General features: G+C 50.4%; 7 protein-coding genes, 1 long non-coding RNA gene and 2 pseudogenes across 18 annotated transcripts; 4 read left to right on the top strand and 6 right to left on the bottom strand.

Annotated features, from left to right (window-relative positions):
• Nucleotides 1–407: 407 nt before the first annotated feature.
• Nucleotides 408–7,083, bottom strand: LOC114113833 (uncharacterized; annotated as a pseudogene).
• A 260-nt stretch (nucleotides 7,084–7,343) lies between these two features.
• On the top strand, nucleotides 7,344–11,680 carry LOC114114084 (cytochrome P450 2D14-like). Of its 2 annotated transcripts, XM_027968169.2 has the most exons (9): nucleotides 7,344–7,611; nucleotides 8,345–8,516; nucleotides 9,058–9,210; nucleotides 9,311–9,471; nucleotides 9,872–10,048; nucleotides 10,207–10,348; nucleotides 10,566–10,753; nucleotides 11,189–11,330; nucleotides 11,428–11,680. In XM_027968169.2, the coding sequence occupies exons 1-9, from the start codon at nucleotides 7,423–7,425 to the stop codon at nucleotides 11,604–11,606; spliced, it is 1,503 nt and encodes a 500-aa protein (XP_027823970.1). In that variant the 5' UTR covers nucleotides 7,344–7,422; the 3' UTR covers nucleotides 11,607–11,680. The 2 variants fall into 2 exon arrangements, with proteins under 2 accessions (XP_027823970.1, XP_027823969.1); XM_027968168.3 differs by having other exon boundaries at nucleotides 7,520–8,516.
• A 6,528-nt stretch (nucleotides 11,681–18,208) lies between these two features.
• LOC114113832 (uncharacterized) lies at nucleotides 18,209–25,076 on the bottom strand (annotated as a pseudogene).
• CYP2D6 (cytochrome P450 2D6) lies at nucleotides 24,997–51,820 on the top strand. Its single transcript, NM_001245974.2, is given in 9 exon segments — nucleotides 24,997–25,263; nucleotides 25,989–26,160; nucleotides 26,705–26,857; nucleotides 26,958–27,118; nucleotides 27,519–27,695; nucleotides 27,854–27,995; nucleotides 28,213–28,400; nucleotides 28,823–28,964; nucleotides 51,567–51,820. Coding segments are annotated over 9 exon segments (1,503 nt in total). The 5' UTR covers nucleotides 24,997–25,074; the 3' UTR covers nucleotides 51,746–51,820.
• A 1,396-nt stretch (nucleotides 51,821–53,216) lies between these two features.
• Nucleotides 53,217–60,768, bottom strand: LOC105605792 (uncharacterized). The gene is given in 8 exon segments (XM_060413681.1): nucleotides 53,217–53,371; nucleotides 53,717–53,759; nucleotides 54,092–54,270; nucleotides 54,658–54,700; nucleotides 54,850–54,915; nucleotides 59,035–59,111; nucleotides 59,875–59,918; nucleotides 60,737–60,768. Coding segments are annotated over 8 exon segments (606 nt in total). The 3' UTR covers nucleotides 53,217–53,249.
• An 11,691-nt stretch (nucleotides 60,769–72,459) lies between these two features.
• LOC132659504 (uncharacterized) lies at nucleotides 72,460–79,542 on the bottom strand. Its single transcript, XR_009600042.1, has 2 exons — nucleotides 79,316–79,542; nucleotides 72,460–77,667 (listed from the first exon to the last, which is right to left on the bottom strand). It is a non-coding gene; the product is annotated as an uncharacterized LOC132659504 (long non-coding RNA).
• Nucleotides 79,543–79,732: 190 nt separating this feature from the next.
• Nucleotides 79,733–89,558, top strand: NDUFA6 (NADH:ubiquinone oxidoreductase subunit A6). The gene is made up of 3 exons (XM_027968166.2): nucleotides 79,733–79,886; nucleotides 88,536–88,651; nucleotides 89,353–89,558. The coding sequence occupies exons 1-3, from the start codon at nucleotides 79,748–79,750 to the stop codon at nucleotides 89,482–89,484; spliced, it is 387 nt and encodes a 128-aa protein (XP_027823967.1). The 5' UTR covers nucleotides 79,733–79,747; the 3' UTR covers nucleotides 89,485–89,558.
• A 1,042-nt stretch (nucleotides 89,559–90,600) lies between these two features.
• SMDT1 (single-pass membrane protein with aspartate rich tail 1) lies at nucleotides 90,601–93,992 on the bottom strand. The gene is made up of 3 exons (XM_027968167.2): nucleotides 93,767–93,992; nucleotides 92,153–92,293; nucleotides 90,601–90,847 (listed from the first exon to the last, which is right to left on the bottom strand). The coding sequence occupies exons 1-2, from the start codon at nucleotides 93,950–93,952 to the stop codon at nucleotides 92,156–92,158; spliced, it is 324 nt and encodes a 107-aa protein (XP_027823968.1). The 5' UTR covers nucleotides 93,953–93,992; the 3' UTR covers nucleotides 90,601–90,847; nucleotides 92,153–92,155.
• A 372-nt stretch (nucleotides 93,993–94,364) lies between these two features.
• PHETA2 (PH domain containing endocytic trafficking adaptor 2) lies at nucleotides 94,365–99,449 on the bottom strand. Of its 6 annotated transcripts, none has more exons than XM_027968164.3 (3): nucleotides 99,264–99,449; nucleotides 97,734–97,817; nucleotides 94,365–96,707 (listed from the first exon to the last, which is right to left on the bottom strand). In XM_027968164.3, exon 3 carries the CDS (start codon nucleotides 96,700–96,702, stop codon nucleotides 95,914–95,916), a length of 789 nt encoding a protein of 262 aa, XP_027823965.1. In that variant the 5' UTR covers nucleotides 96,703–96,707; nucleotides 97,734–97,817; nucleotides 99,264–99,449; the 3' UTR covers nucleotides 94,365–95,913. The 6 variants fall into 6 exon arrangements, with proteins under 6 accessions (XP_027823965.1, XP_027823962.1, XP_042103751.1 ...); XM_027968161.3 differs by lacking the exon at nucleotides 99,264–99,449 and adding an exon at nucleotides 99,093–99,217; XM_042247817.2 differs by lacking the exon at nucleotides 99,264–99,449 and adding an exon at nucleotides 98,680–99,053.
• A 5,602-nt stretch (nucleotides 99,450–105,051) lies between these two features.
• NAGA (alpha-N-acetylgalactosaminidase) lies at nucleotides 105,052–113,309 on the top strand. Of its 5 annotated transcripts, none has more exons than XM_042245139.2 (10): nucleotides 105,052–105,121; nucleotides 105,575–105,668; nucleotides 106,451–106,586; nucleotides 107,095–107,266; nucleotides 107,748–107,925; nucleotides 108,236–108,330; nucleotides 109,069–109,230; nucleotides 110,723–110,920; nucleotides 112,069–112,212; nucleotides 112,633–113,309. In XM_042245139.2, exons 2-10 carry the CDS (start codon nucleotides 105,653–105,655, stop codon nucleotides 112,765–112,767), a joined length of 1,236 nt encoding a protein of 411 aa, XP_042101073.1. In that variant the 5' UTR covers nucleotides 105,052–105,121; nucleotides 105,575–105,652; the 3' UTR covers nucleotides 112,768–113,309.
• Nucleotides 113,310–121,896: the final 8,587 nt, after the last annotated feature.

The following is a 121,896-nucleotide window of genomic DNA, read 5'->3' as shown; positions in this document are numbered from 1 at the left end:
ATAAGACTGTGGTCATATCCCGATAAACAGAATGGAATTTATGACTTTGTTCTGTTACAGAGATAATTAGCATATTCTTTTAGGCAACGGAGAGTCCAAGTACAAGTCCTGGGGCTCTTTTATCCCAGGGGTCTGGTTTTCCAATGGTATGCCATTACCATAGACCAGGGTACAAAGTTCAGAGTCCATTGGGAGGGGAGCCATGCTTGTAGCCTAATGTTTGCAGCCTGGCTTAAGATGGAGTCCAGCTCTGTCTGTTTCCTCCTTCAGCAGGACGTGGTGTTCCTGCAGCTCGTTGGGACAGGGGCCGGGGACGAAGCCACACTGAGTTTGCAGAAACTTGAGGGCCCTGAAAGGAGGAAACCGGGCCTGCAGAAGCAACAACTGTGGATTTATTGGACGTGGGGTCACTCGTGGCTCCGAGTCTTGGGGATGTCAGAGGCGGGGAACCATCCCAGCCAGAGCTTCCTCAAGAGCTGGGGGACCAAGCCCCCGGGCCTTTCCTCCACGATGTCCTCCTCGGAAGCTTCTAAAAAGCACAATCAGACACGCCCTGTGGGTGCTGTGCTGGAAGGAACCTTGCCCAGGGCTAGGGTACCCTCTTTTGCCAGAACAGGTCAACATTGCTAAAAGGGCAGAAACCTTCCAGCAGCCCAAGGGGAGTGGCCTCAAGTCCTTTCAACCCAAGAAGGAAGAAGGACGCAGGGGGCTCATTTGGGAAAGACTGGGCCTCAGACTACCTGGGCTTCATCCCTGCCCCCTCCCTGGGCCAGGAAGGTCAGGTATCTGTGCCCTCTGCAGGGTCCCTGTGATGAGGGAGCAGGGCAGTCTTGCTGCACAGGGTGGGGTCTGCTGTCTGACCTGAAACGTACATGGCCGTCTCCTTTCGGGCCTTCTTAGTCTCCTAGGAAGGGAGAAGGGGCACGGGGTGGGATGAGGCTGGTTCTACGTTGTGCAGCTGGGGAAACGGGCCTCACTTCACAAGAAGTCAGGGGAGGCCAGGTTTCAGATCCACTCGCCACTCAGACCGTGTCAGACCTCTCAGCTCCACACAGAGCTGTTGCTCCACTGGGATGGCAGTTTGACTCAGTGGTCTTGGGGTGCCTCAGCCTCCCCCAACCGTGGCCACGGTGGTATGAGCCTGGCCTCACCACTCCGTCCTGCAGAGCCCAGGGGCTTCCCAGGAGGACACGCACCGGGACGGTGTTCCAGTTGAGCACCAGGCTTCTTTACCTGCCATCCTGGGGTCCCTGCCACCTCTTCCTTTTCAGTCACCCCCTTCGCTCCAGGAATGAGGCTGACTGGTTCCTCCCCCGGGTCCCCCACCTGCCGCTCCTCCATAGACAAGACAGCAGTTTCTGCCTTGGGGGCCGTGTCGTTTGGTCCTCCCATTGCCTTGGGGCTCATGGCCTGCCTGCAAGGAGGGGCAAGAGGGCGCTATATGGGCAAAAAAGCCCTCTGATGCCCTATGCCTCCCCTCCTGCTGTGCACACTTGGAGTGTGTATCCCCTCCTGCTGAGCACACTTGGAGTACGCATCCCCAGCTTCTGTGCACACTTGGAGTGTGCATCTCCTGCTTCTGTGCACACTTGAAGTGTGCATCCCCTGCTTCTTTACACACTTGGAGTGTGTATCCCTTGCTTCTGTGCACGCTTGGAGTGTGTACCCCTGATTCTGAGTGCATTGGAGTATGCATCCTCTCCTGCTGTGCACACTAGGAGGATGTATCCCCTCCTACTGTGCACACTTGGCGTGTGCATCCCCTCCTGCTGTGCACACTTGGCGTGTGCATCCCCTGCTTCTGTGCACACTTGGAGTGTGTAGCTCTTTGTTTTTCCAGGGAAACCCCTCCCTTAGCTCGAGGTGTGGTCGGGTTGTTAGTGTCCTAAAGGAGACCCTTACCATCCCTGGGGCCCTGACCACGCGCTGGACGAGTTCCTGTCTCAGGGAGCACTGACAGGTGACAGCCCCCAGCCCCCGGTCCTTCCTGGCCAGGCCTCACAAACCTCAGAGTCATGCTTCTTCCCACTCCTGACTCCGCGTCTCTACAGAGGGAAACGGGCCATCACATACAGCTGAGAGTGCCCAGGGTCCTTCCCTGCCTGCCCATCCTCTGTGTGTGTGCCCACCAAGGAGGCCCAGGACAGCCATTCCACTCCAGGGGAGGAGGAGTCCCCAACCCTGACCCCCCTGAGTGGTCACGGGGTAGCACTTATCCATCGGCCCCCACACTGGCCTTAAGGTCTCCCCGATGGGCTGTATGACAAGGAGAAAGAGAGGAGGCTGAGGTGACGTGTCAAGGGCTCAGTCACGCATTGGTCCACGTCAGTGCATGCTGCAGACACCGAAGACTGCGAGGGGTTTCAGGAAGCTTCACACTAACAAATGATTGGTGTCTTTAGACATAAAATGCTGCATTCACAAAACAAGGACTGGCGCTAAAATAACAACGTCCAACAATAACGTCCAATAATAAGAGAAGACTCTTGAGAGTCCCTTGGACTGCAAGGAGATCCAACCAGTCCATTCTGAAGGAGATCAGCCCTGGGATTTCTTTGGAAGGAATGACGCTAAAGCTGAAACGCCAGTACTTTGGCCACCTCATGCGAAGAGTTGTCTCATTGGAAAAAACTCTGATGCTGGGAAGGATTGGAGGCGGGAGGAGAAGAGGACGACCGAGGATGAGATGGCTGGATGGCATCACTGACTCGATGGACGTGAGTCTGAGTGAACTCCGGGAGATGGTGATGGACAAGGAGGCCTGGCGTGCTGCGATTCATGGGGTCGCAGAGAGTCAGACACGACTGAGCGACTGAACTGAACTGAACTGAACCCCTCAGCACAACCAAAAATAAAAGATAACATGGGCTCACATGTGAACGAAGTGACGTACTCACCAGAATGACGGTGAAGGGAGGTCCCAGGACAGCTGAGCCTCCGACCTCAAGGACGTCTGTCCAGGAGGGAAAAGGGTGGAGGGCTCCATGAAATATGTCCCCAGCGAAATGATCATATTGATAAACCACCTAACTTGTCTTAAGTGTATAGCAAGGAGATTAATTGTTTTTAAGAGACAGTTTAGATGTATTAATTATAGGTTCTGCTGCTGCTACTGTTGCTAAGTTGTTTCAGTCATGTCCAGCTCTGTGCGACCCCATAGACGGCAGCCCACCAAGCTCCCCCGTCCTTGGAAAACTAAAGTTTAAAAAAGAGGAGAAAAGCAAAATTATACAGAAAGACTGATGATACTATACTACATGACTCAGAAATACTGTTTCCATAGTTTTAACATGGAAACCCTCAGTATTGAGCTAAACAAAATGACGCCCACTAGAATGATTACTAGAATGACTAGAAAGCCTACTCGAATGACTTTCAAAAGGAAAATCCTGGAAATGATATGGATCAAACAGATCCTCTCGTTCTTTGCTGGAGAGAATGCAAATGGATACCAGCACTTTGGAAAGTTTCACAGTTTGCTAGGAAACTAAGTACACATTAGCACAGGATCCCAGCACCCCCTGCGCGGTGCTTACCTGCATGAAAGGAAAACCTATGTTCGCACAAAACTTGTACGTGAACATTACAGTGGTTTTATCTGAAACTGCCCCAAACTGGAAACAAGCCAAATGCTTCTCGTCCAGTTGGCGGCCACGCCGCGGGGCATGCATACTCGGGACAGCTCCTGGGCAATGAGAAGGAACAAACTACCGCGGACCACGCGCAGGCGTCCTGTGCTCAGTGAGAGGCTCAGAGCCACACCCGGGGGCGGCCCTGTGGCCCAGCGGCTAGGACTCCGTGCCTGCACTGCAGGGGCCTGCGTTTCATCCCTGGGCTGGGAACCGAGATCCCCAGGCCTGCTGCGTGGCCAGATAAATAAGACTAGGTACTGGGATGTTTCCATTGACATGACCCTCTTCCAAAGACAAAACTATGGGGCCAGAAAACCGTTCACTGGGTGCCAGGGGCTGGGAGAGAGGGAAGGGTATTAGTGAGTATGGGGGAATTAGTATTAGTGAGTATGGGGGATGTCTCTGAACTGATTGGAGCTGTTCTGGATCTTGGCTGTTGTGGCAATTTCACAGTTGTATACATCTGTCAAAACTCACAGACCGGTACACTAAAAAGCATGGCTGTCACTCTATTTAAATAGTTCCTAAATTTAAAAAAAATGAATTAAAAAGAGCCCACTTTGTGGGAGAGGAATTTAAAAGTCAAAATGTTATAAAAGTCAGCAAAAAAAGCAAAAATGATTCTTAACTTTTAACAACTAAAGATGTCTTTACTCAAAACATTTAGAATGCCAAAACCTAGGATATAATCATGATGAAGACTAGAGAGAGGTGAGACGCCTGTTGGAGGTGGCAGTAACTGTTCAGTTGTTATGAGAGTTAAATCCTCACCTTTTGTTGTAATAATTCACTAGATAATGTTTAGATCTGAACAATCAAGACAAAGCAAGATAAGCTTTTTATTTAGAACAGTGGAGGCAAAATCAAGGGCTTCAGCTAGACAGTTGGAAGCTAGAAAGATTTCTACCCTGGGCTGCAGGAATTGTGGGTGAAGAGGATTGGGACAAACAGCAGACTTTTTCCAGGTCTTAAACCTTTGACTCATCAAATTATGTATACACATTTCTTTGACGACAATAAAGTTTTTTAAATGAAAGTTCGGTTAATTAAAAAGAAAAAAAACACTAAGGAAGCAACGTAGGACTCTGTCTCCAAAAGTGAAATTTGCTCAGTTGTGTCCAACTCTTTGCAAACCTATACAGTCCATGGAATTTTCCAGGCCAGAATACTGGAGTGGGTAGCCTCTCTTCCTGGAGAAGTCCCTTCTCAGGGGATCTTCCCAACCCAGAGATCCAACAGAGTCTCCCGCAGTGCAGGTGGATTATTTACCAGCTGAGCCACAAGGGAAGCCCAAGAATCCTGGAGTGGGTAGCCTATCCATTCTCCAGTGGATCTTCCTGACCCAGGAATCGAACCAGGGTCTTCTGCACTGCAGGTGAATTCTCTACCCACTGAGCTATTAGGGGAGCCCTAAGGCACCTGCCCACCTGGGCCTTCTTAGGGGCTCTCCAACCTCTGACAGTCACTCCCTAACTATGTAGCCCACACGTCTCTGTGCTGCTGGGTCACAGAGACGCTTGGCCCCGTGAAACTCCTCTCTTCCCAGTAGCGCCAGAGGGAGAGCAGGGGGCCTCCAGAGACCAGGCATGTGACTCTAACGTGTCACCTTGGGCAGCCTGGGTCCAGTCACTGTCCCTCTGGGAGCCTAAGTTTCCTCCTCTACAAAGTGGGAGCTGCTGGTGGAGGCGGGGAGAATGGATACACGTGCATGTATGGCTGAGTCCCTTCACTGGCCACCTGAAACTCTCACAACGTGGTAATTGGCTATACCCCAGGACAAAGTAGAGTTTCCCTTCACCGTTCACCTGAAACGGTCACATGTTTCCTGGCTATACTCCAACACACACACACAAATGCTGCTGGGGGCTGCGAGGTTTCACCAGATTGTCAACCCCTAATCTGGCTAGTGGCCCTCAGTGGACATCCAGTTTCCATGGGTGTTTTCCTGACTGAGGGCTGGGAGTGGGGGCTTCAGTCACAGGTCCCTGGACCTGCAGTGTCCAAGAGGATATGTGACCCCAGGCAGGTGTCCTGCTCACCACCACCCCTTTCACAGACAAATGTGGAACCATATTCCAAGGCTACTCACACAGTAGGGGTCATCTGTTCCTGTCGGTTGGTCTAGGTTCCTGCCACGGACCCTGAGATGAGCTTACGGCCACTGATCCCTGAGGTGACCGTACAGCCAGCCCGAGGGGGGCGCGGGAATGGGGGTGGTAGAGCGGGGCTTTGTTTGACACTTTCCTGAGAACACAGGGGATTTCTCCAGAGTCCTCACACACAGACACAGTTGGTCAATCATTACCAATCAAGCCGCATGACCGCTCTTGTGCTACGTGAGACAGTCCCCGTAGCCCCTGAAAGAGGTCCCCACCTGTGATGACTCCACAGCAATCTCTTGGGCAGGGGCTGTTTCCACAAAGACCCCTGAAAAGAGTAGTACACCACGCCAGCAGGTAGATGAAGAAAGACTAGTTAAAACATTTAAAAGAGTAACACAATTATATCTAAATATCAGTGTTTACAATATGGCAGAAACGGTAGATTTTTAAATTATTTTGATGTGTGATGAAAGACATTAGACATTAACTTACAAATGTGTGAGGGGACAGCTATTCAAAAGTTATAAGTAAATATTTGAAGATCACTTTTGTAGGATATGACTTGGTTATATGTGTTTTGAGGGGGGAGTTCGGGAGTTTTTTCAGAGGATGCCTTGATTTTAGTGGCTCAGACAGTAAAGTGTCTGCTTACAATGCGGGAGACCTGGGTTCTATCCTGGGTCAGGAAGATCTTCGGGAGAAGTAAATGGCAACCCACTCCAGTACTCTTCCCTGGAATCCCATGGAAGGAGAAGCCTGGCAGGCTACAGACCATGGTGTTGCAAGAGGCGGACATGACCGAGCGAGTTCACTTTCACTAATGGATTTTGGAAAACAACCCTGCTGCCTCCCTACCCCCAGACTCAACTTCCCTCAGCCACAACAGGTGGAAACTGAGGCAGCATCCAGCCAGGTGAAGGCGCCGGCACCCCCGAGAGCAGCCTCCAGGTGCAGGGAGGTCGGCTGAGTCCAGGCAGCCGCTGAGAACTAGAGCCCTTGCTGCTGGGTCTCTGTGAGTGGAAGGTGGTAACACAGGCACTCGTGGATGTGGTCGTGTGGGTGTGTAGATATGCATGTGAGCATGGGCTAGTCAGGATGTGAATGTGTGTAAATGTGGTTCATAAGTGTATGATTCTGTGTGTGTGTTGCGTGTACCAGTGGGAAGTGAGGGGACACCAAGAACTTTATCGGTGGTCCCTCCGGTCATCAGGTCCCCCTGCCAGCACGGGGCAACGACCAGAACATACTTGGGGGGCGAAGGCCACTAGGAGGAGGACAGGGACACGTTCTGGGAATGGGGCTGTGGCCGCATTCGAGGCTGACAGGCGGCAGGTGGTGGCAAGACCCATTCCCAACACCCTGGATTCTTCCTCGACTCTGCCGAGCTGGGGAGTCAGGCCGGGGGCGGGGACTTCTTGTGCTCTCCAGCCACCTCCGGTGGCACGTGGAGAGCACGCATGAGGGACAGTGGGCGCCCGTGCGCCTGACTCTCCTTGACCCCTCTCCTACCCTCTGGCAGCACAATCTCCCCTACAGCACACCTCAGGGCAGAGGGCAAAGGCCGGTCCTCCGCTCCCTTTTTAAGGAGGCCCTGGACTGGTGGAGCCCCGGAGGCGGAGTGAGAGTGCCGCGCTGGGCTGGTCCTGGGTGCCGGTGTGGTGAGGAACGCAGCGCCCACAGAGGCAGCCATGGGGCTGCTGTCTGGGGACACGCTGGGGCCCCTGGCCGTGGCCGTGCTCATCTTCTTGCTCTTGCTGGACCTGATGCACCGGCGCTCCCGCTGGGCCCCACGCTACCCACCAGGCCCCACGCCGCTGCCGGTGCTGGGCAACCTGCTGCAGGTGGACTTTGACGACCCGTGTCCCAGCTTCAACCAGGTGAGGACGGATGGGTGGGGAGTGCACAGCGGCGGTCCTAGGCCCCCACCTAGCAGCGGACAGTGGGCGCTGGGTGAAGCCACAGGCCGGAAGAGGACTGGGCCAAGAAGAAGAGGCGGATTTGAGAGGCCTCCTGAGGGAGGGCATTTGTTCAGGGCCCGAGAACAGTTCGGATTTTCCAAACAGAGGTCAGAGAGGACAAACGCCAGCAGGTGGGGGGTTTACAAGATGGCGAAGGCTGGGGATTCAGCCAGCCAGCTCTTCAATTATGTGAGCCTGAGTCCCTGAGGGTCACGTTGGGAGGAAAGGTCTTGAGAATGGGGGAGATGTCTGGTCATGAGCTCTATTTAAATCAGGCGAGTTAAGGTTGAGAGAGGCACAGTGATCCGGTTCAAATCTTTTGCATCCATGAGACCTTGGGCCTCCCTGCTCCCCTCTGTGAACCTGGGTTTCTTCACCTGTAAAATAGGATGCTAACTTGGCCTGCTGGCCATTTTGTGACGCTTGCACAGTCCTAGCTGGGTCTGTGAGTAGGATGGTCTCATCCAGCTTGAGAGCCTCAAAACTAGTGGATGTAACCCCCCCCTCCCGACTCACAAGACTAGATAAAGTCCTTGCAGTTGCTCGCTGCTGGAGGGGGGCCCAGAGGTGTCCAGAGGCTAAGGCCAGGAGGCTGGGCCCACAGCCAGGCGGGGCCCGGGCTTGCCAAACACCCTCGACCTTTGGCCTGCAGCTGCGGCGCCGCTTCGGGAACGTGTTCAGCCTGCAGCAGGGCTGGACACCGGTAGTCGTGCTCAACGGGCTGGCCGCTGTGCGCGAAGCGCTGGTACACCGCAACCAGGAGACTTCCGACCGTCCACCTCCGGCTGTCTACGAGCACGTGGGTTACGGGCCGCGCGCCGAAGGCAAGTGGAGAGGGCAGGCCGCGTCCCTGCACGTGGAGGCAGAGTCGCGGAAATTCGGTGCAGGAAAGAGCCAACCAATTTGAGGGGGCGGCAGCTTGAGAACGGAGACTGTGCCAAGCGTTGGGGAAGGAGAAATTGGATGAGGCTGAGGGCGGGGGCTTTCTAAGAGAGGGCGGCCCAGGGTCACTGCTAACGCGAAGGAGACGTCGGTGTGGGCAGGAAAGAGGACAATGTCGGGTAGGTAGTGCAGGAGCAGGCCAGGACCTTCCCCAGGTGGAACCAGGTCGCCGTGAGCAAAATAAAAAGTGGAGCCAAGACGGGCGCCAAGCAGGGGTGACTCGGGGAGCAATGCTGCCAACAGAGAATGGGACCTGTTCCCGATGGAAAGGGGTGTCAGAGTGGGCGGGATTTAGAAGGGGAGGGCCAGGCCAGTGTGGGCTGGCAACCCCGAGAACTTCCCCCACGGGGGCGGGGTTGTGAGCAGTTCCCGGGAGGGGCGGGGCCAGGCCGAGCCACGCCCACGTGCCCGCCCCGCCCCCAGGAGTGATCCTGGCGCGATATGGGAAGGCCTGGCGAGAGCAGCGGCGTTTCTCCCTGTCCACCCTGCGCAACTTCGGCCTGGGGAAGAAGTCACTGGAGCAGTGGGTGACTGAGGAGGCCTCGTGCCTCTGTGCCGCCTTCGCAGACCAGGCCGGTGAGTGCTGGGGCTGAGGGACACGGAGGTCTGGGAGGTTTGGAGAGGTCTGGGAAAGAAGAGATGGAGGCTTGCCCTACCTTGCACTGTTCCCTTCCAGGACGCCCCTTTAGCCCCAAGGACCTCCTGAATAAAGCAGTGAGCAACGTGATCGCCTCCCTGACCTTCGGGTTCCGCTTCGAGTACAACGATCCTCGCATCATCAAGTTGTTGGACCTGATGGATGACATGTTGAAAGAGGAGTCTGGCTTAGTGCGCCAGGTGCGGGAAAGGAGCTCTGTAGAGGCGGCCTCGGTCCTCCAGCAAGTCCCTCCCCCGGAGGAGGACTTGTGTAGAGGGCCAGTGCAAGAAAGGGTTTTCCGGGCTAGGCACCTGCAAGGAAAAGGTCTGGAAGTGGGAGATGGCAGACAGCCCAGGTGGGAGAGGCCTGGCGGGGTCAGCGCGCTTAGGGGTGGCAGTACGCTTTCACTGGAAGGGACCGCTACCCACGATATGTACATTTTAGGTTTATCTTTTGGGCTCAGGGCCAGGAGAGAGGGGCAGGGTCTGAACTTAGGGAGGAACAAGGTCGATGGTGGAGACACTGGAGGAAGCTAGGACTTGACTGGTGAGTGCCTGAGCACCAGGAGGTCCCAGGGCCCCATGGCTGTGACCCGCACAGGTGGTGGAAGCTGTGCCCATGCTCCTGCGCATCCCAGGACTGGCCGCCAAGGTCTTCCCGGGGCTGAAGGCCTTCATGGCCCTGATTGATGAGTTGATCACCGAGCAGAAGATGACCCGGGACCCGACCCAGCCACCCCGACACCTGACCGACGCCTTCCTGGATGAGATGAAGGAGGTAAGGTGATCAGAAGACAGATGTGTGTTGAGGGCCAGGAGGCAAACTCGGGGCTCTGTATCACCCAGGGATCAGACACCTGGGCTGACCGGAGCAGGGTGGGAGGCCACGTGGGGATTCACCTCTGTCCCTGAGCTTACCTTCCCGGTGTGACCCAGGCCAAGGGGAACGCCGAGAGCAGCTTCAATGATGAGAACCTGCGCCTGGTGGTGACCGACCTGTTCTCCGCTGGGATGGTCACCACCTCGACCACACTGGCCTGGGCCCTCCTCCTCATGATCCTGCACCCAGACGTGCAGCGTGAGTCCAGCCTGGGGTGGGTGCTGGGAGGACGAGGACAGGACGAGGCCTCTGAGCTCAGTTGGTTAGGCCACCAGCACCAGCTCTGTGCAGGGCCTGAGCCCCAGCTCCGATGTCACAGCGCCTCCTCCGAGTGGACGCAGTGCTACCCGGGCATCAGGAGGAGGCGGGAGCCCAGCCTTTGGGTCTGACCACCACAAGGACACTTGTTTTCCAGGACGGGTCCAGCAGGAAATCGATGAGGTGATAGGGAAGGTGAGGCGACCAGAGATGGGGGATCAGGCCTTCATGCCCTTCACCGTGGCCGTGGTCCATGAGGTGCAACGCTTTTCGGACATCATCCCCCTGGGATTGCCCCACATGACAACCCGTGACATCGAGGTGCAGGGCTTCTACGTGCCAAAGGTAGGCCTGCGGCTCTCCCAACCCCGCCTCCCCACCACCTGCCACCTGGTAGCTGCAGTGAGTGTTGCCAGGTCGGCCAGGACTGGAATCCAAGCCACCCCATCCTCATGGCCAAGGTACTTAATGTCCCAGCCTGGGTGGGCGTGGACAGGAGAGCAGAGCAGGGCTGGCTCTGTCCACCCAGAGCCCCCGGTCGGGAGGCAAGACAAACTAGAACGTGTCTCAGCGCTGGAGCCCGGGCTCTGAGGGGAGGTAAGGGCACCCTGCCACGGGCAGAGGGACGGTGCTGAGAGGAGTCTTGGGCTGAGGGTTACTTGAAGCGTCCGGGTGTGTGCCAGGCAGTGTGTGTGCCATGTGTGTTTGGTGGCAGGGCTCTGGACACCCCTCCCCCTGCCACCAATCAAAACCTCACTCATGCCAGACATTTGCCACCAGGGGACGACACTCATCACCAACCTGTCGTCAGTGCTGAAGGATGAGACCGTCTGGGAGAAGCCCTTCCGCTTCCACCCGGAGCACTTCCTGGATGCCCAGGGCCGCTTCGTCAAGCAGGAGGCCTTCATACCCTTCTCCGCAGGTATCTTGGGCTGGTAGGGTGCCCGGTTTGCTTCCCCATTCTGAGGGGTCTTGGAGGGGGAGACCCAGGCTCACAGAGCCCCCGTGCCCACCCACAGGCCGCCGCGCATGCCTCGGGGAGCCCCTGGCCCGCATGGAGCTCTTCCTCTTCTTCACCAGCCTCCTGCAGCACTTCAGCTTCTCGGTGCCTGCCGGGCAGCCCCGCCCCAGCGACCACGGTGTCTTTGCCTTCCTGGTGACCCCAGCCCCCTACCAGCTCTGTGCGGTGCCCCGCTAGAGGCAGGCACCCTGCCCCAACCCGCTCCTCAGCCATAGCCCTGATGCTCAATAAACCGGTGTCTGGTGTCTCCATCCTGACTTGAGTCCCCCCTGGTCCCCTGACCAGCCCCTGGCAGTCATGTGGCCTCAGCAGTCTCCCCAAAACCAGCCCCACCTCCCAGCCTGATTCATCCTTCCCTGGCATTTGACACCGTTTAACAGATGGGTGTATTGAGGCTCAGAGTGTACTGGGGCCCACTGTGAGATGGGTGTACTGAGGCTTATTCCTAGTCACCCTGGAGAGCTAAAATTGGTTACCGGGCATAGTGACAAAGCTTATATAAATAGGTCCTGGCTTCTGCTGGGAGGAGCTCACATAGGCTGGGGAGAGATTTCAGGCCCCCATGGGATAAGGCGGCCCATCAGCTCAGACACCCACATTTCAGGCCCAGCCAAACTCACCTTGCTCCACAGGCTGCAGCCAGCACCTCAAGTCTTCGGCCCCAGAAGGTGGGGAGGGGACACTGGGAAGTGATATGCCGGGTGAGCCCCCAAAGGTCAGTGCTCTTCGGGCAGGAATTCTTCCCAGGAGGGAGCCACCTCCCTGGGCCTCTTTGTAGGATGGGCCCCCTTTTCCATGCCCCTTAAGGACACTCATCCCCCAGCCCCTGCCCAGTAGGAGTTGCCACTCACGGCCGCGCTAGAGCTCGGCTCCAACCCGGGGCTCCATCCTCTGAGGGGCCAGGTGAGGCCGGGCTCTCAGGAGCCTAGGCAAGGGCCGGAAATGAGCCCGTGTGGACCGCGGCCGTGCCCTGGGGCAGGGTCAACCTGGAATCCTGGGACAGTGGGATGGCAGAGCAGAAGAAAGCCCTCAGAGCTCAGAGGAGGACACCCTGGCTCTCCTTGCTGTGCTACGACACCATGTGACCTTGGGCTTCTGTTTCCCCTTCAGCCAGTAGGAGGTTTGCCTCTGATGGCTGCCGGGTCCTGTGTTCCTGCACCGACTCTGAGGCTGTGACCTTCTCAGCCTGGAGCCCTGGCCAAGGGCAGGGACCCCCATTCTCCAGGTCCTGCCCCCAGTCTGGTCTGGACTGAGCTCACACACACACCAGCCAAGGGCTCTAATGACTGTCTGCTCACCAGAGTCTTGGGCAGACTCCTTGGCACATTGAGGTTAAGAGCTGGGAGACACCAGTCAGGCAGGCCAGAAGCACCAGCCCCTGATCACGCCAGCTGTGCCTTCATGACAGTCAGCTTTTGACCTTCAGGGAAACTTGTCTGTCCCTTGGCACTGACTCAGAACACCAGCCAGGGCCTCCTTGAGTCTCCAGAATACCCACTGTCATGGGCTTAGTGGCAGTGTTGTAGCCATGGGTTCCGGGAAACAAACTCACTCAGAAGGACAGTGCAGATAGCGGAGTGCAGTTTATTACACCTGCGGGCCAAGGCAGAGTCCCCTCTTAGCCGAGGACTCGACCAGTTTTTGTGAAAACCTTATATACCCTAAGTGTACTCGCTCAAACCCACCTCCCCAAATTCCTTGAAACTAGTCTGGACAAGGTAAAAGAGAGATATGATCAAAGTTAGCCCATGATTCATGTGTCACAAGACTAGATAAACAGTGGATATTTATCAATAGGACTGTGGTAATAATCCGATAAACATAATGGAATTTATGACTTTGTTCTATTACAGAGATAATTAGCATATTCTTTTAGGCAATGGAGAGTTAAGTACAAGTCCTGAGGCTCTTTTATCCAGGGCGATCTGGCTTCCCATTTGTATGCCATTTCTATAGTCCTGGCACACAGTTCAGAGTCCTATGGTGGAGGGGAACCATGCGTGTAGCCTAATGTTCGCAGCCTGGCCTGAGGCAGAGTCCAGCTCTGTCTGTTTCCTCCTTCATTCCCCCCTCTTGATGCTCTTAACTCATATTATGAGCATCATTCATAGGAATATATTGCACCCTGGCTCTCCGACCGCCAATTTGGGAGAATGAAATCAACCTTTGGGTTACAAAGTTCATAATACATTGTAAAATTCAGGGTCCACAAAGCAGAACTATCAAGGCAACTATAACAGTGGCTAATATAGTTTTCCACCAATCGCCCTTCACCCAAGATAGGACTGAAGTCCAGAAAGGAAGGTTTTCATTTGACATTGCTTGTACCTGGTTTTTCATGTCATCTAAAGCAGGCGAAAATTGCCAGATAAGTCAGGACTGTATACACAACATTCAACCTTAATTATGGCACAGGTCCCTCCTTGAGCAGCTGTGAGTATGTCCAAAGCCATTCCATTATGAATTACCGCTTTTCTCATTTTGGATTTGCTTTCATTTAAGGCTTGGATGGCTATTGTTCTATCTAGGAGGGCCTGTTTTGTAAAATTAGTCAAGGCCTCTACTTTAATCATAATATCTGTTGTCCCGATAGAGGGTACGAATAAGGGACCATTGAAACACAGATCTTGTCCACCTAGCATGTAAATCAGGTAGATTTACTGGGGCTTGTTGTAGGTTAGTCTTTTGTTACACTGGCATTTGTGTCAAATGTAACCCCATGACCCGAGTCTATTGACTGACTGTAGGTCTTACACCAAGAGAGCAAGGAGAGGTTATGATTGACAAGAGAGAGGAAAGTCTCTTTTTGTCATCCCAGAAAAGAGCAGAGTGGTTTAAAATCTCCTTGGCAGAGTGGTGACACCCACCAAGGAAGACCCTCCATCACTGTCAGAGGCATAGCCCCACATACCAGCAGCTGGAAGTGTTGCGGAAGTCTGCGTAGGAATGTGCCCATGAGATGAAAACTTTGTCCTGAGTTGAAAGGGAAGTTAAAATCAAAATCACGTTGATGAGGCCAAGCAGCAGGAGCTGATTGTGCGGCTTCATCCTGAAGGGGCTCGTCCAGGGTCTTCTTTCCCTTCTTCTTAAGGATGGTCTTAGTCTCTCGAGGGTCAGCGGGGTCCCTTTGTGCAGTCCACTCAGCGTTTTTTGGGTCTGCGTGGTATGTTCTCCTCACCCTCGTATGATGGATCCAAGGGGCAAAACCTGCAACTTTAACTGCAGTAGGGGTAGTTAGAATAACATGAGGGCCCTTTCACCAAGGGGCTAGCAGATCATGTTTCCAATATTTGACCCGTACTTGGTCACCAAGCGTAAACTCATGAATCTGTTCCCCAAGGGGAACAGCACCCTTCTTGTACAAACTTAGTTACCCGATTTATTACCTTACCCAGTTCCATCTGCTGTGAAATCCTATCCCCCCTTACCTGAGGCAAATTTGTTGACACCTGTATTATTATGGGAGGGAGCCTCCCATACACAATTTCGTATGGAGAATAGCCTTGGGACTGTGGGGTCATCCTGAGTCTGAGCAGAGCCGTCGGAAGCCAGTCCACCCAGGAGCAGTCAGTCTCTATGATCCACTTGGAGAGTCTCTCTAATGTCCGGTTGGTTCATTCCACCGTCTCTGGGCCTATATTCAGTGTGCGGTTTCCATTTGATGTGTAAAGTTTTGTTTACTTGTTGTACTAAATCAGCTACTTTAAGCCGGACCATTGTCTGAACCAATGCTGGTAGGAAGTCCAAATCTGGGAACTATTTCCCTAAGCAGGCAGTGGGCTACTTCTGATGCTCCTTCAGTCCAGGTAGGAAAAGCTTCTACGCATCCTGAGAACGTACACACCTTGACCAGCAGGTAACAGTAGTGTCGGTGAGGTTTCATTTCAGTGAAGTCCACTCCCAGGTGTTCAAAGGGCAGCGTGCCTTTCAGCTGAATGCCCGGAGGTTTTTGTCTGAATAGCCGAGAGGCAGCGTTAACCTGTGAGCAGGCAGCCTGGCCTAGGCGGGTCGCTTGGTGTGTTTGGCTACCAGAGTGTGTGCCAGCTCCTTTGGTACCAATAATTTGCCACTTGGCAATTCCCACACCCCTTTTCAGTCTTGACGGCCCCTTCTGCTTTGGCTAACCTGACAGCTGTTGTCCTTGTTGTATCAGGCTGGTGCCATCAGTGTATAGGACCCAACTAGGGTCTGGACCCTTGTGTCCTTCCTTAAAACAAACCCCAGCGACCTTACCTCCTCCCTGCGGATCTGTGCCTCCTTCTTCAACACCCCGGATCCTGCTTCCATCAGCAGCTGGAGCAGTGCTTTTGTCCCTTCCCAGCACTTTTCCTTGGTCTCAGCGGCCAGCAGCAGGCCATCCCCATATTGTAGGAGCCAACATCCATACTCTTCCGGATGGAATGAGTCCAGGCCAGAAGCCAAGGCTTCCCTGAAGATGGCTGGGGAGTTCTTAAACCCCTGTGGGGGAGTCCAGGTGAGCTGTTGTTTGGTGCCCCCAACTGGATCTTCCCATTCAAAGGCAAAGATGGGCTGTGACGCTGGGGCGAGGCATACGCAGAAGAAGCCATCCTTGAGATCCAGGCGGGTATAAACTTGAGTCCTCGGTGGGAGGAGGCTCAGTAAGGTACAGGGGTTTGGAACAGTGGGGTGTAAAGTCACAGTAGCCTGGTTGAGTAGCCTGAGATCCTGTACAGGCCTATAGCCCTGTCCTCCTTCCTGGCTCCCGGCAGGACTTCACCTGGCCCTGGTTTGGGCATTAAGGCAGCCTCCGGTCCTGGTGGAGCACTGGGAGGCAGGCGCGTCATTATCCAGCATGTGGGAAGGGTCAGTTCGTCCCCGTCCACATCCTCTAGACTTTCCTTTTCTATCATCAGTCAATCTTTGTGCCATTGATATTTTTCCCTTTCCCTCCTGGATACAGAACCTTGTCCAAGTAGGAGGGTCTTGAGCTAAACCCAGCCATGAGTCCCTATATGGATATTGATCTGGGTGTCCTGGCTCTCCTGTGACTGCTGTATAGACTGCTTCCTCTATTTTTAAGTTCATGGTGTCCTCTGGTGGCCGTCCTACTCCCATAGGGGGCCATTCCACCTCACAGAGTATGTGAAGGCGGTTAGGCGTCATCTTCACCCCATAGTCTCCTCCAAATCCCTTCTCTAAATTTTTAATCCTGCGCTCCAGTACAGTTGCCTTAGATTCACTTCCCCCCATCTTGCTTATCTTCTGGGGCTTCTTCTACTTTTCCTTTTCGTTCTGTCTACGAAGTTCTCAGTACCATATGTACTTCTGGTATTTCCACTCAATGACACTTAAATTGCCATTCTGCCTCCTTCCTAACTGGGGTGAGAAGAGCCTCACCTGCCAGGTCCCAGAGGGAGAAGGGGATTGGTGTGTCTTCACCTGCTGGTCAGTATAGATGAACCAGAACACCACGTGGTCCAAGATTGTTTGTCCCTTAAAGTTCATTCTACCTTGGTGGGCTTGATCAGGTGCAGATGAAAACACAGATGGGTTAAATATCCCATGTCCCAGGCCATCTCCGGAAAAGCCAATTCATACTCACTTATGTATACCCCTATCTAGCCTAACAATTCCGAGGGGGTCAAGAATTTCACAGCAGATGGGACACCTCCTGGGGAAGGGAGGAATACAGGCATACAAGGACCAGTTTCCTATTCTAAAAATCTCCTGGCGATTGCTGGTAATAATTTTCCCTAAGTCGGCGTGGACACACCTCCTAAATGACCTTTACAAATTCACTTCCTAAGCCATAGCAGACTCATCGACCTGTGTACCAAGCAATCGCCGCCTGCCTATTCCAGTCTCCTGTGGGTCCGTGCCCCTTCTAGTCCCTCCCAGGGGGATGCTCAGGTCCCCTCTTCCACCCTGCCGGGTGGGTTCCTCCTCACCTGAGTGTTCAGTTCCCCTGCTGCTGTCCACTACCTGCTAACATGATAGGTCCGGGCGTTGAGAAGCAGAATCCTTCCAGAAGGGTGAGGCACCTTCCCCCTTCTAGAAGAATCGAGCTGCAAGGCCTCGGAGTAGTCCCAAATGGGACTTGTCTCCTCAAAGTGAGGAGATTCCTGGCCCATGTACCAAACATTGTAGCCACGTGTTCCGGGAAACAAACTCACTCAGAAGGACAATGCAGATAGCGGAGTGCACTTTATTACACTGGCGGGCCAAGGCAGTCTCCTCTTAGCCGAGGACTCGACCAGTTTTTGTGAAAACCTTATATACCCTAAGTGTACTTGCTCAAACCCACCTCCCCAAATTCCTTGAAACTAGTCTGGACAAGGTAAAAGAGACATATGATCAAAGTTAGCCCATGATTCATGTGCCACAAGACTAGATAAACAGTGGACATTAATCAATAAGACTGTGGTCATATCCCGATAAACATAATGGAATTTGTGACTTTGTTCTGTTACAGAGATAATTAGCATATTCTTTTAGGCAACGGAGAGTCCAAGTACAAGTCCTGAGGCTCTTTTATCCCAGGGGTCTGGTTTTCCATTGGTATGCCATTACCTAGACCAGGGTACAAAGTTCAGAGTCCATTGGGACGGGAACCATGCTTGTAGCCTAATGTTTGCAGCCTGGCCTAAGATGGAGTCCAGCTCTGTCTGTTTCCTCCTTCAGCAGGACGTGGTGTTCCTGCAGCTTGTTGGGACAGGGGCCGTGGACGAAGCCACACTGAGTTTGCAGAAACTTGAGGGCCCTGAAAGGAGGAAACCAGGCCTGCAGAAGCAACAACTGTGGATTTATTGGACGTGGGGTCACTCGTGGCTCCGAGTCTTGGGGATGTCAGAGGCTGGGAACCATCCCAGCCAGAGCTTCCTCAAGAGCTGGGGACCCAGCCCCCGGGCCTTTCCTCCACGATGTCCTCCTCGGAAGCTTCTAAAAAGCACAATCAGACACGCCCTGTGGGTGCTGTGCTGGAAGGAACCTTGCCCAGGGCTAGGGTATCCTCTTTTGCCAGAAGAACAGGTCAACATTGCTAAAAGGGCAGAAACCTTCCAGCAGCCCAAGGGGAGTGGCCTCAAGTCCTTTCAACGCAAGAAGGAAGAAGGACGCAGGGGGCTCAGTCAGGAAAGACTGGGCATCAGACTACCTGGGCTTCATCCCTGCCCCCTCCCTGGGCCAGGAAGGTCAGGTATCTGTGCCTTCTGCAGGGTCCCTGTGATGAGGGAGCAGGGCAGTCTTGCTGCACAGGGTGGGGTCTGCTGTCTTACCTGAAACGTACACGGCCGTCTCCTTTCGGGCCTTCTTAGTCTCCTAGGAAGGGAGAAGGGGCATGGGTCGGGATGAGGCTGGTTCTACGTTGTGCAGCTGGGGAAACGGGCCTCACTTCACAAGAAGTCAGGGGAGGCCAGGTTTCAGATCCACTAGCCACTCAGACCGTGTCACACCTCTCAGCTCCACACAGAGCTGTTGCTTCACTGGGATGGCAGTTTGACTCAGTGATCTTGGGGTGCCTCATCCTCCCCCAACAGTTGCCACGGTGGTATGAGCCTGGCCTCTCCACTCCACCCTGCAGAGCCCAGGGGCTTCCCAGGAGGACACGCACAGGGACGGTGTTCCAGTTGAGCACCAGGCTTCTTTACCTGCCATCCGGCATTCCCTGCCACTCTTCCTTCTCAGTCACCCACTTCGCACCAGGAATGAGGCTGACTGGTTCCTCCCCCAGGTCCCCCACCTGCTGCTCCTCCATAGACAAGACAGCCGTTTCTGCCTTGGGGGCAGCGTTGTTTGGTCCTCCCATTGCCTTGGGGCTCATGGCCTGCCTGCAAGGAGGGGGAAGAGGGCGCTATATGGGCAAAAAGGCCCTCTGATGCCCTATGCCTCCCCTCCTGCTGTGCACACTTGGAGTGCACAACCCTGCCTGCTGTGTACACTTGGAGTGTGTATCCCCTCCTGCTGAGCACACTTGGAGTACGCATCCCCCGCTTCTGTGCACACTTGGAGTATGCATCTCCTGCTTCTGCGCACAGCTTCTGTGCACACTTGGAGTGTGTATCCCCTGCTTCTGTGCACGCTTGGAGTGTGTATCCCTTGCTTCTGTGCACGCTTGGAGTGTGTATCCCTTGCTTCTGTGCATGCTTGGAGTGTGTACCCCTGATTCTGAGTGCATTGGAGTATGCATCCCCTCCTGCTGTGCACACTTGGAGGGTGTATCCCCTCCTACTGTGCACACTTGGAGTGTGTACCCCTGAAGCTGTGCGCATTGAAGTCTGCATCCCCTCCTGCTGGGCACACTTGGCGTGTGCATCCCCTCCTGCTGTGCACACTTGGAGTGTGTATCCCCTGCTTCTGTGCACACTTAGAGTGTGTAGCTCTTTGTTTTTCCAGGGAAACCCCTCCCTTAGCTCGAGGTGTGGTCGGGTTGTTAGTGTCCTAAAGGAGACCCCTTCTATCCCTGGGGCCCTGACCATGCGCTGGACGAGTTCCTGTCTCAGGGAGCACTGACAGGTGACAGCCCCCAGCCCCCGGCCCTTCCTGGCCAGGCCTCTCTTCCCTCAGAGTCATGCTTCTTCCCACTCCTGACTCCGCGTCTCTACAGAGGGAAACGGGCCATCACATACAGCTGAGAGTGCCCGGGGTCCTTCCCTGCCTGCCCATCCTCTGTGTGTGTGCCCACCAAGGAGGCCCAGGACAGCCACCCCACTCCAGGGGAGGAGGAGTCCCCAGCCCTGACCCACCTGAGTGGTCACGGGGTAGCACTTATCCATCGGCCCCCACACTGGCCTTAAGGTCTCCCCGATGGGCTGTATGACAAGAAGAGAGAAGGCTGAGGTGACGTGTCAAGGGCTCAGTCACGCATTGGTCCACGTCAGTGCATGCTGCAGACACCGAACTGCAAGGGGTTTCATGAAGCTTCACACTAACAAATGATTGATGTCTTTAAACATAAAACGCTGCATTCACAAAACAAGGACTGGTGCTAAAATAACAACGTCCAACAGTAACGTCCAATAATAAGAGAAGACTCTTGAGAGTCCCTTGGACTGCAAGGAGATCCAACCAGTCCATTCTGAAGGAGATCAGCCCTGGGATTTCTTTTGGAAGGAATGATGCTAAAGCTGAAACGCCAGTACTTTGGCCACCTCATGCGAAGAGTTGACTCATTGGAAAAAACTCTGATGCTGGGAAGGATTGGAGGCAGGAGGAGAAGGGGACGACCAAGGATGAGATGGCTGGATGGCATCACTGACTCGATGGACATGAGTCTGAGTGAACTCTGGGAGATGGTGATGGACAAGGAGGCCTGGTGTGCTGCAATTCATGGGGTCGCAGAGAGTCAGACACGACTGAGCGACTGAACTGAACTGAACTGAACCCCTCAGCACAACTGCAGGTTGTGCTGACCCCAAAATAAAAGATAACATGGGCTCCACATGTGAACGAAGTGACGTACTCACCTGAATGACGGTGAAGGGAGGTCCCAGGACAGCTGAGCCTCCGACCTCAAGGACATCTGTCCAGGAGGGAAAAGGGTGGAGGGCTCCATGAAATATGTCCCCAGCGAAATGATCATATTGATAAACCACCTAACTTGTCTTAAGTGTATAGCAAGGAGATTAATTGTTTTTAAGAGACAGTTTAGATGTATTAATTATAGGTTCTGCTGCTGCTACTGTTGCCAAGTTTTAGTCATGTCCCACTCTGTGCGACCCCATAGACGGCAGCCCACCAAGCTCCCCCGTCCCTGGAAAACTAAAGTTTAAAAAAGAGGAGAAATGCAAAATTATACAGAAAGACTGATGATAGTATACTACATGACTCAGAAATACTGTTTCCATAGTTTTAACATGTAAACCCTCAGTATTGAGCTAAACAAAATGACGCCCACTAGAATGATTACTAGAATGACTAGAAAGCCTACTAGAATGACTTTCAAAAAGGAAAATCCTGGAAATGATATGGATTAAACAGATCCTCTCGTTCTTTGCTGGAGAGAATGCAAAGTGGATACCAGCACTTTGGAAAGTTTCAGTTTGCTAGGAAACTAAGTACACATTAGCACAGGATCCCAGCACCCCCTGCGCGGTGCTTACCTGAGTGAAAGGAAAACCTATGTTCACACAAAACTTGTACATGAACATTACAGTGGTTTTATTTGAAACTTTCAAAAACTGGAAACAAGCCAAATGCTTCTCGTCCAGTCGGCGGCCACACCGCGGGGCATGCATACTCGGGACAGCTACTGGGCAATGAGAAGGAACAAACTACTGCGGACCACGCGCAGGCGTCCTGTGCTCAGTGAGAGGCTCAGAGCCACACCCGGGGGCGGCCCTGTGGCCCAGCGGCTAGGACTCCGTGCCTGCACTGCAGGGGCCCGCGTTTCATCTCTGGTCGGGGAACCGAGATCCCCAGGCCTGCTGCGTGGCCAGATAAATAAGACTAGGTACTGGGATGTTTCCAGTTATGTGCCCATCCTGCAAAGGCAAAACTATGGGGCCAGAAAACCATTCACTGGGTGCCAGGGGCTGGGAGAGGGGGAAGGGTATTAGTGAGTATGGGGGAATTAGTATTAGTGAGTATGGGGGATTTTTCTGAACTGATTGGAGCTGTTCTGGATCTTGGCTATAGTGGCAATTTCACAGTTGTATACATCTGTCAAAACTCACAGGACGGTACACTAAAAAGCATGGATGTCACTCTATTTAAATAGTTCCTAAATTTAAAAAAAAATGAATTAAAAAGAGCCCACTTTGTGGGAGAGGAATTTAAAAGTCAAAATGTCATAAAAGTCAGCAAAAAAAGCAAAAATGATTCTTAACTTTTAACAACTAAAGATGTCTTTACTCAAAACATTTAGAATGCCAAAACCTAGGATATAAACGAGGAAGACTGGAGAGAGGTGAGACGCCTGTTGGAGGTGGCACTAGGTGTCCGGTTGTTATGAGAGCTAAATCCTCACCTTCTGTTGTAATAATTCATTAGATAATGTTTAGATCTGAACAATCAAGACAAAGCAAGATAAGCTTTTTATTTAGAACTTTGGAGGCAAAATCAAGGGCTTCAGCTAGACAGTTGGAAGCTAGAAAGATTTCTACCCTGGGCTGCAGGAATTGTGGGTGAAGAGGACTGGGACAAACAGCAGACTTTTGCCAGGTCTTAAACCTTTGACTCATCAAACTATTGTCTTTGATGACAATAGTTTTTTTACATGAAAGTTTGGTTAATTAAAAAAAAAAAACCACTAATGAAGCAACATAGGACTCTGTCTCCAAAAGTGAAATTTGCTCAGTTGTGTCCAACTCTTTGCAAACCTATACAGTCCATGGAATTCTCCAGGCCAGAATACTGGAGTGGGTAGCCTCTCTTCCTGGAGAAGTCCCTTCTCCAGGGGATCTTCCCAACCCAGGGATCCAACAGAGTCTCCCGCATTGCAGGTGGATTCCTTACCAGCTGAGCCACAAGGGAAGCCCAAGAATCCTGGAGTGGGTAGCCTATCCCTTCTCCAGTGGATCTTCCTGACCCAGGAATCGAACCAGGGTCTTCTGCACTGCAGGTGAATTCTCTACCCACTGAGCTATTAGGGGAGCCCTAAGGCACCTGCCCACCTGGGCCTTCTTAGGGGCTCTCCAACCTCTGACAGTCACTCCCTAACTCCGTAGCCCACACGTCTCCGAGCTGCTGGGTCACGGAGACGCTTGGCCCCATGAAACTCCTCTCTTCCCAGTAGCGCCAGAGGGAGAGCAGGGGGCCTCCAGAGACCAGGCATGTGACTCTAACGTGTCACCTTGGGCAGCCTGGGTCCAGTCACTGTCCCTCTGGGAGCCTAAGTTTCCTCCTCTACAAAGTGGGAGCTGCTGGTGGAGGCGGGGAGAATGGATACACGTGCATGTATGGCTGAGTCCCTTCACTGGCCACCTGAAACTCACAACGTGGTAATTGGCTATACCCCAGGACAAAATAGAGTTTCCCTTCATGGTTCACCTGAAACTGTCACATGTTTCCTGGCTATACTCCAACACACACACACAAATGCTGCTGGGAGCTGCGAGGTTTCACCAGGTGACCATACAGCCAGCCCGAGGGGGCACGGGAATGGGGGTGGTAGAGCGGGGCTTTCTTTGACACTTTCCTGAGAACACAGGGGATTTCTCCAGAGTCCTCACACACACACACACAGTTGGTCAATCATTACCAATCGAGCCGCATGACCGCTCTTGTGCTACGTGAGACAGTCCCCGTAGCCCCTGACAGAGGTCCCCACCTGTGACGACTCCACAGCAATCTATTGGGCAGGGGCTGGTTCCACAAAGACCCCTGAAAAGAGTAGTACACCACGCTGGCAGGTAGATGAAGAAAGACTAGTTAAAACATTTAAAAGAGTAACACAATTATATCTAAATATCAGTGTTTAAAATAAGGCAGAAATGGTAGATTTTTAAATTATTTTGATGTGTGATGAAAGACATTAGACATTAACTTATAAATGTATGAGGGGACAGCTATTCAAAAGTTATAAGTAAATATTTGAAGATCACTTTTGTAGGATATGACTTGGTTATATGTGTTTTGAGGGGGGAGTTTGGGAGTTTTTTGGGAGGATGCCTGGATTTTAGTGGCTCAGACAGTAAAGCGTCTGCTTACAATGCGGGAGACCTAGGTTCTATCCTGGGTCGGGAAGATCTTCGGGAGAAGTAAATGGCACCCCACTCCAGTGCTCTTCCCTGGAAAATCCCATGGAAGGAGAAGCCTGGCAGGCTACAGACCACGGTGTCGCAAAGAGTCGGACATGACCGAGCAAGTTCACTTTCACTAATGGATTTTGGAAAACAACCCTGCTGCCTCCCTACCCGCAGACTCAACTTCCCTCAGCCACAACAGGTGGAAACTGAGGCAGCAGCCAGCCAGGTGAAGGCGCCGGCACCCCTGAGAGCAGCCTCCAGGTGCAGGGAGGTCGGCTGAGTCCAGGCAGCCGCTGAGAACTAGAGCCCTTGCTGCTGGGTCTCTGTGAGTGGAAGGTGGTAACACAGGCACTCGGGGATGTGGTCGTGTGGGTGTGTAGATATGCATGTGAGCATGGGCTAGTCAGGATGTCAATGTGTGTAAACGTGGTTCATGAGTGTATGATTCTGTGTGTGTGTTGTGTGTACCAGTGGGAAGTGAGGGGACACCAAGAACTTTATCGGTGGTCCCTCCGGTCATCAGGTCCTCCCACCAGCACGGGGCAAAACCAGAACATACTTGGGAGGCGAAGGCCACTAGGAGGAGGGCAGGGACACGTTCTGGGAACGGGGCTGTGGCCGCATTCGAGGCTGACAGGCGGCAGGTGGTGGCAGAACCCATTCCCAACACCCTGGATTCTTCCTCGACTCTGCCGAGCTGGGGAGTCAGGCCGGGGGCGGGGGACTTCTCGTGCTCTCCAGCCACCTCCGGAAGCACGTGGAGAGCACGCGTGAGGGACAGTGGGCGCCCGTGCGCCTGACTCTCCTTGACCCCTCTCCTACCCTCTGGCAGCACAATCTCCCCTACAGCACACCTCAGGGCAGAGGGCAAAGGCCGGTCCTCCGCTCCGTTTTTAAGGAGGCCCCGGACTGGTGGAGCCCCGGAGGTGGAGTGAGAGTGCCGCACTGGGCTGGTCCTGGGTGCCGGTGTGGTGAGGAACGCAGCGCCCACGGAGGCAGCCATGGGGCTGCTGTCTGGGGACACGCTGGGGCCCCTGGCCGTGGCCGTGCTCATCTTCTTGCTCTTGCTGGACCTGATGCACCGGCGCTCACGCTGGGCCCCACGCTACCCACCAGGCCCCACGCCGCTGCCGGTGCTGGGCAACCTGCTGCAGGTGGACTTTGACGACCCGTGTCCCAGCTTCAACCAGGTGAGGATGGAGGGGTGGGGAGTGCCCAGCGGCGGTCCTAGGGCCCCACCTAGCAGAGGACAGAGGGCCATGGGTGAAGCCACAGGCCGGAAGAGGACTGGGCCAAGAAGAGGTGGATTTGAGAGGCCTCCTGAGGGAGGGCGTTTGTTCAGGGCCCGAGAACAGTTTGGATTTTCCAAACAGAGGTCAGAGAGGACAAAGGCCAGCAGGTGGGGGGTTTACAAGATGGCGACAGGCTGAGGATTCAGCCAGCCAGCTCTTCAATTATGTGAGCCTGAGTCCCTGAGGGTCACGTTGAGAGGAAAGGTCTTGAGAATGGGGGAGATGTCTGGTCATGAGCTCTATTTAAATCAGGCGAGTTAAGGTTGAGAGAGGCACAGTGATCTGGTTCAAATCTTTTGCATCCATGAGACCTTGGGCCTCCCTGCTCCCCTCTGTGAACCTGGGTTTCTTCACCTGTAAAATAGGATGCTAACTTGGCCTGCTGGCCATTTTGTGACGCTTGCACAGTCCTAGCTGGGTCTGTGAGTAGGATGGTCTCATCCAGCTTGAGTGCCTCAAAACTAGTGGATGTAACTCCCGGGGCTCACAAGACTAGATTAAGTCCTTGCAGTTGCTCGCTGCTGGAGGGGGCCCAGAGGTGTCCAGAGGCTAACGCCAGGAGGCTGGGCCCACAGCCTGGCGGGGCCTGGGCTTGCCAAACACCCTCGACCTTTGGCCTGCAGCTGCGGCGCCGCTTCGGGAACGTGTTCAGCCTGCAGCAGGTCTGGACGCCGGTAGTCGTGCTCAACGGGCTGGCCGCTGTGCGCGAAGCGCTGGTGTACTGCAACCAGGACACTTCCGACCGTCCACCTCCGGCTGTCTACGAGCACGTGGGTTACGGGCCGCGCGCCGAAGGCAAGTGGAGAGGGCAGGCCGCGTCCCTGCAGGTGGAGGCAGAGTCGTGGAAATTCGGTGCAGGAAAGAGCCAACCAATTTGAGGGGGCGGCAGCTTGAGAACGGAGACTGGGCCAAGCGTTGGGGAAGGAGAAATTGGATGAGGCTGAGGGCGGGGGCTTTCTAAGAGAGGGCGGCCCAGGGTCACTGCGAACGCTAAGGAGACGTCGGTGTGGGCAGGAAAGAGGACAATGTCGGGGTAGGTAGTGCAGGAGCAGGCCAGGACCTTCCCCAGGTGGAACCAGGTCGCCGTGAGCAAAATAGAAAGTGGAGCCAAGACGGGCGCCAAGCAGGGGTGACTCGGGGAGCAATGCTGCCGACAGAGAATGGGACCTGTTCCCGATGGAAAGGGGTGTCAAAGTGGGCGGGATTTAGAAGGGGAGGGCCAGGCCAGTGTGGGCGGGCAACCCCGAGAACTTCACCCACGGGGGCGGGGATGTGAGCAGATCCCCGGGAGGGGCGGGGCCAGGCCAGAGCCACGCCCACATGCCCGCCCCGCCCCCAGGAGTGATCCTGGCGCGATATGGGAAGGCCTGGCGAGAGCAGCGGCGTTTCTCCCTGTCCACCCTGCGCAACTTCGGCCTGGGGAAGAAGTCACTGGAGCAGTGGGTGACTGAGGAGGCCTCGTGCCTCTGTGCCGCCTTCGCAGACCAGGCCGGTGAGTGCTGGGGCTGAGGGACACGGAGGTCTGGGAGGTTTGGAGAGGTCTGGGAAAGAAGAGATGGAGGCGTGCCCTACCTTGCACTGTCCCCTTCCAGGACGCCCCTTTAGCCCCAAGGACCTCCTGAATAAAGCAGTGAGCAACGTGATCGCCTCCTTGACCTTCGGGTTCCGCTTCGAGTACAACGATCCTCGCATCATCAAGTTGTTGGACATGATGGAGGACATATTGAAAGAGGAGTCTGGCTTAGTGCGCCAGGTGCGGGAAAGGAGCTCTGTAGAGGCGGCCTCGGTCCTCCAGCAAGTCCCTCCCCCGGAGGAGGACTTGTGTAGAGGGCCAGTGCAAGAAAGGGTTTTCCGGGATAGGCACCTGCAAGGAAAAGGTCTGGAAGTGGGAGATGGCAGACAGCCCAGGTAGGAGAGGCCTGGCGATCTCAGCGCACTTAGGGGTGGGAGTACGCTTTCACTGGAAGGGACCGGTACCCACGATATGTACATTTTAGGTGTATCTTTTGGGCTCAGGGCCAGGAGAGAGGGGCAGGGTCTGAACTTAGGGAGGAACAAGGTCGATGGTGGAGACACTGGAGGAAGCTAGGACTTGACTGGTGAGCGCCTGAGCACCAGGAGGTCCCAGGGACCCATGGCTGTGACCCGCACAGGTGGTGGAAGCTGTGCCCGTGATCCTGCGCATCCCAGGGCTAGCCGCCAAGGTCTTCCCGGGGCTGAAGGCCTTCATGGCCCTGATTGATGAGTTGATCACCGAGCAGAAGATGACCCGGGACCCAACCCAGCCACCCCGACACCTGACCGATGCCTTCCTGGATGAGATGAAGGAGGTAAGGTGATCAGAAGACAGATGTGTGTTGAGGGCCAGGAGGCAAACTCGGGGCTCTGTATCACCCAGGGATCAGACACCTGGGCTGACCAGAGCAGGGTGGGAGGCCATGTGGGGATTCACCTCTGTCCCTGAGCTTACCTTCCTGGTGTGACCCAGGCCAAGGGGAACCCCGAGAGCAGCTTCAATGATGAGAACCTGCGCCTGGTGGTGACCGACCTGTTCTCCGCTGGGATGGTCACCACCTCGACCACGCTGGCCTGGGCCCTCCTCCTCATGATCCTGCACCCAGACGTGCAGCGTGAGTCCAGCCTGGGGTTGGTGCTGGGGGGACGAGGACAGCCCGAGGCCTCTGAGCTCGGTTGATTTGGCCACCAGCACCAGGTCTGTGCAGGGCCTGAGCCTCAGCTCCGATGTCACAGCCACTCCTCCAAGTAGATGCAGTGCTACCCGGGTGTCAGGAGGAGGCAGGAGGCCAGCCCTTGGTTCTGACCACCACGAGGACACTTGTTTTCCAGGACGGGTCCAGCAGGAAATCGATGAGGTGATCGGAAAGGTGAGGCGACCAGAGATGGGGGATCAGGCCTTCATGCCCTTCACCGTGGCCGTGGTCCATGAGGTGCAACGCTTTGCGGACATCATCCCCCTGGGATTGCCCCACATGACATCCCGTGACATCGAGCTGCAGGGCTTCTACGTGCCAAAGGTAGGCCTGCGGCTCTCCCAACCCCGCCTCCACACCACCTGCCACCTGGTAGCTGCAGTGAGTGTTGCCAGGTCGGCCAGGACTGGAATCCAAGCCACCCCATCCTCATGGCCAAGGTACTTAATGTCCCAGCCTGGGTGGGCGTGGACGAGAGCAGAGCAGGGCTGACTCTGTCCACTCAGAGCCCCCGGTCAGGAGGGAAGACAAACTAGAACATGTCTCAGCGTTGGAGCCCGGGCTCTGAGGGGAAGTAAGGGCACCTGCCACGGGCAGAGGGACGGTGCTGAGAAGCGTCTTGGGCTGAGGGTTACTTGAAGAGTTCGGGTGTGTGCCAGGCAGTGTGTGTGCCATGTGTGTTTAGTGGCAGGGTCTGGGCACCCCTCACCAATCGAGACCCACCCATGCCAGACATTTGCCACCAGGGGACGACACTCATCACCAACCTGTCGTCAGTGCTGAAGGATGAGACCGTCTGGGAGAAGCCCTTCCGCTTCCACCCGGAGCACTTCCTGGATGCCCAGGGCCGCTTCGTCAAGCAGGAGGCCTTCATACCCTTCTCCGCAGGTACCTGGGGGTGGGGTGGGGTGCCCGGTTTGCTTCCCCATTCTGAGGGCTCTTGGAGGGGGAGACCCTGGCTCACAGAGCCCCCGTGCCCACCCACAGGCCGCCGCGCATGCCTCGGGGAGCCCCTGGCCCGCATGGAGCTCTTCCTCTTCTTCACCAGCCTCCTGCAGCACTTCAGCTTCTCGGTGTCTGCCGGGCAGCCCTGCCCCAGCGACCATGGTGTCTTTGCCTTCCTGGTGACCCCAGCCCCTACCAGCTCTGTGCGGTGCCCCGCTAGAGGCAGGCACCCTGCCCCAACCCGCTCCTCAGCCATAGCCCTGATGCTCAATAAACCGGTGTCTGGTGTCTCCCTCCTGACTTGAGTCCCCCCTGGTCCCCTGACCAGCCCCTGGCAGTCATGTGGCCTCAGCAGTCTCCCCAAAACCAGCCCCACCTCCCAGCCTGATTCATCCTTACCTGGCATTTGACACCGTTTAACAGATGGGTGTATTGAGGCTCAGAGTGTCCTGGGGTGTACTGTGAGATGGGTGTACTGAGGCTTATTCCCAGTCACCCTGGAGAGCTAAAATTGGTTACCGGGCATAGTGACAAAGCTTATATAAATAGGTCCTGGCTTCTGCTGGGAGGAGCTCACATAGGCTGGGGAGAGATTTCAGGCCCCTATGGGATAAGGGGGCCCATCAGCTCAGACACCCACATTTCAGGCCCAGCCAAACTCACCTTGCTCCACAGGCTGCAGCCAGCACCTCAAGTCTGCGGCCCCAGAAGGTGGGGAGGGGACACTGGGAAGTGATATGCCAGGTGAGCCCCCAACGGTCAGTGCTCGTCAGGCAGGAATTCTTCCCAGGAGGGAGCCACCTCCCTGGGCCTCTTTATAGGATGGGCCCCCTTTCCCTGCCCCTTAAGGACACTCATCCCCCAGCCCCTGCCCAGTAGGAGTTGCCACTCAAGGCCGCGCTAGAGCTCGGCTCCAACCCGGGGCTCCATCCTCTGAGGGGCCAGGTGAGGCCGGGCTCTCAGGAAACTAGGCAGGGGCCGGAAATGAGCCCGTGTGGATCGCGGCCGTGCCCTGGGGCAGGGTCAACCTCGGATCCTGGGACAGTGGGATGGCAGAGCAGAAGGAAGCCCTCAGAGCTCAGAGGAGGACACCCTGTCTCTCGTCCTTGCTGTGCTACGACACCATGTGACCTTGGGCTTCTGTTTCCCCTTCAGCCAGTAGGAGGTTTGCCTCTGATGGCTGCCGGGTCCTGTGTTCCTGCACCGACTCTGAGGCTGTGACCTTCTCAGCCTGGAGCCCCGGCCAAGGGCAGGGACCCCCATTCTCCAGCTCCTGCCCCCAGTCTGGTCTGGACTGAGCTCACACAGACACCAGCCAAGGGCTCTAATGACTGTCTGCTCACCAGAGTCTTGGGCAGACTTCTTGGCACATTGAGGTTAAGAGCTGGGAGACACCAGTCAGGCAGGCCAGAAGCACCAGCCCCTGATCAAGCCAGTTGTGCCTTCATGACAGTCAGCTTTTGACATTCAGGGAAACTTGTCTGTCCCTTGGCACTGACTCAGAACACCAGCCAGGGCCCCCTTGAGTCTCCAGAATACCCACTGTCGTGGGCTTAGTGGCAGTGTTGTAGCCATGGGTTCCGGGAAACAAACTCACTCAGAAGGACAAAGCAGATAGCGGAGTGCAGTTTATAACACCCGCAGGCCCAGGCAGAGTCTCCTCTTAGCCGAGGACTCGACCAGTTTTTGTGAAAACCTTATATACCCTAAGTGCACTCGCTCAAACCCACCTCCCCAAATTCCTTGAAACTAGTCTGGACAAGGTAAAAGAGAGATTGATCAAAGTTAGCCCATGATTCATGTGTCACAAGACTAGATAAACAGTGGATATTTATCAATAGGACTGTGGTCATAATCCGATAAACATAATGGAATTTATGACTTTGTTCTATTACAGAGATAATTAGCATATTCTTTTAGGCAATGGAGAGTTAAGTACAAGTCCTGAGGCTCTTTTATCCAGGGCGATCTGGTTTCCCATTGGTATGCCATTTCTCTAGGCCTGGCACACAGTTCAGAGTCCTATGGTGGAGGGGAACCATGCGTGTAGCCTAATGTTCGCAGCCTGGCCTGAGGCAGAGTCCAGCTCTGTCTGTTTCCTCCTTCATTCCCCCCTCTTGATGCTCTTAACTCATATTATGAGCATCACTCATAGGGATATATTGCACCCTGGCTCTCCGACCGCCAATTTGGGAGAATGACATCAACCTTTGGGTTACAAAGTTCATAATACATTGTAAAATTCAGGGTCCACAAAGCAGAACTATCAAGGCAACTACAACAGTGGCTAATATAGTTTTCCACCAATCGCCCTTCACCCAAGATAGGACCGAAGTCCAGAAAGGAAGGTTTTCATTTGACATTGCTTGTACCTGGTTTTTCATGTCATCTAAAGCAGGCGAAAATTGCCAGATAAGTCAGGACTGTATACACAACATTCAACCTTAATTATGGCACAGGTCCCTCCTTGAGCAGCTGTGAGTATGTCCAAAGCCATTCCATTATGAATTACCGCTTTTCTCATTTTGGATTTGCTTTCATTTAAGGCTTGGATGGCTATTGTTCTATCTAGGAGGGCCTGTTTTGTAAAATTAGTCAAGGCCTCTACTTTAATCATAATATCTGTTGTCCCGATAGAGGGTACGAATAAGGGACCATTGAAACACAGATCTTGTCCACCTAGCATGTAAATCAGGTAGATTTACCGGGGCTTGTTGTAGGTTAGTCTTTTGTTACACTGGCATTTGTGTCAAATGTAACCCCATGACCCGAGTCTATTGACTGACTGTAGGTCTTACACCAAGAGAGCAAGGAGAGGTTATGATTGACAAGAGAGAGGAAAGTCTCTTTTTGTCATCCCAGAAAAGAGCAGAGTGGTTTAAAATCTCCTTGGCAGAGCGGTGACACCCACCAAGGAAGACCCTCCATCACTGTCAGAGGCATAGCCCCACATACCAGCAGCTGGAAGTGTTGCGGAAGTCTGCGTAGGAATGTGCCCATGAGATGAAAACTTTGTCCTGAGTTGAAAGGGAAGTTAAAATCAAAATCACGTTGATGAGCCAAGCAGCAGGAGCTGATTGTGCAGCTTTATCCTGAAGGGGCTCGTCCAGGGTCTTCTTTCCCTTCTTCTTAAGGATGGTCTTAGTCTCTCGAGGGTCAGCGGGGTCCCTTTGTGCAGTCCACTCAGCGTTTTTTGGGTCTGCGCGGTATGTCCTCTTCACCCTCGTATGATGGATCCAAGGGGCAGTACCTGCCACTTTAACTGCAGTAGGGGTAGTTAGAATAACATGAGGGCCCTTTCACCAAGGGGCTAGCAGATCATGTGTCCAATATTTGACCCGTACTTGGTCACCAAGCGTAAACTCATGAATCTGTTCCCCAAGGGGGAACAGCACCCTTTCTTGTACAAACTTAGTTACCCGATTTATTACCTTACCCAGTTCCATCTGCTGTGAAATCCTATCCCCCCTTACCTGAGGCAAATTTGTTGACACCTGTATTATTATGGGAGGGAGCCTCCCATACACAATTTCGTATGGAGAATAGCCTTGGGACTGTGGGGTCATCCTGAGTCTGAGCAGAGCCGTCGGAAGCCAGTCCACCCAGGAGCAGTCAGTCTCTATGATCCACTTGGAGAGTCTCTCTAATGTCCGGTTGGTTCATTCCACCGTCTCTGGGCCTATATTCAGTGTGCGGTTTCCATTTGATGTGTAAAGTTTTGTTTACTTGTTGTACTAAATCAGCTACTTTAAGCCGGACCATTGTCTGAACCAATGCTGGTAGGAAGTCCAAATCTGGGAACTATTTCCCTAAGCAGGCAGTGGGCTACTTCTGATGCTCCTTCAGTCCAGGTAGGAAAAGCTTCTACGCATCCTGAGAACGTACACACCTTGACCAGCAGGTAACAGTAGTGTCGGTGAGGTTTCATTTCAGTGAAGTCCACTCCCAGGTGTTCAAAGGGCAGCGTGCCTTTCAGCTGAATGCCCGGAGGTTTTTGTCTGAATAGCCGAGAGGCAGCGTTAACCTGTGAGCAGGCAGCCTGGCCTAGGCGGGTCGCTTGGTGTGTTTGGCTACCAGAGTGTGTGCCAGCTCCTTTGGTACCAATAATTTGCCACTTGGCAATTCCCACCACCCCTTTTCAGTCTTGACGGCCCTTCCGCTTTGGCTAACCTGACGGCTGTTGTCCTTGTTGTATCAGGCTGGTGCCATCAGTGTATAGGACCCAACTAGGGTCTGGACCCTTGTGTCCTTCCTTAAAACAAACCCCAGCGACCTTACCTCCTCCCTGCGGATCTGTGCCTCCTTCTTCAACACCCGGGAACCTGCTTCCATCAGCAGCTGGAGCAGTGCTTTTGTCCCTTCCCAGCACTTTTCCTTGGTCTCAGCGGCCAGCAGCAGGCCATCCCCATATTGTAGGAGCCAACATCCATACTCTTCCAGATGGAATGAGTCCAGGCCAGAAGCCAAGGCTTCCCTGAAGATGGCTGGGGAGTTCTTAAACCCCTGTGGGGGAGTCCAGGTGAGCTGTGGTTTGGTGCCCCCAATGGATCTTCCCATTCAAAGGCAAAGATGGGCTGTGACGCTGGGGCGAGGCATACGCAGAAGAAGCCATCCTTGAGATCCAGGCGGGTATAAACTTGAGTCCTCGGTGGGAGGAGGCTCAGTAAGGTACAGGGGTTTGGAACAGTGGGGTGTAAAGTCACAGCAGCCTGGTTGACTAGCCTGAGATCCTGTACAGGCCTATAGCCCTGTCCTCCTTCCTTTCTGACTGGCAGGATTGGCGTATTCCAAGCCGATTGGCACTCTACTAGAATGCCCGCCTGTTTCAGTCTATTGATGTGGGGCAGTATGCCGGCCCATGCGTCTATCGGTAGCGGGTACTGGTGCTTTCTAAACAGGATGGTGCCTGGTTTGTGTTCTATTATCACTGGGGCTTGATGTTTAGCCAGACTAGGGGGCAGGGGGCTTGTCTTTAGCCCAGACCTCGGGGAATAATTGAGTTAGCTCTATCTCTTGCTCTTCCGGCCCACCCGGTTCTTCCTTCAGAGGCTCATTCAACCTCCACTCATCTTGGGGGGCTCTTGAGAAAGAGAGCAAATAAGTCGAAGTGTCCATCCAGAAGGTGGGCCTCTCCTCAGGGGAGAAAGTCACTTGTGCTCCTAGTTTGGAGAACAAGTCTCTTCCCAACAGGGGTACTGGGCACTCAGGAATGTAGAGGAATTCATGAATCACTTGGTGCCCCCCCATCTGACATTTTCTGGGCTGGCAAAACGATTTAATCCTCTCTTCTCCCGATACCCCAGTTACAGCGGTAGTCTTTTTGGACAGTGGTGCCACAGGTTTTACTACTGACAGTTCTGCTCCTGTATCCTCCATGAAGTCAATGTTTTGGTCCCCTGCTTTTAAGGTTACCATGGGCTCTCCGGGACCTGGTATCTCTGAGCCCCGGCAGCCCTATTTAATTTCCAAGTCAGCAAGCCCCACAACTGGGGGAGCTTCCTCTTCTTTCCCTACCTTAGGGCATTCATTCTTCCAATGGCCAAAAGCTCGGCACTGGGCACAATGGTTTTGGGCCTGGGGTCTCTGTTGGGACCAGTTGAAGGACTGTCCTGTCCCCGGGGCAAAGGAGGTTTAACGGAGGGCCCGAGATAGATAGCTAGCATTGCAAATCTCTTGTCTGTTCTCTTTGGTTCCCTCCGGTGCTCTGGGAGAGCGCAGTCTCTGCTTAATTCCAATGTCTCCCTCCCCTTCTTGTCAGTACTCACCAGGAGAGGTGGGTATAGCTTGGGCGGTCTGGCTGAAGCCGGATCCTGGAAGTGCTGGCCAGAGGCTTCTGTCACTAGGATCGGAGCCTGCCAAGGTGGTGGCTCTGTGACCTCGGGGAGAGCTGGCGGAGGAGCAGCGGCTGCTGCAGGACTTCACCTGGCCCTGGATCGGGCATTAAGGCAGCCTCCGATCCTGGTCGAGCACTGGGCCAGTGGGCGCGTCATTGTCCAGTACGGGGGAGGGGTCAGTTCATCCCCGTCCACATCCCATAGAATTTCCTTTTCTATCATCAGTCAATTTTTGTGCCATTGATATTTTTCCCTTTCCCTCCTGGATACAGAACCTTGTCCAAGTAGGAGGGTCTTGAGCTAAACCCAGCCATGAGTCCCTATATGGATATTGATCTGGGTGTCCTGGCTCTCCTGTGACTGCTGTATAGACTGCTTCCTCTATTTTTAAGTTCATGGTGTCCTCTGGCGGCCGTCCTACTCCCATAGGGGGCCATTCCACCTCACAGAGTATGTGAAGGCGGTTAGGCGTCATCTTCACCCCATAGTCTCCTCCAAATCCCTTCTCTAAATTTTTAATCCTGCACTCCAGTACAGTTGTCCTAGATTCACTTCCCCTCATCTTGCTTACCTTCTCGGGCCTTCTTCTACTTTTCCTTTTCGTTCTGTGCGGGAAGCCAGTGTGAGGAATTCCGCCCGTGACAAGGTCATGAGGAAGGAAGCTGACATACGCAAGGTCGTGATCAGACTTCAGGGGTCCCCCTGGAATTTCCTGAGCATGTAACCCAACAACAAAAAAAACAACAAAAATCTGCCGGCTTTTGTACTCTGCTTTTCCACTCTTCTGATATTTTCTGGAAAAAAGTCAACTCAGGGCTTTAGTCTTCTGCATTTGAAAGGGATGTTTCAGTTAAACCCCCTCTGATAGCTCTCTAGCTTGCCTAACAGGTTCCCTGGACCTCTTACAGCTTGTGAATGGTTTACACCCCCCCTCCCTCCAACTGTGAGAGGCACAAAGCTTAAAAGCATCTTAAAGAAACAGAGCCTTTTCTAAAGAGTTAAAAATCATATTGGTGACGAGTTTTCACTGTTGACTTAATGATTGCCTGCCAGACCTCCATATTCTCTATCTTTTAGGCACCTGGGAGGATGTTAATCAATGTAAAAGGGATTGAAAAAAGATATATAGTAGTTTTGATGTTAGCAACACTAGACTTTTGAGTTAATTACTTTTTTCTTTGTTATATATCACTGCACTCCTCTTGTGTCCTTGCTATGTAAGAATGTAACTTTATTTAGTGCTTTCTGAGAATGGCACCAGACTTTGGGTGGATCAACGCAAATAAGTCTTCTGGTTGACAAACCCTTATCAGAAAAAAGGCTGTAAAATGTTAATTGGCCCTTTTGGCCAGAAGATGATGTAAATTACCTAAGACTTGTGTATACAATTAGGTATGCAGAGAGAAAAGCCTCGTTTTGATAAGAATCTGGACTGCTAACGATGCATAACTTTGTGTTACCCATTGATCTCTATGTACAAAAAAAGGTATAAAAGGCCTTTCTAGACAATAGGGGCTCTGGAGCAGGTCGCTGGACTGGTTTCCCCGTGTCTCTCTCTCCTTTTTACCCTTTCCCTCCCTCTCCTCTTTGCTTAAATTTCAGGCTGAATTCCCATCTGGGGCGCGGAGGCTCGCTAAGTCTACTTACTTGCCCTGGCTGTTAAAACCCGCACAAAAGGGAGCCTAAGGCGAGGCACCCTTAGATATTCAAGCAAGAGCCGGTGGCCCAACGTAGATGGTGCAGATTCCTTGTCTGCAATTTTATTGGTCTTCCACGTAATCCAAGTTATTCAGCCCTCTTTCTCCACTTAATTTTCCTACTACACTATTTCTTCCTAATCTAATCTTATATTAATAAATAAATAAGTTTTCCTCGCCAACGCTGTCCCCGCTTCTAATTCCCTGGATCCACCAGGGCTGGACCCCAGCAGTTCTGTCTATGAAGTTCTCAGTACCATGTGTACTTCTGGTATTGCCACTCAGTGACACTTAAATTGCCATTCTACCTCCTTCCTAACTGGGGTAAGAAGAGCCTCACCTGCCAGGTCCCAGAGGGAGAAGGGGATTGGTGTGTCTTCACCTGCTGGTCAGCATAGATGAACCAGAACACCACGTGGTCCAAGATTGTTTGTCCCTTAAAGTTCATTCTACCTTGGTGGGCTTGATCAGGTGCAGATGAAAACACAGATGGGTTAAATATCCCATGTCCCAGGCCATCTCCGGAAAAGCCAATTCATACTCACTTATGTATACCCCTATCTAGCCTAACAATTCCGAGGGGGTCAAGAATTTCACAGCAGATGGGACACCTCCTGGGGAAAGGCAGAATACAGGCATACAAGGACCAGTTTCCTATTCTAAAAATCTCCTGGCGATCGCTGGTAATAATTTTCCCTAAGTCGGCGTGGACACACCTCCTAAATGACCTTTACAAATTCACTTCCTAAGCCCTAGCAGGCTCATCGACCTGTGTACCAAGCAATCGCCGCCTGCCTATTCCAGTCTCCTGTGGGTCCGTGCCCCTTCTAGTCCCTCCCAGGGGGATGCTCAGGCCCCCTCTTCCACCCTGCCGGGTGGGTTCCTCCTCACCTGAGTGTTCAGTTCCCCTGCTGCTGTCCACTACCTGCTAACATGATAGGTCCGGGCGTTGAGAAGCAGAATCCTTCCAAAGGGTGAGGTGCCTTCCCCCTTCTAGAAGATCTGAGCCACAAAGCCTCGGAGTAGTAAATGGGACTTATCTCCTCAAAGTGAGGAGATTCCTGGCCCATGTACCAAACATTGTAGCCACGTGTTCCGGGAAACAAACTCACTCAGAAGGACAATGCAGATAGCGGAGTGCACTTTATTACACTGGTGGGCCAAGGCAGAGTCTCCTCTTAGCTAAGGACTCGACCAGTTTTTGTGAAAACCTTATATACCCTAAGTGTACTTGCTCAAACCCACCTCCCCAAATTCCTTGAAACTAGTCTGGACAAGGTAAAAGAGAGATATGATCAAAGTTAGCCCATGATTCATGTGCCACAAGACTAGATAAATAGTGGACATTTATCAATAGGACTGTGGTCATATCCCAATGAACATAATGGAATTAATGACTTTGTTCTGTTACAGAGATAATTAGCATATTCTTTTAGGCAACGGAGAGTCCAAGTACAAGTCCTGAGGCTCTTTTATCCCAGGGGTCTGGTTTTCCATTGGTATGCCATTACCATAGACCAGGGTACAAAGTTCAGAGTCCATTGGGAGGGGAGCCATGCTTGTAGCCTAATGTTTGCAGCCTGGCTTAAGATGGAGTCCAGCTCTGTCTGTTTCCTCCTTCAGCAGGAGGTGGTGTTCCTGCAGCTTGTTGGCACAGGGGCTGTGGACGAAGCCACACTGAGTTTGCAGAAACTTGAGGACCCTGAAAGGAGGAAACCGGGCCTGCAGAAGCAACAACTGTGGATTTATTGGACACAGGGTCACTCGTGGCTCCGAGTCTTGGGGATGTCAGAGGCTGGGAACCATCCCAGCCAGAGCTTTCTCAGGAGCTGGGGGACGCAGCCCCCGGGCCTTTCCTCCACGATGTCCTCCTCGGAAGCTTCTAAAAAGCACAATCAGACACGCCCTGTGGGTGCTGTGCTGGAAGGAACCTTGCCCAGGGCTAGGGTATCCTCTTTTGCCAGAAGAACAGGTCAACATTGCTAAAAGGGCAGAAACCTTCCAGCAGCCCAAGGGGAGTGGCCTCAAGTCCTTTCAACGCAAGAAGGAAGAAGGACGCAGGGGGCTCAGTCAGGAAAGACTGGGCATCAGACTACCTGGGCTTCATCCCTGCCCCCTTCCTGGGCCAGGAAGGTCAGGTATCTGTGCCTTCTGCAGGGTCCCTGTGATGAGGGAGCAGGGCAGTCTTGCTGCACAGGGTGGGGTCTGCTGTCTTACCTGAAACGTACACGGCCGTCTCCTTTCGGGCCTTCTTAGTCTCCTAGGAAGGGAGAAGGGGCATGGGTCGGGATGAGGCTGGTTCTACGTTGTGCAGCTGGGGAAACGGGCCTCACTTCACAAGAAGTCAGGGGAGGCCAGGTTTCAGATCCACTAGCCACTCAGACCGTGTCACACCTCTCAGCTCCACACAGAGCTGTTGCTTCACTGGGATGGCAGTTTGACTCAGTGATCTTGGGGTGCCTCATCCTCCCCCAACCGTTGCCACGGTGGTATGAGCCTGGCCTCTCCACTCCACCCTGCAGAGCCCAGGGGCTCCCCAGGAGGACACACACAGGGACGGTGTTCCAGTTGAGCACCAGGCTTCTTTACCTGCCATCCTGGGGTCCCTGCCACCTCTTCCTTTTCAGTCACCCCCTTCGCACCAGGAATGAGGCTGACTGGTTCCTCCCCCGGGTCCCCCACCTGCTGCTCCTCCATAGGCAAGACAGCAGTTTCTGCCTTGGGGGCAGTGTCGTTTGGTCCTCCCATTGCCTTGGGGCTCATGGCCTGCCTGCAAGGAGGGGCAAGAGGGCGCTATATGGGCAAAAAGGCCCTCTGATGCCCTATGCCTCCCCTCCTGCTGTGCACACTTGGAGTGCACAACCCTGCCTGCTGTGTACACTTGGAGTGTGTATCCCCTCCTGCTGAGCACACTTGGAGTACGCATCCCCCGCTTCTGTGCACACTTGGAGTATGCATCTCCTGCTTCTGCGCACACTTGGAGTGTGTATCCCTTGCTTCTGTGCACGCTTGGAGTGTGTATCCCTTGCTTCTGTGCACGCTTGGAGTGTGTACCCCTGATTCTGAGTGCATTGGAGTATGCATCCCCTCCTGCTGTGCACACTTGGAGTATGTATCCCCTGCTTCTGTGCACACGAGGAGTCTGCATCTCCTCCTGCTGTGCACACTTGGAGTGTGTATCCCCTGCTTCTGTGCACACTTAGAGTGTGTAGCTCTTTGTTTTTCCAGGGAAACGCTTCCCTTAGCTCGAGGTGTGGTCGGGTTGTTAGTGTCCTAAAGGAGACCCCTTCTATCCCTGGGGCCCTGACCATGCTCTGGACAAGTTCCTGTCTCAGGGAGCACTGACAGGTGACAGCCCCAGCCCCCAGTCCTTCCTGGCCAGGCCTCACTTCCCTCAGAGTCATGCTTCTTCCCACTCCTGACTCCGCGTCTCTACAGAGGGAAACGGGCCATCACATACAGCTGAGAGTGCCCAGGGTCCTTCCCTGCCTGCCCATCCTCTGTGTGTGTGCCCACCAAGGAGGCCCAGGACAGCCACCCCACTCCAGGGGAGGAGGAGTCCTCAGCCCTGACCCCCCTGAGTGGTCACGGGGTAGCACTTATCCATCGGCCCCCACACTGGCCTTAAGGTCTCCCCGATGGGCTGTATGACAGGGAGAAAGAGAGAAGGCTGAGGTGACGTGTCAAGGGCTCAGTCACGCATTGGTCTATGTCAGTGCATGCTGCAGACACCGAAGACTGCGAAGGGTTTCAGGAAGCTTCACACTAACAAATGATTGATGTCTTTAAACATAAAACGCTGTATTCACAAAACAAGGACTGGTGCTAAAATAACAATGTTCCAACAATAACCTCTAACTCCTTTTTAAATTTCATTTTGGCTCAATTGGGCCTGTTGTGGTGCATGGACTCTTCATTTCGGCGCTTGGGCATTTTGGTTTTTTTTTCCTGTAGCTCCATGTGCACAGGTTTCTCTCTAGTTGCTGGCCACATGCTTAGTTGCCCCATGGTCTGTAGGATCTTAGTTCCCCTACCAGGAATGGAACTGGCATCCCCAGAATTAGAAGGTGGAATCTTAACCAGTGGACCACTAGCAAGTCCCTACAACTTCTAATTCTTCAAAAACAGAAATATGATCCTGGGAATTAAAAATCCAATCACAATGTAGAGGATAAAATTGAAAACGTTTCTCCCAGAATAGAGAGATCAGGCACTGCAACGGCTAAATCATAGATCTTTCTGAAAGAAGGAACAGAATCAACAAACTGGGGTGCAGGGAAAATCCCAAATAAATACCATTCATGTGTTATTGAGAATTTTCCCAAAGATGCAGCACCTGAGATTGCAGAGAGAAGGAATCGCCAAGTCTCCAGGAAAATGGATGAAGGAGACCCACCCCAGATGATGTCATTACTAAATACTGAAACACCTAGGATGAAAAGAAGAACCTAAAAACTTCCAGATATGAAGAAAGTCGTCAATTAAGTTTCGTAACACTTTTCAGCACCAATCTTTGAAACCAGAAGAAAATGAGGATTTTCAAAATCTGCGAGAAAATTATTTCTAGTCTGAAATTCTGTACATAGTCACACTGACTTAAATACGCAGTAAGACCTTTTCAGACAGGTAATATCTAGGACTACCCCTCGGGAATATCTGAGGACTACCCCTCAGCACCCTGGACGTGGGTGTATCTCTTCACGGTTGCTCCAGCAAAGCACAGCCTCTGCTCCTTACCTTGGATGAGGGGTATCTGCTCACCATCCCCGTTCCTGATCTTCAATATGGGATAGCTCCTCCGGGACAAATATCAATAACCTCAGATATGCAGATGACACCACCCTTATGGCAGAAAGTGAAGAGGAGCTACAAAGCCTCTTGGTGAAAGTGAAAGAGGAGAGCAAAAAGTTGGCTTAAAGCTCAACATTCAGAAAACAAAATCATGGCATCCGGTCCCATCACTTCATGGGAAATAGGTGGGAAACAGTGGAAACAGTGTCAGACTTTATTTTGGGGGCTCCAGAATCACTGCAGATGGTGACTGCAGCCATGAAATTAAAAGACGCTTACTCCTTGGAAGAAAAGTTATGACCAACCTAGACAGCATATTGAAAAGCGGAAACATTACTTTGCCGACTAAGGTCAGTCTAGTCAAGGCTATGGTTTTTCCTGTGGTCACGTATGGATGTGAGAGTTGGACTGTGAAGAAGGCTGAGCGCCGAAGAATTAATGCTTTTGAACTGTGGTGTTGGAGAAGACTCTTGAGAGTCCCTTGGACTGCAAGGAGATCCAACCAGTCCATTCTGAAGGAGATCAGCCCTGGGATTTCTTTGGAAGGAATGACGCTAAAGCTGAAACACCAGTACTTTGGCCACCTCATGCGAAGAGTTGACTCATTAGAAAAACTCTGATGCTGGGAAGGAGTGGAGGCGGGAGGAGAAGGGGACGACCGAGGATGAGATGGCTGGATGGCATCACTGACTCGATGAACGTGAGTCTGAGTGAACTCCGGGAGATGGTGACGGACAAGGAGGCCTGGCGTGCTGCGATTCATGGGGTCGCAGAGAGTCAGACATGACTGAGCGACTGAACTGAACTGAACTGAACCCCTCAGCACAACTGCAGGTTGTGGTGACCCCAAAATAAAAGATAACATGGGCTCCACATGTGAACGAAGTGACGTACTCACCAGAATGACGGTGAAGGGAGGTCCCAGGACAGCTGAGCCTCCGACCTCAAGGATGTCTGTCCAGGAGGGAAAAGGGTGGAGGGCTCCATGAAATATGTCCCCAGCGAAATGATCATATTGATAAACCACCTAACTTGTCTTAAGTGTATAGCAAGGAGATTAATTGTTTTTAAGAGACAGTTTAGATGTATTAATTATAGGTTCTGCTGCTGCTACTGTTGCTAAGTTGCTTCAGTCGTGTCCGACTCTGTGTGACCCCATAGACGGCAGCCCACCAAGCTCCCCCGTCCCTGGGATACTAAAGTTTAAAAAAGAGGAGAAAATCAAAACTATACAGAAAGACTGATGATAGCATACTACTTGACTCAGAAATGCTGTTTCCATAGTTTTAACATGTAAACCCTCAGTATAGAGCTTAACAAAATGATGCCCCAAGCCTACTAGAATGACTTTCAAAAAGGAAAATCCTGGAAATGATATGGATCAAACGGATCCTCTCGTTCTTTGCTGGAGAGAATGCAAAGTGGATACCAGCACTTTGGAAAGTTTCAGTTTGCTAGGAAACTAAGTACACATTAGCACAGGATCCCAGCACCCCCTGCGTGGTGCTTACCTGAGTAAAAGAAAAACCTATGTTTGCACAAAACTTGTACATGAACATTACAGTGGTTTTATCTGAAACTGCCAAAAACTGGAAACAATCCAAATGCTTCTCGTCCAGTCGGCGGCCACACCGCAGGGCATGCATACTCAGGACAGCTACTGGGCAATGAGAAGGAACAAACTACTGCGGACCACGCGCAGGCGTCCTGTGCTCAGTGAGAGGCTCAGAGCCACACCCGGGGGCGGCCCTGTGGCCCAGCGGCTAGGACTCCGTGCCTGCACTGCAGGGGCTCGCATTTGAGCCCTGGTCGGGGAACCCAGATCCCCAGGCCTGCTGCGTGGCCAGATAAATAAATACTAGGTACTGGGATGTTTCCATTGACATGACCCTCTTGCAAAGGCAAAACTATGGGGCCAGAAAACCATTCACTGGGTGCCAGGGGCTGGGAGAGGGGGAAGGGTATTAGTGAGTATGGGGGAATTAGTATTAGTGAGCATGGGGGATTTTTCTGAACTGATTGGAGCTGTTCTGGATCTTGGCTATAGTGGCAATTTCACAGTTGTATACATCTGTCAAAACTCACAGGACGGTACACTAAAAAGCATGGATGTCACTCTATTTAAATGTTCCTAAATTTAAAAAAAATGAATTAAAAAGAGCCCACTTTGTGGGAGAGGAATTTAAAAGCCAAAATGTCATAAAAGTCAGCAAAAAAAGCAAAAATAATTCTTAACTTTTAACAACTAAAGATGTCTTTACTCAAAACATTTAGAATGCCAAAACCTAGGATATAAACATGAGGAAGACTGGAGAGAGGTGAGACGCCTGTTGGAGGTGGCAGTAAGTGTTCAGTTGTTACAAGAGCTAAATCCTCACCTCTTGTTGTAATAATTCATTAGATAATGTTTAAATCTCATCAATCTAGATAAAGCAGGATAAGCTTTCTATTTAGAACACAGGAGGCAAAATCAACGGCTTCAACCAGAAAGGTTTCCACCCTGGGCTGTGAGAATTGTGGGTGAAGAGGATCAGGACAAACAGCAGACTTTTTCCAAGTCTTAAAACTTTGATCCATCAAACTATGTACACACATATCTTTGATGTCAATAAAGTTTTTAAATGCAAGTTTGGTCAATGAAAATAAAAACATTAAGGAAACAACCTAGGACTCTGTCTCTCAAAGTGAAAGCTGCTCAATCGTGTCCAACTCTTTGCAAACCTACGGACTATTCAGTCCATGGAATTGTCCAGGTCAGAATACTGGAGTGGGTTGCCCTTCCCCTTTCCAGAGGACCTTTCTGACCCAGGAATTGAACCGGGGTCTTCTGCACTGCAGGCGAATTCTCCACTCACTGAGCTATTAGGGAATCCTTAAGGTACCCGCCCACCTGGGCCTTCTTAGGGGCTCTCCAACCTCTGACAGTCACTTCCTAACTCTAGCCCACACATCTCCGTGCTGCTGGGTCACAGAGAAGCTTGTCCCCATGAAACTCTTCTCTTCCCAGTAGCGAAAGAGGGAGAGCAGGGGGCCTCCAGAGACCAGGCATGTGCCTCTAACATGTCACCTTGGGCAGCCTGGGTCCAGTCACTGTCCCTCTGGGAGCCTAAGTTTCCTCCTCTACAAAGTGGGAGCTGCTGGTGGAGGCGGGAGAATGGATACACGTGCATGTATGGCTGAGTTTTTCACTGGTCACCTAAAATTACCACAAAGTGTTAATTGGCTATCAGTTCAGTTCAGTCGCTCAATCGTGTTCGACTCTTTGCGACCTCATGAATCGCAGCACGCCAGGCTTCCCTGTCCATCACCATCTCCCGGAGTTCACTCAGACTCACGTCCATTGAGTCAGTGATACCATCCAGCCATCTTATCCTCTGTCGTCCCCTTCTCCTCCAGCCCCCAATCCCTCCCAGCATCAGAGTCTTTTCCAGTGAGTCAACTCTTCGCATGAGGTGGCCAAAGTACTGGAGTTTCAGCCTTAGCATCATTCCTTCCAAAGAAATCCCAGGGCTGATCTCCTTCAGAATGGACTGGTTGGATCTCCTTGCAGTCCAAGGGACTCTCAAGAGTCTTCTCCAACACCACAGTTCAAAGGCATCAATTCTTCGGCACTCAGCCTTCTTCACAGTCCAACTCTCACATCCATACATGACCACAGGAAAAACCATAGCCTTGACTAGACGGACCTTAGTCGGCAAAGTAATGTCTCTGCTTTTGAATATACTATCTAGGTTGGTCATAACTTTTCTTCCAAGGAGTAAGCGTCTTTTAACTTCATGGCTGCAGTCACCATCTGCAGTGATTTTGGAGCCCAGAAAAATAAAGTCTGACACTGTTTCCACTCTTCCCCATCTATTTCCCATGAAGTGATGGGACCAGATGCCATGATCTTTGTTTTCTGAATGTTGAGCTTTAAGCCAACTTTTTCACTCTCCATTTCACTTTCATCAAGAGGCTTTTTAGTTCCTCTTCACTTTCTGCCATAAGGGTGGTGTCATCTGCATATCTGAGGTTATTGATATTTCTCCCAGCAATCTTGATTCCAGCTTGTATTTCTTCCAGTCCAGCGTTTCTCATGATGTACTCTGCATATAAGTTAAATAAGCAGGGTGACAATATACAGCCTTGACGTACACCTTTTCCTATTTGTAACCAGTCTGTTGTTCCATGTCCAGCTCTAACTGTTGCTTCCTGACCTGCGTACAGATTTCTCAAGAGGCAGGTCAGGTGGTCTGGTATTCCCATCTCTTTCAGAATTTTCCACAGTTTATTGTGATCCATACAATCAAAGGCTTAGGCATAATCAATAAAGCAGAAATAGATGTTTTTCTGAAACTCTCTTGCTTTTTCCATGATCTAGTAGATGTTGGGAATTTGATCTCCGGTTATAATTGGCTATAACCCAGCACAAAATAAAGTTTTTCTTCACCATTCACCTGAAACTGTCACGTTTCCTGGCTATACTCCAACACACACACACAAATGCTGCTGGGGGCTGCGAGGTTTCACCAGATTGTCAACCCCTAATCTGGCTAGTGACTCTCAGTGGACATCCAGCTTCCATGTGTGTTTTCCTGACTGAGGGCTGGGAGTAGGGGTTTCAGTCACAGGTCCCTGGACCTGCAGTGTCCAAGAGGATATGTGACCCCAGGCAGGTGTCCTGCTCACCACCACCCCCTTCACGTGCAAATGTGGAACCATATTCCAAGGCTACTCACACAGTAGGGGTCATCTGTTCCTGTCGGTTCGTCTAGGTTCCTGCCACGGACCCTGAGATGAGCTTATGGCCACGGAGCCCTGAGGTGACCATACAGCCAGCCCGAGGGGGGGCGGGAATGTGGGTGGAGAGCGGGGCTTTGTTTGACACTTTCCTGAGAACACAGGGAATTTCTCCAGAGTCCTCACACACACACACACAGTTGGTCAATCATTTCTGATCCAGCCGCATGACCGCTCTTGTGCTACGTGAGACAGTCCCCGTAGCCCCTGACAGAGGTCCCCACCTGTGATGACTCCACAGCAATCTCATGGGCAGGGGCTGTTTTCCACAAAGACCCCTGAAAAGAGTAGTACACCACGCCTGCAGGTAGATGAAGAAAGACTAGTTAAAACATTTAAAAGAGTAACGTAATTATATTTAAATATCAGTGTTTACAATATGGTAGAAATGGTAGATTTTTAAAGTATTTTGATCTGTGATAGACATTAGACATTAACTTACTAATGTGTGAGGGGACAGCTATTCAAAAGATGTAAGTAAATATTTGAAGATCACTTTTGTAGGATATGACTTGGTTATATGTGTTTTGAGGGGGGAGTTTGCAAGGATGTGTTTTGGGAGGATGCATGGGTTTTAGAAAACAACCCTGCTGCCTCCCTACCCCCGGACACAACTTCCCTCAGCCACAACAGGTGGAAACTGAGGCAGCAGCCAGCCAGGTGAAGGCGCCGGCATCCCTGAGAGCAGCCTCCAGGTGCAGGGAGGTCGGCTGACTCCAGGCAGCCGCTGAGAACTAGAGCCCTTGCTGCTGGGTCTCTGTGAGTGGAAAGTGGTAACACAGGCACTCGTGGATGTGGTCGTGTGGGTGTGTAGATATGCATGTGAGCATGGGCTAGTCAGGATGTGAATGTGTGTAAATGTGGTTCATGAGTGTGTGATTCTGTGTGTGTGTTGCGTGTACCAATGGGAAGTGAGGGGACACCAAGAACTTTATCGGTGGTCCCTCCGGTCATCAGGTCCTCCCGCCAGCACGAGGCAAGGACCAGAACATACTTGGGAGGCGAAGGCCACTAGGAGGAAGACAGGGACATGATCTGGGAACGGGGCTGTGGCCGCATTAGAGGCTGACAGGCGGCAGGTGATGGCAGACCCATTCCCAAGACCCTGGATTCTTCCTCGACTCTGCCGAGCTGGGGAGTCAGGCCGGGGTCGGGGGACTTCTCGTGCTCTCCAGCCACCTCCGGAAGCACGTGGAGAGCACGCGTGAGGGACAGTGGGAGCCCGTGCGCCTGACTCTCCTTGACCCCTCTCCTACCCTCTGGCAGCACAGTCTCCCCTACAGCACACCTCAGGGCAGAGGGCAAAGGCTGGTCCTCCGCTCCCTTTATAAGGAGGCCCCGGACTGGTGGAGCCCCGGAGGTGGAGTGAGAGTGCCGCGCTGGGCTGGTCCTGGGTGCCGGTGTGGTGAGGAACGCAGTGCCCACGGAGGCAGCCATGGGGCTGCTGTCTGGGGACACGCTGGGGCCCCTGGCCGTGGCCGTGCTCATCTTCTTGCTCTTGCTGGACCTGATGCACCGGCGCTCACGCTGGGCCCCACGCTACCCACCAGGCCCCACGCCGCTGCCGGTGCTGGGCAACCTGCTGCAGGTGGACTTTGAGGACCCATGTCTCAGCTTCAACCAGGTGAGGATGGAGGGGTGGGGAGTGCACAGCGGGGGTCCTAGGGCCCCACCTAGCAGCAGACAGTGGGCGCTGGGTGAAGCCACAGGCCGGAAGAGGACTGGGCCAAGAAGAGGAGGCGGATTCGAGAGGCCTCCTGAGGGAGGGCGTTTGTTCAGGGCCCGAGAACTGTTTGGATTTTCCAAACAGAGGTCAGAGAGGACAAAGGCCACAGGTGGGGGGTTTACAGGATGGCGAAGGCTGGGGATTCAGCCAACCAACTCTTAAATTATGTGAGTCTGAGTCCCTGAGGGTCACGTTGGGAGGAAAGGTCTTGAGAATGGGGGAGATGTCTGGTCATGAGCCCTATTTAAATCAGGTGAGTTGAGGTCGAGAGAGGCACAGTGATCTGGTTCAAATCTTTTGCGTCCATGAGACCTTGGGCCTCCCTGCTCCCCTCTGTGAACCTGGGTTTCTTCACCTGTAAAATAGGATGCTAACTTGGCCTGCTGGCCATTTTGTGACACTTGCACAGTCCTAGCTGGGTCTGTGAGTAGGATGGTCTCATCCAACTTGAGAGCCTCAAAACTAGTGGATGTAACCCCCGGGGCTCACAAGACTAGATTAAGTCCTTGCGGTTGCTCGCTGCTGGAGAGGGGCCCAGAGGTGCCCAGAGGCTAACGCCAGGAGGCTGGGCCCACAGCCTGGCGGGGCCTGGGCTTGCCAAACACCCTCGACCTTTGGCCTGCAGCTGCGGCGCCGCTTCGGGAACGTGTTCAGCCTGCAGCAGGTCTGGACGCCGGTAGTCGTGCTCAACGGGCTGGCGGCTGTGCGCGAAGCGCTGGTGTACCACAGCCAGGACACTTCCGACCGTCCACCTCAGGCACTCTACAAGCACCTGGGTTTCGGGCCGCGTGCCGAAGGCAAGCAGAGAGGGCAGGCCACGTCCCTGCAGGCGGAGGCAGGGTCGCGGACTCTCGGTGCAGGAAAGAGCCAACGAATCTGAGGGGGCGGCAGGTGGTGAAAGGAGACTGTGCCAAGCGTTGGAGAAATTGGATGAGGCAGAAAGCAGGGGCCTTACTAAGACAGGGCGGCTCAGGGCCACAGCGAGAGTGTAGGGGACATTGGTGTGGGCAGGAAAGAGGACAAAGTCTGGGTCGGCAGGGCAGGGGTAGGCCAGGACCTTCCCCACGTGACAAACGTGGTCTCGGATGGTAAAATAAAAAGTAGAGCCAAGATGGGCCCTTAGAAGAGGAGCCTCGGGGAGCAGTGTGGGCCGACAGCGAATGGGACCAGTCCTCAGATGGAAGAGGGTGTCAAAGTGGGCCGGATTTGGGAGGGGAGGGCGAGGCCATTGAGGGCAGGCAGGGCGGACAGCTTCCCCCACGGGGGCGGGGCTGTGAGCAGATCCCCGGGAGGGGCGGGGCCAGACCCGAGCGCCTCCCAAGTGCCCGCCCCGCCCCCAGGAGTGATCCTGGCGCGTTATGGGAACGCCTGGCGCCAACAGCGACGCTTCTCCCTGTCCACCCTGCGCAACTTCGGCCTGGGGAAGAAGTCGCTGGAGCAGTGGGTGACTGAGGAGGCCTCGTGCCTCTGTGCCGCCTTCGCCGACCAGGCCGGTGAGTGAGTGCTGGGGCTGAGGGACACGGAGGTCTGGGAGGTTTGGAGAGGTCTGGGACAGAAGAGATGGAGGCGTGCCCTACCTTGCACCTTCCCCTTCCAGGACATCCCTTTAGCCCCATGGATCTCCTGAATAAAGCAGTGAGCAACGTAATCGCCTCCCTGACCTTCGGGTGTCGATTCGAGTACAAGGATCCTCGCATCGTCAAGCTGTTGGATGTGATGGAGGATGGGCTGAAGGAAGAGATGAAAGTAGCGCGCCAGGTGCGGGAGGAGGAGGCGGCCTTGGTCCTCCAATGAGCCCCCCCCCCCCCCGGAGGACTTGTGTAGAGAGCCAGCACAGGAAAGGGCTTTCCTGGAAAGGCACCAGCAAAGAAAAGTCTTAAAAGTCGGGAGAGATGGCAGACAGCCCAGGTGGGAGAGGCCAGGTCGGGGTCATTGCTCTTAGGGGTGGGAGTACGGATTCACTGGAAGGGACCGGTATCCATGATATGTATTTTTTATGTTTATCTTTCTGGGCCTCGGGCCAGGATAGAGGGGCAGGGTCTGAACTTAGGGAGGAACAAGGTCGATGGTGGGGACACTGGACGAGGCTGGGACCTGACTGGTGAGCGCCTGAGCACCAGGAGGTCCCAGGTTCCAAGGGCCCACTGCTGTGACCCGCACAGGTGGTGGAAGCTGTGCCTGTGCTCCTACACATCCCAGGGCTGGCCGCCAAGGTCTTCCCGGGGTTGAAGGCCTTCATGGCCCTGATTGATGAGTTGATCACCGAGCAGAAGATGACCCGGGACCCAACCCAGCCACCCCGACACCTGACCGACGCCTTCCTGGATGAGGTGAAGGAGGTAAGGTGATCAGAAGACAGATCTGTGTTGAGGGCCCAGGAGGCAAATTCGGGGCTCTGTATCACCCAGGGATCAGACACCTGGGCTGACCGGAGCAGGGTGGGAGGCCACGTGGGGACTTCACCTCTGTCCCTGAGCTTACCTTCCTGGTGTGACCCAGGCCAAGGGGAACCCCGAGAGCAGCTTCAATGATGAGAACCTGCGCATGGTGGTGGTCGACCTGTTCTCCGCTGGGATGGTCACCACCTCGACCACACTGGCCTGGGCCCTCCTCCTCATGATCCTGCACCCAGACGTGCAGCGTGAGTCCAGCCTGGGGTGGGTGCTGGGAGGACGAGGACAGCCCAAGGCCTCTGAGCTCGGCTGGTTTGGCCACCAGCACCAGCTCTGTGCAGGGCCTGAGCCCCAGCTCCGATGTCACAGCGCCTCCTCCGAGTAGACACAGTGCTACCCGGGTGTCAGGAGGAGGCAGGAGGCCAGCCCTTGGTTCTGACCACCACGAGGACACTTGTTTTCCAGGACGGGTCCAGCAGGAAATCGATGAGGTGATAGGGAAGGTGAGGCGACCAGAGATGGGGGATCAGGCCTTCATGCCCTTCACCGTGGCCGTGGTCCATGAGGTGCAACGCTTTGCAGACATCACTCCCCTGGGAGTGCCCCACATGACATCCCGTGACATCGAGGTGCAGGGCTTCCACGTCCCAAAGGTAGGCCTGCGGCTCTCCCAACCCCGCCTCCCCACCACCTGCCACCTGGTAGCTGCAGTGAGTGTTGCCAGGTCGGCCAGGACTGGAATCCAAGCCACCCTGTCCTCATGGCCAAGGTACTTAATGTCCCAGCCTGGGTGGGCGTGGACAGGAGAGCAGAGCAGGGCTGGCTATGTCCACTCAGAGCCCCCGGTCGGGAGGGAAGACAAACTAGAACGTATCAGAGCATTGCAGGAGGCCAGGCACTGAGGGGAGGTAAGGGCACCCTGCCACGGGCAGAGGGACGGTGCTGAGAAGCGTCTTGGGCTGAGGGTTACTTGAAGAGTTCGGGTGTGTGCCAGGCAGTGTGTGTGCCATGTGTGTTTGGTGGCAGGGGTCTGGGCACCCCCTCACCAATCGAGACCCACCCATGCCAGACATTTGCCACCAGGGGACGACACTCATCACCAACCTGTCGTCAGTGCTGAAGGATGAGACCGTCTGGGAGAAGCCCTTCCGCTTCCACCCGGAGCACTTCCTGGATGCCCAGGGCCGCTTCGTCAAGCAGGAAGCCTTCATACCCTTCTCCGCAGGTACCTGGGGGTGGGGTGGGGTGCCCGGTTTGCGTCCCCATCCTGAGGGGGTCTTAGACGGGGAGACCCAGGGTCACAGAGCCCCCGTGCCCACCCACAGGCCGCCGCGCATGCCTCGGGGAGCCCCTCGCCCGCATGGAGCTCTTCCTCTTCTTCACCAGCCTCCTGCAGCACTTCAGCTTCTCGGTGCCTGCCGGGCAGCCCCGCCCCAGCAACCACGGTGTCTTTGCCTTCCTGGTGACCCCAGCCCCCTACCAGCTCTGTGCGGTGCCCCGCTAGAGGCAGGCACCCTGCCCCAACCCGCTCCTCAGCCATAGCCCTGATGCTCAATAAAACCGGTTTCTGGTGGCTCCATCTTGACTTGAGTCTCACCTGGGGCCCCTGACCAGCCCCTGGCAGTCATGTGGCCTCAGCAGTCTCTCCAAAACCAGCCCTACCCCCCGGCCTGATTCATCCTTACCTGGCATTTGACCCCGTTTAACACATGAGTGTACTGAGGCTCAGTACACTGGGGTGTACTGTGAGATGGGTGTACTGAGGCTAGAAGGTTGAGCTGGGTGTACTGTGAGATGGGTGTACTGAGGCTTACACCCAGACACTCTGGGAGACCCAACCTTGGTTACTGGGCGTAGTGACGAAGCCTATAATCAGGTCCTGGCTTCTGCTGGAGGGGCTCACATGGGCTGAGGAGAGATTTCAGGCCCCCATGGGATAAGGGGGCCCATCAGCTCAGACACCCACATTTCAGGCCTAGCCACAGCCACCTGGCTCCACAGGTCGCAGGTCAGCCAGCACCTCAAGTCAGCTGGCCCAGAAGGTGGCGGTATAGGGCCTGGGAAGTGATATGCCGGGTGAGCCCCCAGCGCTCAGTGCTCTTAAGGCAGGAGCTCTTCCCAGGAGAGAGCGACCTCCCTGGGCCTCTTTATAGGATGGGCCCCCTTTCCCTGCCCCTTAAGGACACTCATCCCCCAGTCCCTGCCCAGTAGGAGTTGCCACTCAAGGCCGCGCTAGAGCTCGGCTCCAACCCGGGGCTCCATCCTCTGAGGGGCCAGGTGAGGCCGGGCTCTCAGGAGCCTAGGCAGGGGCCGGAAATGAGCCCGTATGGACCGCGGCCGTGCCCTGGGGCAGGGTCAACCTTGGATCCTGGGACAGTGGGATGGCAGAGCTAAAGGAAGCCCTCAGAGCTCAGAGGAGGACACCCTGGCTCTCGTCCTTGCTGTGCTACGACACCATGTGACCTTGGGCTTCTGTTTCCCCTTCAGCCAGAAGGAGGTTTGCCTCTGATGGCTGCCGGACCCTGTGTTCTTGCACCAACTCTGAGGTTGTGACCTCAGCCTGGAGCCCCGGCCGAGGGCAGGGACCCCCATTCTCCAGGTGCAGCCCCCAGTCTGGTCTGGACTGAGCTCACGCAGACACCACCCAAGGGCTCTAACTGTCTTGGGCAGACTCCTTGGCACATTGAGGTTAAGAGCTGGGAGACACCAGTCAGGCAGGCCAGAAGCACCAGCCCCTGATCACGCCAGCTGTGCCTTCATGACAGTCAGCTCTCGACATTCAGGGAGCCTTGTCTGTCCCTTGGCGCAGACTCAGAACGCCAGCCAGGGCCCCCTTGAGTCTCCAGCAGAGCCACGTCGAGGGCTGAGTGGCAGGAGGTGGTGTTCCTGCAGCTTGTTGGCACAGGGGCCGTGGACGAAGCCACACTGAGTTTGCAGAAACTTGAGGACCCTGAAAGGAGGAAACCGGGCCTGCAGAAGCAACAACTGTGGATTTATTGGACACAGGGTCACTCGTGGCTCCGAGTCTTGGGGATGTCAGAGGCGGGGAACCATCCCAGCCAGAGCTTCCTCAGGAGCTGGGGGACCCAGCCCCCGGGCCTTTCCTCCACGATGTCCTCCTCGGAAGCCTCTAAAAAGCACAATCAGACACGCCCTGTGGGTACCTTGCCAGAAGGAACCTTGCCCAGGTCTAGGGTACCCTCTGTTGCCAGGAGAACACATCAGCATTGCTTAAAGGGCAGTACCTTCCACCAGCCCAAGGGGAGTGGCCTCAAGTCCTGCCAAACCAAGAAGGAAGAAGGACGCAGGGGGCTCAGTCAGGAAAGACTGGGCATCAGACTACCTGGGCTTCACCCCTGCCCCTTCCCTGGGCCAGGAGGGTCAGGGAGGAACTCAGCTATCTGTGACCTCTGCAGGGTCCCTGGGGTGAGGGAGCAGGGCAGTCCTGCTCACAGGGTGGGGTCTGCTGTCTGACCTGAAACGTACACGGCTGTCTCCTTTTGGGCCTTCTTATTCTCCTAGGAAGGTAGAAGGGGCAGAGGGTGGGATGAGGCAGGTTCTACATTATGTAGCTGGGGAAACAGGTCTCACTTCCCAAACAGTCGGGTAAGGCCAGGGTTCAGATCCACTTGTTGTTGCTCAGACCATGTCTGCACCTCTCAGCTGCACACAGAGCTGTTGCTCTACCGAATTGGAAGTTTGACTCAGTGGTCTTGGGGTGCCCTGGCCTCTCCCAACCGTTGCCATGGTGGCATGAGCCTGGCCTCTCCACTCCACCGTGCAGAGCCCAGGGGCTTCCCAGGAGGACCACACGGGGCCAATGTTTCAATTGAGCACCAGCCTTCCTTACCTGCCATCCTGGGGTCCCTGCCACCTCCTCTTCCTTCTCAGTTACCCCCTTCGCACCACGAATGAGGCTGGCTGGTTCCTCCCCCAGGGCCCCCACCTGCCGCTCCTCCCTAGACGAGACAGCAGTCTCCTCCTTGGGGGCAGCATCTTTTCAATCCTTGCATTCTGCTTCTGTGTACACTTGGAGTGCGCAACCCGCCTGTTGTGCACACTTGGAGGGCGCACCCCCGCCTGCTGTGCACACTTGGAGTGGGACCCCTGCCTGCTGTGGCCACTTTGAGTGGGCATCCAGGCCTGCTGTGCACACTTCGAGTGTGCATCCTGGCCTGCTGTGCACACTTAGAGTGTGTATTCCCTGCTTCTGTGCACACTTGGGAATGTGTAGCTCTTTGTTTTTCCAGGGAAACCCCTCCCTTCTCAGCTCGAGGTGTGGTCGGGTTGTTAGTGTCCTAAAGGAGCCCCCCTACTATCCCTGGGGCCCTGACCATGCTCTGGACGAGTTCCTGTCTCAGGGAGCACTGACACGTGACAGCCCCCAGCCCCCGGCCCTTCCTGGCCAGGCCTCACTTACTTCAGAGTCATGCTTCTTCCCACTCCTGACTCCGCGTCTCTACAGAGGGAAACGGGCCATCACATACAGCTGAGAGTGCCCAGGGGTCTTCCCTGCCTGACCCATCATCCTCTGTATGTGTGCCCACCAAGGAGGCCCAGGACAGCCACCCCACTCCAGGAGAGAAGGAGTCCCCAGCCCTGACCCACCTGAGTGGTCACGGGGTAGCACTTATCCATCGGCCCCCACACTGGCCTTAAGGTCTCCCCGATGAGCTGTATGACAAGGAGAAAGAGAGAAGGCTGAGGTGACGTGTCAAGGGCTCAGTCACGCATTGGTCCACATCAGTGCATGCTGCAGACACCGAAGACTGCGAGGGGTTTCAGGAAGCTTCACACTAACAAATGATTGATGTCTTTAAACATAAAACGCTGCATTCACACAACAAGGACGGGTGCTAAAATAACAATGTTCCAACAATAACCTCTCACTCCTTCTTAAATTTCATTTTGGCTGAATTGGGCCTGTTGTGGTGCATGGACTCTTCATTTCGGCGCTTGGGCTTTTTTTTTTTTTTCTCTCTAGCTCAGTGCACAGGCTCTTCTCTAATTCCTGGTCATGGCCTTCGTTGCCCCATGGCATGTGCGATCTTAGTTCCCCGCTAGGGATCGCACTGGCATCCCCTGAGTCGGAAGGTGGATTCTTAACCACTGGACCACCAGCAAGTCCCTCCAACTTCTAATTCTTCAAAAACAGAAATATGATCCTGGGACTTAAAAATCCAATCACAATGTAGAGGATAAAATTGAAAAAGAGTTTCTCCCAGAATAGAGAGATCAGGCGCTGCAACAGCTAAATCATAGATCTTTCTGAAAGAAGGAACAGAATCAACAAACTGGGGTGGCTGGGAAAATCCCAAATAAATCCCATTCATGTATTATTGAGAATTTTCCAAAGATGCAGGACCTGAGTTTGCAGAGAGAAGGAATCGCCAAGTCTCCAGGAAAATGGATGAAGGAGACCCACCCCAGATGATGTCATTACTAAATACTGAAACACCTAGGATGAAAAGAAGAACCTAAAAACTTCCAGAGATATGAAGAAAGACGTCTATTAACTTTCATCAGACTTTTCAACACCAACCTTTGAAAGAAGAAGAAAATGAGAATCTTCAATATCTGCGAGAAAATTATTTCTAGTCTAAAATTCTGTACATAGTCACACTGACTTAAATAGGCAGTAAGACATTTTCAGACAGGTAATATCTAGGACTACTCCTCAGGAGTATCTCAGGATTACCCCTCAGCACAACTGCAGGTTTTGCTGACCGCAAAATAAAAGATAACATGGGCTCCACATGTGAATGAAGTGACGTACTCAGCAGAATGACGGTGAAGGGAGGTCCCAGGACAGCTGAGCCTCCGACCTCAAGGACGTCTGTCCAGGAGGGAAAAGAGTGGAGGGCTCCAAGAAATACATCCCCAGGGAAATAATCATATTGATAAACCACCTAACTTGTCTTAAGTGTATAGAAAGGAGATTAATTGTTTTTAATAGACAGTTTAGATGTATTAATTATAGGTTCAGAGAAAACTAAAGTTTAAAAAAGCGGAGAAAAGCAAAATTATACAGAAAGACTGATGATAGTATACTACCTGACTCAGGAATACTATTTGCATAGTTTTAACATGTAAACCCTCAATACTGAGCTAAACAAAATGATGCCCCAAGCCTACTAGAATGACTTTCAAAAAGGAAATGCTGGAAATGTTAGGAAACAAACAGATCCTCTCGTTCTTTGCTGGAGAGAATGCAAAGTGGATACCAGCACTTTGGAAAGTTTCACAGTTTGCTAGGAAACTAAGTACACATTAGCACAGGACCCCAGCACCCTCTGCGCGGTGCTTACCTGAGTGAAAGGAAAACCTATGTTTGCACAAAACTTGTACATGAACATTACAGTGGTTCTATCTGAAACTGCCAAAAACTGGAAACAATCCAAATGCTTCTCGTCCAGTCGGCGGCCACACCACGGGGCATCCATACTCCGGACAGCTACTCGGCAATGAGAAGGAACAAACTACCACGGACCACGTGCAGGTGTCCTGTGCTCAGTGAGAGGCTCAGAGCCACACCCGGGGGCGGCCCTGTGGCCCAGCGGCTAGGACTCCGTGCCTGCACTGCAGGGGCCCGAGTTTCATCCCTGGTCGGGGAACCGAGATCCCCAGGCCTGCTGCGTGGCCAGATAAATAAGACTAGGTACTGGGATGTTTCCAGTTATGTGCCCATCCTGCAAAGGCAAAACTATGGGGCCAGAAAACCATTCACTGGGTGCCAGGGGCTGGGAGAGGGGGAAGGGTATTAGTGAGTATGGGGGAATCAGTATTAGTGAGTATGGGGGATGTCTCTGAACTGATTGGAGCTGTTCTGGATCTTGGCTACAGTGGCAATTTCACAGTTGTATACATCTGTCAAAACTCACAGAACAGTACACTAAAAAGAATGGATTTCATTCTATTTAAATAGTTCCTTAATTTTAAAAAAATGAATTAAAATGAACCCACTTTGTGAGAGAGGAATTTAAAAGCCAAAATGGTATAAAAGTCAGCAAAAAAAAAAAAGCGAAAATGATACTCAAAAATTTTTAACAACTAAAGATGTCTTTACTCAAAACAGTTAGAATGCCGAAACCTAGGAGATGATCATGAGGGAGACTGGAGAGAGGTGAGACGCCTGTTGGAGGTGGCACTAGGTGTCCGGTTGTTATGAGAGCTAAATCCTCACCTTCTGTTGTAATAATTCATTAGATAATGTTTAGATCTGAACAATCAAGACAAAGCAAGACAAGCTTTTTATTTAGAACAGCGGAGGCAAAATCAAGGGCTTCAGCTAGACAGTTGGAAGCTAGAAAGATTTCTACCCTGGGCTGCAGGAATTGTGGGTGAAGAGGACTGGGACAAACAGCAGACTTTTTCCGGGTCTTAAACCTTTGACTCACCAAATTACGTATACACAATTCTTTGACGACAATAAAGTTTTTTTTAATGAAAGTTTGGTTAATTAAAAAAAAAAAAACACTAACGAAGCAACATTGGACTCTGTCTCCGAAAGTGAAATTTGCTCAGTTGTGTCCAACTCTTTGCAAACCTATACAGTCCATGGAATTCTCCAGGCCAGAATACTGGAGTGGGTAGCCTCTCTTCCTGGAGAAGTCCCTTCTCCAGGGGATCTTCCCAACCCAGGGATCCAACAGAGTCTCCCGCATTGCAGGTGGATTCCTTACCAGCTGAGCCACAAGGGAAGCCCAAGAATCCTGGAGTGGGTAGCCTATCCCTTCTCCAGTGGATCGTCCTGACCCAGGAATCGAACCAGGGTCTTCTGCACTGCAGGTGAATTCTCTACCCACTGAGCTATTAGGGGAGCCCTAAGGCACCTGCCCACCTGGGCCTTCTTAGGGGCTCTCCAACCTCTGACAGTCACTCCCTAACTATGTAGCCCACACGTCTCTGTGCTGCTGGGTCACAGAGAAGCTTGTCCCCATGAAACTCTTCTCTTCCCAGTAGCCCCAGAGGGAGAGCAGGGGGCCTCCAGAGACCAGGCATGTGACTCTAACATGTCACCTTGGGCAGCCTGGGTCCAGTCACTGTCCCTCTGGGAGCCTAAGTTTCCTCCTCTACAAAGTGGGAGCTGCTGGTGGAGGCGGGGAGAATGGATACGCGTGCATGTATGGCTGAGTCCCTTCACTGGCCACCTGAAACTCTCACAACGTGGTAATTGGCTATACCCCAGGACAAAATAGAGTTTCCCTTCACCGTTCACCTGAAACGGTCACATGTTTCCTGGCTATACTCCAACACACACACACAAATGCTGCTGGGGGCTGCGAGGTTTCACCAGATTGTCAACCCCTAATTTGGCTAGTGACCCTCAGTGGACATGCAGTTTCCATGGGTGTTTTCCTGACTGAGGGCTGGGAGTGGGGGCTTCAGTCATAGGTCCCTGGACCTGCAGTGTCCAAGAGGATATGTGACCCCAGGAAGGTGTCCTGCTCACCACCACCCCCTTCTCATACAAATGTGGAACCATATTCCAAGGCTACTCACACAGTAGGGGTCATCTGTTCCTGTTGGTTCGTCTAGGTTCCTGCCACAGACCCTGAGATGAGCTTGCGGCCACAGATCCCTGAGGTGACAGTACAGCCAGCCCGAGGGGGCGGGAATGGGGGTGGTAGAGCGGGGCTTTGTTTGACACTTTCCTGAGAACACAGGGGATTTCTCCAGAGTCCTCACACACACACACACATACACAGTTGGTCAACCATTTCTGATCAGGCAGCATGACTGCTCTTTGTGCTACATGAGACAGTCCCCTTAGCCTCTGACAGAGAACCCCACCTGTGATGACTCCACAGCAATCTCATGGGCAGGGGCTGTTTTCCCCAAAGACCCCTGAAAATAGTAGTACACCACGCCTGCAGGTAGATGAAGAAAGACTAGTTAAAACATTTAAAAAGTAACAATTATTTTTAAATGTCAGTTACATACAATAGTAAATATGGCAATAACGGTATATTTTTAAAGTATTTTGATGTGTGATGAAAGGCATTAGACATTAACTACAAATGTGTGAGGGGACAGCTATTCAAAAGTGAAAATGAAAGAAAAGAAAGTGAAGTCACTCAGTCGTTTCCGACTCTTTGTGACTCCCATGGACAGTAGCCTACCAGGCTCCTCCATCAATGGGATTCTCCAGGCAGGAGTACTGGAGTCGGTTGCCATTTCCTACTTCAGGGGACCTTCCCAACCCAAGGATCGAAGCCTGGTCTCCTGCATTGTAGGCAGATGCTTTTTACCATTTGAGCCACCAGGGAAGTGGTGTTATTCAAAGAGCATAAGTAAATATTTGAAGATCACTGCCATAGGGTATGACTTGGTTCTTTGCATTTTGAGGGGGTAGTTTGTGAGTTTTTTGGGAAGATGCATGGGTTTTAGAGTCAGACACAGGTTAAAATCCCAGTTCTCCATGGAGATACAGAGGGAGGAAAGGGAGAAAGAAGGCCAGCCTCGATTCTGAGCAGTGTGACCAGCCCTGGGGAGGCAGGCACATGGTGATCTCAGGAGGGGGCCTCTGAGAGTCTTGGGGAGCAGCTGGAGATTGAAGTGGCTTAGAGACGAGCACCCATTCCTTGGGTCCTGCCATCAGTCCCCCGACCACCCCAGCACCCAGGCCCTCACCTGTAAGAATGAAGATCTGTATTGCGTAGAGGAGACTATAGAGCCTGGAAGGAAAGCAGAGCAGAGTGTGCGGCTGGGGTCTCCCGCCCTCACGGTTTCCTCTTCTGTCCAAGCCCCAGCACCTATTCCACCAGGATGCGTCCAATCAACACTTGTGGATGAATAAATCCACAGCTGTAACAGGGCTCAGCCTAGGCTCCCTGCTGACTCTGTGCCTCTACTTATTCAGAAAGCCAGACTTGGAGCCTGGAGCCAACACGGCCCCTCTGACCCCCTCCATTCTCCTTTCCTTCTTGTTTGCACAGGTCCATCTTGCCTCTCCAGCCTGAAGGCAGGGGCTTAGCCTTGGCTCAGCATTCAAAGCTGTTTGTTCAAGGGTTGTATTAGCTTTTTGGCCCACAGCCCCCCAAAGCCTTCCCTCCCTCCTCTGGACTGACTCCAGCCTAGATTAGAAATAATATCCCATTGTCCATCTTGCTCTTCTGGAACACCTCCCTTGGGACAAACAGAGCTTTTCCTGGCCATTCTGAATACCACCCTGGTTCCCCTACCAGAGATTGAGCTTCCACAGTGAAAGTGCCAAATCCTAACCATTAGACCACCTGAGAACCCCCTCAAACACAGCATCTTGGCACTGCCAGGATGCTGGCACCCTGTCTATAAACACACAAACACACACACACACACACACAGAGGCATGTCCCGTTTGTCTGTACCAGGCTCTCCACTCTGACCCTGAGTCCCAGAGACACTGTAACAGTCAGGAAAGGGACATACAAAACCCCTTCCTTGTGGGACCCAGTGAGGGGGTCCCCTTTCCTGCTTGATGGGGGTATGATAACAGGGCCCATGTAAACTTTACCTCTCTCTCTGGCTGCACAGACCAAACACCATTTTCGGTCTAAGGAGAGAAGATGGGTATCAGTCAGTGCATCATGTCACCCCAGAGGCCTAGTATTCCTTTACTTTGTGGCTGGCGGGGACGGCAATGGGCCAGAGGCAGCTGGGGGATGGCAGGACCCCCACCAGCAGGGTTCATCCAAGGGAGAGCCCGCTGGTTGCAGCTTGAGGCTAAACTAAGGACAATGGAGTGGGTTAGTACTCGGAGCTTGGAAAATGCTCAGGAATTTCTCCCAAGACCTCAGACCTCCCACTGGAAAAGTAGGGGTCAGGATGGGGAGGGCGGGTTGGGAGAGGATTAAGGGAAAAGGAACAGCTCTACTGAACATCTGATGTAAAATGACCCCAGGGGGTAGGCAGCTAATTATAATAGTAAATAAAAATGATTAAAAACTACCACCAGTTTAAAGTATTTTCGGTGTTATGCAGCAGATTTGGAATAATCTTCGGAGGACAGGGGGAGATTCCCTAGCCTTTCGAAAGCACCCTCTCTGTCTAGAATCCCACCTTCAGCGTTGAATTGCATATAAACTGACACCAGGGTAAGTTACGGTCTCCAGGGTGAGGTGGACCTCAGCATGGCCTGGGGAGCCTCTGTTCCCCTTGAGTCCCCCACTCTCCACAGGAACTGTTAGGGAGTCTCTCTCTCAACCTCCAGCCCCTTGTCTGCCTTCCTCACTCTCACCCGGGCCCACAGGCTCTATCAGATGGGTGTTCCCAGATTTTCTGCCACTAGACTCACTCGTCCATTCTCTGCTTCTTGCAGGTCATTTCCTCTTCAGAGGAGGAGACCGCGCCCCCTTCTCTGGGGCTCACCCCCTCCTGTACTCCATCCCTCTGGTCTTACAACCTGGTGTTTGGGTTTCCTCTCTCTCACTTGTCCTTCCTTCTCTTCCCATCTGTGTGTAATGATATCACCCAGCTCTTGTCCCTTCGGCCCACATCTTTTCTCCAGGTGCCATCCTAATTGTCCCCTTCCCTTCACACCATCTCCTTGAGAGACTCTGCCGTGCATGTCTCTGCTCCTCTCCACCGCTCCCTCACTCCACAGCCCACTTCAGACTCTTTCTGTCCCCATCGACCTCTGAGACCTCTCTCACCAAAGTCATCAATAAGCTCCTAGTCTCCAAACCCAGGGGGCCTTTTGGGGGCCTCAGCTCATTTCATCTCTCTCTGGGGCACTACCAGACCTCTCTTCCTACTGAACTACCTTCTCTGAGAATACTGCTAGCAACATATTCAACAGTAAGCTTTCAAAAAGCAAGAAAGATATCAGTCTTTTTCTGAACAAAGGTTTGGAGGAGAGAAAATGAGAAGAGGAGGGAAGAGAGACTACCACATAGGAAGGGAGGCAGAAAAGTTAGGCTAGGAGTCGTCAAGACGATTATCACCTGCTTGGGTGGTTTACCGAGGGCGGCCTTTTGAAACTGCGTACCAGATCTACCAAACTTGAGGATATTAGCAGTCTGCAGAGTATCCTTTGACCATATCAGTGTGAAGGCAGCCTATTCACCTCCCCTCAGGCTCCAGGACACACTGAGAAGGACACTGGAGCACAGCTAAGCCTGGGAGCCCAGCACACAGCCCCTCCCTTTCACAACTGGGGTCTGTGTGTGACATCATGCCTGTGGGGGCTTTATGACAGGACAACCTCTCCAACCTTGACCAGAGTAGCTTGTCATTGCCTCAGGTGGAGGTAAACCCCCATCAGTCAGAGGCGGCACCTTTGCAGGTATCTCTTTGGGTCCATTCAGTGCCATCAATGCTGCTTGAGCACCCATGATGTGCCAAGCTCCATGCAAAGTCCTGCAGGGACACAAAGGTGCATAAGACTCACTCATATGACTCAATAATCTTGTTTTTAAAATAAAAAGCCAGATCACAACTGGACCATTTCTAAGTGTCATCCATTTATTAAACCAATGTCTACTGAGCTTTCAGTTTGGGCCAGGAATATGGTGAGGGTCCCAGGTGGCTCAGTGCTAAAGAATCCGCTTGCCAATACAGGAGACATAGGAGACCCAGGTTCGACCCCTGGGTCAGGAAGATCCCCTGGAGAAGGAAATGGCAACCCACTCCAGTATTCTTGCCTAGAGAATCCCATGGACAGAGGAGCCTGGCGGGCAACAGTCTATGAGGTCACAGAGTCAGACACAACTGAGCAACTGAGCACACAGAAAGGTAAATAAGACTGAGACCAAACAAACATCTTCAGAGTCAAGACAACAGCTTTTACACCCTCCCCAAATTACTACAACTGTAACCGAATAATCATTACAAAACCACAGTGGTTAAAACAGAAGAATACCTTAGTTCCACATATATATGAAATATTTACCATGGAACACCATATTCTCAACCACAAAACAAACCTCTATCACTTAAAAGTTTTAAGTAATTGCAAGCATGTTCTTGGACCACATAGAATTAAATTATAAGTCAGTAACAGAAAGACCCCTGAAAAATCCCCAAATATTTGGAAACTAAACAACACACTTTAAAGAATGTATGTGCGGGGACTTCCACGGTGGTCCAGTGGTTAAGACCCAGTGGTCCACGCTCCCAGTGCAGGTTTTCTATTCCTGGCCAGAGAGAACTAGACCCCACGTGCCACAACTAAGACCCAGTGCAGCCAAATAAATTTTAAAATAATAACAATAAGACTTCCCTGGTGGTGCAGTGGATAAGGATCTGCCTGCCAATGCAGGGAACATGGGTTCAGTCGCTGGTCTGGGAAGATTCCATATGCCATGGAGCAACTAAGTCCTCCAGCTGCAGTTACTGAGCCTTTCGCCTAGAGCCCCTACTCTGCAACAGGAGAAGCCCCTGCACCACAGCGAAGAACAGCCCTCACTCACGGCAACTAGAGAAAGGCAAGCAAAGCACTGAAGACCAGTGCAGACAGAAACAAATAAATACACGTATGTGTGTGTGTGTGTGTGTGTGTGTGTGTGTGAAATAGATAATTCCCTGGCTGTCCAGTGATTAGAACTCTGCACTTTCACTGTTAAGGGCCCAAGTTCGATCCTTGGAAGCTTTTCAGTGCAGCCTAAAAAAAAAAAATTCATGTACGTTTATAAAATAAAAAGATAAAAAAGAAAGAATGTTAAACAAAAAGAAAAGAAAAACCATATATATATATATATATATATATATATCCGGGACTTCCCTAATGGTCCAATAGTTGGAAGTCTGCCATGCAATGCAGGGGACATGGGTTCAATTCCTGGTCAGGGAGCTAAGATCCTGAATACTGAGGAGCAACAAAACCCACATGCCACAACTGGAGAGATTGTGCACCGCAAGGATCCCGCATGCTGCAACTAGGACCCAACACAGCCAAGTAAATAAATATTTTAAAAATATATCAAAATTTTGGGGATGCAGCTAAAGCAGTACATAGAGGGAAATTTATAGCACTAAAATACCCATACTAGAAAATAAGAAATGTCTGTAGAAAACAACTTATGGTTATTAAAGGGGAAAGAGAGTGGGGGAGGGATAAATTAGGAGTTTGGGATTAGTAGATATAAACTGCTATACATATAATAGATCAACAACAAAGTCCTACTGTAGAGCACAGGGAACTGTATTCACTATCCCGTAAAAAACAATAATGGAAAAGAATACAAAAAAGCATATGTGTGTGCATGTATATATGCATATGTATAACTGAGTCACTTTGCTGTGCGCCAGAAACTAATGCAACATCGCGAATCAACTATATCTCAATAAATAATTAATTAAAAAAGAAAATAAGAAATGTCTCAAATCAATGACCTCAGTTTCTACTTTAAGAAAGCAGAAACGGAAGAGCAAATAAAAACCAAAGTAAGCACAAGAAATTTTAAAAGATCAGAGTGAAAAGAAATGAAACAGAAAACAGAAAAAGAGGGACTCCCCTGGTGGTTCAGTGGCTGAGACGCTGCACTTCCAGTGCAGGGGACCCAGGTTCAATCCCTGATCAGGGCACTAGTTCCCACATGCCTCAACTAAAATCAATAAAATCAGAAGATCAACAAAATGTACAATCCTCTAGATACAACAGATCAGGAAAAAAATAAAATGCAAATGATCAATATCAAGAATGATAAAGGTGGAGCTTCCCTGGGGGCTCAGTGGTAAAGAATCCACCTGCCAACGCAGGAGACACAGGTCGGATCCCTGGTCTGGGAGGACCCTACATGTCAACAAACGCATAAAAAAACATTTGACAAAGTCAACATCTCTTCCTGAAACAAAAAAATCTCCCAGCAAACTAGGAGTAGTTGGAACATCCTCAACTTGACGAAGGACATATATGAAAAACAGAGCTACCAATATACCTGATGGTAAAATACCGAACGTTTTCTCTTTAAATTCAGGAAAAAGGCAAGGATATCAGCACTCTTTGCTTCTACACAACACGGTACTGGAGGTTTTGGAATGTAAACTAAGTCAAGAAAGACAAGTTATTTTCCCTTACCCCATCAGTAAACCTACCACACTCCTGAATGGGGCGATGATGTCAAATAAGAAGCATAACACCAGACCTCCCTTCCCATGCCTCAGTTCAGTTCAGTTCAGTTGCTCAGTCATGTCCAACTCCTTGCGACTCCAAGGACTGCAGCACGCCAGGCTTCCCTGTCCATCACCAGCTCCCAGAGTTTATTCAAACTCATGTCCATTGAGTCGGTGATGCCATCCATGTTGGTAATTTGATCTCTGGTTACTCTGCCTCTTCTAAATCCAGCTTGAACATCTGGAAGTTCGAAGTTCACATAACTGTGACTTCCCTTCCCTTGCCTAGTCTAGTCCAGAAATCAACCTAACATTAGAAAACCTGATTTATTATCATTTGTTGATCTTTTTCCTGAAGTCAAACTGTATACTTTGAGTAACAGATTTCTAGAGTCAGAACCACAATTAAAAAAAAAAAAAATGGGGGGTATTTCCCAGGCAGTCTAGTTGTCATGACATTACATTTCCAGTGCAGAGGTGAGAGGTCAGTCTCTGGTCAAGGAACTAATATCTCACATGCTCCATGGAAAGGCCAACAACAACAACAAAAAAAAAAACAAAAAAAAAAACAAAAACAGAACCTCATGATTGCAGTCATTAGCCCTTTATATATATAATTTACAAAACTATTGGTGTTAATTTTATAAGTTATAACATTTTCTTCATTTACGCTGCAAATTGTAAATGAGACAAAACTTTTCACTTGTATCTATATCATAAGTTTACTTATTGATTGCACTAATGTTTTTCAAATTTGACACATTCAGTCATTAAATAATGATCACCTCTTTCAATGAACTACAAAGATTAAAAATAAAAAATAGGGACTTCTCTGGTGGTCCATTAGCTAAGACTCCGAGCACCCAATGCTGGGTGCCCAAGTTCAATACCTGAACAAGGAACTAGATCTCAGATGCCGCAACTAAGAGTTCACAGGACACAACTAAGGACGCTGTGTGCAGCACTAAGACCCGGTGCAGTCAAATAAATAAAATAAAAAATAAAAGAGAGAAGTAAAATGTAACTACATTGGAAAGGAAGAAGTAAAGCTACCTTTATTTTGCAGACAGCATGTTCATATATAAAATCTTACGGGGCCATCCAAAAAGCTAGTAGAGTTTAGCAAAGTGAAGGATGTATGATCAATATATAAAAGTCAACTGCATTTGCTATGACCCTAAAATTGCTCTAAAAATGTATTAATATCAATTATATTTCCATATAATAGCAATGAACAATTGGAAATAGAAAATTTTAAAATGTATTATGGTGTCAAAAATATGAAATACTCTGACAAAATATGTGGAAGGTCTGTACACTAAAAACTACAAAACACTGTTGAAAGAATTAAAGACCTAAGGAAGTGAAGAGATATACCATGGTCATGAATCAGAAGATTCAAAATTATTAAAATGTGAATTCTACCCTCAAATTCATCTATAGATTCAGTGTAATCTCAATAAAAATTTCAGCAAACTTTCTTGGTTGTTGAAATGGATATGCTATTCCTAAAGTTCATATGGAACCACCAAGGACCTAGAATTTTGAAAAAAACAAAGTTGGACAATAATCAATACAGTATAGGATTACTGACGTCAAGACAGATGGAACAGAATAAAGATTGGATGTAGACTCGTATTGTTGATTGGTTTTGACAATTAATTAATTTTTCCTTGAAGTGAAGGAAACCTTAACTCTTAAATCACATAATGTTAAGTTAACTTAATGAGGCAAAAGTAACACAAAAGTTTCCATATGTATACATATCCTGGAAAGATTTTTTAATATAAAGAACAAGAAAACATTATGATAGGGGGGGAAAACCCACAGGTTACCTAAAAAGAATGAGAGTCAGAAATCAGAACAACATCAGAATTATCACAAGAAGAACTAAGTGTCAAAGCACAGTGGGATACCCTTCTACAGAGTTTTGAAGGAAAATGATTGTGACTCAAGAATTCTATGGTGAGCCAAGTCAGCTTTCGGCATTAGGACAACAGACAGGTTCTCGGGAGCCACTAAGTCCAAGACGTCAGACTGCCACCTGGGTACACTGCTTCTGTCTCCTACCTCAAACAACAGAGGAAAATAAAGCAGATCTTTAAATAAATTCATAATAGTACCAGAAAGCAAAAAATAACACCCTGTTGAATCAGAAGCTATAAGGAATCTCTCAAAAATGGAAGTCAGGCAGGATGAGGTCGACAGAGGAAACCAAAGGACAAAATACAGGAAGGAGGACCTCACTGTGAGAGGTGGAGGGTCCCTGGATGTCTCTGTCCATCAGAGTGACAGATTTGGGGAGCGGGAGAGAAACTTATCAGGATGATTGGCTTGGGGATTCATGTGAAGCAAAAAGATGACCAACTTCCTCTCTTTCTACCTGAGGCAAGCAGACGAGATAGACGTATCGGGCACCAGGTAAGAACAGTGACTGTGAGACTCCTTGGCCAGAGAAGGGCTGGACGGTTGGTACCACCAGCGAGAACAGGAGCCCCAGTGCCCCACACTAACCACAAAGTATACCCTGCCTAGCAATGTCTTATCCTGGCTCCACAGAGAATAATGATACTTCTCAGTAAATAAAAACATTCAAGAAGAATCCATTAGAGACTCTCAAAGACAGACCTGAACATTTGAGCAGAACTTGCCAAATATTTCAAGAAAACCAACACAAGAAAAGAGAGGCACAACACTATACAAAGAAACAAACAAACAAAAAAAGCCCTAACAACTAGGAAAAGAGTGAATAGGGGGAAATGACAAGAAGCTTTAAACATTATTAAAATTCTCAAAAAGAAAAGGAAGGATGTGGCACCCCTAGAAAGTGACTTGTCTATTGGGGAAAATAAACAGCTATGGTGGAAATAAAAATAAAGCTGGAAAATAGTGGCTTCCCATTACACTCACACTTTTCGAGGACTTAAAAAGTTTTAACCATGAGGGAGTGGCTCATGTTGGATTTACCCTCCCACAATAAACAAATATAAAAGGGGACAAAATACATTCAACTACTTATAGGCATGCGTGCTCAGTGGCATTCAACTCTTTGCGACCCCATGGACTATAGCCCACTAGGCTCCTCTGTCCATGGAATTCTCCAGGCAAGAATACTGGAGTGGGTTGCTATTTCCTTCTCCCGACCTAGGGATCGAACACACCTGCTGGATGACACTGGAGACTGGGCCTGGCCAAAGTGAAGAGACTTTGGTGCATGTTCCAGGCATCAGTTAAGACTCCAGAAAAGCATCACCCTAGGAATAAGGACTACACCTACAAATATAGGCAGAATTAAAAGAGCTCCAATCAACTGAAGCCTAAATTCAAGCCTCAAAGCCTGTCAAAATAAAACTTGACATTCCTTTTCATCTTTTGTGGTTGGTTTTATTTTGTATTGGAGTATTGTTGACTTACAATGTTGTATTAATTTCAGGTGTACAGCAAAGTGATTAAGTTATTCATATACACACATCCTTTTTCTTGATATTCCTTTAGAGAAAAATTAACATAATCTACAACATATCCATGCTGTCAAGCTTACAACAAAAAGTTACTAAACTTACAGAAAGTGAAGAGGCAGAAAGTGAAGAGGAACTACAAAGGCTCTTGATGAAAGTGAAAGAGGAGAGTGAAAAAGTTGGCTTAAAGCTCAACATTCAGAAAACAAAGATCATGGCATCTGGTCCCATCACTTCATGGGAAATAGAGGGGAAAACAGTGGAAACAGTGTCAGACTTTATTTTGGGGGTTCCAAAATCACTGCAGATGGTGACTGCAGCCATGAAATTAAAAGACGCTTACTCCTTGGAAGGAAAGTTATGACCAACCTAGATAGTATATTGAAAAGCAGAGATATTACTTTACCAACAAAGGTCTGTCTAGTCAAGGCTATGGTTTTCCAGTGGTCATGTATGGATGTCAGAGTTGGACTGTGAAGAAAGCTGAGCGCCAAAGAATTGATGCTTTTGAACTGTGGTTTGGAGAAGACTCTTGAGAGTCCCTTGGACTGCTAGGAGATCCAACCAGTCCATCCTAAAGGAGATCAGTCCTGGGTATTCATTGGAAGGACTGATGCTGAAGCTGATAATCCAATACTTTGGCCACCTCATGCGAAGAGTTGACTCATTGGAAAAGACTCTGATGCTGGGAGGGATTGGGGGCAGGAGGAGAAGGGGACGACAGAGGATGAGATGGCTGGATGGCATCACCGACATGAGTTTGAGTGAACTCTGGGAATTGGTGATGGACAGGGAGGCCTGGTGTGCTGTGATTCACAGGGTCTCAAAGAGTCAGACATGACTGAGCAACTGAACTGAACTGAAGTGAACTGAACTGAAACTTACAAAGAAACAGAAAAATTGATAATTAAGAGATAAATAGTCAGAGAAGTTGACCCAATGATAATTTAGATATTGGAGTTACCAGATGACTTTAAAAATGGCTATGATTAGTATGTTAAAGAAAACAGATGAAAAGATAGACAAAACAGATGAATAGTTAGAGTAATTCAACAGAGAATTCAAGCCTATAAAAACAAAATCAAATAGACACTGCGGTAGGACAATCTCTAAGACAGTCCCTAATAATCTCAGCCTCCTACTATTCATTTGAATGTGGCCTGGATTTATCGAATAAATTTGGTAGAAGTGAGATGTCACTTCCCAAATAAGTTTTCAAAAAAAAAGGACCGTGGCTTCCATCTTGAATACTCACTCTCTGAACACTTACCATATGGGGGAAGACAGTTGCCTTATAATGAGGCATCCTGTGGAGAGGTCCAAGCGATGAGAGACTAAGGCCTGTCAACAACCATGACGTGGGTACCAGCTCACACTCTCTTCCCTGGCTCAGGTGAGCCCTCAATGATACCACAGTGCCAGCTGACTGATGCCACCTCCTGAGGAACCTCGAGACAGATGCACGCAAATAAGCCTCACCTGGATTCCTGGTCCACAGGAAACTGTGAGATAATAAATATTTACTGTTTTAGCTGAGAGTTTGGAGGTAATTTGTTCATAGCAATAGATAAAATAGACATTCTAGAACACAAAATACAATATCTGACATTAAGATATCTCTGTACTTATGGGTTAACAGCAGATACAGCAGAAAATAGAGTTAATGTGGGGAACAAGTACAAGATGCTTTGTGAGTAATAAATGCTCTGTTCTCTGATCCCTATCCAAAGGTCTTGAGTTTCTCTTAGAGTGTGAACATACATACACATACTACGTATAAAATGTTGGGAGCCAGTGTGAGGAACTCCGCCCATGGCAAAGGTCATGAGGAAGGAAGCTTGGCATACGCAAAGGCATGATCAAGCCTCAGGAAACCCCCTGTTCCCGAGCATCTACCAGATGTACTTTACGGGGAGCTCTCCCCCATAACCATTTCTCTCAGAGAAGGAGTTAACTTGCAGCTCCAGTTAATAAAAATTCCTGGGCGTGACAAGAGTGTTTCAACTTACGAACTCTGAAGGTTCTCTGGCCTGCCTGATCAGGCTCATCCGGCCGCATGTGATTGTTTACAGCCTCCCAACTGTGAGAGGCACGGGATGTTTTAAAACTTTCTAAACACAGGCTCTTTTGAGACGTTAGAAGATCATTAGTATAGTATTAGTGAGTCGATTAGGAACTATATTGGTGAAGGGTTTTTTTCTTCATTTGTCGTGCCAATAATTACTGCTAATTCCCTGCCCTGGGTGTGACAAGGATGTCTCAGGTCAAACCTCTCTGCTGACAGACTAGCTCATGTGACAACCTCTCAACCATAAACAGCACAGAGAGTTTGGAGTACTAGCATAGGGCTTTTTTCATTGATGAGTCAATGATTGCCATCAGGCCTCCATATCCTTAGGCACCTGGGAATACATTAATCAATGCATTTGGAATATAGAAAAGGAAATATAGTAGTTTTTCGATGTTAGCAATACTAGACTTTTTGAGTTAATGAATTTTCTCTTTTGTTATAGATCACTGTACTTTGTTATAAATCAGTGTCCTTGCTATGCAAAAATGTAACTTTATCACTATCTTAGGACAAAATAGATCTTAAGGGGAAACATTGGTGAAGGGTTTACATTTGTTGAGCCAATATTTGCTGCTAAATCTCCATATTCCTGCCCTTATAATGAATATAACTAGCATATAGGAGAAATAAGTATTAACCTTTAAGATTAATCATGTTAAACCTTAGGTTAAGTAAATTCCTTTCTTGATTGTAACTCACTACACCCTCACTCTATAGGAATGCAACTTTATTTGGAGGGTGACGCCTAATTTAAGAAAAAATCACCCCTGGAAAAATAAGTTTTCTGGTTAACTGACCGGTATCAGAAAGGGCCATAAAATGTCAGCAGGTCTCATGGCCAGAAGATGATGAAACCCATAAGACCTTTGTATAATTTTATATGAAGCACCTGATTGTGACAAGGGTCAGGTCTGCTGACCCCCGCGTGACTCCGTATTCATCCCTATGTATAACAAAAAGGTATATAAACAAACCTGAAAAAGAAAGAAATCGGATCAGTTTCTGGAAAGACTGATTCCCCCGTGTCGTTTCTTTCTGGCTCCCCGCTTTCCTGGCTAAATTTCCATCTGAAATGTGGGTACTCACCAAGCCTGCTAATTCTGCCTGGGCTTTTGAGATCGGACTGGGGAGGCCTCAGTGCCTCCTCTCCTTCGGGAGAATGGAAAGACGCCTGTGGCCTACGTAGGCGGTGATTAGTATTCCACGTAAACCAGTTATTCAGCCTCTTTTCTCCATTAATTCTCCTACTACACTATCTGTTTCTAATCTCCCTCTATATCTGTAATTAAATAAGTTTTTTCCAGGACGCCGACTCTGTCCCCACCTTCGAATTACCCTGGATCCACTGGGGCTGGACCCCAGCAATAAAATACGCTGTGTTTCCTGTTTGGAAAACTCAACAGTATAAAGATGTCATTTCTAATTTTTTTTTTAGCCACATCACACGGCTGGTGAGTTCTTAGGGATTAAACCCACCAGGGATTGAACACACAACCTTGGCTGTGAAAGAATGGAATCCTAACCACTGGACCACCAGGGATTCCCAAGATGTCATTTCTATATTCAATTTCAATCCATAGTCAATGCAATCTCAATCAAAATTCTCACTATATAATTTTTAGTTTTTAAGTTGTATTGAGAAATAACTGACATATATCACTGTAAAACTTAAACACATATAGCATGATGGTTTTATTTAAATATATTGTGACATAATTATCACCATAGGTTCAGTTAACATCCATCTTCTCATATAGATAAAATAAAAAATTCTCCTTGTTATGAGAACTATTAGAATTCACTTTTTAAAATGATTTATTGTGATTTTTGGCTGTGCTGGGTCTTCACTGCTGCTTGCAGGCTTCCGCTGGTTGCAGCGAGCAGGGGCTACTCTCCAGTTGCAGCACGTGGGCTTTTCATCGTGGCGCCGTCGCTTGTTGCGGGGTGTAGGCTCTAGGTGTGCGGGCTTCAGGAGCTGCAGCACAGAGACTCAGCCTCTGTGGCTGGTAGGCCCTAGAGTGCAGGCTAGTAGTTGCGGTCCATGGGCTTAGTTGCTCCTTGGCATACATGTGGAAAGCTTCCTGCACCAGGGATCAAACCTATGTTCCCTGCATTGGCAAGCGGATTATTTACCACTGGACCAAAGGTACAAAAGCAATTCAGTGGAGAAAAGCTGGGTTTTCCACAAATGGTTCTGGAGTAATTGTACGCCCATCAGCAAAAACAAAACAAAAATCCCTCAATCTAGGTTAATGCCCCATATGAAAATTAACTCAAAGCGGACCATGTACTTAAATGTGAAACATAAAACTCTTAGGAAAACAATCAAAGAAAATCTGCTGAACCTACAGCTAGGATTCTTAAATTTGACACCAAAAACACAATCCATAAAAGGAAAAAAAAAATTGGCTTTCATCAAAATGAAACACTCCTGTTCTGTGAAAGACTCTGATGAAAAGATAGAAAATCAAGCTACAGAGTGGGAGAAAATATTTGCAAACCATGTATCTGACAAAGGACTAGCACCGAGAACACAGAACTCTCAAAACTCAACAAGTAAACAATCTGATTAGAACACTGCCACAGACTTCCCTGGTGGCCCAGTGGTTGAGAATATGCCTCGCAATGCAGAGGATGCAGGTTTGAGCCCTGGTTGGGGAACCCATATGCCGTGGAGCAGCTAAGCCTGAAGCTCTCTTGTTCTGGAGCCCGCAAGTCACCACTGGGCCAAGATGCCACAACGAGACAGTCTGTGTTGCAACAAAAGATCCTGCATGACACAGTGAAGACCCAAAAAAATAAATAAGCAAAAATATACATTTTTTAAATTGGAGCAAAAGAGATGAAAATCCATTTCACTACAGAGAATATAAGATGGGAAATAAGCATGAGAAAGGATGCTTATCACTAGCCATAATGTAAATTAAAGCAATAGTGAGATATCCCTACACATCTATCAAATGGCTAAAATTAAAAAGTTGCTGCACCAAAAGTAGAACAGGAGCTGGGTCACTCATATATCGCTAAATGGAATGCAAAATGGTACAGTTTCTCTGGAAAACAATTTAGTAGTTTCCTACACAACTAAATATTTAACAAATACATGATCCAACAATTGCACGCCAGGGCATTTATACTAGAGAAATGAAGTCTTGTGTTAACACAAAGCTGTACACAAATATGTAGAGTTTTATTTATAATAGCCCCAAACTGGAAACAACCCAGATGTCCTTTAAGATGTCCTTTAAGGGTGAATGATTAACTTGTGATAAATCCATACCATGGAGTACTACTCCAGAAAAAAAAAAAAAAGGAATAAACTACTTATACACAAAATAAGCTGGATGAATCTCAAGGGAATTATGTTGAGGGAAAACAAAACAAAATCCTATCTAAAAGGTTACATATTGTATGATTTCATTTATATAATATTCTAGAAATTAACAAAATTATCGAAGTGGAGTCTCCTGATTAGGGAGGGCATAAACAAGGAAAGGGATTCCCAGGGGGTTCAGTGGTAAAGAATCCCCCTGTCAATACAGGAGACACGAGTTCTACCTTCACTGACTTGTGAAGATCCCCTGGAGAAAGAAACGGCAACCCACTCCAGTACTCTTGCCTGGGAAATCCCATGAACAGAGGAGCCTGGCAGGCTACAGTCCACAGGGTCACAAAAGAGTTGGACATGACAGCAACTGAACAACAACAAAGGAGAAGGGTGACACGAGGGATCCTTGTGGTGAGGAAAATGTTCTGTATCTTGACTGTATCCGTGTCAGTATCCTTGTGATATGGTACTATTGTTTTACAGTATGTTATCATTGGGAAAAACTGAGTAAAATGTGCATCTGACCTTTCTCTGTTATTTCTATACATGTGAATGCATAATTATCATATAAATTTAATTTAAAATGTGCAGTATGGGACTTCCCTGGTGGTCCAGCGGTTAAGAATCTTCCTGCCAATGCAGAGGACATGGGTTCAATCCTTTGTCTGGAAAGATTCCACGTCTCGGAGCAACTAAGCCCATGAGTGTGCTACAACTACTGAGCCTGTGCTATCTAGGGCCCATAAGGAGCAACTACTGAAGCCCACACACCCTAGAGCCTGTGCTCAGCAACGACAGAAGCCACCACAATGAGAAAACTGTGCACCACACCTGGAGAGCAGCCCCTGCTTGCTACAGTCAGAGAAAAGTCCATGGAGCAACGAAGCCCCAGCACAGCCAGAAATAAATAACACGTGTAGTATAAAACACAGTGCATGCTAAGTCGCTTCAGCCGTGTCCGACTATTTATGACCCTATGAACTGCAGCCCTCCAGGCTCCTCTGTCCATGGGATTCTCCAGGCAAGAATACTGAAGTCGGTTGCCATGCCCTTCTCCAGGGGATCTTCCCGACCCAGAGATCAAACCTGTGTCTCTCATGTCTCCTGCATTACCAGGTGGGTTCTTTACTAGCCCCACCTGAGAAGTCCCTAAATATAACACAGGAAAAATTATAAAAGCTGCTTTCCCATCCCTATAGAGGCCAGAAAGAAAAGGGTATAAGGCAACGTGTGGCTGTGTATCTCAGCCCTCATGAATCAGTTCCTGATACCTCCCCCTTGTTTTTGCTTCCATCTTGGGACCCCATGACCTCATATACCACTGGAAACCAAAAGACCCTCTGCTTGAATCTCTGATTGTAAGGTGGTCTCAGGAAGAAGGATGCAACCATCTTAGACGAGCTTCAAATCAAGGCCAAAAGGTGAGAGGAGGGTGAGAGGAGGGATGGAGCAGAAGAAAAACATCAGGCCCAGGTAAAAGCTCCGGGATCTAGTTCTCACTCCACTGCCAGCAGCACAAGTCTCTTACATGCTGAAGTCTTCGATTCAACCCAATTTAACATTCACTGGGCACCAACAACAGTGGCAAGAGGGGGCACAGAAAAGCAGTTATTCCTTAACCTGTATCAATATCCCCCACCAAAAGCATGTATTCTAGTCAGTGAGAAATGGTATCTTCTTATAGTTTTGATTTGCATTTCAGTTCCGTCACTTAGTCATGTCCAACTCTGCGATTTCAAGGAGTGCAGCACGCCAGGCCTCCCTGTCATCACCAACTCCCGGCGTCTACTCAGACTCATGCCTGTTGAGTCGGTGATGCCATCCAACCATCTCATCCTCTGTTGTCTTTCTCCTCCCGCCATCAATCTTTCCCAGCATCATGGTCTTTTCAAATGAGCCAGCTCTTTGCATCAGGTGGCCAAAGTATTGGAGTTTCAGCTTAAGCATCAGTCCTTCCAGTGAATATTCAAGACTGATTTCCTTTAGGATGGACTGATTGGATCTCCTTACAGTCCAAGGGACTCTCAAGAGTCTTCTCCAGACCACAATTCAAAAGCATCAATTCTTTGGCGCTCAGCTTTCTTCACAGTCCAACTCTCACACTCATACGTGACTACTGGAAAAAGTATAGCCTTGACTAGACAGACCTTTGTTGGCAAAGCAATGTCTCTGCTTTTCTAATATGCATTTACATATGACTAATAATGTTGAGTGTCTTTTCATGTGTTACCACTCATTTGTATAACTTCTTGGCAGAAACAGCTACTCAAAGCCTTTGCCCATTAAAAAAAAAAAAAACAACTTTTAAAAGAGCAGTTTTAGGTTCACAGAAAAACTGAGTGGAGTACAGTTTCCACATATCCCTTGCCATGCCCACTCTCCAGCTTCCCTCACTATCAACATCCCCCATCAGAGTGGTACAACTTATTAAAATGGAAGAACCTATATTGATGCATCATTGCCATTCAAAGTCCATAGTTTACACTAGGGTTCAATCTGTGGATTTGGACAAATATATAATGACATGTATTCACCATTACAGTATCATTCACAATGGGTTCACTGCCCTAAAACCTCTGCACTGCACTTATTCCTCTCTCCCTCCACCCTGGTCCCTGACAATGATTTTTTGCCGCCATAGTTTTGCCTTTTTCTAGTGTGTCATGTAGCTAGAATCATAAAGGTAGCCTTTTCAGATTGACTTCTTTCACTTAGTAATATCCATTAAAGTTTCCTCCACACCTTTTCATGGCTTATTTCTTTCTACTGCTCCAGAATATTCCATTGTCTGAATGTATCACAGCTTATTTATTCATTCACCTTGTGGAGGACTTCTTGGTGGCTTCCAAGTTTTGACAACTATAAATAAAGCTATTATAAATATCCACGTGCAGGTTTTTGTGTGGACATAATTTTTCAGCTCATTTGGGTAAATACCAGGGTGTGTGATTACTGGCTTATATGGTAAGAGTATGTTAGTTTTTTGTGTTTTGGCTGTGCCTCATGGCATGTGGGATCTTAACGTTTTCCAACCAGGGATCAAATCTGAGCCCCGTGAAGTGAAAGATTGACGTCTTAACCCCCGACCACCGGCAAGTCCAGAGTATGCTAGTTTTGTAAGAAACTGCCAAGCTGTTTTCTGCACTGGCTGTATTCTCACCAACAGTGCGAGTTCCTGCAGCTCTGCATTCTCATGAGCATTTGGTGGTGTCGCCTTTGCTTATTTTCAAATAGGGCTTTTAAAAAAATTGAGTTGTAAGTCTTTTATATATCTTAGATAGAAGTCCCTTATGGAATAGATGATTTGCACATATTCTCCCTCTAGTTGTGAGCTGTTTTAGAGATTTTTTTTTTCCCCACAGACTTCATTTATTTCTGACTACGTTGGGTCTTCATTGCTGCATGTGGGCTTTCCTCCCGTTGTGGTACATGGGCTTCTCACAGCACCGGCTTCTCTTGCAGCAGAGCGCAGGCTCCAGCTGTGCAGGCTTCAGTAGTTGTGGCTCCCGGGTGCTAGGGCCCGGCAGCTTAGACGCCTAGAAAGAAAAGTGAAAGTCGCTCAGTCGTGTCCGACTCTTTGCGACCTCATGGACTATACAGTCCATGGAATTCTTCAGGCCAGAATACTAGAGTGGTAGCTGTTTCCTTCTCCAGGGCATCTTCCCAACCCAGGGATCGAACCCAGGTCTCCCGCATTGCAGGTGGATTTTTTACCAGCTGAGCCACAAGGGAAGCCCCAGATACCTGGAGGCATGTGGAATCTTCCTGGACCAGGGATCAAATCCATTTGGCAAGCAGATTCTTAACCACTGGGCCACCACGGAAGTCCAGACCTTACTTTCTTTCAATGGATAAGAATATTAAACACTAAATTCATGATAGCGGTTACTCCTAGAGGAGGCAGGAGCTCGAACCAGGTCAGCTACCTGGGTCTCAGTCCAATATTGTCAAGTAACTTGGCCACTGTGTTTCAATTTTCTAATCTGTAAAATGGTATAACAGCATTTATCTCACAGGTGTGTCGGGAAGCTTCAACTAGTTAATGTGCCTGAAGAATGTAAAACAGTGGTTAACAGGAGCACCGCACACTTTAAATGCAAGCTCTGGGAGTTGGTGATGGACAGGGAGGCCTGGGGTCACGAAGAGTTGGACATGACTGAGCAACTGAACTGAACACTTTACATAAATCTTAACTGTACTACAACTTCTTGAGGCGGGTATTGAAGTTCAAAAGTTCCCATTCTGTTATCCCTTATAACTTACACGTTACATGCTTTCTTTAAACACACGACTCACTTCAATGTACACTAAAAAAATAGCACAAGGGGAGAAATCCAGTTTTTTATCCTTTACAATGGGAAAGACTAGGCTAGATGCAGGTCCATCCCCTATGGTGGCTGAGGTCTCAAAGCCAAGTTCAGCCCTGACTTCTCCTTCCCTAACACTCATAAGGTGTTTGTCAAATGCATTTCCAGAAGAGATAGACAGACTCCAGACGAGATAGATAAGACTCCAGACAGCAGTCAGTCTGGTGCAGAACCTAAAATGGCAAGTAACCTAGCCTGCACCATTTCAGCTTCCTCACCTGTAACATGGGGGTGCTAACAGGACCTACCTGGCCTAGGAGATGAAGGAAGACTAACAATATCTACCCACCGCCTGATATGTTGTTAGCTGTTATTTTTCCTTTTACTCTTCTAGGCTCTCCCCCTGACGTTCAGAGATAGCCTCAGTAGACAAATGTCAGGAAAGGGGCTTCCCCAGCAGTCCAGTGGTTAAGACTTTAAGCTTCCACTATAGGGGCCATTGGTCGGGGAACTGAGACCCCACTGCCACGCAGGCGTGGCTGAAAACTAAATAAATAAATAATAGAAAAATACCAGGAAAAAGAGAGGTACCCAGAATGGACGACCCAAGGTTCCTTCCAGCTCCAAAATTCTGGGCTGTTTTCACAGAATTTCATCCAGAGTTTGGGATGAAAACGTCCCCATCTAAAATGGGAACAGATGATATAAGCTACCTCCCTGGGCTGGGGAGAAGCACAAAGAAGCTCAAGGCCAGGAGAGCGCGTGCACTTCTATACTGAGCTTCGAAAGAGTTGGCTTAAAGGTGGGGAAAAACAGCTGCAGAAAATCTGCAGAGGGGCCAGGCCGACGACACAGCAGCCCAGGCGCCATTATCTACCTCAGGAGGGCCCGTGACCCGAGCGTGGCGAGCTGATATAGAAGCTCCACGAAGCGCGCGCCGATGTACGTTACCACAGCAGCGCCCGGAGCGGCTCGCGGGCGTGATGCAGTGGACGCCGGTCAGCAGGCTCGGGCACTGCCGCCAGTCTGGGCCTGAGCGCCCCCTGTCAGCGCGGTCGGGCAACAGTTAGGACGCCCAACGGCAGGCCGTACGATTCCGCAGGTGAGCATGCGCAGCCTACACCTGCCTGTCTCCACCCAGAGAGAGGGGTTTCCCCGCCAATCAGAGAGCTCTGTATCCGTTTACCCGCCCACCAGTGGCATTTAGGGGCGGGACTTTAAGTTCTAGCCAATGAGAAAAAAGATTCGTACCTCGGCTGCACTTACAGGTTGAAACGGGGTGGAGCTGGGAAGTGATTTTCTCAGCAAGATGGCGGCGAGTGGACTCCGGCAGGCTGCTGTTGCAGCCAGCACCTCGGTGAAGCCTATTTTCAGTCGGGACATGAACGAGGCCAAGCGGAGGGTGCGCGAGCTCTACCGCGCCTGGTATCGGGAGGTGCCGAACACTGGTGAGAGGCAGCGGCTCACGCGGGGCCCGGGAGGCAGCCGCCCAAGGTCGCAGCCGTCCCGGCCTCCCATTTCTGCCGGGCCGAGCTGAGGTCACCAACTTGAGCAGAGGTGATTCCGAGCGCTTCAGGCGAGTAGGGTCACACGAGCCTTGGTGGACCTGACCTGGCGGCTGCGCGGGGGCCATACCAGCCGTGCTGTGGGTCGGAACCGCGTTTCTAGGAGCCCTCGCTGTTTGGCCCCCTAATTCTTCCTGAACCCTTGGGAGGGAGAGCAGGGACTGTCAGTGACACACTTCGTTTTGTAGATGAAGCAGTCGAGGCACTTAGAGTCGAAGTGATCTGTGCACGGCCGAGGGCCCGCCCCTGGTGGATCTGGAGCCCTACTCGAGTTCCTGAATGTATTTACAGATTCCCATTAGGTTATATAAACAGAAGGGTTGTGGGGTTTCAGCGACCACCTGGTTCCCACATCGACCGCAAAGAAACAGTACCAGAGAAGGGAAGTGAGTTTCCCAAGGTCATCCAGAAAGATGGTGGTGCCTTTTCCAGTCCCTCCGGTTTAGGTGGCCTCCTTCTGCAGTCTCCCAGGTCTTTTTACCCAGCTCCACAGGCCCCTAATATTCCTTAGGAACTCCTTTCCCTGCTTGCACCAGAACTCCTGTCTTCACTTAGAGAACCAGTCTGTCCTCCTGAAGGACTTAGACATAAGTTCCCTGGGTTCAGAGAGATTTTGTCTTGGCATCTCCATCAGTGCTGCTGCCCAGTGTCCCTGACCAAAGAAAAGTTGGGCAAAGTGTCAAGGGCAGTACAAATGTCAGGCACTGTCCATATTTTGTAATTGTCTAATCTGACTTACGGTGTTTTAGGGCTTCCCTGCTAGCTCTGTCGATAAAGAATCTGCCTACAATGCTGGAGACCAGGGTTCGATCCCTGGGTTGGAAAGATCCGCTGGAGAAGTGTGTTTTAATGGAGGCCGCCACTGGTGGTTTGAGAGGAGACGTGTTTTTAAATGACCTGAGCACCAGAGCTCTCAGGGTTGCCGCTTCCTTGCCTGTGTGTGAGAAGCAGGAGAATGTAGTTATCTGGACTTGCCTCCAAACCCTGGCCCTTACTAGCTGTGTTACCATGAGCAAGCTATTTCATCTCACTATGCCTCAGTTTCCTCATGTGTAGAATGATAATAGTACCTTCTTCAGACAGTTGCTCTATTAAATAAGTTTATGCATCTAAAGTACTTGGCATAGGGTCTGACATTTAGACACTCCTTAAATGCTGGCAGCTCCTCTTGTCTTGTTATTGTTACTGTTACTGATAGGGCTTACTTTCCATGCAGAACCCAGCTCTTTACTGTATGAGAGCTGTGTCTGCTCCACAGTGTCACTGCCCTCAGGCTGACTTTTTAAGAGGTTTTCAAGGATCAGAATTTAAACTTGAAACCCATAGGATACAAGGAAGGGAGAAACTTGAGTGGTCCGCGGGCTCAGGGACTACAAATTCACAGACCTCCAGGGAACAGATGGATAAGTATAGGGCAGTGACTGTCGCTAGTGTGTGAGGTGGTGTGTGTATTCAAATGCAGATGTTTAGAAAATAGGTTTGCCTGGCAGAACACTTCGTGGGTACCCAAGAATGTTTTCTTGTTGCAGGGAGGACAGGAGGTGGGGAACAAGACCCAGATGACAGGAAGAATACTTTGCAAAGGGTAAAACATCAATGGCTGAACTGAGGCTAGAACCCAGGTATTCAGTTAATTCAGAACCAACACCCTTCAAGACTGTCCCTCAAATACTGTTTGAGAAGATAAGCCCAGAGTCAGGAGGGTCCTGAGAAGAGGAGGAGAAACCAGGGGATTATAGGAGCCTGTAGAGCAGGGGAGATTCCATGTAGTGGGGCCAAGGGGGTGCAGCATCTTTGTGCGGAGGATCAGTAATCTGCAGCTTGTTTGCTCAGGCCTGTGTACGCTGGTGTCATGATATCCACCACAAGATTTCACCTGAGGATCCAAACTAAAGATGGGGAATAAGTAAAAGTATTCATAATAACTAACATTCATTCATATCTAACATTCATCATTGTAATTATTATGTTCAGTTCAGTCGCTCAGTTGTATTCAACTCTTTGCAACCCCATGGACTGCAGCATGCCAGGCTTCCCTGTCCATCACCAACTCCTGGAGCTTACTCAAACTCATGTCCATTGAGTCAGTAATGCCATCCAACCATCTCATCCTCTGTCATTCCCTTCGCCTCCTGCCTTCATCTTTCCCAGCATCAGGGTCTTTTCTAGTGAGTCAGTTCTTCGCATCAGGTGGGCAAAGTACTGGAGTTTCAGCTTCAGCATCAGTCCAATGAATATTCAGGACTGATTTCCTTTAAGATAGACTGGTTGGATCTCTTTGCAGTCCAAGGGACTTTCAAGAGTCTTCTCTAACACCACAGTTCAAAAGCATCAATTCTTCGGTGCTCAGCTTTCTTTATAGTCCAAATCTCACATCCATACATGACTACTGGAAAAACCAGAGCTTTAACTAGACAGACCTTAGTCGGCAAAGTAATGTCTCTGCTTTTTAATATGCCGTCTAGGTTGCTCATAGCTTTCCTTCCAAGGAGCAACCATCTTAATTTCATGGCTGCAGTCACCATCTGTAGTGATTTTGGAGACCAAAAAAATAAAGTCTGACACTGTTTCCATTGTTTCCCCATCTATTTGCCATGAAGTAATGGGACCAGATGCTATGATCTTAGTTTTCTGAATGTTGAGTTTTAAGCCAACTTTTTCACACTCCTCTTTCACTTTCATCAAGAGGCTGTTAAGTTCTTCTTTAATTTCTACCATAAGGGTGGTGTCATCTGCATATCTGAGGTTATTGATATTTCTCCCTGCAATCTTGATTCCAGCTTGTGCTTCATCCAGCCTGGCATTTCTCATGATATACTCTGCATATAAGTTAAATAAGCAAGGTGACAATATACAGCCTTGACGTACTCCTTTCTCAATTTGGAATCATTCCGTTATTCCATGTCCAGTTCTAACTGTTGCTTCTTGACCTGCATACAGATTTCTCAAGAGAAATTCCCATCTCTTCAAGAATTTCCAGTTTGTTGTGATCCGCAGAGTCAAAGGCTTTGGCACAGTCAGTGAAGCAGAAGGAGATGGTTTTCTGAAATTCTCTTGCTTTTTCTATGATCAAACAGATGTTGGCAATTTGATCTCTGTCTGGTTCCTCTGACTTTTCTAAATCCAGCTTGAAAACCTGGAAATTTTCAGTTCATGTACTGTTGAAGCCTCACTTGGAGAACTTTGAGCATTACTTTACTAGCCTGTGAAATGAGTACAGTTGTGCGGTAGTTTGAGCATTCTTTGGCATTGCCTTTCTTTGGGATTGGAATGAAAACTGGCCTTTTCCAGTCCTGTGGCCACTGCTGAGTTTTCCAAATTTGCTGGCATATTGAGTGCAGCACTTCCACAGCATCATCTTTCAGGATTTGAAATAGCTCCACTGGAATTCCATCACCTCCACTAGCTTTGTTTGTAGTGATGCTTTCTAAGGCCCACTTGACTTCACATTCCAGGATGTCTGGCTCTAGGTGAGTGGTCACACCATTGTGGTTTTCTGGGTCGTGAAGATCTTTTTTGTACAGTTCTTCTGTATATTCTTGCCACCTCTTCTTAATATCTTCTGTTAGGTCCCTACCATTTCTGTCCTTTATTGTGCTCATCTTTGCATGAAATGTTCCCTTGGTATATCTGATTTTCTTGAAGAACTCTTTAGTCTTTCGCATTCTATTGTTTTCCTCTGTTTCTTTGCATTGATCACTTAGGAACGCTTTCTTACTTCTCCTTGCTCTTCTTTGGAACTCTGCGTTCAGATGGATATGTCTTTCCTTTTCTTCTTTGCATTTCACTTCTCTTTTCTCAGCTATTTGTAAGGTCTCTTCAGAAAGCCATTTTGCCTTTTTGCATTTCTTCTTCTTGGGGATGGTTTTGATTACCGCCTCCTGTACAATGTTAGGAACCTCCGTCCATAGTTCTTCAGGCACTCTGTCTATCAGATCTAATCCCTTGAATCTATTTGTCACTTCCACTGTATAATCATAAGGGATTTGATTTAGGTCATACCTGAATGGTCTAGTGGTTTTCCCCACTTTCTTCAGTTTAAATCTGAATTTTGCAATAAGGAGTTCATGATGTAAGCCACAGTCAGCTCCCAGTCTTGTTTTGCTGACTGCATAGATCTTCTCCATCTTTGGCTGCAAAGAATAGAATCAGTCTGATTTCAGTATTGACCATCTGGTGATGTCCGTGTGTAGAGTCGTCTCTTGTGTTGTTGGAAGAGGGTGTTTGCTATGGCCAGTGCATTCTCTTGGCAAAACTCTGTTAGCCTTTGCCCTGCTTCATTTTGTACTCCAAGGCCAAACTTGCCTGTTACTCCAGGTATCTCTTGATTTCCTCCTTTTGCACTCCAGTCCTTTGATGAAAAGGACATCTTTTTTGGGTGTTAGTTCTAGAAGGTCTTGTAGGTCTTCATAGAACCATTCAACTTCAGCTTCTTTGGCATTAGTGGTTGGGGCATAGACTTGGATTGCTGTGATTTTGAATGGTTTGCCTTAGAAATGAACCAAGATCATTCTGTCACTTTTGAGATTGCACAATTGCCTAATAATTATGTTAGTTAATATCAATACTATACTTCTGCTTATTCCCAATCCTTAGTTGGATCCTCAGCTGAAATCCCCAGTGATGCATATCGTGACACCAGTGTACACACTGGCCTGAGCAACATTCTCTGGGGCTTCTCAGGTGGCTCAGTGATAAAGAATCCGCCTGCCAGTGCAGAGAGATGCAGGAAACCTGGGTCCAGTCCCTGGGTTGGAAAGATACCCTAGAAGAGGAAATGGCAGCTCACTCCAGTAGTTTTGCTCGGGGAATTCCATGGACAGAGGATCCTGGTGGGCTACAGTCTGGGGTCACAAAGATTTGGACACGACTGAGTAACGGAACACACACACACACACAACATTCATTGAAATGCAAACATATGGCCCGGCACTATGCCAGAGGCCTCATTGTAGTGTGGGTTCCAGTTGTTTACCTGGCTTACAGATGAGAAAACTGAGGCACGTCAGCTTGTCTCACATCACACCATCAGACCCTGATTGTCAGCTGTGATGCTTAGCTCGGCTCCTGCTGTGGTCTTCCCTGAATCTCACAGGGCCCAGTTATGCTGCACACTTGGAACAGACTACCATTTGCCTGGGTGGTTGCCTCTGCATGGAAGCACAGAACCAAACCACCCCAGCTTCCCTCCTGTGAAAAAAATAATACTGGCTGCTTGCTGGTTACAGTGTAACAGAGAATTTCTATAGAAACTATTCATTTAAATTCCTATTTTATTGGGTACTTCTTGTACTACAGGGTCAGTACTAGATACCTAGAGAGATAGAAAAGTGATTAAAACACAACCCTGCCTTCAAGAGTCTTATGGTCTAGTCAGGAAAGTAGGCATATAACCAGATCATTAAAACTCCAAATATAATAGAGGTATGGGAAATAAGTGCTGAAATTTTCGACAGTTAACCCTGTATCAGTACTTTACTGTTGATAAGATGTTGTCACTTGATTTTTACCACATTCCTTTAAAGGAGTGAGGTCAGAGGTTATTTTCTCTCCTATGTTTTAGATGAGGAAACAGACGAGGAGGTTGTACCCCAGCCAAGGTCATAGTTCATGATGGTGTGGAGACCTTACCCAGCTCATTTGACCCCAGATCCCATGCTCTTTTTCATCACACCATGCTACCTTCCCACCTAAGAATCTCCTGGCACTTGGTATAAATGCTCCCAAAATGAAGTGGAGCAAATGACTGAAAACTGTCCCAGTGTCTTCCTTCCTAATGTGTCGAGCCTTCCTGACTCAGAAAAGCCTGAACTAACTTGAAGACACGCACCGTGGAAGTCCCTTTCATCCAGAAGGGGCACTTTCATATCTTCCTTTTGAGCCTCACAGATGTTCTTAAAATTGAAATTAAAATATTTAGGATTCCAAGAGTAAGCCAGGAATCTGTGAGTTGAGAGGGAGCAGCTGGAATTGGTTTCCCCCAGGGCTTCTCGACAGCAGCATCTGTGCCGGGTGGCCCTTGTTGTGGAGACCGCCCTGTGCCTTGTCGGATGTTCAGCAACATGCCTGGCCTCCCACCCAGTGGCGCCATCAGCACTCTTCCCCCTCGCTGTGACTGTCAAAGATGCCTCCAGACGTTGCCCAATGTTCTGGTGGGCAGAATCATCACAGGTTTGACGACCATGGATTTAGACCAAAAAACAGTTCAGCAGACTGTTGCTTAGCTGTTCCTGTTTCGCTTCCCACAGCCTTTCTCAGTGGTGAAGGGGTGTGTTCAGGGGGGTGCGACAGGAGGAGGACAGCTGGGTCAAAGCTATGGCATTTGTCTCCTTAGAAACAAGGATTCTTAACCTGAGAGGATGGGCACTGCGGTGTCCTTGAGCAACACTGTAAGCAAAACTTTGCCTTTGTGCCTGTGAACATTTTCCTGAGAAGATTCATAACACCCAGTGTGCTGGTGTGTGGTTCTGGAGACCTTGGGGAATGGGAGTCGGGTGGACACAGCTCCCCTCGTGTGCATAGAGACACCTTGGTTTTTTCTCCTATTTTGAACTGAATTCTAGTATGAAAATGTAGGAAAGGTAAGCACTGACAGCAGGGGAAGATTCCTTATACTCCTTTTCTTTAAAGAACACAAAATTGTAAATTAAAGAGCCAGCAACCTGGGTTCTTGGCCTGCGTTTGCCAGAGATCAGCTGTCCGACTTCAGGCAAGTCCCCACAGTGCTCCAGTGGTAAGATCCCAACGTTCAGGATTCATGTTAGTTTGCATTAATTTGCGTCTCTGTCTTCCTGTCTCTTTGTTGGCCCCTTTCTAAAATTCCTAATGTGATACTGTGGTGTGTTTTGGCTGTGCTGGGTCTTCGTGGCTGCTCACGGGCTTTCTCTAGTTGCCGTGAGAGAGCTGAGGCTACTCTTGGTTGTGGCGCGGGCTTCTCTTAGCCCGGAAGCATGGGCCCGAGGCGCGTGGGCTCAATAGTTGTGGTGCAGGGGCTCAGTTGCTCCAGCGTGTGGGATCTTCCTGAAGCAGGGATCGAACCTGTGTCCCCTTCATTGGCAGGCGGATTCTTAACCACTGGACCACCAGGAAAGCCCCTGCCATGTTCAGTGCCGTGAATACTCCCCCCACGGTTGACTTTAGGCTCTCAGTGAAGTCGCTGATGGCACATTTGGCAAGAGCTGCGTATAACTGGCGCATCATGGCAGGCTGCTCCAGCACCCCACTGGAGACTTTCTCTTTCTCATGTGATCTTCTACCCTCTGTTAACACTTCCCTGTAAAGCTGGGATGCAGTTTCTCCTGTTAGATTCTGCTTTTGCTTATTCTTTGGTTGAGTCAGCTTGGCATGGTCTTTCCCTCAGCAGCAGCTTTATTTTGCTATTGCTGTCACTAAGCTACCTGTATAATTAAAGATTCACACTTTGTTGTTGGTTAATTCAGTCACGAGATGGCCCTCCTGGTTTTCAGAGCTGGCTGTGATAGCTCCATAGACTAGAGTGGACCTGTCACAGGAATGGCCATACCGCAGGGTATTCTCACCAGTGAGCCCGCTGGTCTCAACCACAGTGCTCATTCTAGCCCATGAGCCTGGTTATGCTGTCCGCTTAGCCTCATGTACCCCCTTCTCCCCTCATCCCATCTACCTAACGTACAAGGCTTCATTCATGTCTTTGTCATCAGCAAATCCACTGAAGGCCAACTGCCAGAAAATGAGAATAAAATGACTAAAACCTAATTTTCAAAGACATAGATGCTTTGTCGGACTCCCAGGTCACTGAGTCTGTCCCACTGTTTTAGCACTTAATCAGGGATTACTGAATACTGTGACTTTTTCAGTATTTGCACTGGTGGGTTTAAGACCTAGAAAGCAGGAGCTGTTACATCTTACACTTCCCTCTCCTTCCCCCTGGTAAACCTAACATGGTAGTAACTGCCTGCTGGATTGCCACCTTTCCCTACCTGCACACTCAGTAGTCTCCCTCGGCTCTTAAGTTTGCATGGTACACAAACCAACACCATATCATTGTATGTTAATGTCAGCCCTGCATTTCTTGCCAGTTGTTCTTTGCAATAATAATGCTGACGTTTATTGAGAGCTTATTCCATGCCAGGCACTGGCCTAAGCATCTTTCCTTCTCTCAGAATCCTCACAGCCGCTCTGGAGTTAATATGTGCTGCTCTCCTCGTTTCACCAGCAAATAAATACTCTCAGGCAGAGAGAAGTTAATGTATACAGAATCATAGAGCTGATAGACGGCACAGCTGGGATTTGAACCCAGGTTATTCATATTCTTGAGCTGTGCTGTGCTGCCTCTTCAAATGCAGTGGGCTTGTTTCCCCAAACAAAACTTAAGTTCCTGAGATAGCATCGTATCTCACGCTTCTTCACATCCTCAAGTAGCTCGCTTAGGGTCAGGCTGATATTTGGTGAATGGAGTGAATGGGCAACCTGTGTATTCAGTGAGTGACACTGACTCAGTGTTTTAAAAGCACATTTTAACCATCTCTACCCTGAATGGTGTTTTCTCTCTAGTGCATTTATTCCAGCTAGACATCTCTGTGAAACAGGGACGGGATAAAGTCCGGGAAATGTTTAAGAAGAATGCGCACGTCACAGACCCCAGGGTGGTTGATCTTCTGGTAATTAAGGTAACTGACGCTCCCTGACTGATTTAAAAGAGGAATCATCTTGTCCAGAGCTTTCCAGATGACTATTTTATCACCAAGTTTAAAAGCAACAACTGGGTCAGCAACCGTTACCTAGTGTTTCAAAGGAACAGTTGATTGGAGGTTCTCACCTGGTTCAATAGATTGTAAGATTATTCAAGGGAAAATTCACTGGGGTTTGCATTTTAAAACTAAAAAAAGAGGGAAGTTTGAATTCTTCTTGAACCTCATTCATGCAAGTTACCGCTTCACCACGTTGCCAGTTTACAGCCAGAAGAGGCCAGTTGGCCGAGTAAGTGGAGTCAGATCGTGGGCTTGATTCCGTCTCTCTGGTCTGTCTCACTAGCATCAGTGGCAACTTCAGCGTGGGCCAGTAACGTGGAAAGAATGGCACATATTAAGCCAGTCAGGTTAGGCAGTCACGGGGCACAGGCCTGGTGGCCGAAAGTTATCCCCTTGGAACCAGTCAGCCAAAGGGTTAAAAATATATATATTTAACAGGCGTCAGAGATTATTTAGTCTACCACCTCATTTTCCAGATGCAGAAACTATGGTCTGGACAGGGCATATTACTTGCCCAAGGTCACTCAAAAAGTCAGTGCTAGATGATCTAACTCTGGCCTTCAGTGTTGTTCCTTCCACCCAGCCACTCTTGACTGAGACCTGTCCCCTCACTTGTACAGGGAAAGATGGAACTGGAAGAAACAATTAACGTGTGGAAGCAGCGGACACATGTTATGCGGTTTTTCCACGAAACAGAAGCACCAAGGCCAAAGGATTTCCTGTCCAAGTTCTATGTTGGGCACGACCCGTGAAATCACTCAATGGAAAAGGTGCATGTTGCTATTTAAATATTTTAAAGCAAAAATAAACTCAATATATGACGGTCGTTTCAGGATATTCCATTGGTTTCCCAGTGGGAAGCTGTACTTCTGCAGTCTCTCACTTTTTGTCTGAACAAGTTGGGTCCGGTATACACACCACCTGTTCTTTCCCTTTTCCTGAAGTGTGGTGTTTCCAGTAAATTAGATTCTCTTTTCTCTGAGCCTTGCATGTCGGTAAACAAAAGGAAGAGGCCATCTGCTCAGAAACTGTCATTCTGGGTATGGTGCTGGATGGCTTCGTTAACTTCACTATTTCTATAGCCACCAGGAGTGGATAGCTTGGTGTAATGCCACAGATTGTCCAAATTTAACCAGCTCTTACTATTGGAAAGGGTTAGAGCAGCACCAAGAGGCTGAGAGGTAGAGCTGACAAGCTGGGCTATTTTTCCCTGGATTCTGAAGAAAATGTCTGCTCAGCAGGCTAGCCCTCTATTTGCAACAGTGCTGGTCCTTAAAATGCAGTTAACTTCCTTCTCAGGCATTCTGCTAGAGACACAGCTGTTCAGTGCACACACAGAACAGAAATATTCCCTTTGTGAATTGAGGTGTAGCTCAAGTGACAAGAATACATTTTGACCCCACTGAAAGAACTGTTTGCTCTGGGCGGTGGTGGTCTTTTCCATCCCTGGACAGTCTAAATGCTGGAGAAGGGGCTTCAGTATCTGTAGGTACAGTCACCCTGAGGAGTCCCAAATTTTTTAGCACCAACAACCCCTTTATTATTTTTTCAGCTAAGGAACCCACCTTTTGCTAAAAAGTGGTTATTTCTCAAGGACTTATTTAAACACTCAAAGCTGCTTCTGACTGTATGTAATAGCTAGCCAGTGTTACTCAACACAAAAGCTTCAGCCTTAGTTACCCGGTGCAGCTGTTAGGCTTTGGTAAATAATGAAAATTTGTCCCGGGTTCCCCAAATTCCTCTGTGGATCCACAGGGGCCTGAAGACCCTGGGTTGTAAATCAAAGACCTATTTGTTCAGCAGATAAGAGATAGGACGGCAGGGGCAAGAAACTGCAGCTACAGCCAACTCGAGAGACTTCAGCCATCTTCACACAGAGCTGATGTTTATTTTGTTTTTTCATAATCTGATTATGCTCAGTGGACAGCACATCTCCAGGAACCTCCCAGAGCCTGGGGATTTGGGCTGTGGTCGCAGACCATGCAGGGGTCTTCACTGGGACTGGGAGGCTGAGGGCTTTCCCCGGGCCCATCTATGGATGGGAAAGGAGGAGAGGCTGCAAGCATCACCATTTCTTAAGTTAGGGCTTTCTCCTTTCTGTCCTTCCTCCAGGCCCTGCAAAAAAGGAAAGCAGCAATGAACTGGCTGACAGAACAGACCTCTAACCATATACTGAAAGAGAATTCCACAGAGGCCCTACCAAATATGGCAGGAGAAAGGCAGCTTTGAGTACATTCAGTTATTCATTCAATATTTACATTCACCAGACCCTGCACTGGGGCCCCAAAGATATTAAAAAAGTTTCCTGCACCAAGAATGTAGTTGAGTGGAGTTTAGGGTATATCTTAAGAGTATAATCCTGAATACCACAAGAGGTACTGATCAGTAAGGGGGCAGAGCAGTCACTTTCAAGTGGAGGGATGAGGAAAGACACCTTCATCAAAGATAGTGAAGAACTGGCAGAAACAGCACAGTGGGAAACAGCCTTTCAGTCAGGAGGAACGATGGGCTGCTACTGCCTGGGAGTGGGGAAGAGGGGGGGGAATTCAAGAAACAGTGAATAACCGGGGATAGCTATGTGGAAGCTAATATGGAAGATGAGGCTGGAATAACAGGTGTAACCAGATCATGCCAAGCCTTAAAAACCAGACCAAAGAGTCAGGAGGGTACTTATTTACAACAATAATACAGCCAGTCAGCACATACTAGGGCACTGGAAGTCAACACAAGAAAGCTGAATGGATCTGGCCCTGGGGAAAGGTTTGTGAGCAGTGTGTGAGCCAGGCTGCAGCGCCTGTGTACAGACTACTGGTAACGAGCTCACTGATAAGGACCTGTAGTTTCTAAATTTCAGTGTGGAGCTGGTGAAATGAAGCTGTGATGGGTGTGTAAGGCATATTAAATTATCTACAAAGTTTGTGGGTTGAGAGAATTGAGGGTACACAAAGGGCAAATGAGCTTCCCTAGTGACTCAAACTGCAAAGAATCTGCCTGCAATGCAGGAGACCAGCGTTCAATCCCTGGGTCAGAAGGGAAGATTCCGTGGAGAAGGGAATGGCTACCCACTTCAGTATTCTTGCCTGGAGAATTCCATGGACAGAGGAACCTTGAGGGCTACAGTTCATCAGGGTCACAAAGAAATCAGACACAACTGAGCGACTAACACTTTCAAAAGGCAAATAGAAAAGGGTGGTTGGGATTCAAGCTGGTTAGAAGAGATCCCAGTGAATTTGTAAGTCTATAAGATAATTTCCTTCATCCAACATAGAGAAAAGGTGACATAAAAGACATTAGTCAGCAAGTGTGTCTATTCATTAAAAGTCTGTGCTCCTGCTGGGAGTGTCCAAACCACATCACAGTTCCGATGCTCCACCCCACTTCGGGCTCCTGGTCCACATGTGGGGGAGAAGCAAATCTTACCTGTCAGTCATCATCGTCGTCGTCCTCTGGAACAAAAATGTCATGTTCCTCAAGTAGAGCAGCAAAGTTCTTGCTAATGAGTGTCCCAACATAGAGAAAGGGGATCACAATGGAGAACACGCGGAGAAGGCCGAAGGACATCTGCAGAGAGTCAAGAGTGCTGGCTGTGAGCGCCAGGGCCCACTGGCAAGACCACACAGGGCCTGGCCCTCTCAGGGGCATTCCCTCCTGTGGACCTCAGATTTATCATAAGCAACTTGATTTTAAAGTCCTTGGAAAAATTTGGAGCAAGAAAAATGATTAGAAGAAAAGATAAAGTGATTCTATGGCCATCAAACTGTCTACCAGAAAGAAAAAGACAAGGCACTCTTCCAGACATCTAAAAATTAGGGCACTAGCTATTAATTACTTGCAGATGCTTTTAAACAAGTGAGAAAGTACTAGGAGGTGGACAAGGGAAATAATAGTTCAGTTCTGCTTGGGTTAAGTCACTAAATACATGCAAACGGATTACAAAATTATGAACATGTACACTTAAGAGAGATTCTGTACAGTTCTTTAACTGGTTCCCTGGTGCCTGACAAATTTGACTTCACTATATTACATTTTAGAAACAGGTGTATTTTGAAAATTGAGTATGTCGTTATAGTAAAAGACTTTAAATAGACTTGGGAAGTTCCAATAAAATCTCAACATTTCCTCTCATTATTTCCTTACAGGGGTTCCCCCCGCAAAAAAATGTTTTTCAATCGTGCCTCTTTAAAGGCAGCTTTCCCCTAACATGGACCCTGTTTCTTGCTGTGAAACAGGCTTGAACTCATTCTGTGTAAGCTTGCGTCGGCCAAAATAGCTTTAAAGTAATTTGTTTTTGTTTTGCAACTCTCACACAGCCCTGGAATTTAAAAAAAAAAAAAAAAAAAAAAAAACCCTTGTATAAGGGATTGTTCTTATTTTACTGAAAAAACTCCAAGGGTACTGAGGGCATGTAATAACACTCAGTAATGGGAAAACAGGATCTGGTGGTGGGAGCTGTACCAACAGGAAGTCTGAATTTCAGAACCTAACTCAGCTGTTAGCTTTGCACACTGGCTTCACTACTCTGGCCCCTCATTTTTCACTTGTAAAAACAGACTGTAATAATTCCCTGCACACCTAGTCACATGAATTAAATACTAGGTCCAAACACAAAATGATAAGGTCTGTCCCAGGAACCGTTTATTTACAAATTCGTTTTTCATCCCATCAACTACGAAGTAGAGACGTAACAAGACTTGTCTATACTGTATGCATAAAGCCGAGTCTTTTGGCTCCAAAGAGCCAGGGCACTGCGCTCCTCTGGATGAACTAGTGCAAAGTGCCACCTTTCTCCGCTCTTGACCCCCATCTTCTGTCTCCCTGTACCCTGCTCAATAGCGACTACTAACTCAACCAGCCACTTCCTCCCACTTGTCAAAACTAGCAGTGCATCAGCGCAAAACTTTGTCCTTGATACGGCTTCCGCTCTAAGGCAGTCGTTCGACTGGCCTTTGCTCCTGTCGATCAGCGTCAACCTGCACACACTCCCCACAATGATTGGCCTCGGCCCCTTCGCCCCGCCTCCAGGCAGACACTCACTTTCACCGGTTTGGGCAAAATGGCGCCGCTGCGAGTAACGATGACTGACCTCGTCGGTACCAGACTCTGACCTGAGCAGCTCCGTCCGGCGGAGACATCACCACCTTTCCTCAGGCTCAGCCCGCTTCGGGAAGCCCCAGATCCGACGCGTACCAACGCCAGCCACCGAGCCGCTCCTGACGCCATCTCCCAGCTCCGCCCCTAGTCCGGGCCCCAGTACCCCACTGCCCGGCCCCAGTGACACCCTCAGGAAGAACGCCGCCCAAGCCTCGCGAGTCTGTAGATATCAAACGAGAGGTCCGGCTCACAGACTTGCGCAGTGCGCCTAGTTCCTGCTGCGGCACATGGTGACGTCACGAGGATGACGCCAAGGGCCGGGTACATCCCTCATTCCAGGCTTGGTGAATGGGACCATCTGACTGGGGTTGTTCCTGTGGAACTTGCAGATTTCTGTTATTGTTCCCGCACCCGGGACAACCAGGGCTTGGCCGAGCAGGGAGTTACTGAAATGAAAGACCAGTTTAACTGAACTTCAAACTGTCGTATTTTTTAAACACTTAAAAAATACAGTTCAAATTTATTACTTGTGCTACTGAAATGATTTTGGAAATTTATTTCATGCCACGGTATATGTTATGTACAACGAAATGGAAAATATATCTGAAAAGGGGGAATATATATCTGAAAAGGGGGGTAGTGGGGGCTTTCACACAAACTGCTAAAAAAGAACCAATACAAGTAATAAACATGGTGTTTTAATCATATAAAAAGCACTGTAACAATAAATATAACCAAAAACCCTATAATATCTGCGTATAAAACAAGAGATACAGGCTGTGGGGCTCCCAAACAGGGCTAGGAAGGTAGCCTCTCTTCTTAGGAAACAAACCTAGCTTCCTTGGAGCAGGTCCTGGACCCTGGGCAGCATTGCAGCCTCCTGGACTGAAAGAGGCTCTTAAGCTGAAGACTCTAGGCCTAGTGGACCCCTCGTCAGGTCTCATAAAACCCCAGTGAGGGAAAGAGGCTAAGGGAGAGATTGTGTATACTGGACCAGGCTCTGAATCTTCCATCCAGCCGCTGCTACCAGAATCCTTAGGATGCCAGGCTGATCGGCCTCTGGCCCTGTCTACCCAGTCACTTTGCCTCTCAGAACAACTGGTAAAGAAAATGCTTGGCACCATGTTGGTGACAGTAGAAACCAGAGGGTCTTGGCAGATACATGCTGGGTAATAAGAAAGACTGAAGGAGTTCCTAGGGGTTTCTGGATCGGGAATACCTTTAGGGACCCAGTCAAGAGAGAAGAGTTGATCACAGGGTGCCAGGAATCCTATGTCCAAGCTCCTAAAATGCCCAGGACTGAAATTCAAAGTCACTGACTTTCCCAGGGAGCCCACTTCAGCTTCCCACTTGGCAGTTGAGGACAGAGTTTCTGCTAACAGAAAAGCTACTGGCCCCTCCTGAGGCAGTGATCAGCACCATCTGCTGACAGGGCAGTCAGGGAAAGAAGAGGGGCCCTAACACTTTCTAATCAAGATAAATCCCTCTTCACTAGCTAAAGGCCCTCTCTCTCCAAAGGGCCCTGTCTTCACTGCAGGATAGGGGTCCCACCATGTTCAATCTTCTCACCACTCAGGAGGAGCCTGGCCCCAGAAACCCCTGTGACACAGTAAATCTACTTTTTCTGACAGTGTCAGTCCCTCAAGCCAACACTGCAGGCAACTTTGGGTATTTACACAAGATTCCCCATGTTGGAAACTGTAGAATCATACAGGTGAAGGCGGAGTGACCTGTGGTCATGTGATATAACCCACTTCATTAAATCCCCTGAGAGAGGGACAGTCCAGCACAGTCAGCAGACCTGAGTCTTGCCTTGTGACTGCTAAGCAAGCCACCTCTCCTCTCGGCCTCAGGAAATAAATGGGTTGAAAGTTAATGATTTCGCAGTTCCCTCTAGGTATGAAGGTGGACTTGGAACCTGGGGGAAAAAACCTTAAAAAGCAGGAAGGAAAGTGCTCACCTCAAAAGCAACTTCAGAAACCAGTTTAAAAAAAAAAAAAAAAGAACCTGTAAAACCTTAAACTCCTGAAAAAGCACTGGCCCTGGCGTCCTGACCAGCAGGACAAGGGCTGAACCTGAAGGGCCCAGGCTCAGGGTCTGTCCTGGTCCTTGCATTCTGGCTGGTTCTCCTGGGCCCTCTGCAGCCAGGCCCGCCTCAGCTCCATAATCTCCCGGCCGTACCACTCATGCAGGGTAGAGAAGCAGGAGGTCTCAGGGGACACGGGGCTCTGCCCCCTGCCTAGGAGAAGGCTGGCAGGGCCCTGCAGCTCCCACTCGGCCAAGCCCCGCCCTGCTGGCCGGCTGCCCACTTCTTCCACCAAGCCCATTGGGCTGCAGTCTCTGGAGAGGGAGTGGCCGTTCTCCAGGCCAGGAGACCAGCAGTCAGGAGCCTGGGGCTTGCAGCGGCTGGAAACGGCCTTCCAGGATGAGCGGCGGTGCAGGTCCAGGCTGTGGCGGGCTTCACGCAACTGGCTCTCCAGCTCTCGCACCACCAGGCGCATGTAGCCAAAGCTGGCCCGGGACAGCGCCTTCACCCAGGCCTCCTGGGCCGCCGGCCCATCTGCCGCGAGCAAGTGTGGGCGCACCCCAGGAGCGTCGAAGCGGATGGCGAAGGCAAACTCTTCAGGCACTGGAGCCTCGGCCAGCTCCACCGTGCAGCCCTCCAGCACCACGAGGCTCAGAGGCGCCCGGCCCTCTCGACTCTCAAAGGAGAACAGCAGGTTGCCCTTGAGGACAAACCAGCACCTTCGGCCAGCGCCACTGGGGGAGGGTGGCATCCCTGCGCCTCCCCAGGTGCGCAGGAAGCCTGTGTGATCTGCCGGGGAGTCGCTCAGTGCATAGTGGGCCACACTCCTCTCATTCAACTTCATGGCTCCCATGAGAACTGTGAGATGACAGAGGCAAACAGCGATCAGAGAGGGAGGTGGTGCTTGCACCCCGTGGGAAAAAGAGTCCTGGCTCTGGAGGAGACCTGGGCCCCAGCCCGGTGGCCTCTTCTTACTTTCTGTGCCCTGAGGTTCTCAGTGTCTCCATCTGTGAAGTGGGCTAGTCTCCCTGCCTTTGTTCTCAAAGGGTTGTGAGGATCATGCAAAAACAAACAAACAAACACACACTTGGTTATCAGAGGACTCAGAGAAAAGGAAAATGTCATTTGTGTCAGACCAGGAAGTATGGCAGGGCTGTGAACAGCTTTTTAAAACCCAAAGGAAAAGGCATCAGCTGGGCTGAAATGGACTCATAAAAACCAGACTCTTAAAAACCACTTTGCTTACATCACCCCCTAATCTGAGGGCCCCTTAGCTCCAACCCTGAAGCCAAAATCCAGGGTTTTCATGGGCTGCGTGGGTCCCTGTTGGCCTCTCATTTGATGGCACAGTAGTCCTTTAGCTGCCTGCAGGGCCAGATAGGGCTGTGCTGGGGCAGGCCTGCCTCATTCCTCGATCAGTGTGGGTTCAGATAGGGACCTTCTCAGGAAACAAGTACAAACACAGGGCGTGGTGGAGTAGGATCAACCTCAACTACCAAATGTTGGTGCCCCATATGTGTGTGCTAAGTCACTTCAATTGTGTCCGACTCTGTGACTCCATGGACTGTAGCCTGCCAGGCTCCTCCATCCATGGGATTCTCCAGGCAAGAATACTGGAGTGGGTTGCCATTTCCTTCTCCAGGGGATCTTCCCGACCCAGGGATCGAACCCAGGTCTCCCATGTTGCAGGCAGATTCTTTACCATCTGAGCCACCAGGGAAACCCACACAAGTGGCATATAATCCAACTGTTCTGACTCACAGAAAACTGAGACCAGAACAGTGAAGGTGAACTTCCCAGGATCACGTGGCCAGTGAGAAGCAGAGCCTGGTCTCCTGATTCCCTCACCTCTTTGGGGGCAAGTCCTGGCAGTGACCCACTTACCCGCAGAGCTCCCTGGGCAGGGGTGGGGGCCTCTCTTGTCTGGCCACACGGCTCAGCCCTTTGACCACGTGGTTTCCAGGACACCTGCAAAAGAATTCAAATACAGTCAATCCATCCTAAAGGATTGGACTTACTCCTACTCAGCTTCCTATTCAGCCTCAGGTCAAATGAAACCACCACCTCCTCCAGGAAGCCTTCCCTGACCCCTGATAATCTACTGCCCTGCCCAAAATACACATACGCACATAGGTCCACCCAGGACTTGGGTCCTGCACTTGGGAGCAATTTAAGGATCTGAGTCCCATCATCCTGATCATCACTCTTTGGACCTCAGCACCCTGCCCTCTAAGGCTAGGTCAGAGTTAAGTACCCACATAGCTTGTTGCTTTTCCCTTTTAGTACTTGCCACATAGTTTATCTGTCATCTTTAAGTGACCTAATTTGAGAGGCCTGCCCTGATCACTATATGTAAGGTGGTCCTGATCAGGAAGGTGGTCTGATCTAAGGTGACCCAACAGCAGCCTTCATCCCATAATGATCTTTGTGTTTACAGCCCTGTCCACAGCCGCAGAATGTCTAGAACCAACCAACTGGACTTGGTTCCGGTGGAACCTCCCCAATATCCAGCCCTTTGCAGGGCTTGGGGAGGCCCTCAGAAAGTATTTGTTAAAACAATTGAATACAATAGTGGACAAAATAAAGCCCCTCCTTCCTGAAAACCACATTTACGAGGGGGAGGCACAGTGTAAAAAAAAAAAAAGGACAAAAATAAATAATAATTAGTGTCTTTTTAAATTAATTAAATAACGTGAAGACCCGTCTTGATAAGGGCTATGGAGAGAAGCAAGCAGGGTCCTGAGATGGGGGCTGGGCCGGTCTCCGTTGGTGGTTGGAGGAGAAGGAAGAGAATAACACAGATGGTTGGTTCCTTGAGCAGTAGCCTCACCTCCCGGCCGTCCAGCACTGGGGCGCGGAGAGGAGATCCGGAGCCGACCTAACTGTCTCCGCTCCCCAGGGAAGGGCGTCTCCTCCCCACCCGCCTCCCCGGTTAACGAGGCCCGCATTGCAACCCCGGCGGGAATCCGCTGCACTGCATTTTTCTAGATTCTTTGTTAGAGGATCGGCGGGCTGGGGCGTGGGACCCACTGGCCATGGCCACCGCGGGGGGGTGGGGGTGTCTGACCCGCTGTCGCCCAGAAACGGGGTGGCCTCACCGGGAGCTCCGCGGCCAGCGCCGCAGACTCTGGGCGCGGCTGCCGCCTTGGTTTCCCCATCGCGCGGGGAGCGGCCCCGCCACGTCCCCGCGGGCCACGCCTTCCCGGGGCCGCCTCCTCCCGAGCCCGCCGGGCCCGCTCTCACCTCCACGCCCCCGAAGCCCAGGAGCGCGGCCCGCGGGCTGGCCCGGGGCCATTTAGACTCCGGACCCCAGGCCTCCGTCCGTCCGGGCTGCTAAACGTGGCCGCGGGAGCCGAGAGACCCCGCCTGGGCGGCTCGAGTTACCGCCCTCACCCCTCCCCGCCCACGACTCACTAGGCCCCGCGATCCACGCCGGGGGGAAACTGAGGCCCGGCCGGCTGTGCCCGGAGTGAGGCCCAGTGCTGGTTGGCGATGGCCGGCCTCGAACCCAGAGTCCCAGCTCGGGCCATCCGGGGGCCTCGGACCATCCGGGGGCCTCGGACCCAGGCCACCTCCCAAGAACTTCGAGACCTTCTCTTTCCCCCTCTCCAGCCCCCCTCTCCCCGCCCGGCCCACTTCTCGCACAGAGCCAAGTCTGGGACGGCCTCGGCCCAGACGCCTCCTCTGGGCGGGCTCCTATCCAGTCCTCGAGGCCCAGCCCAGCTTCCCAGTCACCCAACCCGGCCCCCTGGAGTCGGCTGGATCTCCGCTTCCGGGGTGGGGGGGATTATTCATTTCTGCTCCCTTCACTCCTGCCAGCCTGGAGCCCATCTTCAGTGCCCAGGCTCTGCCTGGGGTCAGTGGACAGCTAGGCCTGCTGTAAAAGGACGCAGGAGTGCACAAGCAAAGACAGGGGGAGGCGTTCCTGACAGCCCTGGGAGCCTGGTGAGCTCAGACAATCCACCCATGAACTTGCGGGTTGTCACCTTGCAGAGTTCTGGCCCTGGCAGTTCCTGCAAGAACGCTCCTCCTTCCCAACCCTACCCCAAGGCTCTTAACTCCTCCAAGGTCCTTCACATTATTTAGGCCTCAGTTCCTGTCCCCTCCCCAGCCATGAGAAAGCAGCCTGCCTGCAGGTCTCTATCACATCCTTGGTTTGTATTTGCGTGAAAACACTAACCACTTATATAGAAAAAGTTCCTTACATTGATGCTTTTATTTCCTGTTTATTATCTGTCTCGTCCACTAACTTTTATTCAGTTACTAATAGACACCATAATAAATGAGATAGGAGGCAATAAGTTCTGTGGAAAATATAGAGCAGGGGCAAGGAGTCTGGGAATGGGGTGGGGGGTGCGGTAGGAAGGTTGCAATTTTAAACAGAAGGGTCACAGTAGGCCTCACCCAGAATGTGACATTTGAGAAATAATTGAAGGAAACCAGGGAGCCAGTCATGCCAGAATCTGGAGAGAGAGCATTCCAGGCAGAAGGAACAGCTAGTGCAACGGCTCTGAGACCTGTTGTATTTGAGGAACTGAAAAGAGACCCGTGTGTGTGTGCGTGCGTGTGTGTGTGTGTGTGTGTGTGTGTGTGTTGGGGAGTGGCAGGAGCAGCAGGATATGGGCTTAGAATGTGTGGGGTGGGGCTTTGTAAATCTGTGAGGGTTGCTACTCCAGACTGAAATGAACAGCCATCACCAGGTCTTGAATGAGGTTTTGTTTTTTGTTTTTTGTTTTTCTTTAATAATTATTTATTGTGCTCTATCTTCATTGCTGCCGGGCTTTTCTCTAGTTGCAGGGAGCAGGAGCTACTCTCTAGTTGGAGTGTGCGGGCCTCTCATCGCCACGGCTTCTCGTTGCTGAGCCCTGGCTCTAGGGTGAGAAGGCTTCGGTAGTTCAGTTCCCAGGCTCCAGAGCAAAGGCTCAATAGTTGTGGCTCCTGGTAATGTCCAGTCTTCCTGGACCACCGATCAAATCCGTGTCTCCTGCATTGGCAGGGAGATTCTTTACCACTGAGTCACCAGGGAAGCCTTCGAGTGAGGTCTTGAGCTATGTTTTAAAGGATTTCTCTGGCTAGTAGGAAGAAAACAATATGAGTGGAAGCAGACCAGTGAGGAGGATGCTGGAGTAATCCAGGCAAGATGTGATGCGGGCTGGGAGAGTAGAAATGGCCAAATTCAGTTTTGTTTGCTTGATAATTTTTTTGGACGCACTGCGTGGGCACGCAGAAGCTTCCTTCCCCAGCCAAGTATGGAACCAGCGCCCCCTGCGGTAGAAGTCAGTCAGTCAGTTCAGTCGCTCAGTCGTATCCGACTCTTTGCAACCCCATGAATCGCAGCACGCAGGCCTCCCTGTCCATCACCATCTCCCGGAGTTCACTCAGACTCACGTCCATCGAGTCGGTGATGCCATCCAGACATCTCATCCTCTGTCGTCCCCTTCTCCTCCTTCCCCCAGTCCCTCGCAGCATCAGAGTCTTCTCCAATGAGTCAACTCTTCGCATGAGGTGGCCAAAGTACTGGAGTTTCAGTTTTAGCATCATTCTTTCCAAAGAAATCCCAGGGTTGATCTCCTTCAGAATGGACTGGTTGGATCTCCTTGCAGTCCAAGGGACTCTCAAGAGTCTTCTCCAACACTACAGTTCAAAAGCATCAATTCTTCAGCACTCAGCTTTCTTCACAGTCCAACTCTCACATCCATACATGACCATAGGAAAAACCATAGCCTTGACTAGACGGACCTTTGTTGGCAAAGCAATGTCTCTGCTTTTGAATATACTATCTAGGTTGGTCATAACTTTTCTTCCAAGGAGTAAGCGTCTTTAATTTCATGGCTGCAATCACCATCTGCAGTGACTTTGGAGCCCCCAAAATGAAGTCTGACACTGTTTCCCCATCTATTTCCCATGAAGTGATGGGACCAGATGCCATGATTTTTGTTTTCTGAATGTTGAGCTTTAAGCCAACTTTTTCACTCTCCTCTTTCACTTTCATCAAGAGGCTTTTTAGCTCCTCTTCACTTTCTGCCATAAGGGTGGTGTCATCTGCATATCTGAGGTTATTGATATTTCCCCCGGCAATTTTGATTCCAGCTTGTGTTTCTTCCAGTCCAGCGTTTCTCATGATGTACTCTGCATATAAGTTAAATAAGCAGGGTGACAATATACAGCCTTGACATACTCCTTTTCCTATTTGGAACCAGTCTGTTGTTCCATGTCCAGTTCTAACTGTTGCTTCCTGACCTGTATATAAGTTTCTCAAGAGGCAGGTCAAGTGGCCTGGTATTCCCATCTCTTTCAGAATTTTCCACAGTTTATCATGATCGACACAGGGAGTCTTAACCACTGGACCACAGGGAAATTCCTCAGCATGGGGTTTGAAGGTGGAGAGTACTAGGTTTGCACAGAGACTGGACGTAGGGACTGAGGGGAAGAGGAGCCAAGGAGAACTCTAATATTTTGGCCTGGGCATCTGAAAGGAAAGTTGCCAGTAACCTGAGATACGAAAGTGGCAGGTTTTTGGAGCCAGTTCTGTTTGACATGCCTTTGACCATCCAAGTGAAGGTGTCAAGAATAAAGTGTTTGTTATCTAGTCGTTGCTCAGTAGGACTGTGATGAATGAAAACGGAAAGAATGCAGAGTGTCTGGATGAGCATAATGGGTGGCCCAAGTGTCAGGCAAGATAGGAGAGTCTCCTGGCGAACAGTCTTTTGGACTCTGTGGGAGAGAGTGAGGGTGAGATGATTTGGGAGAATGGCATTGAAACATGTATAATATCATATATTAAACGAATCACCAGTCCAGGTTCGATGCATGATACTGGATGCTTGGGGCTGATGCACTGAGATGACCCAGAGGGATGGTACGGGGAGGGAGAAGGGAGGGGGTTCAGGATGGGGAACACGTGTATACCTGTGGCAGATTCATGTTGACGTATGGCAAAACCAATACAATATTGTAAAGTAATTAACCTCCAATTAAAATAAATAAATTTAAAAAAATAAAAATAAAAAGCGGTTCATAGCACCTATTCATCTTCCACTACAGTTTCTGAGTGGTTTACTATGGGCCATACTCCAGGGCATGCTCTCATTTTTCTTTAAAAACGCCCTCAGCAAGTATCCATGCCACAGCTATTAAATGAGCATCTACAGTACCCTATTCAGAAGACTCTTGAGTGTCCCTTGGACAGCAAGGAGATCCAGTCCTTCCTAAAGGAAATCAGTCCTGAATATTCATTGGAAGGACTGATGCTGAAGCTGAAACTCCAAAACTTTGGCCACCTGATGCAAAGAACTGACTCCTTGGAAAAGACCCTGAGGCTCAGGTCAGTCGCTCAGTCTGGTCTGATTCTTTGCGACCCCATGAATCGCAGCACGCCAGGCCTCCCTGTTCATCACCATCTCCCAGAGTTCACTCAGACTTACGTCCATCAAGTCGGTGATGCCATCCAGACATCTCATCCTTGGTCGTCCCCTTCTCCTCCTGCTCCCAATCCCTCCCAGCATCAGAGTCTCCCCCAATGAGTCAACTCTTTGCATGAGGTGTCCAAAGTACTGGAGCTTCAGCTTTAGCATCATTCTTTCCAAAGAAATCCCAGGGTTGATCTCCTTCAGAATGGACTGGTTGGATCTCCTTGCAGTCCACGGACTCTCAAGAGTCTTCTCCAACACCACAGTTCAAAAGCATCAATTCTTCAGCACTCAGCCTTCTTCACAGTCCAACTCTCACATCTATACATGACCACAGGAAAAACCATAGCCATGACTAGATGGACCTTAGTTGGCAAAGTAATGTCTCTGCTTTTGAATATACTATCTAGGTTGGTCATAACTTTTCTTCCAAGGAGTAAGCGTCTTTTAATTTCATGGCTGCAGTCACCATCTGCAGTGATTTTGGAGCTCCCCAAAATAAAGTCTGACACTGTTTCCAGTGTTTCCCCATCTATTTCCCATGAAGTGATGGGACCAGATGCCATGATTTTTGTTTTCTGAATGTTGAGCTTTAAGCCAACTTTTTCACTCTCCTCTTTCACTTTCATCAAGAGGCTTTTAGCTCCTCTTCACTTTCTGCCATAAGGGTGGTGTCATCTGCATATCTGAGGTTATTGATATTTCTCCCAGCAATCTTGATTCCAGCTTGTGTTTCTTCCAGTCCAGCGTTTCTCATGATGTACTCTGCATATAAGTTACATAAGCAGGGTGACAATATACAGCCTTGACATACTCCTTTTCCTATTTGGAACCAGTCTGTTGTTCCATGTCCAGTTCTAACTGTTGCTTCCTGACCTGCATACAGATTTCTCAAGAGGCAGGTCAGGTGGCCTGTATTCCCATCTCTTTCAGAATTTTCCACAGTTCATTGTGATCCACACAGTCAAAGGCTTTGGCATAGTCAATAAAGCAGAAATAGATGTTTTTCTGGCACTCTCTTGCTTTTTCCATGATCCAGTGGATGTTGGCAATTTGATCTCTGGTTCCTCTGCCTTTTCTAAAACCAGCTTGAACATCAGGGAGTTCACGGTTCACGCATTGCTGAAGTCTGGCTTGGAGAATTTTGAGCATTACTTTACTAGCGTATGAGATGAGTGCAATCGTGCGGTAGTTTGAGCGTTCTTTGGCATTGCCTTTCTTTGGGATTGGAGTGAAAACTGACCTTTTCCAGTCCTGTGGCCACTGCTGAGTTTTCCAAATTTGCTGGCATATTGAGTGCAGCACTTTCACAGCATCATCTTTCAGGATTTGAAACAGCTCAACTGATCCGGAGGCTGGGAAAGATTGAAGGCGGGAGAAGGGGACGACAGAGGATGAGATGGTTGGATGGCATCACCGACTCAATGGACATGAGTTTGAGTAAACTCCGGGAATTGGTGATGGACAGGGAGGCCTGGCATGCTGCAGTCCATGGGGTCTCAAAAAGCCGGACACGACTGAGCGACTGAACTGAACTGATTCCTCGCCTTAAGGGACCCGGCGGAAGCGAAGAGACTAGCTCGGCGGAGATCGGGAGCTTGTGAGATGGGCGGGTGCCTGCCTCGGGAGCGCGCAGACCCGGAGCTCAAAGGAGGAGGGGCTTTGGGAGGTTCCGAGGGCTTTCTGGGCCCGTGTAGGGCGGGGCAGGACGTTGCTAGGGGGATTCTGATAGGTTCCGTCGGGAAGGTTTGCGTCCGTCAGGCCTCGCCCCGCTGGAACGCGGTAGACGAATCAGGTGACTGCGGCGGTAGTCTACTCGGGAGGCCGAACCAGGCGGCGGCTCAGATCGCAGCGGAAGAGTCGGTGAGCTGCCGAGGATGGGCGACTGTGGGTGGGCTCCCAGGGCTGGGCCGCTGGGCCTGCGGCCTTTGGGGGCGGCGGCGGCAACCCAGCCCCGGTGGGAGCGGAGGCCTGGCTCCCGGCCCGCCACCTCCGATCTTCCTGGGCGTCCTGCAGTCTGTCGGTGCCTCTCTCTGACCCTAGCCTGGCAGAGGGTCACCCTTGGGCACTCGGGGTCCCCAGCAGGGCAGAGGAGGTGAGGTCTAACGTCCACGAAACTTTGTTGAGTATTTCCGACGGGAGAACCCAGGCTCGGGGAAGTGATGGCTGGGGGAAGAGACTGGGCGCTGTGAGGACGCCTTGGGCACCCAGTGTGGGATCCATACCCAAGGTTAAGGACGGCAGGGCTAGTCAAACAGGAGGGACCCCAGTACTTTTCTTTCTTTTTTTTTTCAGTGCTTTTCTAACGTTTCTTAGCTTCCAAATCCCAACATACGGAGGCTGGTAAAAGCAGAGCAGATCTGGTCAGGTCCTGAGACCGCTGAGTCCAGAGCAATGTTGCTGAAGACAGGTACCTACATGGACTGGGTTGGGTGTGTGTGGCTTTGGGAGGGGTAGTGACCACTTGTGGGAAGGGAGGCGGTGGTGCTGCCTGGAGGAAGTTCCAGTCCTGTGGTTTCTGGGCCTCCTTCCCTGATGTGGGCATATGGGGAGACATGTTCCTCTCTTATTCTTGGAGGTGGGCCAGGAAAGGAGGAGATCCTTCCCAGGCAAGAATCAGTTCCCCTTCAAAGAGACCTCTTCTTTGCTCACCCCCTCTACCTCACAGCCAGAGGCCCTATCTTCTGTAACATCAAAGTGTGCTGATAACAGCCGTATAACATCAGTATTCCATTTTACAGATAGCAATTTAAGGCCCTACGGCGCTGTTCCCGCCAGCTGACCTCTTAAGCCCTTCTGAAGCCTCTTGGGTGCCCACGGAGAACACCGAGCCCTGGATGGGGCTCAGGAGACCTGGGTCCTGGCTACAGTGTCCTGTCAAGTTCTGTGTGAATGGAGTAGGGAGAGCTGGTCAGGGTGTAGAAAGCCTGTGACTCCAGATGTTAGATTTTGGTGATCCCAGCACTGCTGTGGCGACAGCAGGGGGGAATCCAGGCCTCAGACACCGACCGCACTATGCCTGGGGCTGTCCACCCACTCACAGCCTGGTGGGAGCCAGCAGTTGCAGGAAGAGCCCTTTCCACCTTAAGCTGGAGAGTCTAGTTCCCATAACGTGTGGGGCTGGGCGGCATGCGGATGGGGTGGGGAGAGGGCTGGGGCTATGGGAGCCACTCACAGTCCACCCCACTACAGTGCTCTTGCTGGCCTTGGTGGCCCAGGTGCTAGTCCTGGAGAATGGGCTCCTGCGGAAGCCACCCATGGGCTGGCTGGCCTGGGAACGCTTCCGCTGCAACATCGACTGCAATGAGGACCCAAAGAGCTGCATCAGGTGAGCCAGGTCTGCGCCAGCAGACAGGAGTGGGGGCCGGCGAGGGTGGGGGTCAGCTCGGAAAGAGGGCAGGGTCAGGGCCACCCCCATCCCGGAGAGGAAGCAACCGGAGGTAACTTTTGAGACGTCTGGCACTCAGCCTCATGACCAGCTTGGGGGCATCTGTGGTGACCTCAGGCCTGTAGGGGACCCAGCCCCTGAGATAAGGGAAAGGAGATCACAGTTAAGGGTCAGGCCTGACCCCACGTGCTTCCCACTGGCCCAGTCCTGCTTCTTGGCCTGGAAGCCAAATCACCCCTTTCGCTCCACCCTGCTTATGGCTCAGGACGTAACCCTTGGTCACCTGGCTTAGTCTCTAGCTTGACAGCAAAGGCCACGGTCCTTACAGGCTGGATCCACACTCAGAGTATCTAAGAAGTTTGAAACCCTCTGAGGAAGGGGGGTGGGGTTAGGGCGAGGCCCACGCTGGGCCACTGAGCAGCGTGCCCTCTCCCCTGCCCCTCGCCAGTGAGGAGCTCTTCATGGAGATGGCTGACCGGCTGGCGCAGGATGGATGGCGGGAACTGGGCTACGTATACCTTAACATCGATGACTGCTGGATTGGTGGACGTGATGCCAAGGGCAACCTGGTGCCAGATCGCAAGCGCTTCCCCCACGGCATTGCCTTCCTGGCTGACTATGTGAGCCCCCCACCCCAGCCCTGTCCTGCCCGTTGGCCTGCGGGCCAGACCACTCTTTCCACCCCATCCTACTTAGGGCTCATTTCTATAGTCCCTGCCTGAGAACAAACAGTTTGGTGGAGGAGATAGATACGTGAACAGGTAGTTGTGAGTCACGGTCGTGAGCAAGAGCAATGAAAAACCTCTTATTCAGCCTGGGATTTCAGGAAGGTTCTCTTGAGGAGGCTGATCCTAGAGAGGGCATTCAAGGCAGAGGGGATGGCAGGAGGAAATGCCTAGAGGCTGAGACAGCCCACGCAAGGTGTGTGTGTAGGAGGGAGGGGAAGGGTCATGTTGGCAGAGGCAAGGCCAGGCCAGAAAGCTGAGACCCTTCCCTCCAGGCTTTTGGGAGCCTCTGAAGGTTGTAATGGGGCCTGGTCAGCTATGCCTGTGAGTGGTTCCCTGAGGTATCCACTGTGTTCTCAACCCCTCCCCGCCCCAGGCTCACTCCCTGGGCCTGAAGCTGGGCATCTACGAGGACTTGGGCAACTTCACCTGCATGGGTTACCCGGGAACGACGCTAGACAAGGTGGTGCAGGATGCGCAAACCTTCGCCGAGTGGAAGGTGGACATGCTGAAGCTGGATGGCTGCTACTCAAGCCCCCAGGAGCGGGCCGAGGGTGGGTCCCGCAGCTGGCTGGGGCCATTAGGTAGACAGGGAGGGGTGGCCGTGGAAGGCCCCCCACTGGCTGGCTGTATGGCCCCTAGGGGGTAGTGTTTCCCAGTTCCTCTCCCCCAGGGCCTAGGGGTATCTTGGCTCCCGGAGCGCTGGTGCCTTGCTCTTCCCAGGGTGTGCGTGCAGCTCTGGTACAGGAGAGGTGCCTCCTCTTTTGAGCATTAGTCTCCTCACGTGTTGGGGGAGGTTTGAGCTGAGGCCCGAGATCACCTTGGGTTTCTTCATCCTAAAATGTGGTGGTTGGACTTCTCCAGGGTACCCCAAGATGGCCGCTGCCCTGAATGCCACAGGCCGCCCCATCGCCTTCTCCTGCAGTTGGCCAGCCTATGAAGGGGGCCTCCCCCCAAAGGTGAGCCATTCTCCGCACCCACCTGGCAGTGCCACCCCGTACCCAGGCCTTTTTGCCTTCTGTGCAGCCAGAGCTTCTGTCATCTTAGTTGCTCACATGCTGATTTGTAGGAGGCCGTGAGTACCTGAGGGCTTGAGCAGCCCAGGGTCTTAGAGGAGACAGTTGTCAGCTGGGCTGAAGGGTGTGGGAGCTGTGTGTCAGGTGCTGACACAGCACCGCTGCAAGCACTCAGAATCCTGGGTGTACTGAGTGGGCTTGGAGGACCGGAAGACTGGTGAAGCCAAGGCAGGTGGGGCCTAGCCTCCGAAAGGCCTCATGGGCACCTCGCCAGGGGCCCCTCAGCATGTGGGATGCTAGAAAGGGTGGAATCAGATGTGTAGACTGGATGGAGAACCCTGGTGGAGGGTGGCAGTCTCCCTGAGAGAACACAGGGGTGGGTATGTGGGAGGAAGGCTATGGGTACCCCAGCCCCGGTTTCTATACCCTGCGCTTGGTCCCTGCTGGCATGAGAGGGAAGGGTCAGTTTCCCGCAAGCAGCACGCCTGGAGGGGAGGCCTGGGCAGCCCAGAGGAGGGGCACTCCCTCCGAAGCCCTTCCTCATGCTGAGCACGCTCAAAGCCTGATCTCTTAAGCCTTCCCACGCTCTGTGTCCCCTGCTGAGGCTCCCCAGCTCCTGGACAGGCCTCCGGGCCGCAGAGTCTGACGCTGGCCCGGGACTCTGCCTGCCTCCACATCCAGGTGAACTACACCCTGCTGGCAGACATCTGCAACCTCTGGCGCAACTTCGATGACATCCAGGACTCCTGGAGGAGCGTGCTGTCCATCCTGGACTGGTTTGTGGCCCACCAGGACGTGCTGCAGCCGGTGGCCGGCCCGGGGCACTGGAACGACCCAGACGTGGTACCAGCATGGAGGGGGCTGGCCCGGGGCCCACGGCCGTGTGCTGTCTTCCTGGATGCTCTTTGCCAGGCTCTAGCTCGGCACCTCTGAAGTGTGTCCTTGAACCACCGTGTGGGACATGCCGTGGGAGCTTGCTTACTATTCTTTGCCCAGGGCCCCACCCCCACGTCTTAGGTTAGAATGTTCAGGGAGGGCCTGGGAATGCCCACTGTTAACAGTCTTCCCAGTCGGTTCTGATGTTTCCTCAAACTTGAGAGCTTGGTCTGGAGAGACTCTGGTGCTTCATCCCCCTGTAGGATGGAGAGCACCACGAGCCCCCCTCTGCTATCATTCCCTCCCTGGACTGTCTTGCCAGGCCTGCCTCTGAGCCCCCTCGCAACACTCTGTGCTGTTCCCTCCATGGGCAGAGCTGGCCCCTCATACCTACTTCACTCATAGCCCTGACCGCTTAAATTGCCCTGCAGTTTCTCCTACAGTTTTCTAGCTGTCACCAAGTATTTACCCCCAATGGCAGTTATAATAATTACAAATAATAGGCCAGGTGGAAAGGGTGAGAAGTGGACCTGCTAAAGTTCGAGCTCCAGCTCTGCCACTTACCTTGGGCACTTGACTTCATTTTTTCTGTGCCTCAGCTTTGTCATTTGGAAAATTGAAATAATAATAGTAGCTCCTGTAATAATGTTGTTTTGAGGGTTAAAAGGATGACTCTTTATTTTAATTTTTCTAGGCCAGTGCATGTCTGTTTTTGTAAACAGGACTCAGCTCCCCAGGGGTTAGGGAGGAGCTGACCTTCACTGACCTACTGAGTGCTAGGCCCAAGGCCAAGTACTCTTATTTTTTGTCGTGCCACATGTCATGCAGACTCTTAGTTCTCTGCCCTGGGATCGAACCCATGCCCCCTGCAGTGGCAGCTTGGAGTCTTAACCACTGACCACCAGGGATGTCCCCAAAAGGATGATCCTTTAAATGCTTAGTACCGTTTGGCACATATGCATTGTGTAACTAAATTGGTCTCATTAAGTACACAACAGTGTTGAGTTAGCAATAATCGTTTGTCCTGTCAGTGTATACTGGTTGCCTGGGGACAGGAGTGCCCATTGGTGCAACTATCTTTAGGGCAGGTGGGTAGCTAATGGCAGGAGCAGACACTCTTCAGGTCTGACTTCTACCACCCTGGCTGTATTCCTTCCATGTTCCAGTTTATAAATGCCTTCGGCAGTAGGATTTATGGGATTCTTTCAACATCCTGTGACATGGTCAGAACATATTATCACCCCTACACTCTTGTTGGGAAAAAAAAAAACACTGAGGCTCTGAAAAGTGATTTGACCCACCCCAAAGCCACAGTGCCAGGGAACAGTATTGGCAGAACTAGGGCCCATAACCTGGCCGTCCTCCCCATCTCTCTCTTGTCTTGCTACAAGTTTAGGGTTGGTCCCCATGCCCACCGCCCTGTAGAGGGCAGAGCTGAGCGCTCCTCTCCTGCCCCTAGTTGCTCATCGGGAACTTTGGCCTCAGCTTCGAGCAAGCCCGAGCCCAGATGGCCCTGTGGACGGTGCTGGCGGCTCCCCTGTTGATGTCCACAGACCTGCGTACCATCTCCGCCCAGAACGTAGACATCCTGCAGAATCCACTCATGATCAAAATCAACCAGGATCCCTTAGGCATCCAGGGACGCAGGATTCTCAAGGTACTGGGGTATGGGGCCAGGGAAGGGGGGGAAGCTGAGAGACTGGGCTTCCCTGAAAACAAGGCTGCAAGCTGGAGGTTAAGGGGTCAGGATCGGGGTCTCTAAAATCCACTCAGTCCCTCCTGGTTGCATTCGGTCGGAGGCCCTACTGGCAGCTGGTCTGACTGTCCCCTACTTACCCAGGTAATAGCAGGGCCAGAGCAGGACAGCTCATGGGACTGGGGGAAGGGAGACATCACCACAAATGCCCGTGGGAACAGCATGGCCCCCTGGTTTGGAAGTATTAATACAAGACGTCCGCACAAGTCTGTGATGTCTGGCAGAGAACTTGGGCTTGCCTTAGAGTTTAGGACTTGCTTGAACCAAGGAGTATAACTAAGTACTAGTAGTAGCATTTACTAGTTTTTGAGCACCTGCTGTGTGCTAGGCATTCTAGATACATTTTCTCAGAAGGTAGATGCTCCTTCCTGGTTTTACAAATGAGGAAACGTAAACTTGAAGCGCCTCAGTGATATTGTCCCGAGGCCACACAGTGGGTGAGTGGCACAACAGGATTAGAGGCCTGCAGCGTCGCCTCAGAGCTTGTGCTCTCTGTGCAGAACCCTTGCCCCTCTAGTGAGAAGGAATCTCCACCACTCTAGAAGGCACCCGCTGAGCCGGTGATGCCCAGAGGCGGCGTCTGATCCTGCAGAGGGGCTGACAGTGGAGCCCGGCCCAGAGACCTTCTGGAGGATGGGGCTTCCCGCTCCTGGCTCCTTGGGGTGGAGCTCGTCATTCCCACTGGACTGTGCCCTCCAGTCTAGAGCCAGGGGCTGTCCACGGGTGTCCCTCCTGTTACCCTGTGAGCTCTCTGACGTTAGGACCTCAGGCAGCATTTGTCGCGTCCAAACAGGGGGCCTAGCACAGAGGAAGTGTCCAGGAGCGTCTGTTGAGTCAGGAAAGGAAAGGAAAGGAGGAAGGAAGAAGGGAAGAAAGAGAAAGAAAGGAGGAGGGAAGGTGCAGTTAGAGGAGTTGGTGCTAGAGGGCTGTCTTTCCCCCTCTAAGCTTCTGTGGGCTGGCGGGACCCAGAGCTCAAGGGAGGGTTGGGAAGGGGGCTTCGGGGCCTGCTGAGCAGGGGCCCCAGCCAGTTAGCCATCTTCCATGCCCAGGAGAAATCCTACATTGAAGTGTACTTGCGGCCCCTGGTCAATGAGGCCAGCGCCATCGTCTTCTTCAGCCGCAGGACAGACATGCCTTATCACTACCATTCGTCCCTTGCCCGCCTGAACTTCAGCAGCTCTGTGGTGTACGAGGTGAGTGCTCTGCTGTCTCAGGACTTCAGGCTTCCCAGGGGACGCTGCTGAGTTCTCACTCACACACCCGTCCCCCTAAGCCGTGGGTCCTCTGGCTGGTGCGGTTCTCTGCTCCAGTGCTTTCAAGCTACACAGATGAACTGCTGTGTGTAACTGAGTCCTGCCAGCCCCCAAGGTCGTGGCTTCCCCTCTTTGGTCTTGCTGGCACGTCTCTCGGGTTCTCACCCCTGGCCTGTGCTTAGGTACTGCTTGGCTTGGCCAGAGGGGACGTGATTCGGGGGTTCACGCTCCCACTTCTGTAGGGCATACTGGAGGCTCCACATAGGCAGACCGAAGTTCGGGTGTTTCATCCTCTGCGGGGTGGGGTGGGGTCCGTGCAGCCATCCTTAGGGTGGCATTGGTGCTATCCTCCCCCTGCAGGCCCAGGACGTCTACACGGGTGAAATCATCAGTGGCCTCCAGGATAAAACGAACTTCACCGTGATCATCAACCCTTCGGGGGTGGTGATGTGGTACCTGTACCCCATCAGTAAGCTGGGGATACCCCAGCAGTGAGGGGCTGGGGCCAGTGACAGGCTGTGGCGGCACCACTGAGCCTGGACCATGGAGGGTCCGTGTGCCGAGGGCCAGTGCGGTGGGGTTCTCTGCTCCCTAGGCCTGCTCGGCGACCCGACCTCATCAGACTTGGGGTGCGAGCTGAGGGCCAGGTCCCGCTCCCTGCTGGAGCTGGAACTCTCCAGGAAACTTGCCTCAGGGAGACCCTGTGGCTTTGTGGGCCTCTACCGTGTCTCCACAGCCCCACAGATACTGCTGAACAGCTCAGTCAGCCTCCCCTGTGGGGACAGGCAGGGACACGCATATCTGTCGGGACACGCATATCTGTCAGGACACGAGCCTTGGACCTTCTGTGTGTTGACTCTGAAATCAGGAATTTTGGGAATTTTTCTTATAACTAGGAGTAGAGCTCTGATCTCTTGTCAGGAATCCCCGTGAATTATGTGACTGACTTTCCTGCCCGGAGAAGGCCTTGCAGGCTGACGCGGCCTGGGAGTGACCTTGGCTCCTTCGGGTCACCAATAAAGCTGTTTTTCTGTCAAGCAGTTGCAACGTGGACCTGGGCCGTGGGCGGTAGGGACTCCGGGGAGCACGGCACGAGGTGCCGGTTTCAGATTGCGCCTCACAGGGAAGATGTATGGCATCGTCCGACCCCTCACTCCGCAGACCAGCAGATGGCACTTCTGGCCATGCCAGGCTTGCCCCTCACCCCAGACCATCCCTGCTCCGCCCAGCACTGAGGAGGTGACAGCACAGAGCGGCCGGCTAGTGATGTCCCGGGCCCTCTGCCCAACCCCGTCCACGTGTTACAGGCTCTGCCTGCCTTGACCACACTCAGCGGCCCCTCGGCCACACAGGGAAAGGCCCCGGTCTGCTGGGGGGTGCTGCGTCACTGTCTGGGCCGTCTTTCAGGCGCCCTCCCCCTTCCTGACGGCCTCAGTCAGTGGCGCCCCTGGCTGCAGCAGCTGAGGGCAGTGAGCTCTGCCTTTCCCCCACAGGGCCCACACAGCTTGTCCTCTGCTCGTCAGTCCTCCCAGCTCCCCCCTGAGCTTCTCTCCTAACCTGGGTGAGAGGACTTTCAGATCCCTCAGCTGTGTCCGAAGGAAGGTCCAGGGGCTCTCTTTGTGACCTGAAGTATGTTTCCTGCTCCTCCTCCTAGGGAAGGGGGTATCCAAAGAACGGCTGGTTCTTGACTTCGGTTCCTCGTTCCCAAGCCCTCTCTTTAGCTAAGGCCTCAGGGCGTCTGTCTTCCATGGTGGCCCTCGTTCTCCTTTGGAAGGGGGCAGCAGAGCAGGTGAGGTAGGTTCTCCTTGTGCTTTGGAGCACACGCTGGGGCACCCAGGCCCCAGGCTTTGTGTGGTCCTCCCTGTAGGAACTCTTCTAGGGGCTCTCCCATGTTCCCTTCCTCGGGGGTCTGAGGTCCTTATGTTTAGAGTATGGTGGAAAGAACTCTCAAATGTGCATTTTATAGGGTAATTTAAGATCTCTGGAGTCCAGGGTCATCAGAGGAAGCTCCCTTTTCCCAGTTGATGTCTTGAGGCTGTGGGTCACTCAGGAGGACTGACGCCTCCGTAGCCCAGGCTTCTGCCCTCTGAGGTCTGTCAGCTGCAGCTCCAGGTCTTGGTCATAGTGCTGTTCGAGCCAAATGGAATGGTCTGGGCAGGAACACTTCTTTTGCCAGTCCCAGGAAAGATCTATCCCACCACCCTGGGATGTGGTATTAGCGATTGAGAACAACAGACTTGGGACTTGGGGCCAGGGGTCAGCCTGGATTTGACCAGCTGATTACTGTGCCCTTCCAGACCCAGAGATAGTTTTTACTTGCTGTATAGCTTTATCCTGAGGTACCTGATCCATACTGCAGCTTTAGCCTTTATTCTCTTAACACGCGGTGTGCCTATCTTCTATGACATTGTTTTACTGCCCTTCACCAAAGGCCAGTTTGGAACTCAGTTATTTTTCCCAAGTTCAGTCTTGTTTGGACCCAAGAGTACCCCTTCTGTTTTTTTAAAAAATTTTTTACTATGGAAATTTTTAAAAATAAAAATAAACTGGTAATTAAGCCTTCATGTACCCATCACCCAGATCCAACAACCATCAACCTGTGCCATTGTTTTATCTCTCTCATCCCACACATACTTTTCTGCATGTGAGCTGGAGTATTTGAGAGCAAATCAAAGAAAACTAAACACCGCTGTGTAGCTCTAACCGATCATAGGGCCTTGAAAAGAATATATGTCCTTAATAAAAATTTTAATATGATGACCAGTCTGTGTTCAGTTCAGTTGCTCTGTCGTGTCCAACTCTTTGTGACCCCATGAATCGCAGCACGCCAGGCCTCCCTGTCCATCACCAACTCCCGGAGTTTACCCAAACTCACGTCCATCGAGTCGGTGATGCCATCCAGCCATCTCATCCTCGGTCATCCCCTTCTCCTCCTGCCCCTAATCCTTCCCAGCATCAGAGTCTTCCAGTGAGTCAACTCTTCGCATGAGGTGGCCAAAATAGTGGAGTTTCAGCTTTAGCATCATTCCTTCCAAAGAACACCCAGGGCTGATCTCCTTTAGGATGGACTGGTTGGATCTCCTTGCAGTCCAAGGGACTCTCAAGAGTCTTCTCCAACACCACAGTTCAAAAGCATCAATCCTTCAGCGCTCAGGTTTCTTCACAGTCCAACTCTCACATCCATATATGACCACTGGAAAAACCATAGCCTTGACTAGACAGACCTTTGTTGGCAAAGTAATCTCTCTGCTTTTCAGTATGCTATCTAGTCTGTATTCAGTTTTTGCCAAATGTTTTTTAGGGTTTTTTTGCTTTTTTTTTGTTGGCCACACTGTGCAGCTTACAGGCTCACAGTTAGTTCTCTGACCAGAGACTGAACCCAGGCTGTGGCAGTTGTAGCCCGGAATCCTAACCAGTAGCGCCCCCACGGAACTCCCACCAGTTGTCCCCAAAATATTTTTCTATAGTTTATTTGGATCAAAATCCAAGCAAAGGGTCAAAAAAGTGGTCCAGTAAGAACCACTGAAAGTTTCTCATTCTATAAAAGCAATGAAAAATCTGCCATATATAATCAGAATTAGCTTTAAACTCTAGAAATTAACCAAAGGCTTCCGTAACCCAGAGAGTGCTCAGTCAAGAAAGACAGTAGAGTGTTGGTAAGAACAGTAAGCTCTGTAGAGTCTTTAACTTACCCTAGTACCAGATGTTGTCTCCGGGCTAGACAGCATATTAAAAAGCAGAGAGATCACTGCTGACAAAGGTACATATAGTCAAAGCTATGGTTTTTCCAGTAGTCGTGGGTGGATGTGAGAGTTGGACCATAAAGTTGAACCCTGAAGAAATGATGCTTTCGAACTGTGGTGCTAGAGAAGACTCTTGGGACTGCAAGGAGATTAAACCAGTCAATATGAAAGGAAATCAACCCTGAATATTCATTGTAAGGATTGATGGTGAAGCTGAAGTTCCAATACTTTGGCCACCTTATGCAAAGAACTCACTCATTGGAAAAGACCTTGATGCTGGGAAAGACTCAGGGCAGGAGGAGAAGAGAGTGGCAGAGGATGAGACGGTTGGATGGCATCATCGACTCAATGGACATAAGTTTGATAAACTCTGGGATATAGTGATGGACAGGGAAGCCTGGCGTGCTGCAGTCCACGGGGTGGCAAGCGACTGAACAGCAACAACAGTACCTGATTTTAAGTCAGCTGTTTAAAACATGTTCAAAGGACTAAAGGAAACCATGTCCAAAGAGCTAGAGGAAAGAGTAGCATCTCACCAAATAGAGAATACCAGTAAAGAGACAGAACTTACAGAAGGGAACCAAATAGAAATTCTAGAGTTGAAATGTATAATAACTGAGATGAAAATTTCACTAGAGGGGCTCAGCAGACATAACCACACAGAAAAAAAGTCAACAAACTTGAAGATGGGTCCATAGAAGCTAACCTATCCTTTGGACATTGTGGGAGAGGGAGAGGGTGGGATGATTTGGGAGAATGGCATTGAAACATGTATACTATCATGTAAGAAATGAATCACCAGTCTATGTTCGATACAGGATACAGGATGGTTGGGGCTGGTGCACGGGGATGATCCAGAGAGATGATATGGAGTGGGAGGTGGGAGGGGGGTTCAGGATTGGGAACTCATGTACACCCGTGGCAGATTCATGTGAATGTATGGCAAAACCAATACAGTAAAGCAAAATAAAGTAAAAATAAAAATTAAAAAAAAAAAGCTAACCTATCCAAGGGATAGAAAGGAACATGAAGAAAAATTAATAGGCTCAGAGACTTGTGAGATACCATGCAGCACAGACATGAGGAGAGAAAGGGTGGAAGGCTACAGAAACAATGGATGAAAATGTTGCATATTTGATGACTAATCTACACATCAAGGAGCTCAACAAACAACCAGCAGGGTAAAGTCAGAGATCCATATGTCAACACATCATAATCAAACTCTCAGAAGACAGTCTTCCCTGGTGGCTCAGCAGTAAAGAATTTACCTGCAATGCAGGAGACCCAGGTTCAACCCCTGGGTAGGGAAGATCCCTTGGAGGAGCGAACGGCAACCTACTCCAGTATTCTTGCCTGGGAAAAAAATCCCATGGACAAAGAAGCCTGGAGGCTACAGTCCAAAGGGTCACAAACAGTCAGACAGGGCTGAGCGACAGACCATACCACATGTCATAACCAGAAGATAAAGGGAAAATTTTGAAAGTCAGACAGAAGTGACTCATCACATACGAGGGAATATACTTCAAGATGAATGAGAATGAATATGCAACACCAAAAATACTAAAGCAACATACTAACGCTTATGGAGTCCAAGTGATAACCAGAGGGAAATTAATAGCCATAATTTGCCCATGTTAAAATCAGTGAAAAGACAACCTACACAATGGGAGAAAATACCTGCAATTCATGTATCTGATAAGGGACTTGTATTTAAAATATATTAAGACATTGTAACTCAATAAAAAGGCAACCTAATTTCAAACTGGGCACAGGATCTGAATAGACATTTTTCCAAGGAAGATATGCAAACAGCCAATACTCACTAAATGTAAATGAAAACAGCAGTGAGATACCACTTCACCCCAAAAGGATGACTAGAAAGAGTCAGATAATAAGTGTTGGCAAGGATAAGGAGAAACTGGAACCTTCATATGCTGCTGGTAGGAATGTAAAACCATATGTCAAGGGACCCAGAAGCCTTACCCATCCATGCATCAGGTAATAGGCATAGACTCCAGTCCTGACTGTAGAAAGTGGCCTCTGAACTGGCCCCAGTCCCTCTCAGCCACAGTCTGGGAGACCCCGGAGAATGAACGCTGTCTTAAGACAATCACCCGCAGACGGGAGAGCCTTTGTGGAAGTCTAGGTTTCCGGTGGAGAATTTCCAGCGCACTGCTGCAGAAAGGCAACAGTGGCTTGGACACACGAGAGGAGTCAAAGTAATAACCAGAGGGAAATTAATAGCCACATCACCCCTCCCCCAAGGCAGCACAGCTCTGCCCAGGGAGGCATTCTTGGCCCTTGATTTCTCCCACGGGAAGCGTGCGGGCGCACACCTGACGTCCTGGCTGTGCCGAAGAGGCACGCTTCTCTCACTCCACCCAGAGGCCAGGGTCATGGCTGCCTGAGGCGGGGGCGGGAAAAGGCTGCGAGAGGGGCTGATAGGACTCGGGGCGGGGGGATTAAAGGATGCAGATCCCTGCCTGCAGGCCCCCCCACCCGGCTCATAGGCCGCCCACCCCTCAACGCACCCCCACCTCCACCAGCACCCCCACTCACACCGCTACCCTGCGGCTAGCTCTCTGTGCACACCCCTGATGGTGGTGAGTGTGGCCTTTGGCAGATGGCTTTTGAGTGCATGTAGAAAGCCAGCCTGAGTCTGTAGGCCAGGGAGAGACCACAGACTTGAGCTTTAACTCAGAACTTGGGCAAACAAAGCGGAGGCTGTCAGCTCCGGGGCTGGTGTATTTCGGGACCGAGGGAAGGCAAGCAAGCTTAAGAATTCTGCCACAAGGGGGAGCAACAAGTATGGTGGCGGTATATCCATAGAGGTCTGGGAAAGCCTCAGATTCTAGCAGCACTGGCGGAAGGGATTTCTCTCCCAAAGTCAGCTGGTAAACAATCTGGAGGGGTGACTGCCACTGCAAGTGTGAAGAAAACCACTCGAGACTTCAAGTAACATGAAAAACTGAAGGAACACGACACGACCAAAGGATCACAGCCGTCTTCTAGGAACTGGCTTCCCTCCTTCAAGAGAGGCTCCAACAGTACATGAACTGAGAACTTCCAGAGGTACAGGCTGGGTTTAGAAAAGACACAGGGACCAGAGATCAAAGTGCCAACATCCATTGGATCATAGAAAAAGGAAATTCAAAAAGAGCATCCATGTCTGCTTCACTGACTGTGCTAAAGCCTCTGTCTGTAGATCACCACAAACGGTGAAAAATTCTTAGAGATAGGAATGCCAGAACATCCGCCCTGCCTCCTGAGAAACCTGTAACAATACAAGAAGCAACAGTTAGAACTGGACATGGAACAACAGACTGGTTCCAAACTGCGAGAAGTACATTAAGGCTGTATATTGTCACGCTGCCTGTTTAACTTATATGCAGAGTACATCATGCGAAATGCCAGACCGGATGAAGCACAAGCTGGAATCAAGATTGCTGGGAGAAATATCAATAACCTCAGATATGCAGATGATAACACTCTATTGGTGGCAAGTGAAGAGGCTGAGAAAGATTGAAGGCGGGAGGAGAAGGGGCCCACAGAGGATGAGATGGTTGGATGGCAGCACCGACTCAATGGACATGAATTTGGGTGAACTCCGGGAGTTGGTGATAGGGAGGCCTGGAGTGCTGCGGTCCATGGGGTCGCTAGAGTTGGGCACAACTGAGCAACTGGACTGAACTAAACTGAACTGAAGAGGAACTAAAGAGCCTTTTGATGAGGGTGAAAGAGGAATGTGAGAGAGTTGGCTTAAAACTCAGCATTCAAAAAACTAGGATCACGGCATCCAGTCCCATCACTTCATGGCAAATAGAAGAGGGAAGAGTGGAAACAGTAACAGATTTTATTTCCTTAGGCTCCAAAATCATTGTGGATGGTGATTGCAGCCACAAAATTAAAGGATATTTGCTCCTTGGAAGAAAAACTATGACAAACCTAGACGTTGTATTAAAAAGCTGAGACATCACTTTGCCACAAATGTCCATATAGTCAAAGCTATGATTTTTCCAGTAGTCATGGATGGATGGGAGACTTGGACCATAAAGAAGACTGAGCCCCAAAGAACTGATGCTTTCAAACTGTGGTGTTGGGGAAGACTCTTGAGAGTCCCTTGGACACCAAGAAGATCAAACCAGTCAGTCCTAAAGGAATTCAACTCTGAATATTCATTGGAAGGAATGATGCTGAAGCTGAAGCTTCAATGCTTTGGTCACCTGATACAAAAAGCTGATGCAAAAATCTTTTCAGTGGAAAAGATCCTGATGCTGGGGAAGATTGAGAGCAGGAGGAGAAGGGGATGACAAAGGATGAGATGGTTGGATGGCATCACTGATTCAATGGGCATGAGTTTGAGCAAACTCTGGAATATAGTGAAGGACAAGGAAGCCCGGCATGATGCAGGCAATGGGGTGGCAAAGAGCTAGACATGGCTGAGTGTCTGAACAACAACAATAACAACCCAAAGGCATGGAGATCTGCAGTTTACCTGATGGAGAATTCACGATAGCTGTTCTAAGGAAGGCCAATGAGTGACGAGAAAACAGAAAGGCAATTCAGCAAGATCAAGAGAACAACACATGAGTAAAATGAGAAGTTTAATAGATAGAAATCATTTTTAAAAAGAACAGAAATTTTGGAGGTGAAGAATACAATGAATGAAATGAAAAATTCGATAGAGAGTGTCAGTGGACCAGCAGAATGATCTCTCGTCAAGTAACTGGTGTGGTTTCTGATTCCTGGCTGGACCTTAACAAGTACCCAGGGAGCCTGGAACTGGCCATTCAAAGATCCAGGTGAGAGACAGGAAGACAGGAACGGGAGTGATTGTAGTGAAGATGAAGAAAGAGGGACTGGCCAGACCCCCATGACTGAGTGGCTGTGGACAGGAGACACTGGCGGTAAATAAAGACAGAAGCGTTAGGGAGTGGTTGAAGATTACCTATTTCATAACACTGCCTCTAGCAACAGTTTAACATTTCTAGACTCCCCTGATAAAAACAATAAAACTGGATTCCTGTTTAAAGAAACTCAACCCGTTTTCAGAAACTATTTCAGAAACTATTTCCCCATACAGTCCCTGGAGAGGCTGTATATGGGAGGGGTCCTGCAAAGACTGACCTCCCAGCTGAAAGAGATCCTATACTGCCCAGGTTGGAACAGAGGTTATTTATACTGAGTCAGGATGTACAATATAATAAACTAGATGATTTGCCTCACTAAAATGGACTGTCTCATTTATAGAATGAGAAAAAAGTTGCATATGGTGATTTAGTTATATATTCTATTTCTAGATCTCAATCTTGGCTCCACTTACAGCAATCTTAATCAAGTTAATTTCTCTGTGCTTCCACTTCCTCTTCTATGAAGCACGGCTGTTAATAGTTCCTACCTCGTAGGATTGTGCTAGAGGATAAAATGAGATCATTCACGTAAAGCACTTTAGAAGGGCACCTGAATAAGTCATTATTTAGGCCTGACGTTTCCACATTGTGGTTTTTGCCACTAAGGCCAGAAGAGCTCTGTGGGAAGCCTTGGGAAGTGACAGGCTGTCGCTCTTAATGGGTTTCCCAGTTCTCATGTCTCCCCTCATCCCCTTTTTCAAAAGAGCAATTTTAGGCTTACTGAAAGATCGGGAAGAGAGTTTCCATACACCCTCTCTTCCCTCAGGTCTCCTGCAGTATCTTCACTGTTGGCATATGGCATTAGTATGGTGCATCTGTTGTAACTGATGATGACATTGATGTATACAACTAGCTAAAGTCCTTAAGGGAATCTCCTGGTGGTTCAGTGCTTAGGTGCTTTCACTGACGTGACCAGAGTTCAATACCTGATTGGGGAACTAAGATCCCAAAAACTGCGTGGTGTGGACGAA

This window comes from Ovis aries, chromosome 3 (genome assembly GCF_016772045.2).
Source record: "Ovis aries strain OAR_USU_Benz2616 breed Rambouillet chromosome 3, ARS-UI_Ramb_v3.0, whole genome shotgun sequence".
Lineage (NCBI taxonomy): Eukaryota > Metazoa > Chordata > Mammalia > Artiodactyla > Bovidae > Ovis > Ovis aries.
Note: the sequence above shows the minus strand (reverse complement) of the source record. Positions and strands in the feature narration are given on the sequence as shown.

What these genes read in the sequence shown, in the direction of transcription:
- LOC114114084 (XM_027968168.3), top strand. Translation starts at nt 8,147, where the DNA reads ATGGTCTCATCCAGCTTGAGAGCCTCAAAACTAGTGGATGTAACCCCC. An exon ending in TCCTGGATGAGATGAAGGAG is followed by an intron (nt 10,049 to 10,206) that starts GTAAGGTGATCA and finishes GGTGTGACCCAG; the next exon opens with GCCAAGGGGAACGCCGAGAG. An exon ending in AGGGCTTCTACGTGCCAAAG is followed by an intron (nt 10,754 to 11,188) that starts GTAGGCCTGCGG and finishes ATTTGCCACCAG; the next exon opens with GGGACGACACTCATCACCAA.
- NDUFA6 (XM_027968166.2), top strand. Translation starts at nt 79,748, where the DNA reads ATGGCGGCGAGTGGACTCCGGCAGGCTGCTGTTGCAGCCAGCACCTCG. An exon ending in TCGGGAGGTGCCGAACACTG is followed by an intron (nt 79,887 to 88,535) that starts GTGAGAGGCAGC and finishes TTTTCTCTCTAG; the next exon opens with TGCATTTATTCCAGCTAGAC. An exon ending in TTGATCTTCTGGTAATTAAG is followed by an intron (nt 88,652 to 89,352) that starts GTAACTGACGCT and finishes TCACTTGTACAG; the next exon opens with GGAAAGATGGAACTGGAAGA.
- SMDT1 (XM_027968167.2), bottom strand. Translation starts at nt 93,952, where the DNA reads ATGGCGTCAGGAGCGGCTCGGTGGCTGGCGTTGGTACGCGTCGGATCT. An exon ending in TTTTGCCCAAACCGGTGAAA is followed by an intron (nt 92,294 to 93,766) that starts GTGAGTGTCTGC and finishes GACTCTCTGCAG; the next exon opens with ATGTCCTTCGGCCTTCTCCG.
- PHETA2 (XM_027968164.3), bottom strand. Translation starts at nt 96,702, where the DNA reads ATGGGAGCCATGAAGTTGAATGAGAGGAGTGTGGCCCACTATGCACTG.
- NAGA (XM_042245138.2), top strand. An exon ending in AAGGGGGCCTCCCCCCAAAG is followed by an intron (nt 108,331 to 109,068) that starts GTGAGCCATTCT and finishes CTCCACATCCAG; the next exon opens with GTGAACTACACCCTGCTGGC. An exon ending in ACTGGAACGACCCAGACGTG is followed by an intron (nt 109,231 to 110,722) that starts GTACCAGCATGG and finishes TCCTGCCCCTAG; the next exon opens with TTGCTCATCGGGAACTTTGG.